The sequence below is a fragment of the Zonotrichia leucophrys genome, chromosome 9 (genome assembly GCF_028769735.1).
Source record: "Zonotrichia leucophrys gambelii isolate GWCS_2022_RI chromosome 9, RI_Zleu_2.0, whole genome shotgun sequence".
NCBI classification, from domain to species: Eukaryota; Metazoa; Chordata; class Aves; order Passeriformes; family Passerellidae; genus Zonotrichia; species Zonotrichia leucophrys.
Genome location: NC_088179.1, coordinates 22,134,226 through 22,264,362, shown reverse-complemented (window position 1 = coordinate 22,264,362; position 130,137 = coordinate 22,134,226). Strand labels below are relative to the sequence as shown.

Sequence of the window (130,137 nt, the reverse complement as noted above, 5' to 3'; positions counted from 1 at the left end):
TCACTCCAGGCCCTTCTAAAAGCCCCTCTCTTTTTAATGAGTCCCCTCCCGTCTCATTCCAGCCTTTATTCCGGAGTTTCTCAAAACATCCCCGTTTGTCTTTGAATGCAGGCTTTTCTATGGTTTTGCTTTAACCTTTTCTTTGTTCACCACTCTGGAGGAAACAATCTGCTCTTCCTGCTCATTTAGTGCCGTGCTTTAAATAGGTAAAACCTAAATCAACCTCGCTGAGTACAAGGAGGCTCCAAATGGCTTTTTTAACAAGTTACCCCATTATCCACACTATTCTTTAGTTAGTGCTCAGGACCCACAGAGCTAAACATCCTTGGGATGTTTCATTTTTCACAAAAGCCCTATTTATGCCCACCCTGTAGATTTGTGCAGTTGTAGATCCATGCATCACATCCAGCCCAGGTATTTATTTATGTCTCTGCCAATAAATGATAATTCCCATGCCTCCCCCTCAAGGGATACCTGAAGTGCATGGCAATATTCGAGTTTTTATCAGTTATATTGCTGCAGTTTATTTGCTTCGAGTCTTGTCCTTCCAGTTTTGGTGGCTTGACCATTATTTATAATTGATGCTCCTTCAGGGGATAAACAGCCTCCACAGAAAAGCTGGAGTTTCAGGAAAAAAAAGCACTCCATGATCCAAGCCAGGATTTAATAAGGACAAAGTATTATCTGTTTGAAATTTATGCACTCTAAGCTGTATTTCATTTGGCAAATTTGCATTTGTCCCATATGTATTCAGGCTAGGAGGCACACAATAACTTACCCCGTTTTTCTTTGCTATATAATCTGTCTGGCAGTAATTTTCCTTCATCATCCTGGTTACAGCACAGTTTTCAAGATTTTTTTTACTCTGACAGGCAATTTGAGTGGAGAGCCTGTGGAAACACATATGGATTTATGGATTTTTTGATCTTGAGAAGGAACTCAAGTAGTTTGCATAATGTGTAATCAACCTGAAAATATTCTGTATTCTGGACCTTGCCTGGAGTGTTCTTTTGTAGCATTATAACATGTTCTTCCCTGCAGGAAAATCATGTTCTTCGTAGCCAGATGAATACAGTTTTTAATATTTTATAATAATGCCTTCCTGAAAGGCATCCCATTGTGCATGGGATACTTATCTGTTCTTTTCAAAGAAAGTAGAAGCAATACACTATTCTACATAAATTATGTTACAATACTCAAGACTGCTTTTAATTGTGAAGTTTCCTCTAGGAAAAATGCAGTTTTTGATGTAAGGTAATTTCCTGCAGAAAAATTGGCGCTCAGCATCCAAAAATTGAATGATTCATTTAAGTTTTGGGAGCTTTGTGAGGTCTGAATCAAGGACCTCAGCTGGAGGAGCATCAAGAGCCTTTTGTTGAGGTTTGTCCCCTTAGCTTTACATGCATGGGAGATGAAGTAATGCAGGATTTGATGCTGCCATCCTCTACATAATCTTATTTGTAATTAGATTATTCAACTTCCAGCCATTTTATGTGTCTCCTCCAATGCTCAGTTGTATTTTTTGTTTCATTTACCAGGATCTGATTTAATAAACATAATTCCCTATTTTTGCAAACAGCTTTCACAAATGCAGATCACACAAAGAAGTCAGTGCTTGCCTGATTTCTCCCACAGTCACTTTTATTGGAAGTAAACATAAAGTTTATAAAGAAAATAAAAACTGAAATTCAACTCAGATCCATCTGGTGGAGTTGTACTATAAGTTATAAACCTTCTGTTGCCATTCTCTTCCTTTGTTCTCATACTGCTCCTGACTTAGATTTATTAACTTTGTGGGGTTTTTCATCCATATTAAAAGATTTTTAACTGGTTTTTAAGCTCTGTATTTACAGCCATTGTTAGAAAGGACTCCTGAGCACAGAGGAGACTGAGGGACTGACCAAGAGTGGCTTTTAGGGGTTGTACCAACCCACATTCCCACTTGGATTTGCAATTCCTCACATTTGTTTCAGGCTTTGGGTGAGGTTCCAGATCAAAATTTCTGAGCTTGCATGGCTATGAGTTACATCAATACTGGAAATGAAGAATGATCAGGAAATAGAATTTCATTTTTTCCAAACTGCCTTTGATCACTTTCCACAAACTTTCATGCCATTCAAATCCCACTTTCATGACCATTTACCAAAGGCCAGTTTTAGAACCTTGTAAACCAGGATCTGCAGGAAATGAGCTTTCAATTTGCTCTGGAACTCAGGCAAGAAATAGAAGCAACATCATTTTACTTACCTGATGGCTTTCAATGAATACACTTTCAATAAAAGCAGGGTATTTTTAGTCCTCAGGAGGAGATTGTGTTACCTATTAGTTGTGAATTATTTGCTGCATTTTGGCCATTCAGCAAGAACCTTGTTTTCCCTCTTCCTCCCCCGTTTTTGGCTGCAGAGGCATGTTTGGAATGACTGCTACCAATCAGATGAAGATCTTGTACCTTTAGTCACATCAGATTCCTTTTAAGAAGGTCTGGAGTATTAAAGCTATTTAAATTCAGGGAAACCCTGGACAGCTCCATCCCTTTTGGTTGATAGGAAAGGGCTAATTAAGTCCATTGGGGAGCAAAACCCAAGCAGGGTTTGGTTTACTGCCAGAATTTTCCATCACACTTCCCAGAACAACACATTAAATTGCCATGTTCAGTCATTTTTTAACATTCTTCATAAAAATGAAGATTTCCTTGCTCAGCCAGAGCTCCTGGTTTGATCACAAACCTTGGGCTCAGCCAAGCACAGGCAGAAATGAACTCAACACCTCCAAGCATCAGAATTTCCCTGATGAAAAGAGAAATGTTCACCTCGAGGTGTGCAGTGCAGACCAGGCCATTAATTTGTGCCTTGAACTAAAAACACTCCGTGCCTTTATTGGCCCTGCTTGACCCAAAACTCAACCCAAAGCATCCCAAATTGGAGCCAAGTTGGGGGTTTGCTGAGAGGCCAGGAGATTTTCAGGTTTCATGACCACGTTTCAGGCTCTGTGACCTGCAGCCTGCACATCTGAAGGCAAAGCAGGCTGATACCTCCAAGGAAAAGCACTTTGCTGTAATAAATGGGAGGATTATTTCCAGTGAATACAGCTGCTGGGAAGTGTTTTATTTGCTCACTTTATGAGGGTAAAAGAAATGAACTCGTTTTAAGCCATTCAGGTTTAAGACAGGCTTTATCTCCCTGGTTGGAGGGAAAGATTAGCACTTATTAGAGCCTAATCTTAATGATATCCATTTATAAATAGAGCTTCAAATTGTCTAAAATATTTAAACACGATGAAATGTAAAGACTTAAGACAGCTGAAGTCTTTAGAGAGAAAAGAAAAATTTCAAAACCTGAAGATTTATCTACAAAGATTAAAGCAGCTTGAATGGCAAAGCCCTTAAAATAAAAGAAAATACCAGGAGACAGAAAACAGAACCTTTTGCTGTGTCTGTACAAGGCAAATTAAGTTATAGATGTGGTAAAATGGCTTAATAAATTATAAAAATTTAACCATTTAGCTGCTGTTTCATAGCCAAAGACATCACAACTGTTTACTTTTTTCTAATCCTGTTTCTCTGAATTTTAGACAGTCTTTGCTTTTTGTACAGAAGACTGTTAATGCATTGAGGCATTTTCAAGTTTTAAAAATAGAAATGGTTTTGGTTTTTTTTCCCCCAAACTGTAGGAAAGAGAGAACACAACTCTTGTTTGTGTGCAGGTATTGAAGTGAAGCAGCAGGGGAGTTCCTGGCTGATCACAGGGTGAGGCAGGTTACAAGCACAGCCTTGCAGACATTCCACACTGAAATTTCCACCTCTGCCCAGCATCATCCTTCCCTTTGACTCAAAAGCTTCCCCATCGTGAGGGAAATGGTGTTTTATGCCCAAACCTCAGGGGAGCCTGGCTATGAAAAGCCTTTTCCTGAAGGTTTTCAGTGGAGGATGGGTGTGAGGAGCAGTGTCCTGGTTTGAAAAGCCAAGTGTGTGCTAAGGAAGGCAGGAGCCTCCCTTGAAATGGAAAATGTAAACCCCCTCCATCTGAATTATTATGATTTTGAAGTTAAGGGGCTCACAGGCAAAGAAATGGGAGTAGGAATAACAGTTCTTTATTAGGGGAAAAATTAGAAAATTAAAAGAAAATATAAAAATAAAAATGCAGTAATACAACACAACAGTGACAGAGTCAGGGTGGTGTCCCAGCCCCATCCCATGGGGGCTCAGCCCTCCTGCAGTGCCAGCTGTGGCTCTGCTGCAGCAGGGATCCTGCACAAGGGGGGAGTTTTCCTCTGCAGCTCCAGGGCTGCTGGAGATGGGCCTGGGCTCCTCTGGGAATGCAGGGCAGCACAAAGCTGCTCCTCTGGCAATGCAGGGCAGCACAAAGCTGCTCCTCTGGGAGTGCAGGGCAGCACAAAGCTGCTCCTCTGGCAATGCAGGGCAGCACAAAGCTGCTCCTCTGGGAATGCAGGGCAGCACAAAGCTGCTCCTCTGGGAATGCAGGGGGCACAAAGCTGCTCCTCTGGCAATGCAGGGGGCAGAGGCTGCTGTGCTGTCCCAAAGCTCAGATTGTACCCAGGTAGGAATGCTTGGCTCCTCCCCTGGGCGGAGCATCTCCCCATGGGATGATGGGATTGGATCAGCCATGCAGGGACACTCACTGGCCATGGACAGAAGATAATTAATAATTAATGGCCCGTGAACAGCAGAGATCTCCTGAAGGGAGGATTGGCTGTGGGAGAGATAAAGAAAACTCCCAAAGAACAGCAGAGAACTGCCCCAGCTTTGACAAATGGGAATTGAATTCACACCCAGCTAAACCTGAGACAAGCAAGAAGCCAATTAAGTGCAGGGATCTCCAGAGCTGAGAGGGCTTTTCCAGCAGGATCAGGGCCTTTTTCCAGCCCTGCCTTTTTCCAGGTGTGCCCATCAGGAGATGGTCTCATCAGGCTGAAATCCCCATGGCAGCACAGATCCCAAACAGAAGGATTTTTCCTGGGCATGCAGGGAATGAGCAGCTGGATTTTTGTGGAAGGCTGGGCTCAATTTTCTTTGCTTCTCCTCACCTGATCCATGATGACACATCTGAAATGCCCAGGGTTATACAGATGTGAGCCTGAACTCACCTTGCATCCCTCCTTCTGCTGCTCGGGCTCTCAGCCCTGCTGCTCTTTCCTGATATCCCAAATTCCTCAGTGCTGCTTTTCACAGCCACTGCAAGACTTTTGCTGTCTTTCCATTATTTGCTCTTAATACAGGTCTAAAAGAAGCTCCTGGCTGGTTTAGAGCAGCTTTTACCTAAAGTCATCAGAGAATTCTGTTGTTTGAAGTGCTTAGTAACCTTTTTCTTCCCTTTTCACAACTCCAGCACCTCAGTTTCTTTCCATTCCACAATGAGAAAAACCAGGAATCAGGAATTTGCTTACAATAACATGCACAAACTGCCTAGAAATATTCAATCTGAGAAAACCTCAACTGAACTTTTATCTATTGGCATTCACTTGGCATAGTTAGCGAGTGTACCTCACTTTTGCAATTCATCTCTGTAACAGATTTGCAGAGCTTCTTCAAAGCCTTGCCAAGTTATTTTGGGTGTCATCATCAATATTTTCTTCAAAAATTGGATATGAGAAACAGCAAATGGGCAGTTTATATGTGAATAATGATTAGCTTGAGCAGCAATACCAAATCATTTCCCATAGCCCTGGTAGAAATAGTTCAACAACTCCACATCTATAAAAGAGGGGAAGACACAAAAAAGAATGCAGATCACAGCCCAGTTTTACAGCCAGAATGCCAACAGATCATCTTTTAAAGAACTTTCACTGGAATTGCTTACAAATATGAGGAAATGTTGCTTATTTAGCACATCTGTAGGAGAGAGAGAGATGCTTCCCTAGAGAAGAGCTTTTTAATATAGTCATTAAAATAATTCTGTCTTGCAAAAGTTTGCAGTTTTAGTAGGCTGTGTATGAAACATGGATGGTTTGGTCTGCTTGTACTAAATTCCTTTTTGTAGATAAACCACTGCAGTGGCTTATTGAAACATAAAAAATCAAAATCTCAGATCCTGCTTTTCTGGGCTGGCAGGGATATCAGCCCCCAGAGGTCACATTGCTGTCATTTTTGATTTGCTGAATAACTGAGATCAACAGGCAAACCCTACTGGGGGCATTGGGATGCAGGAGGGACAGAAAAGGGAGGGGAGAAAAATTGATTTGTGCATCCTCCAAAATCTTAATGGTGTTAAAAGAAGAACTCGCCTCATTCCTGGTTTAAAACTTTCCATTATAAAACATCTCTGCAAGTTCTGTGATAAAGGGAGGAGGGTGAGAGGGGATATTGGGAAAAATTCCTCTTTGTGAGGGTGGTGATGCCCAGAGCAGCTGTGGCTGCCCCTGGATCCCTGGCAGTGCCCAAGGCCAAGTTGGACAATGGGGTTGGAGCACCCTGGGATGGTGGGAGGTGTCCCTGCCATGGCAGGGGTGGAATGAGATGGTTTTTAATGCCCCTTCCAAACCACTCTGGGATTCCATGAAATTCTTGAGTTTCTTGCTGCAGGCCATCAGAATTCCAAAGGTCTGGAGAAATGTCTTTTATCAGTTCTATTCAAGTTTGCAGGATGTAAACTTTGAAAAGCTTTTTCTTCTCTGTGACCATGTTCCCAGAGGTCCGAGGATGAGGGAAGAGATGAGGATCTGACTCCATGTTTCAGAAGCTGATTTATTATTTTATGATATATATTATATTAAAACTATACCAAAAGAATAGAAGAAAGGACTTCTTCAGAAGGCTAGCTAAGGATAGAGTAGAAAAAGAATGATAACAAAGGCTTGTGACTGAGACAGTCCAGACAGCTGACTGTGATTGGCCATTAATTAGAAACAACCACATGAGACCAATCCCAGATGCACCTGTTGCATTCCACAGCAGCAGATAACCATTGTTTACATTTTGTTCTGAGGCCTCTCAGCTTCTCAGGAGAAAAAATCTTAAAGAAAAGCTTTTTCATAAAACATGTCTGTGACACTCCTCTATAAATTTAGTAACAGAAATGTTCATTTCGTGTGGGCACAGAGCTCCTTGAGTGGAGCCTGGAGCTCTGGATAAACCATTTAAGGGCAGTGGAAGGGAGAGAACATCTCACGAAGCTCATCTGAAGCACTGACTGCTAATTCTTTTATTCCATGCAAGAATTCCTTTCTTGATTTAATTTTAAGAACTACAACTGTCAATATATCCACCTCTCACCCAGTCTGCTCCATACCCCTCCAAAAAAGGGGGAAACTTAATCCTTGGATCATCTCAATGGAAGGGATCTCCAACATTTTTGACCTCCCAGCAGAGGTAGGATTCTGTGATTTTACATTTTGATTTTGGCTTTAAGGTACCTCAGTGCTGCCTGAATCCTGCTGGCGATGCCGGAGCTCTTTCCCAGATGGAATTCCTGCTGTGCCTTTCACAGAACACTCCTGACAGGAGGCCATCATTGAATGGAATCATTGTAAACACTGGTACCCCACAGGTGGGCCCTTTTCCCATGTAAAATCCCACAAAAATATCCTCCCTGTCTCACAGCCACATAAAGAGTGTTTAAATTACACCCTTGCTCATGGCTCCACCAGAATTTAGGGGAGAAATTAGCACATGGTCAAAGTTTGAACAAAAATGCCTTCATGGTGCAAATGCTGTTGTCTGGTTATTGGGTCATTACAGGCACAGGCAGAAATACCCACCAGGAAGTTGCTGACAATCCTGCAAATAAAGGAGGAAAGGATTCACCTTGTGACTCCAAAAACATCAACAAAAAACCAAACAAATACAAAGCATCTGCTGGATTAAGAACAAAAAATTAAAAGGGAAAAAATTGCTTCTAATTTAGAAGAGCTTCAGTGGAGTCCTTTCTTTGTCCCAAAAAGCAATAGAAATTCATCATCTCTGCTGGCATGCCAGAGTTAGAGACTGAAACATTGGTCCTGCAAGTAAATACAAGGGAAGGTCTTGCTGTTAAAAATTCATGTAAAAATCATTCCAGCAGAGGAATAAGATCAGATATTTTCTTCCAGTTCCAGCGAGCTGACAAAGGAAAGAATTAGATACCAAGTCACAGTGTGCATGAATTAATCAATATGGATTTCTAATGCATCTCCCTGAGAGCTGCAATGAGAGGAGCAGGCAATTATTGCATGGCCAAAACCAAGCTGCTACAGACACAGAATTCTTATTCTGACATTTAGGTTCCTCATCTTTTTTACGACTTAATGAATAAAAACTGTAGTTAACTATTAATAATGAGATTTTAATTTCAGAAATTAGACCTTATAAGCTTTGTATTTCTTAAAGCCAGTGATCTTTTTCAGCACTCCCAAAAAACCATGGGGCCTACATATTCAAAGGAAAGAGAAATTTATTTAATGCTAATCATTACTGTGAACTTTGGGTTTTCATCAGTTGCTAAATGGCCTTGGCATTAGAAAATATCACAGTGATAGCTAATGTCACAGAACATTAACAATTCCATTTTTCTTATCAATTAAGCTGACCTTACCTACACTTGTTATTTATTTGAACAAGAGAAATCTAAACACATCATGGATATTACAGCCCAACTACCACAGAGTTCTCTAAATGCTTTTCCTTACCCCAGGCTTTCCATAATTCATCTCTGAACAGCCTAATAAAACAGCAATTATATAATCAGTAAAAGCAGGATTTTCCCTTTCCTTTCCTTTCCTTTCCTTTCCTTTCCTTTCCTTTCCTTTCCTTTCCTTTCCTTTCCTTTCCTTTCCTTTCCTTTCCTTTCCTTTCCTTTCCTTTCCTTTCCTTTCCTTTCCTTTCCTTTCCTTTCCTTTCCTTTCCTTTCCTTTCCTCATATCCTACAAATGATCTGCCATTTATCCAAGTCCTTAATTTAAGAACCAGCCCAGTTTTCACACCAAAAAACATCACATTTATTTTTCATTAAAGTCACTTTGTCAATAATGGTAGTGTGGAAGGGTGTGGGGAATTTCTGTCTCCTCTTAGCACCCTTTGGCAAATGGAAAACATAAAATGGCATAAACTAATGGACATCTAAATGACACTGGAGATGCTCAAGGAAAGGGGTTCACAACTGAAAATGTGCTGGTTACAAATGAAAATTTGATACTGGCAAACTCCATCATAAAAGTAAAGTTAAATTACCTCCAATTCCTTCCCAGCATCCTTGCTGGATGTAATAAATCATTGTTCAGCTTTAAAACAAGTTGAAAAGCAGATTAAGGACCAGAAAACTAAAACAGAAATTAACTGAAAGGCAAATTTTACATATCCAAGGTGTAACAGAAAAATGGAGGCAGCAGTCCTGGGTGTCCTGGAGTTGGAGGTTCTTCTTTAATTAAAAACAAATTATTTGTTTTTAATTAAATTATGAGAAACAACCATGGACATCCTCGCAATTTCTTTGTCAAGCTTTGCATTTTTACACTGACAACCAACAAAAGATAATGGAAAGAAGTAAAATTGAAAAATATATATTAGTTAAGACTTTTTTCTCTTCTTCCTCCTGAACTTCCTTAAGCCAGTATCAGCTGGACTGTAATTCCTTTGTCCTACCACTCCCACAGCTCAGCTTGGCCTAATCTGAGCCCCTCCTTTTTTGGGGACCATTGTAAAATTTGATCATTCCCATGGTTGTGAGAAAAATTATTTGAATAGAGGCAAAAAGGTTTGCTCAGTAATTTATGATAAAGAAGGAAATAACTAATACTTGATAAATGTGGAGAATCCCCATTTATATTGAAATACCAATTCTTGTTCTCTGGGAAAAATGCAGCATCTCAGGAATAAACATTTCATGTCCATCTTTAGAGCACTTCTCCAAGACAGAAAATTTTTGCTTCGTGAATTCCCAATGTCCCAATTCCCCAAGCTTTATCAAACATCATTCTGTATGACAATATTAAGAAATGTTTCTGAGGGTTGGGAATCTAAAGAAAATCCCAGATGTTTTCTGAGCAGTTTGGAGTCCCTGTCCCTCCCAGATCAGCTGTTGGTGCTGCTGGTTTCCAATTCCACTGGGCAGTGCCTTGGATCCATCACAGATCAGAAATTCATTGCCAAGCAAACATTTAGGACATGGGGGAAAGTGGAGAATAACTGGCAAAAAAATTATTCTGAAAAAAAACTGTAGAGGATTTACCATCTGTTTTGTTTTCCATCCAGGTACTTCTGGGCTCTGAACAAGCTTTTGTGCCTTGGAAATTCACCAGTTCTCTGAAAAAAATCCCTTGTTGCCATGGAAATACCATCCCTTCCCGATGAATCCTTCTTGAAGGTGGAGGACATTGGCAAGAGTAAACGTAAACTTTTTGGGGTTTTTATAAATGATGTGTCAGACAAAAGTGGCTGCAGCAGGGAGAATTCCTCACCCCCCAAAAAACACTCATGGCATCATCACCTGCATGGGAGGAACATGAAGTATCTGTGGTGGGGTCATTGTCCATCCTCAAAACACAACCAGAGTGCCCAAAACACCATCCAACCCCACATTATCCACACCAAAACTCAACCAGAGTGCCCAAAACACTCTCCATCCCATTATCCATCCCCAAACCACATCCAGAGTGCCCAAAACACCATCCATCCCACGCTATCCATCCCCAAAATGCATCCAGAGTTCCCAAAACACTCTCCATCCCCATATTATTCATCCTAAAACATATCCAGAGTGCCCAGCTATCCATCCTCGCATTATCCATCCCCAAAACATATCCAGAGTGCCAAAATATCCATCCCCATATTATTCATCCTAAAACATATCCAGAGTGCCCAGCTATCCATCCCCACATTATCCATCCCAAAACACATCCAGAGTGCCCAAAACTCTCTCCATCCCCACATTACCCATCCTAAAACATGTCCAGAGTGCCAAAAAGAGTATTCATTCCCCACATTATCCATCTCCAAAACACATCAGAGTGCCCACCTATCCATCCCTGTATGATCCATCCTCAAAACACATCCAAGGTGCCCAACTATCCATCCCAAAACACATCCAGAGTGCCCAAACTCCTCTCCATCCCCACATCATCCTCCCCAAACCACTCTCTATCCCCACAGTATTCACCCAAACCCCTCTCCATTCCCACACTGTCCACCCCAAACCCCTCTCCATCCCCACATTCTCCACCCCAAACCACATCCAGAATGTCCAAAGCACCATCCATCCCATTTTCCATCCCAACAATCCAGAGCACCCAAACTCCCCCACTCCCCATCATCACATCCACCCCAAACCCCTCTCCATCCCCACATTATCCACCCCAAACCCCTCTCCATCCCCACATTATCCACCCCAAACCCCTCTCCATCCCCACATTATCCACCCCACCCCACATCCCGAGCGCCCTGGAGCTCCTGGCACGGCTGCTGTGCAGAACTGAGGGCTGGCTCCGTGCCCAGAGCTCTGTGTTAATGAAACACAAAGTTGAGAGGGATCAATAACGCTCTCCCCTCCCTAACAGCCCCTTAGAGCAAGCTCTGGGAAGGTGATGGGGAAGGAAATTAGATGTCTGTGAGAGCTGGCACCATTCCTGGCAGGTTCACACCACGGAGGCTGCCTTGTCATTCCGTGGCAAACCTCAGCAGGGGGATAGAGAACAGAGTGAAAGACAAGAGTGTGAAAAGAACATGAGAGAAAACCTCTCTTTTCGTCCCCTTTTCCCCTTCCTCCCACTTGATTTTTTCTCTCTGCCTGCAATCCCAGCCACCCCCGAGTGAAATTGCCCCAGGTGTGACCCTCAAGATGAGCAGCCAGCCACAATGACAGACCTGGTGATGTTCAAACGCTTCCCCCACTCAGAGCCCTCCCATAAACACAACCTGGTGGCTGCTGAGGATGCTGTCGACCCTGCAGGAGTGGAGTGGGGCATAAAACAGAGCCACCCCTTCAGAATCAAGCCCTAATCCATCCTCCTGCAGCTCAGACTTGTGCAGTGATTTATGACCGAGTTCCTCCCTCCCCTATGATGCACTCACCATCACAAACAGGCTCAGGGACCACTCAAAAAAATTAAAAGGCAGCTCAGCATAAGCATGGCAAATCTGCCTGTTAACCTCATGAGTTCCTTCAAAGGGTAATACCCAATGAAAGTCATTTCAAAAGCAACACATGGGAGAAAAGCAATTTAAAGATGGTGAGCCAGTGAGATCTTGTGGTTCTCTAATAAATTGATGTCAGGAGCTGAAATGTTCACAGAATCCCAGAATGGTTTGGGTTGGGACATTTAGGATAATGCAGCTCCACTCCTCCATGGGCAGGGACACCTTCCACTGTCCAGGTGCTCCAAACCCCAGTGTCCAACCTGGCCTGGAACACTTCCAGGGATCCAGGGGCAGCCACAGCTGCTCTGGGAATCTGTGCCAGGGCCCCACCACCCTCACAGAGAAGAATTTTTCCCTAATATCCAATCTAAACCTGCTCTGTCAGTGGGAATCCATCCCCCCTGCTCCTACCACTCCAGGCCCTTGTAAATTGTCCTTTTCCATCTCTTCTCTCAGCTCCTTTCAGGCACTGTGTAATAAACCCACCTCAAAGATTCCTCCTCTCCAGGCTGAACAATCCCAATTCTCCCAGCCTGAGAGCAGAGCTGCTCATCCCTGTGATCATCCCGGTGCCTCTTCCCTGTGCTGGGGGCAGCTCTGCAGGTGGGGTCTCACCTGAGCACAGGGGCAGGAGCAGGGGGACACAGGTGGGGTTTAAATCACTTCCACAATTGGCTGGTTTTATTGAGAACACTCCTGTTTTGAAGTCTTCAACTCTTTTATTGTGCTTTTTTTATCTGTGGAGCCTGAGCCAGCTGCAGTTCCAGAGCACTCCCACTGATGTCACCAGCATTACAGCTAAGCTGCTTTCTGCCACTCCACCAGTTCACTTTATTACAGCTTATTTTCCCCTCTCTTCAGCCGCCTGCTCATCTCACTCCATTCTTCCGAGACTCCTTTTTACAACCTTTTCAGCCTGGATCCATTCAGTGTTTCGGCTCCCTGCAGGGAGAGCTGTGCTCAGAGCATCTTGTGCCACCAGGCAGAGCCCCCTGTGCCAGGGACACCTGGCAGCACTCACAGCCCTGCTGCTCAAATATCTCTGAAACAAATCCTATCAGCTGCAAATCACCTGCCAGAGTGGCCAGCCTTGCATCACAAACCTCTGCACAATCAATACTTGAGGAAAGCCAAGTGGTCCCTTGGTAAGTTAATTTTTTTTTGAGAGTTTAGAAAGGTCTGTGGAAGGAAGCAGCTCAAAGCAGCATTCAATGTGCTGAATACTTCTTATTCCGAGTGCAAATCTGTGGCTGTACCTGTTGAGATTGTATTAGAATGATAAAACAAATTAAAACAGATTTATTGCCTTTCTAAGATCCCCTTTTGGGATGGAAATAGTCCTGCTTTTAAAACATGAATTCATCTATGCCATAAAGGTTGCAGACATTGAAAAAGTATTATCAAAAACTGTGCGATTGCCTTTTGAAGTAATTTTTTAATCTTTCACTGCCTGCCTTACTTGGCTGAAACAAGTCAGTAGAGAACACTTCTTAAGGAAAGCTGAGAAGAAAATGAAGCAAATTTCTGATATGGGACCAAAATCCGACACCGTGGTAGGAGAAAACCCTCCCAGGATTTTGAGTGAGGAGCTCATGGGTGCAGTTTGTACACACAGAGCCTGGGGCTCAGATCCTGCCCTGCCTGCTCCAGCCTGGCCACAGAACAGCTCCTTGGGTGTCCCAGGCTGGTTTGGGATGCTCAGGGGAGCTCCACATTCCCTGTGCAAGCTGGAATTGAGCTCCAGTGCTTGACCACCTGTGATGGTGTTCACAGGGGTCCCAGGATGAGGGAAGAGATGAGGATCTGACTCCATGTTTCAGAAGGCTGATTTATTATTTTATTATATATATTACAATAAACTATAGTAAAAGAATAGAAGAAAGGATTTCATCAGAAGGCTGGCTAAGAATAGAAAAAGAAGGAAGGAATAACAAAGGCTTGTGGCTCAGACAGTGTCCAAGCCAGCTGACTGTGATTGGCCATTAATTAGAAACAACCACATGAGACCAATCACAGATGCACCTGTTGCATTCCACAGCAGCAGATAATCATTGTTTACATTTTGTTCCTGAGGCTTTTCAGCTTCTCAGGAGGAAAAATCCTAAGGAAAGGGTTTTCCATAAAAGATGTCTGTGACAAACACCCTTCCCGTGAAGAAATTCCTCCTGCTGTCCATCCTGACCCTGCCCTGCTGCTCAAGGTCCTTTCATCCCATCCCATCACTGGTGAGAAGAGCCACCCTCCTTTTTAGAGTTATTTACTACATATATTTGTAGTTGTTCCATGTGAAAAAAACACTTTTAAATAATAATCTGCTGCAATTTATGGCAGCAGCAGGAAATCCCTGCCAGAGAACAGCCAGCAGCAGGGCAGGAGACACTCACCATCATCTCAGAGCTGCTTTTAAGAGCTTGTTCTTTGTCTCACTGCCCCATTTCAGGCACTGGAGCAGCACCAAGGGGTGAAGAGCCCCATGGAGAGTTCAGGGACAGGGGCAGGGTCCCAGCAGGGACATCCCAGCAGAAGCAGAGCTCTGCTGTCACACACTGGGCATTATCACACTGTTTATTGCACTTTTTCCCTGCCAGATGATTGAAACCAATTAAATTATAGGAACCAGGGAAGTGATTTATCTTCAAAGTACTGCTCTTGCCTGAGAAAATTAGATAAAACTACTGAATTTTCTAAAGTTTTATTGCTCTCTGTCTTTACTCATGGAAGGAAGTTGCCCACATCTTGTGGGAGAGTTATCCCTGACCTGGAGCAGGCCTGGGTGTAAATCAGCCTTCCCATGAAAACTCCTGTATCTGAATGGGTGCCAGATCTAATCCCACAAAAATCCATGCCAAGGAGAGTTAAAATTCCTATTTAGGGCTTTCTTATCAGTATTATTTGGATAATGAACACATTCCTTTAAATGCCCCACTCACAGACACAATAAGGGAGTTTCTTTCCTCCTATGAAACAATTTCAGTGATTGTCTCATTTCCCTGATCTGAGCAGCAAATGTTTTATCTGCAAATGTGGTATCACTCTTCCAGACAAAACCAAGCCCACATATTATTTCAATTCTTGAGAAATACCATTGAGAAACACTCTGTAGCAGAGAGAGTGAGCTCTCATGGCAAATACAAACCTGGACTTTAAATTTCGTAGTGCTTCCCTTCAGAATTTTTAAGTCAAGACTTAAAATCCTGGCAAAAATTTAAAGAATAAGAAATGGGGTTTTTTTTGCTGATTCTTGGGAAGCCAAGTCAAACTTTCCTTTAGAAAAGCATTCAGATATTGACTTATTATTGCACTTCAAAAGGATCACCAACACCCACACCCCCTTTTCCTCCATTCAAAGAACTGCCACAACATATTTATTTTCTTTCATGGGGATTTTATTTATTGCTGGACAAGCAGGATACAAAGAAATAGGATCTCTGTAATGCCTTAACCCAGAGTATAAACGTCAATCACATCAGGGAGCTGAAAAGGGGATTTTAAAAGCATCTCAGCAGCTCCTGGGAGAATCCTGCCCCAAATCCATCCTGCTGTTTATCACCTGCACTGTCCTGAAGGCATCAGCTGAAAAGGAATAAAACCAGAGGGACTCTTCCCATTTGCTTTAATGGACTTTGGAGCAGTGCCCAAGCACATTAAGTTTTAGAGATAAATATATTTTTAATTCAATCAAGTTTTCTGAAGTTTCTGTTGAGATCAATCAGGAGCTCTGTGGTCCTGTGGGAAAGAGCAGAAGCCCACACACAGCTCTGCCTTCTCCTACAGCTTAAGCAAAATTAACCCAGATTTAGGCACTGGGAATACCAAACACCACTTAAAATATTTAACTTTCCTCTGTTAAGGGCTGTCTCTGGCTGCTGTTGCAGCTCTGTCCCCTGTGAACCCCGTCACTGCCACATTCACTGTCCCCAAAAGCCTTGGGAAGGATTGACATGCACAGCTACCTGGAAAACACTGCCACACCTCTTCACTGGCCGGTGTTAAAGCAGGTTTGCCTTGAAAAATAAAGCCCAAAACAAGGACACAGATAAGCCTAACATGAAAAACAATTTGATTAATGCACCAAGGGCCACCACCATCTCTAAACGCTGGGCTGTCAGGGCTGCCTTTGGAAGAAATTAATGGAAGGAACAAGGTTTCAGTTTAATGGGATTAGGAGACCTTAAGAAATGCTCATTTCTGTCTCAATTTACCTGACATTTTCGTTTACTTTGCAACCTCCTCTCTAACAGAGTTCAGAGCTCTGCATTTGTAACTAATACATTACAGAGGGCTCGTGATAATCTTGTCCTGCGTGGCTCCCACAAGGAATTGCTCTGTCCTGTGCCCTTTTCCTTCCTTCCCTCCCACAGAAAAAGGAGTCAGAAGCAGCCTGAGAGATCCCCCTTAGTCAGCACAGGGCTGTGGCTCAGCCCAGCCTTTACCCTGCAAATGCAAACCCATCCCTCACTCCATCACCGGCTGAACGTGAACAAAACAGCTTTAGGCTAAAAGCAATCTAATCTAAACCAGAGAAATACTGTGACATTAAAAGCACTGGAAATAGATGATAGAACATCTCGAAAGCTTTTAATCTGGATGGGCTGGAGATAAGGCTGTTGTCACTTGCAGGAGGCGCGACAAGCTGGGTGTGACTCAGTGATGGATGGCCCGGCCTGCGAGCGCCGGCTCTGTACACAAACATTATTTGTGGCCTCCTTACAAACATTCATTGTCACTCTGCCTGTTTTAAATCTGAGCCTGCTCAAGCTTTAAAGGAAGAGAATGCCATAAATAATGGCTTGGAAACTTCTGAAATTGAGCAAAAAGGCTTTTCTGTGCATAAAGGTGGCACTGGTTTAAAGTCCAATGTATTGCCATCTCCTCAGAATACAAGTTGAGGGAAGGTGGGAGGGTGGGAATGTGAATTCTACAAGAGTATAAAGGTTTCATTTCGAGCCCTGAGGACAGAAATAATCAGGCCTAGCAAAGCTGTGTCCCATTTTCACCTCAGCCCTGCACAGCAGGTCTGGGGCAGGTGTGCAACGCTGGCTTTCCATTCCCACCAGGCACGAAAGGCCATTGTCGCAGACATCTTTTGTGAAAATCTTTTTCTTTAGGATTTTTCTTTCTGAGAAGCTAAGAGGCTTCAGAGACAAAATGTAAACAATGGTTATTTGGTGCTGTGGAATGCAACAGGTGGATCTGTGATTGGTCTCGTGTGGATGTTTGGATTTAGTGACTACTCACGGCACAGCTGGCTCTCTCTCTGTCCCAGCCACAGATCTTTGTTATTCATTCCTTTCTATTCTTAGCTAGCCTTCTGAGGAAACCTTTCCTTCTATTCTTTTTAGTATATTTATAATGTAATATATATATCATAAAATAATAAATCAGCCTTCTGAACATGGAGTCAACATTCTCATCTCTTCCCTCACGCAAGAGCCCCTGTGACCACTGTCACAGGCCATGGCTGCAGCAGATCCATTCCTAAAAACTGGCCTCTGCCTGAAACTCCTCAGGTTTGAAATGAACTTTAACTGATATGAAGAAGAGAAGGCTCAGTGCAAGCATCAGGCAGCCAGAAGGGAAGGTGCCCGTGCTCCTGCAGCAGTGGCAGACACAGATTTCTGTCACCTCCAGAGCATCCATCACTGCCTCCCCGTGCCCTGTGACCCCACAGAGCTCACCAAACCCCCTGAGCCCCCACCCTGCCACCCCAGGCACACACCTGGGGGCAGGAACTGCTCCTTCCATTTCCCCCTGCCCTCGGATTGTTTTAATTATCTGGCTCAGAGTTAGAGTTGCTCAGAGCAAGGATAATTTTTCACCACTTAGAAAGCATCAAGCATCTACTCTGCGTGTAATTGAGGTCCTAAAGTCGTTAAGGCAATGACACAGGAGAGCTGTAAAAAATTATCAGAGAAAATACAGACGGGAGAGATAAGATGCAGCTCTGGGAAAAGGAACAAAAGTGCTTTAAAGTTCCATTCTTCGAGCCTTTGGCTTAATTAATTAACTCTCCTCAGCTTGCTTTGCTTCACAGAAACTCCCCATGCCTGGGAGTGTCCAAGGCCAGGCTGGACAGGGCTTGGAGCAGCCTGGGATAATGGAAGGTGTCCCTGGAATGAGATGGACTTGAGGATCCCTTCCCATCCAAACCATTCCATGGCTCTCATATCCACAGCACTGATGCTAAAATGGCTCTGAATTAATGAACACACATTTGACATCGCCCATTATCACCTTACTCTGCAAATGTGTCCTTGCAGGAGGAGATTTTATTTGCTTTGAAGTTTCCGTGATACTGGAAAAAAAAACAGGCTTTGACCTTGTAAACAACTCTGCACTTAGGATTTGTTTTTTCAAAAGCATATGTAAACCTGAATAGTCCTCCTGAATTCAGCGTGACTCAAATCTCTGCAGGATTTGGTCTGGCAAATTACACATGCAAATTATTCTACAAGAGGATATTTTGCAGATTGACTTAAACTTGAGGATGAGCCAATATAGTAACTATTGCAGTAAGATATGTAAATTGCTTTGAATAAAGCCCATTTTCTAGTAACAAAATATTTTCCAGGAGAAATGAGATGACAAACACTCGAGCAGATACTGCAGAGAGCAGCATCTCCTGAGCAAAAGCTGCCTCTGAGGTGGGAAAGCAGCTCATTGTTTTCTTCCTGCAGTCTGACCTTGCTCCTTAACGAACAGCAAAGTTCCCGGCAGAGAAAGAATTAAAGCTGGAGTTTTTAGAGAAAGTGCCTCTTAAAACATTGCTGTCACTTTAGGCAGGCACTGAATCCTCAATTACTTTCCCCAAACTTATCCAGAACAGGTATTAAGCTGGAAAATGGAGGAAATGAGGTTGTCTACAGAGATTTCTTGCCCTTCAGATTCAAAGAGGAAATTGGAGTAAAACAGTGCCAGAATAATGGGGTTTTTTTCATATTCAAAGACACACAAAATATTTTTCCTTTTTTTTTTTTTTTTAGTTGAAAAGATCCACGATTGCCATGATTAATCCAATCAAGCATTCAGCTCAGCTGCTAATTCCATTTTCATGTGGTACACAGGGAAGGGTTGGCACAAGGGGGAGATCAGGCTGGGGGTCAGCACTTCCTTACTCTGAATTAATGATATCAAACCTTGGGGACAATCCAGGGAAGAAAATCCCTGCAAGCACCGGGTTCTTCTCTGGGCTCACACTGGCATTTGTTTTTTAGGGTTAGAACAGGGAAATCAGGGGAAACCATAAATTTGGAAGTGAATAACTGAAAAGTAACTTCACTGCACTCAACTACTTGGTTTTAATCAGATGAGGATTTGATCCCTCATGGTTTTAAAGCATTCCGAGAGCATCCAAATGCCTGGAAACTTCAGCTGGATTTTAATCAGGGGAATTACTCAAACCACAAGAAATAAAGCACAAAAGTGACCTCCCTGATTTTGTTGGGTTTTTTTTTATGAAAAACCCAGCACAAGCTGGAGGGAGGGGATCCTAAGGGTTGTGCAAGGATGAGATCCCAAGTAATGTCTGGAAATATTGCTCCTAAGAAAAAAGGGAAAAAATAAACTAATGGCACAGAGCAAAGACAATTTCCATGGATCTGCATTCTGTGTACACACCTTCCTTTGGAAGAGGAGGTTTATTTTTCTGCCAGCTTTGCTTGTTGCTTATTTCTTTTTATTTTTCCTCCGCACTCGCTGACAGAGTTGCTTCGCTTGTTTTGTTCAGGATCATGAATTTCTTTTGGGAACAGGCTCTTCTCATCAAATATTGCTTTCAAGGCTACAAAACAGGAGTGAATTTCACATCAAAACCAGAGGAACATTTGGTGAGGCGCACTGTGAAAATCAGGCTGCAGGAAGAATTTTGAAAAATGAGAGGGGCAGAGCTCAAGCACTGCCCTGCTCCAAGGGAAACACTGGATTTTCTGCTTCCACTTCTGCTGACAAATTTAGATTTTGGGGGATTTTTCTCCCAGTTAGGGACCTGAGACTTGTTCAGCCCTGAGTGCCATGGTGCATCCATCTCTGCCTCACACCCTTTGAGTTCATGGGACAGGTCTAGCACATCTGATGGGATGGAATAATGGAATTTTTATGGTTGGAAAACATCTTTAAGGTCATGGTGGTCAATAAAGAACCACCTCCCTGTTTACTATTAGACATGGAAGGGTGAAGATCTCAGGGAGCAGAATTCTAAGAGAACAGGTATGCAGAGACTGGATGGATGAGGATCAGCCCTTCCTGGGCAACCTTCACCCAGAGCCAGCTCCTTTTTGGGCACCAAAATCAAACCAGTCCATCTCAAGGGAGAAACCCCTGGCAATGTGCCTTCAGCAGTGCTTTTGTAACTGCTCATTCCATTTTATTCCTTCCCCTCTAAACTGGAAATCAGCTGCAGATCCTGAAACATCCAAAGGGAGAGGCCTCCCACCTTCCTGTGCCACCAAAACCTTCCCTATATCAAGCAGAACTTTGCTTTTGACTTTTGCACAGGGGCAAATTAATCCCCTACTTAACTCAGGGAGTCTGGACTGGCTTTTTTTTTCCCCTTCCTCCTCCAAGTCTCCATTCCTTTAATTTATTATAATTCCCATCCTGCCATTAAGGACTGAAAAAAAAAATAATCAAATTATCCTCTACTGAAACAAGAGCACTAAAACTGTTCCCTGGAGGCCTGCATGACTGAGCAGGTTTAGCCTGCAGCCATTTATTTACATGGATACAGAGGGATGATCTCCAAGGATTCCTCCAGTCCTGGACAAGATTCCTTCTCCTCACGTGCACCAATCCACACTGAAGCCAGACTAATTCATGAATAAGAATTCAATGATGTTCACTGAGCTGTTACTATGACACCTGATAGCATCTCAGGAGCAGGGTGGGAGGCAGGGATGTGCTGCTTTCCTGGGGAAAGGAGCCTGAGGGGTTGCCTGGATGGGAATTTTGGATTTTGTTAACGAGGTGATGAGCACGGATCTCAAATCGCTGCAGCCACTTCAGCCGAGAGTGCACTTGCATTTAACAAGGCAGGAGAGCAGCAGGCAGAGGCTGGACGTGGTGCCTGAGTGATTGTTATCACTGTAGAGAGCATTAAATCAAATCAAAGCAAAAGTACACAACGCTCCTGGAGCCCTGCTCGTTACTGGCCAGGCAGGAGTGCCCTGAGTGCTGAGGGGAGGAACAGCAAAGCATCCCAGAAAACTTTCTGTCCCCACTCTGGGGTCTCACCTTCCAGCTGTAATTACGGGCATTTAGCTCTTGGGAAAGCTGCAGGACTTTATCTATTGATTTCTGTGAGTTTAGGACAAAACTTGCAATGATTTAAAGGATTAGGATTTTAAATGTGTGAGTGCTGCGGGGACAAACAGCAAAGCACCCCAGAAAACTTTCTGTCCCCACTCTGGGGTCTCACCTTCCAGCTGTAATTACAGGCATTTAGCTCTTGGGAAAGCTGCAGGACTCTATCTATTGATTTCTGTGAGTTTAGGACAAAACTTGCAACGATTTAAAGGACTGGGATTTTAAATGTGTAAACTGTGTTGCTGGCTTCAGTTAATTAAAAGGTACACTAAACTCCAAAAAAAAAGGCTAATTAATACATTACCAGGACTAAATTTCAGATACAAGATAGCCATTTAAACACACCCTCAAACGAGGAAGCTTCTGCCTGGGAATTGTTGATGTTAGCAGCAGAGAAGAATGTGATACAGATTTACTGCCAGCCTGATGCTAAAGGCAGCAGAGTGGCTTTAATGAGTGATGGTTCAGAGCCTCAAACAGCAAATCAGCTCCCAGTGCCCACATCTGCAGCACAGCCAGAGCAGGAAAAACCTCAATATTCACTCACACAAAAACTGGCCCGACGCGGCAGGATCTGTGTGAGCAATCCAGCTGTTCCCTCTCTGCAGAGGTCACTGAGAAGCCAAGGCCATTTAGAGCTGAAATTCAGATTTGCCAACAGCTGGGCTTATTTACTTTGGTAATGGGGATATTCACACACAACCAACACGCTCCACTCGAGTTTGGCTGTTAAAATTGCACTGCCCACATCATTTTAATGGCTTTGTCCCTCATTTATCTCTCATTTTGAGCAGCTCATGGTAACGTGGAAGTGCCAGACCCATTTTTCTTTTGCTTGATGAGGGCAAGGTCTGGACAATTAAAACTAAATTAGTGAGGAAGCTCTGAAATGCTGGAATTGTCTGAATAAAAATGACACAATGCTTACACCTGGCCTCGCACAGAAAAGCAGAGACAGCATTGCTGCCATCATCCCTACACAGAAATAGCATCCCCATGTCAGATAGAAACAGGCACCTGATTAAAAAACTCACAGCTCATGTGACAATTAAATCAGCTTCAAAGTATTTAATTTTGAGGTTGCACACTTGGCCTTGCTGAGTCAGCTGCAGGGTGTCCAACACAATCAGGCTCTTTCACCTCATTTCTTTCTGGGGGCTGAGCTATCGACCTCTGGAATCCATCTCAGCCTCAGTGAACGTGTCTCACAGCAAAAATCCAGATTTTCACCTCCAAATTCTGATCCTGGGATCTACAGTGAATGTGTCTCACAGCAAAAATCCAAATTTTCACCTCCAAATTCTTGATCCTGGGATCTACAGCCCTGCGATCAGCTCCAGCCTGCAGGGAGGTGCCCATATCCATCTCAGCCACAGTGAACGTGTCTCACAGCAAAAATCCAGATTTTCACCTTCAAATTGCTGATCTTGGGATCTACAGCCACAGTGAACATCTCACAGCAAAAATCCAAACCTTCACCTCCAAATTCCTGATCCTGGGTTCTACAGCCCTGGGATCAGGTCCAGCCTGCAGGGTTGGATGTGCCCAAATCCATCTCAGCCACAGTGAACTTGTCCCACAGCAAAGCTCCAAACTCTCACCTCCAAACTCCTGATCCTGGAATGTACATCCACAGTGAACGTGTCTCACAGCAAAGCTCCAGATTTTCACCTCCAAATTCTGATCCTGGGATCTACAGCCCATGCTCAACTCCAGCCTGCAGGGCTGGATGTGCCCAAATCCTTCATCCTTGCCACCATGGTCAGGCTGGGAGCTGTCAGCTTTGGAGAGGAGCTTTTCTAAGGAATAGGACATGCCAAGCAAAATTCCAAAGCCATCAGAAAGCTCCTGGAGGCTGCAAGGACGCTGATGGATGCACCAGTCAGATGCTTTAATGCATCCAATTAAGCAGCTGCACAGACCCTGTCAAGTGGTTTCCAAATGGACCGAGGGAAGTCTCTCATCTTATTAAACAGAAATCACCTGGTGCAATCCCCAGATGTAATTTCCTCTCATACTCCCATGTATTTCACAAATTAAAATCCTTTTTCTTCGATCAAACCCATTGAGGAGCCAGTATTCCAGACTGGTCTGTCAAATTAACATGTGAAGTCTGATCCAGTGCCTGATGAAGGAAGTTCTGATGTTTCCATCAAATTCAGGGGGTTCTGGAACATCCCTTTACAAAATAAGGAAGTGTTGAGATAGGATTAAGAGTCTCACCACTTACTTGGAGCCTCAAATCAGCTGCTAAGCAATAAATCTTGGGAGTTCTCTATTACCTTCATCTCATTTTAGCACAGATGGTAAAAGCTAGTGACCTTTACATTTTTTTGTCTTTCTGTGCTGAGAGCTGGAGTAATGAGAATATAATGAAGGTCTCTTTATTTTCCAGCAGCCTGGGAGGACACAGATTTTCCCAGCACTGCTCTGCTGTCCTTTCCCCACAGCATTTCTCAGGGAGAGGAACAAAGTCAGCCTGGTTCATGCCATCAGTCTCCTTGAGGGCTCCAGCACTCAGTGACCCAAACACACCCTTCAAATCCAGGTTTGCTGGAGCACCAGATGGAATTGTGCTTCTCTGAGTTGACTTTTCCCATCTCATCTTTGCAATGCTCCTCTACCAGGCACATAATGTAGTTACATGCAAAAGGTGTTCAGAAAATCTAAATAGAGTAAAAACATGTTTTGCTTGGGGTGTTTTCATCCTGATTACCTTTTAGGGGAAATAAAATGTTCCAGGTTTTTCCTTAAAACCATCTTCCTCTTCAGTTAAAAAGCCCAAACTGCCTGATATGGTGGGATTCTTCCCAACTAAGATGAGCACAGATAAGTGCAGTAAATGCTGGGAAACTGGGCCAGCCTCTTGAAGATAATTAACAGTGCTAATTACTGCTTTGTTTTGTGCAAACAATTCGGTCCTGAGAGAAACTCAGGTGCAACACATCATTTGTTGCTGAGATATTTTGATGCCACTTGAAAGAAAGACACCGAGACCCAGCTGGTATTCAGGACCAGAAGCAGAAATGCTGTGAAATCAGCTGTAGAACTGAAATAATATTTTACAACCCAGGACAGCATCAAACACAAGCAGCAAATCCAGCAATTTAAGGTCACACCAAGAACTTTTTAAATCCAAGAGAAAGTTTCTTCACCATTTTGGAGGGTTTCAGGCCAGGTAAGGAGCAATCTGCAAATCACAGCCTACTCATACAAATACAAGATATTTAGCAAGTCAGCCAGAAATCCAACTTACATAATAAAGCTTCTAATCATCTTTTTAAAATTAAATTTTAATTATGGAAAAATTAGTAACCAGTCTAGAGGTTTCTGCATTACCATTAATGTCTCCCAAAAAAGCACATAGTGTAAGGAATACCTCACATTGCTGCAGAGCTGGAAAGTAGGACATGTTGATGGGATCCCAAAGCAATTTTTACTAAAAGCACTATTTCTGAGGAATCTGGCTCCAACAAAAGAGAGAATCCCTCGTGAAGCCACTTCCTAGTAAAATATTTACTAGAACACCCAGAAGCCTGTTTCATCTTCGTGTGCTTTTGGTAAAAATGTACCAAAAAGTGGAACAAGTTCATCTGATTCTCTTCCAGGCACTGAAAACTCAGAGAAGGAACCCAGGGTGCCCACTGGGAGGTGGGAGAAGGGGATCACACCTCTGCTCCTGGCTGGCATGGCTGGCAACGGGCAAAAAATGGCAATTCTTTGGGAAAATGCACCTTTTGGGCCATTTTCTGTTTTCATATAATAAATAAAATAATAAAATAAATAGAATAATAAAACCTACAATTCAGGTGTGATTTCTGACAGCTTTATAGGATGAAATCAAGGGAGAAGGCTCAGGAACTGGATTCTGGATTGAAAGTGTACAAAAAGTGCTTTTCACTCCATGTTCCTTTTACTTCTGCTCAGTCTTCAATATCCCATACAGAACTAACCCCACATATAACAAAATCCCCTTCAATTCTAATTCATTTTGATGATTCAGATGATGGAGCTGGGAAATCCCATTTCCTCTTTTCCCATCACGTGATGGTTCAGTTCCTAACTGAAAGCAAACTTGAGAAAGCAATAATTTACTTAAAATGTAATTTCTGTCATGTTAACAGACAAATGGTTCAAATTGAAGGCATTCTTTTAACATCAAATCTTGTCTTCCATCATTGTTAAAAAAATATTCTGAAACATCCTATTTTTTTTGGCTTTTTACCAAATTTCATTATGTCAAAGCATACCCCCCTTGTACAAGTTACTTACAAGTAAAATAACTGTTTACCTCCAAAATTTGGAGATTCCTCTTCAAAAAAAAGGAGTTGCTTTTCTTCTTGTCTTCATCCTCATCAGCCTTTGTTCTTGTGCTTGTTTTTTGCAACATCCTTCCTGTGAAAGACAAGCAAGATTTTCAATTTGCTGAATTTTCTTCCCAAAAAAAAAATAAAAAAGGATGAAATTTTTGCTTGAAGCTTGAATAATTTCTTGTAGTGTTCAAATAAAATCGGCAGGCTCTCCTACAGATAAATACATCAGTTGTCATTCTTTTCCTGGAAGAAAAAAGAGAGGGAGAAGGCACATCCCTCCCCTGGGACATCTGCAGAGCCATAGTATTTATTTCTACCAGAGAGGTTCTTAAAAGTGTTGTTTTTAGAAGTCAGGATAACTCCCAGACCACAGCTGCTTTTTATTTATAGTTCATCTTTCTACCCAACTGCTGCTAAAGAGGGAGAAGCTGTTCCTAAGGTACTCCAGCCTTCCACAAGAGTTAGACATTGTGTGGGGCTGGACCCAGCATTGGAAAAAAAAAATTAATAAGGAAAGAAATACCCAGAAGTATTAAATATTCCCTACATTCAAATGTTCTTGGGGGGAAAATGGTATTATATAAGAAAAAGGTTCAGGCTGTTCTCAGTGAGATCAATACACCTCTGTTTATATGATTCAAGGAGGATATCTTGAGTAAAATAAGAAGAACTTCCAAAAAGTTTGGAAGCTTCCCAAGGCCCATCACTTGCTGTTTGTAATCCTGGGCCTGGAGGATTCATAAGGCAAGCTCTCCTCCTCCTCTTCATCTTCTTTATCAAATGGTTTTTGTTGAGCTGCCTGCTGGGCACTCGTTGGGTTGAAGTGGATCCCTGGACTTCCCTCAACAGCTCAGACCTGGAGTTTGAAGCTTTGCTCCATTTTTCCCTTTACTAAAACCAAACCAAACAAAACAATATCAAAAATTAAAGCCACAAGTGAAACTTGATTGATTTGCCCTTGGCCTATAGGGAACAAAAATCACTGTGCTGGTTTCCTTGCACTCTGGCTGTACTTTCCATAATTTCACCTTGCCTGATCTATCAGGAGATCCTGAGAGCATTGATCAGTGGCCATCCTGAACCCAACGCCAGCCTGAGCATCCCACCCTGCCCTCAGCCCCCTCCCAGGATTGCACAGCTTCCATGGGAGCACAGTTTGCTGCTCCAGATTTCTCCTCCAACACCAAAGGGGCTGAGCTGATGCCTCAGGTTTGAGCTTTTATATTTTTCACATTCTGTGCTGCTTTAGTGTGTGGATGCTGAGCTGTGTGCACAGAGCAGGGAGACAAAACAATTCCTGCTCCAGCTGGGCACCAAGGACAAATGACCCAAATCTCAGCCCAGGAGCACAAACCCCGTGGGCTGCAGAGAGAAAAACAAGCAGGGTGGGACTGCCTGGGCTAAAGCTGGGATGGGACAATGAACTGCAAGGTGCAAATGGAGCAGAACTGATCCCAGGGACAGAGCCCGGGAGCGCTCGTGCATTTTGGGGCCATTTTGGGTCATCTTGGGTGCAGCCCTGGCTGGGCTCTGGTGCTGCCCAAGGTGGATCCATGGAGGAGATGCTTTGGATAAATCCCTGCTTTATTCTGCCCAGCCTCTGTTCCAGGTCAGATTCTCAAGGCATCAGAGCAATTCTGCACTGAAGCAGCCTCTGCTGTGCACAGCCTCATTGTCCCAGTCATCCCTTAAACACCGGCTGGGACAAACCTGCAAATCAATTCCCTCCACAGGAAATACATCCTGCAGGTGGCTGCTGGAAGGATTCATTTCTCTGCACGTTGCAAAATGAGAAAGAGTTACAGCAGAAAACAAGCTTCCTTCAGAACTGTGCCTTTATTTCCTATTCATGAATACAGTGCTCCAAAGTAAATCTCACTTTGTAAACAGTTTTCTTTATAGGACTGAAAGTACCTGGTGGAACTGAATGTAGATGGGGAGGGGGAAAACTATAAATCAACAGCCCAATGGACAGATTTCTTTGAGCATAGTAAATAAATCTGCATGTTTTCAAATTGTTTTACAATTGGAAAAGACACATGGTGCAGGTTCAAAGAATGGCCAGGAAAAACAACAGAGAATTTATTTCACTTTCTCCAGACAGGAGTCAGCTGAAGATCCCACACAAACCCAGAGTGTGCAGTCACAAATATCCTGTGAAGCCTCAGTGACTTTAGGACTATTCCATGGGCTGGAGGCTGCACACATTAGGATTCTATGTTTGTTGCCAGGCTGGGTTTAGACTATTTAAATTCCCTGTCAGGATCAGTTATGGTCAAATCATTTCCCATAAAAAGAGAAATGGATCCGTAACGAGACTTAATGCTTTGTTGTTTGAAAAACCATTTCAACACACTATTAAAAACTCCAAGGACTCTAATTGAACTGGTTTTTTAAGGAGGAGACAATTAAAGTTTGCTGCATAATTAATACATCACGGCCATTAATAACCCCTAAATGATCCCTAAATTTCATTTTATTCATTACGGACAAATTGAGCCGACTCATTGTACAGGAAATACTTTAAAGCACTTGTCAGTGAAACATTCCTTCCACCATCCAGAGAGAAAAGCCTCCTAACAGCTCCCTGAAATTGTTGTCACTCATTAAAATCATCTTCAGACATTGTGTGCCTTCCCCAAGCCCTCTGAGCACCATCACGGGGCTGCTTTAGTCACCGCTCATCTCCGAGAGATATTCCCAGCTTTTATCAAGGAGCTTGTGTTTGTAAATAGGCAGCACAAAAAGCCACAGCTCATTTCCCCACTTTTGTGCTGAGCTGCTTCATGAATCCCGGTCTCTTTTGAGGAGAATTTGCACATTCACGGGGTTTTATTTTAACGAGCTAAATCCTGCCATCCCTCGGGCTGCTGGAGGGATTCGGATCCCGGGGATTAATCAGGGAGCTTCAGAGGAGCCATTCACTGGGGGATGATCAAACTGCACAAACACGGCAGCAGATGGGGGCCAGGGAGGCTTCCAGGCCCTTTTCTAGGAGCACAACACCGGCTCTGCCTCCTTTGCACATCCCACACCAGGAGCTGTGTCCCCACCAGCTGGGGGTGGTGCCTGATCCTTGCAGGATCTCTGTCAGGAGCCAGGACATCCCTCTGGCTGTCCAGGATGGCCCAGACCCCTGCCAGGGGGCTCAGAAACCCTGCAAGGAGCCCAAAACACCTGTGGGTTTGATTATGACCCATGGAGCAAATTACCAACCTTGTGTGAAGATCAGCAAGCCATGACAATTTAGGTAGAATAATAGTGAAGTTATCACGGGGTGGAAAAAGTAGATTTTGGGGTTTTTGGTATGAGGGTGCAGGAAGCAAGATGGAGGGAACTGGGTGTGTCCAGCCTTTCTCCTTCTTCTTGGCCTCCATCTTCTGCTGTGATGGTGGCACTTTGGGATTGGTTTAGAATAGAAGCTCACTGTCTAACATAGGTGGTAGATATTGGAAAGGAATTGTAAACATTGTACACAAAGACATAACACCACCCTGAGGGCAGGCAGAGTGCCTGGAACTGTCTTGCTGAGCTGACCTCAGCAGGAGAGAAGAAAGAATTTTATAGATAAGATACAATAAACAACCTTGAGACTGAGAACTGAAGAGCCCTGACTCCTTCGACAACCAGGCTGGGAAAAGAGACTTTCCAACTTTTCTTGGGGTCACTCTGACCTGCTAGAGATCCCAACAGACCTCAGCTCCTGGCCTGGCTCCTTCTGGAGCCCCAGAGGTGGAGAATTCAGAGTTTGGAAAAGACTCCCAGGCACGTGAAGGGATGCCTGGGAACCCTGTGATCCCTGCAGGTCCATTCCAGGATATTCATAGAGCCATGGAATGGTTTGGAAGGAAATTTAAAGATCATCCAGTTCCACCTGGGTGGACAGCTTCCACTGTCCCAGGGTGCTCCAAGCCCTGTCCAGCCTGACCTTGGGCACTGCCAGGGATCCAGGGGCAGCCACAGCTGCTCTGTGCCAGGGCCTCACCAACCTCACAGGGAACAATGCCTTCCCAGTATGCAACCAAAACCTGTTTTGTCAGTGTGAAGCCATTCCCCCTTGTCCTGTCACTCCAGACCTATGTGAAAAGTCCTTTTCCATCTTTTTTGATGGCTCCTTCTGTAACAGTGTTCACAGGGGTCTTAGGATAAGGGAAGAGATGAGGATCTGACTCCATGTTTCAGAAGGCTGATTTATTATTTTATGGTATATATTACATTAAAACTATACTAAAAGATTAGAAGAAAAGGTTTCATCAGAAGGCCAGCTAAGACTCAGAAAGAATGATAACAAAGGCTTGTGTGTCAGACAGTCTGAGCCAGCTGACTGTGATTGGCCATTAATTAGAAACAACCACATGAGACCAACCCCAGATGCACCTGTTGCATTCCACAGCAGCAGATAATCAATGTTTACATTTGGTTCCTGAGGCTTTTCAGCTTCTCAGGAGGAAAAATCCTAAGGAAAGGATTTTTCATAAAACATGTCTGCGACAGTCCTTCAAGCTCTGGAACACCACAATTGGGTCACCCTGGAGCCTTCTCCTCTCCAGGTGAGCAATCCCAGCTTTCCCAGCCTTTCCTCCCTTCCATCTCTCTGCTCATCCTGGGGCCTCCTCTGGGCCCTCTCCAGCAGGCCCAGGTCCCTCCTGAGCTGGGATCTGCAGGTGGGATCTCACCTGGGCACAGGGGCAGGATTCCCTCCCTCCCCTGCTGCCCATACTGGTTTGAATGTTGATATTTTAGAATCTGACAAATTTCTGTCACCTCAATGTTGCTTTCATGACTTCTGGGGAGGTTCTGTGGGCCTGCAGAACCCGCGGCACTGGCAGCCCAACTGCTCCCAGCAGCAGGGTGAAGAATAAACCCCTAAAAGCTCCACAAGCTTATTGTTCCTCTGACATATCAGTGACATTCACAGCACCATAAACCTCCCTCATGTGAAATATTCAGCTCCTTAGCAGCAGTCAAACAGACATGCATCCTGCCTGGCACATCCGCACCGCCGAGCACTAATTTATTTCTTACAGCCCTCCTGGGTGCTGTATGTGCTGAGACAACTGCATTCCCAGAAATGGGCATAAATATCTGTATTTATTTTCTCATCATACTGGCTGGGGAGTTGGGGAGAGAGAGAGAAAGAGAGCCAGAATAAGAATCATACAGAGAAAATGGCCTGAGTGCACCTCCTCCAGCGGAGCGCTCAACATTATTCCTCATCTGCTGTGCCACAGCTCAGAGTGGGCCCTAATTATGGATTTCCAACTGGCATTATGGTTATTATAGATTAGATGTTCGTCTGTAAAGACTGTCAAACCAATGAAATTTTCAGATTTTGAGTAGCCTCCGGGGCAGGGCTCTGCAAGGCTTGCTTTCCTGAGCTGTTAGTTTTATTTATAGTCCAGGACTAAACAAGGCAGGAATTAAGGGAATGCTCCTCGCTGAAGGTAATGGCATGGAAATGCTGATGTAGGTCTGTGACAGCAGACAGCAGCAATAGCCTTGAGGAAATATTGAAAGTGTGGAGCTGAGCAGAGCAAGCAGCACCTCAAGGCTGCTTTTTGTCACTCTGACAGGACAGAGTTGTAAATAACCCCCCCACACTCTGCACTCAATTATCAGTAATTTAGGGGCTCCCAGGATATGGTATGCACAGGAAAACACAGCACTCACCTCAGTTTTTCACCAAAATCTCTGGCATGAGTTGCTTTCTCACCTGGTTTGGGCTGCAGAGGCTTTGGAGCATTGAAGCACAGCTTAAGGTTGGCACTTTCCAGGTTCCAGCTTTCCCACCATAGCTCCTAGGAACAGCATGAGGTTTCAATGAATCAGCCAGTCTTGAGCTGAAATTACAGAAATAAATAAAGAAAGATATAAATTTTTATCATATACATGTGTTCTGTGAAAGTTCCCCTTTTTAAGGCAAACAGAACTTGCGGGTCCACATGGGTTTGATGCTGGTCACTGAGAAAGAAAAGGAAAAAGAGAAGCTGTGGCTGCTCCATCCCTGGAAGGGTTCAGGGCCAGTTTGGATGGAAATTGGAGAAATCTGGGATAGTGGAAGTGTCCCTGCCCACAGCAGAAGGTGGAATGGGATGGGCTTTAAGGTTCCTCCCAAATCAACCCATCTGGGATTCTGGAATTTGGTCACACCTGGGCATCAGCCAGGAAGGACCTCAGGATGGATGTGTGAAAACAGGGACAGATTCCCACTGATCCATGGGACAATGGATCCATCCTGCTCTCTGTTACTTGCTTTCACAGAGAAAAATGCAGCAAAATGGAGCAAAAATGCAGCACAAATTTTAAGGCAGGACACTGATCCTGACCCCCTTCCCTTCCTCCAGCCTGAACAGACAATTGCTCCCCATTGCTGTAATTACCCTCATAAAAGATGCACAAATAAACCAGTCTCAAAGAAATTAATCCAGTCACACCTTACTACTTCACGGGAGTGTTTTATCTGCACTGGCTTAAGCACAATTATTATTTCTAATAGGTCGAGCTGGGTTTTGAGCAGAGCTGCCATAAAAGTGCTGCCTGCTGACAAATCAAAGGTAAAGCAGGAGCTGCTGCAAAGGCAGCTCTGAACAGGCTCCCAGCATGTTCTTATCAGATCGTGGCTGCAGGGACTCCAACAGGTACAGAAATCATATAAATATCTCATAATAGCTGTTACCAGCCAAGCACAATGACACCCTGATCTCGAGGAGAGTCAGATCTTCATCTCTGGGACAGAAATCTCCCCCTGAAGAGGTGTGGATGCTTTCCATGCCCAGCAGGATGTCAGCACTCGCACAGAGCTCTGTGAAAGCCAAGGAATGTCCAGTGGAGCCTTTCAGGGGTGAAATTCTTCCCACTGCTGTTTATCCATTGATTGGAGAGAGACAAACTGAACCAGGCAGCAGAATTCCTGTCTCCCCAAGGAGTGCCAGTGGCAGGATTGTGTCAGATACAGGTGGGCATGGCCCAACTCCAATCAGGGAAAACAGATGGCTGCCTTTTCACCAGTGGGAATTTAAAATGAGGCTTTGCCTGATAGAAATAGGAAGCAGAAATAATCACTAACAAAACTCTTATCTCTAATTTCCCCGTTTGCTTTTAGGGAGAAAAAAGGGTGAGTCAGTGAAGTGATCCCAGCTGAAAAGTGGCAGTGTTCAATGGCTTGGTAGGAAGGAAAATACATTGATCTTCACCGAAATAGAGACCTTCAGTCCTGCTTCATGTGCAGAATACAAACAGAATTTAGTCTGTCTACAACAATATTTTACAGAGTGCACGAGTGTTTTGGTGTCTGTAGATTATCACTGACTTTCTACTCACCATGCCAAATAAAGCTTTGCTGTAAGTGTCCAAAAATAAAGAAAAAATATATCAGAACAAGCATTTGGAGGATGCAGTTTGAATGAGGTGAAGTTTAGACCCAGCTCTCTGCTGAAAACAACGTAATGGTGAACATTATTCTTGGTTCACAGCAAACATCCCTGATCCAGGGGTTCAGAGGGAGTTTTGGCTGCTCAGGAGCCATAATTCCTGTGCAGGCTCATGTGGACAGCAGCAGTTTGTTCCCATCCCTGGGAGTTATTCCATAAACCCAGTAAACACTCTAAGCACACACTGCAAAGCACAGAGAGAGGCAGCACACACCTAAAGGCTTTTCCCTCCCAGTGGTGTTTCCCTTCCTGAATTTCAGTCCTAAAAGGCAAAGATATTTGTTTGGAGAATTTGAAAATAGACAAGGGTACAAAAGCAATTTATTCTTTTTTACTCCTCTTCTCACAACTGCAGTGCAAGTCTTCTCCTTAGCCAGAGCAGCATCTGCATTCCTGGAAATTCTGAGTTTATAAATACAATGTTTGGAAATTATGTCTCAATGTTTTTCATAATAATGGCATAAAAACCTAGCAGAGAAGTGCCCTTTATCATTTCAGTGCTGTGATGATCCTGAGCCATTTTAAAATGCCCTTTCTTGTCTACTGCAAAGCAGAGAGAACAAAGCCTCTGCAAGTCAATATTGGTCAATTCAGTGCAGTAAACACCTGAACATGGACAGAGCCATGGATTGAAACGGGATTTATCGAGGACAGCTGCTGCCTTAATTTGCAAGAGATGTGGGAAGGCATTTCCTCAGTGTGCTGCAGCTTTTAGAGCAATTTAGTGATGTGCAGCCAGACCCCAATCTCCTTCCTGCACCAGGTTCCTAACATGGCAAGGGAGTCACTCAGCTTGGAGGAAATCAGGCTTTGATAGATTTTTATACCTTAAAAAAAAAAAAGAAAAAACTGAATCAAACAATATATTTCAGCAATTTATCTTTGCCTGCTTTTTTTTACAACATGTACCTGTACCAGCACATCACACTTTTCATCCTCTTTACTGCCAGTGGATCTGCACTTTCCAACATCAACTTGATGAAATCAAACTGCTAATTAAGAAACAAAAAAAAAAAAAGAAGAAGAAGAAAGCAACATAGGCAGAGCAGAAAAATGCTCTGTTGTATTCAGAGTCAATATAGCAAAAAATAAAGCAAAAATTATATATATAAGCAAAGAAAAATCAGGTGATAAATCAGTAGCTCCTGTAGCCACATCACACCCCTCTCACTATGGATTTTTTATCTGTATAACAGTTTTCCCAGCACTGGTCCAACACCAAGCTGAAACCCAATAAAAATAAAGCCTGTACCTTGCTCTGCACCAATATTTGCTTTTCCTAGGCTGTTTTTTGGTTAATTTACAGTCTGGCTCCTACAGATTAAAACAGCTTTTGAAAAGATGCAGTTTGGGGGAAACACTGGTAGCACATCTCATTTAAATGCAGTCTAATTCATGCAGTGATAATTTAAATTGACAGCACTTGGAGATAGGAGGTGTTTGCCATTATAAGCTGGAATGCATTTCACCTGCTGGAATTCCAACATATGCATATTTCATGGCATGAATCGATTTCAAAGGTGTTGCATGTGTTTGTTTTATGTCTGAGAGGTTCAGGGGGGCTCCATCTTCAAGTTTTATTTACAGGACAGGAAAACTGAGATAAGGAATTCCCTTGCTGCTCCTTCCCTGCTGCATTCACTCAACCTCAGCTTTCTGGCCAGAAATGTAAAATTCTGACTGTTCTTAAGATTTGAACTTCCAGATTATTCTTTGAAGAGCCTCACCATTGCACCTGCTTTTTCATTATTATTTAAAGCAGGGCTATGGTTTTGTAATGAGCTTTTTCAAAGTGGAAATGGAAAGCAGGTACAATACTCAGAAGACCTGATGAGACCTAATGTTCTAAGGCAGAACTTTTGTATTTAGACAAGCCCTAATGGAGCACTAAGAGAAGCCTCTTTTCCAGGAAATGCATATTATTATTACCATTTATTAGGGCTTCTCTGAAATAACCTTCCTGTGAGAGCACTTCTAATTAGACAAAGCCAAGAGCTTAATTCACATTAACCTCAGCTGCAGCCTCCTGGATAATGGGGGAAGGCAGAAGGGCTCAGGCTGGATCTTTGTACAGCAAAGCAAGAGAACAGAACATTTAAAAAGAATTTTCATTAGGGAGAGAAGTTCCTGCCTGTGAGGCACATCCAGAAGCAGAAATGCATTACAAACCTGTTAATTGTTATTTATTTTTTAACCCAGCAGCACCTGGCTGCACACAGGCAAGCACCACCACAGATCCCACTGCAAAACCTTCCTCAGGCAGGGATAAATGTCTGATTCCAGGTCTCCAACTGAGGATTCTCCCCCTAAATCTCCTGCTGGGGCTTCCAAGAGTCCCAAACAATGCAGGGTTTTGTGGGCACTGCCAAAAAGGGCAGAAAAGCTTTTGTCAGGTTTCTGACACAGCCTCTCTCGTTTAGCTGGAAATAATTGAGTTAAAACCAGCAGGATTTCTACCATATGTTGCCCAGTCCTTGGATCAAGGATTACAGATCGTGGTTTTTGTGAGTGATTTGAGGTTTAGGCGGGTGATAAAACCAAACTCCATTTCCCCACCAGCATCACAACCTCAGCATTTTCCTGAGCAAGGCAGGGCAGAACAATTCCCTGTGGTCTGTGATAAGATCACAGTTAAAAATGAGGAGAAGTTTCATTTAAAATCCACCATAATTGGGTTTTTTCCCCACGTTTTGGCTCCAGGACAACAAACTCCTGTTGTTTGCAGCAAGCTCCCATCAGAGGGCTGGGTTTGCTGCTGGCCTTCAGTCCAAAGCCAAGGAACCACCAGCAGAACGTGGCATTTCTGACTGCACCATCACAGCTGTGATCCTGGGTTTATAAATGAGAACTGACAGGCTCTTGATGCTCCAGAGCATCCCTGGAAATGCCCAGATCCAGCTGGATGGGGCTTGGAGCAGCCTGGGACAGTGGAAATGTCCCTGTCCAAGGATGGATGAGCTCTAAGGTCCCTCCCAACCCAAATCTCCAATGGTTCTGTCATTACCTCCCAAATTCTCTTCCCAAAAGCTTCTCACTGTTTCTTGGGGCTTTAAAAACCAAATTTAAATGTTGTATTTCCTCCCAGTGCCAGTGAAACCTGAGAATTTATCCTGAGGTTTGCAGCCAGCACATAAAACAAAACTGCTGAAGCCTCACAGCACAAACCAACATTGCTCTTATCATTTAAAGCTGTAAATGTGACACTGCTCTGTTCTAGCAAAATCTGGTCAAAGCCATCAGAAATCTCTTCCTGTATCCTTGGAAAAATTCATTGAAGTGAGGCAGCATGATGCTGCCCTTTAGAAATTCTTATTTAATTACTGAAGCCCATTTGAGAAGCAATACACTTCATACTTCCCCAATTACAAAGTCTGCTTCTGCCCTTAAAAAAAAATCTCAAGCAGAGCCAAAACTAAGCTCTGATTATAATTAAATTTCCTTTTTACATGAATGTTGGTATTTTCTTATGCATTCTGAGCTCTCTGCTGATTATTGAAGGATACTGAGAGGGTACAGGGTGCTCAAAAGCAAAAAGAAGATTAAAAAGAAGAGAAAATATTATTTGATCTACTAAGGAATCATGCCCTTTTGCAAAAAGATGCTGGGAAAGTTATGGGGAGAAAAAGTTATTAAAAAAAAATCATGGGAGCTATCATGATACTATCACTAATTTCAGAAGGTTTAATAAATATATAGATATAGATATAAATTTTATGAGCAACTAGCAGAATCAAGAGCATTGAAAAGTACAATTGCACAAACTGAAGAATAAATAATATATAATATGAATAATATAAAATAATATAAATAATAATATAAATAATATATATTTATATATTATATAGTCTTTATATATAATATATAAATATTATATATAATATATTAAAATATATATATAATATATAATATAATATATATATATTTCTATATAAATATATTATATTTATATATAATATAGATATATAAATAATATAAATATATAATATAAAGGAAATTATCTAATAATAAAAATATAAAAATTTATCTATATAATATATAATATATAATATATAATATATTTATAGAATATAAATGTATTTATATATATATATATATATACACACACATATATTTAATATATATATAAAAATAATAAAATAATCATTCCAAGGCAAAGTAAAGCAAGAGCAAAGACAAGAGGGAAACCAGGGGGAAACGTTGGTTCTTTGGAGAAAGATTTCAGCAACGCCAAGGCCAGAATGTTCAATGCATTATTTAATTAGTCCTATTAAAGATGTCAAGCAGGGAGTACCAGCAAGGACAGGAGGGTGAGGGCTGTCCCTGGCCCATAATGGGAGCAGACAGATGTTTGCAGAGCCTGAGCACTGAACCTCAAACCCCAACTGCTCTTTGAGGCACCATGGAAAACAGCCCAGGAGCAGGAAATTGAAAAAGGCAATTGTTCTCCCTGCCTGCCAGCAAAGGGAGGACAGAACAACATGACAGCATTATTTCCATCCAGGAAAAAAAAAAAACAATCAGGAATAACATAATGATGTGAGTGGGCTGCCAGCAGAGGAGGTGAGCAGGACACCCTGAGCAAGGACAGAGCTCCTGCACAGCCCCAGCCAGAGCAGCACAGGGAATTCTGGGCTCTGGGCAGAAATGAGCTCTGATAAAATCCAGCTCTGAGTCCACCAAAGGGTGCTGTTGGACATGCCCAACTCAACAGGCACTGCTCAGGAAAACCAGCATCTCAAATTGGAACGTTAAACAGCAGAGGGGAAAATCAAGCACAGGACAGGGAATATCAAACCCCAATAGAGCAGTGAGGGTGAAAAATGCACATTTGCAGCCCAGAAAGCACAAGTTTCACAGGTACCTGCCCTAGATGTGTTTATCATCTTCACAACCATGGTTCCAGATACTAAAAAGCAAAAATAGCTTTAGTAATAAAAAACACAGGCCACAGGGCAAGAAAATAGGTTTAAATCTAGATACTAAGAACTATAAACCTCTAAGGGAAATAAATCTGTAATCTAAATCACATCCATTTATAGATGGGAGACAGATTTGCTCTATAGAAGGAGCTGATTCATCTAAATAAACTACCAGGCTTGTATTTACAGCTCTGCTGAGATGACTCTGTTCTCCTTCACGTGGGTATTACTTTATTACCAGCTTTCTTGGAGCAATATTTCATTTCAGAAAAATGAACTGAAAGCCCAACATTTCATGTCAAAGCCGGGATGCTCATTCCAGCCAGGATTAGCTGTGGTTGTTTAATGGTGGTATTTAATGGTGGCATTCCCAAACCACCACGAAGCAACATCTTACCTGGTTCCCCTGTGAGTTAGGGGGTCATGGGATGGTTTGGGGTGGAAAGGACCTTAAGGAACATCTCATTCTACCTCTGCCATGGCAGGGACACCTTCCACTGTGCCAGGTGCTCCAACCCCAATGTCCAGCCTGGCCTTGGGCACTGCCAGGGATCCAGGGGCAGCCACAGCTGCTCTGGGAATCCCATCCCAGCCCCTGCCCACCCTTACAGAGAACAATTCTGTGACGGTGTTCACAGAGGTTCTTGGATGAGGGAAGAGATGAGGATCTGACTCCATGTTTCAGAAGGCTGATTTATTATTTTATGATATATATTACATTAAAACTATAGTAAAAGAATAGAAGAAAGGATTTCATCAGAAGGCTGGCTAAGAATAGAATAGAAAGGAATGATAACTAAAGCTTGTGTCTCAGATTCTCTGTCTGAGCCAGCTGGCTGTGATTGGCCATTAATTAGAAACAACCACATGAGACCAATCCCAGATGCACCTGTTGCATTCCACAGCAGCAGATAATCATTGTTTACATTTTGTTCCTGAGGCCTCTCAGCTTCTCAGGAGGAAAAAATCCTAAGGAAAGGATTTTCAATAAAATATGTCTGTGACACCAGGGATGTTCTCAGCCATATGGACAGGGCTTGGAGCACCTGGGACAGTGGGAGGTGTCCCTGCCATGGCAGGGCTGGCACTGGGTGAGCTTTAAGGTCCCTTTGAACCCAATCCATTCTATGATTTATGATCATGAGATAATTTCCTGTTAAAGTTAGGGCTTGCTTCTTTTCACCCCTCTGACATCTCTGAAATCCTTTCCAGTGACACACTTTCAATCTCTATTTATTTTTCCTTTTCCAGGGGAATGCAGAAGAAGATCAGTTTGCCTTTTCCCCTTAGCTGCTTCAGGATGGAGTTACCCAGGATCCAAGCAGAGCTGTGCTCTGACCCCGCTGCAAGTTCCCTGCTCCATTTGCAGGAGCACCAGCTCATTATTAGGGGAGATGAAGGGGCACCTCTGAGCTTCATTAGGACAGAGAGAAGAATGGGATTTCAGATCTCTGGGAAGAAACCAGCAATCTTCTGGGTGCACAGCTGATGCTGAGTGCCCCCAGTCCTCAACACCTGCGAACATAACAAAGAAATCACCAATTATCTCCAGGTCTTGCCTCAGAATGGGATTCAGGAGCAAATAGCTCACACAGCAGAAGGTCTGCCTTGCTTATTATTTTCCTCATTTGCAACTAAACACATTTTGGTTGGCTCTATAAAGAGTTGTTATTTGTTTTGTGTCAACAGTCAGGGTCCTGCTGTACCATTATTCATTGTATAAACACACATTTATTCCAGCAGTATCCTGCTCCTACTCCAGCACATTTTATTCTCTGCCTTTCAGATTCCTTTACAAAAGAAGAAAGGAGCTGCAGGGATGTTTGTGCCTTGCAACACTTGTGCATCTCAGCTCATCAATCACACTCATTTCCTTGCCCACAGTCTGGGCCTTTCTCACATGATGTGTCTGCATTAAAAACTATTTTATTTTTTTTTTATATAATCAGGTGAATCAGAGGCAGCAGAGCCTCTATTGTGTCTGTGGCTCATAGACACAGAAGGAAATCTGAATTATCAGAGAGAAGCTGGAGCATCAGCACTGGCACAGACCTGAATTTTGGAAGGGTCTCCAAAGAGCTGGAGCTGTGCAGCCACTGAGGAGGAAATCCAGGAAAAATCCCTGTGGGATCACCCAGGGGTGGTGCAGGAGGCTCAGGTGGGAATTTCATGGTCTGTGTGCACAGACAGGGACAGGCAGGCTCAAACTGGGTGTGCTGTGAGGAGCTCTCAGGGAGGTTATGGAGCAGAGGGAATCCTGCAGGGCTGGGCTGGGATCTGTGCAGCTCTCCTGGAATATTCCTGCAGCACTCCTGGAATATTCCTGCAGCACTCCTGGAATATTCCTGCAGCATTCCCTGGGCTGGCAGGGATCAATAACTGGGTGCAATCACAAAAATCAAACAGGGTTTGCCACTCACCTTTCCTGTATCACATTCTGCTGTCCAGAGAGACAGAGATTTTTCCTTATCCCATTTCTCATTAAATGAGTGGATGACATCTTTCATCTATTATATAAACGCAACCATTTTTTACAGTGGTAATAATATATAATTCTTTTTCTTTTAATTTCACCTTCATTTATGTGTAATTTCACCCAGCTTGTTTTCCAGGCTCCATCTTCTCTTTTCTTTCAAGCTGATTTATCAGATGAAATCACAGCCACCCTGTAACTGGGGCAATAATTCACTCTGATGGCTGACACACACACAGGTGAAAAAATATTGGCACAACACCACAAAGTCATCTCAATAAATCACGGTAAATTAGGAGGGAGAACTCATTTTCAAGCTTTTAGCATAACAATTAAGATGAGATAGAGGAGAGTGGAAAGGAAGAGCTCAGGGCCAGGTTGGATGGAGATCTGGATGGTTGGATGGTCCGGTGGAAGGTGTCCGTGTCCATGGCAGGGTGAAAGGAGGTGATATTTAAGTCATGTCCAACCCAAACAATTCTGTGGAACTCCCTGGGCAACCCTGAAAAAGAATTTTTGTAAATAGGACTCTCTCTACACCAGCAGGAGTACATTAATATCCCTGGCTGCACTTGAAATGGAGGCATTTAAGGAAGAACTACATGCAACCATAAAGCAGTTCAAGAAATTGATCCTTACAGAAGCAGGCACATAACTTTAACAGATATGAAACCTCCCTGCAGGCTGGCAGCAAGGCCATGGAGGGATTTGCCCGTGGTGAAGTGCATTTAGTGGGAATTACACCTGGAGATGTTGGATCCTGGGAGCTCCCCAGTGCTCCTGCTCCAATGCCAAACAGCTCAGGGGGTGAAATCTGTTCCTGGAGAGCTGCCAGGGATTTTTACAGGATTTGGGTGCAAGGACATGAATTTGACACTGCCCTGGGTAGTGAGTGCTCAGTCCTGGGGGGAGCCCAGTGGCACCAGCACTCCAAGGTGTGGGAGCTCCTCTGTTCCCTAATTTTGGCTCTTACAACAAACATTTCTTATTCTCCCACAAAGGCACAGTTGTTCTATGGATGATCACAGGTTCAAAATGCACAACTTTCCACTCAAAAACCAAGTGCCTTTGTAATTTTTGCTCTGCAGTCTGTACAGAAAGACAAATAAGGAAGGGTTGGAGCCTGATTGTTGCTCCAGGACTCAAATCTGCAAGGCTGTAAGAGGCATTTATGAGAAGTGGTTCATGAGCTTGGTAATTTGCAGTTTGTTACAAAGACAAATTCGTTTCTGACTAAATTGTATTGTAAGTCAGGCTCCTCAGGGAACATCTGACTAAAAGGTGATGTTAAAGTAATTTCCATAACATCAAACTATGAGACAAATTATAAACTTCATAGAGGAGAAAAGTGGGGGAAAGGAGCAGGAGCTGAGATGGAACAAATTCCTTCATGGAAGTGCTGAGAATGCTCAGAAAATGCTGTGAAACCTGCAGTGCTGAAGCTGCTTGGGAACAAGCACAGCCTTGGGTTTTCAGCTGTTTGACAGTGACTGCCTTCATCCCTGAACCATTTCTCACAGCATCCAGACACCTTGCAAAGCTCTCCAGGCTCCTGGCAGGGACAGCAGCTCAGCCCCTGCTTGGGAATTCTCCAGGGGGATCTGCCCCCAGAGATTTCTCATCTTTTAATGCATTTTAATGTTTTAATATCATGGTTTGGTTGTTTTCCCTAAGGAGGCAGAGGGGGCTGCAGGAGCTCGGTGTGCCCAGCCTGGGTGGGACAAAGCCTGGCAGTCACTGCCGGCAGCCAGCACAAACAGAAAAACCCTGTTTTACAATGGTTCTGAATGTGAGGAATGCATGCAGCAAGGATGAGAGCAATTCACCCTGAATATTAGAAACAGCTCAAACAGTGACACTGAATTCATGCTCATGTGCCAAGGGAAAGGCTAAATGATAGCAGAGAGTTCTTTTCCTCCTGTAATTCCCATCACCTCATGATTCAGTGATAAATTCCCTTCCACCTCTGCATTTCATGCAGGTCATGCACAGACACAGCCCCAGAACAAACCTCCACAGCCTCTGATGCTGGGAGCAGCAAAATACAGAGTCCTCCCCAAAAGTTAATCATCTCTCACTTAGCTCCAGCATCAACTGGATATTTTCTTGCTGTTTGGTAATTTCTGTTTTCTTCTTTCAGTTCCCACTGGGCAGCTGTACCACTGACAAGCTGCTCTAATAAAAATTGCCCACCTAAATTATTCAGGGCCAATTTATATTTATATATATAACTGTACTAGTGCTGGACTTCTACCTGGCTACATTTTCCTTATACCCTTTATTACCCAAAAATATAAATTAATGCCTCCCTCAGCCTAGGAAAGACTTACCAAAAAACCTCTATGTTTAAAAATAATACAAGAAAAAAGGACAAGAAAATAATTTATATTTATATTTTTATATATTTATATATTTAAAATATTATATATTATATATTATATATTATATATTATATATTATATATTATACCATATATAACTATACTATATATTATATATAGTATAATATATACTTTTTACTCCATATAACTATACTATATATTATAATATATAATATGATAGATTATGCATATATTATATTATATTATATTATATTATATTATATTATATTATATTATATTATATTATATTATATTATATTATAATTTTTTTTTAATCTCCAAGCTGAATCAGGAGTTTTCCTCTGCTAGAGATGTTTTAATTCAGATTTAAAGAACTAAAAACCAATGCCTAAAAGTTAATTGTTTTTAAAAAAGGGATAAAACCTTCTTCTGCAAATGTTGAGCTAAGTTATCTTGATTTTTTTAATAATCTTCTCCCCATACACACACTTCAGTTTCTCTAGTTAACTACAAGCTTTGATCCATTTTTAGAGCTAGATGCAATCTGTCCAAAGTGTCATTTTTTATTCCAAAGGAATTTTGTGCTGAAGAAGCTCACTAAGAGTGAAGCTTCAATTGATCCCTGCATTATACCAGCACTCCCCCAGGTCCCAGCCCCTTCCAAGCAATTCACAATTTCCAGGACCTCTGTAGGGGGAGGAAGGGAATTGCTGCTGTAATGCACACACACAAAATGAGTTTATTTTACCCAGGTGCTTCAGCATTTGCTGCACTTTGTCCCCCAGCCCTGACTCCTGCAGCCAAACCTGTCACTCAGAAAAAGTGAGAAAAGCCCAGACAACCCCCCTGCCACACACACAGAGCCCTAAAATAAATAATAAATAAATAAAAAATAAATTGCAGCAGTCGAGGTGGGCAGAAGCAGATGGGTGGCCCCAGCAGTGCCCAGCTGAGGCGTGTGATGGGCACAGAATAAATATTTCCAGTGGCTCAGCAGCCTTTAAACCTCCTGCCTTGGGTGGGGATTAGCCCCAGGTATTTATAGACCTGATCTCATCTCCTGTCCTGAGTCACACAAGGGTTCCCAAGGACTCCCATCCCAGCTTTGAGCCATTTGGGCTCCTTTTCCCAGCAGAACACGGAATTCTTCCAGGAAAAGGAGAATTACAGGAGGATTTCCCTGTGCCAGGAGCTGTGGGCATGGCCTGGGCGCTGCATCTCGACCCCACAATCCCATCAGCTCCCCTTTGATCCACCCCAAATGTTGGAGAGGAGATTGAGAATCTCTCTTCTGAGCTTGAATAGATTTTGAACGAGCCAAGGGCTTAATCTCTCATCACAAAAAGATTAATCAGGGTCCTTGATCTCGTTAGCAGCACTTCCCTGGCTCCCACTGCAGTCACGACAATCCTGAGGGAGAACCACAGAGCCACTGCTCCACACATCCCCAGTTCCAAACATCCCCAGTTCCAAACATCCCCTGTTGTATTTGCAGGGTGCCCCATGGCAGGAAGGAATGATGAATGAATCTGACTCCATGTTCTCAGAAAGATAATTTATTATTTTATGATGCTATATTATATTAAAGAATACAAAACTATACTAAAGAATACAGCAAGGATACTTACAGAAGTCTAACAAGATATTAATGAAAACTCGTGACTCCTTCCAGAGCCTCGACACACCGTGACCATGACTGGTCATTAAGTCAAAACAATTCACGTGAAACCAATCAAACAATCACCTCTTGGATAAACAATCTCCAAACACATTCCAGAGCAGCAAAACACAGCAGAAGCAAATGAGATAATATTGTTTTCCTTTTTCTCTGAGGTTCTCAGCTTCCCAGGAGAAGAATCCTGGGTGAAGGGATTTATCCAGAAAATATGGCAGTGACAATCCACTTTTCCACACATCCACTGTCCCAGCTCATCTTGCCACTGTCCCTTTTTGCCATAAAACACTTCTCTGACTCTGCTGAGGGTGCTTCATCTGCTCTGTTTCAGAAGAAAACCACGGGAGGCTTTCTCACAGCTCTCACAGCAGTGACCACAGTGGTTCTTTGTCACCGTCATATTTTCTGGAAAAATCCCTTTGCCAGGATTTCTTCTCCTGGGAAGCTGAGAAGCCTCAGGGAAAAATGAAAACAATAATTATCTGATTTGCTTCTCCTGTGTTTTGCTGCTTTGGAATGTGGTTTGGACATTGTTTATCCAGCAGGTGATTGTTTAATTGGTTTCATGTGAATTGTTTTTAATTAATGACCAATCACAGCCAGCTGTGTCAGGGCTCTGGAGAGTCGCAAGTTTTTCATTATTATCTTGTCAAGCCTTCTGTAAGTATCCATTCTCTATTTTTAGTATAGATATAATATAATTAATATAATATATAAATTATAATATAATATTATGTTGTATATTATAATACATTAGAATATCACATAATATCATATAATACCATATAATAATAAATTAGTCTTCTAAGAACATGGAGCCTGATTCATAATTTCCTTCCTGCCACGGGGGACCCCAAAAATACCACACTTCTTTGATCAATACATCCCTGAGATGCTCTGTGTGTACCAGATGTGGAAAAAAAATCAGCCATTTTTCCAGCATGGGACCCTCAAAGTCTCATCTTGAGGTGCACCATGGTCAGGCTGCTTAGAAGTGTTACTCTAGTAAAGAGAAAAATACAGTAATTGTTAATTATTATATATGATTTGCCAAGATAGGCACCACAGTTTCATTTTTTATGTTCAATAGCTCAGAAGTTCTAACTATGAGGTAAATAAAACTTATTTAACCATATAGAGAGGGTGAGTAAAACCCCTTTTTGGGTTTCCATTCCTCTCTCTAGCTGCCCTCAACAGAGCCCTGAGTTCAGCTGCATTGCTGTAAAAATAATAATAATGATGATAACGATAATGATAATAATAATAATAGTAATAGTAATATGACACTGCTCTCTCTCAGTTTAAAGTACCTGAGCATCCTCCTGCTCCAGGAAGAAAACATTCAGCAGATGAGTGAAACAGTTAATATTTTCACTTTCCACACAATCATTTTCTACAAATTATGACTATTTTCCCACAGTATTTGCTTCTCCCATTTTCTCCTGGCAATATAATCCATGCAGAAAATTATCCCAGCTCTTTAGCTAAAAAGATACTGACTTATTTATTTCATCTCAATTCTGAAATATTTAGTGGATACCATCTAATTCTGGAGTGTTCCCACACTGTAAGCAATTTGCCTTTGCTCACATTAAATAGTTCTCATTCCAAGCACTGCAGCACTCTAAAATGTGACATTCCCTGTCTGCAAAGCTTTCCTTTGTACTTGGGAAAGGCTATTATTATTATTATTATTATTATTATTATTATTGTTGTTGTTATTATTATTATTATTGTTTTATATTATTAATAGTAATTTTTATTATTTTTATTATTATATGTAGAGTTGCGTTTTGAGGGATGCTCTACACATTGGGATGGGTGAAGGCAGTGCTGGCAAAGCTTTTTGAGCTCCTAACCCTGAAAACCCCTAAATCTTTCCATCCCAACAGCAGCAGCTCTCATTAATGATGTTCCACTGCCATACCTGCTCTAAGGAAAATGTCAAACCTCATTTTAGTACTTAATTACACAATTTCCAGCACTGCCTTTCTGGTTTCCATGCTCCACTGCCCACAGTGTGAGTGCCTGTGTCCAGTTTGAAGTTATTTCACTGAGATAAATCAGCCTAAAAGCAGATTTTTACCATGGAGACTGACAGAGAATTGTAGGTGTGTTATGTGTGAGAGATGCAGATTGAGGGTTGGCTTTTCCAGCTCTAATAGCTCAGGGATAAAATTCATACAGAATGATCTCCCTGCTTGCTGCTGCTAATTCAGCTGAATACAATATATATATATATTTTAAAAAATTTAATTATATATGTATATATATATAATACAAAAATCTGAGGGATGCAACAGCTTTTAGAACTCCTTTGCTCCATGGAGGGGGAGAATTCAGCAAAGCAGGGACAGCAATCTCACCCCAACAACAGGAACCATATGTAATATAAATAAACCCAAAATTCTTACCCATCTCCCACTGTGGAGAGTGACCCCACATTTATTAATTAATATGGAAACATCTTGAGACATTATTTAAATGTTTAACTAATTTGTAATCATCATCCCCTGCTCCCCCAGCAAAAAAAAAAAAAAAAAAACCAAAACAAACCCACAAGACTAATGTTCACCACTTGGGATAGTTTTCAGAGGTCAAGAAAACAAATGTTAAGTCCATGTTTTTAATTAATTTCTACCTCATAATTCTCCTCCAAATGGATTTTGGAAAGGGAGAAGTAACAAGTCTTGCTGCAAGGCAGACAAGCAGCAGGAGGTGCAGGTTTTGAATTGGCTTTTAAGGAGTCAGAAAACCCACAAAGCTGCCAGCTGGTAAAATTTAGTTCTGGGTCCTCAATTTGGAGAGACAGACAATCCAGAGATGAGCAGAAGCAACAGCAGTTTGCAGCTGAACCGTTCCTAGCAAAATCCATTTACTTGAAACATTTTTGATGATGAACTTTTCCACTTGCTGCTGAAGCTGGGCTGGCAGGACAGTGACTGATGGCTTGGGGAGGAGCTGGAATGGGAGCTGAGCACAGAACACAGCCCAGTGGAAATAAATGTGTGTGGAGGTGTTCCTGAGCAAAGCAGCCCCATCCATCCTCTGCAGCCTCACAGGCTTTGGAAATAAACACAAATTCTGGGCTGGAAGTTGAGCCCTGAGCTAAGGCTGGCACAGGACAGGGACACAGGGCACCCTCCAGCCCCAAACCCAGTGACCCCACAGCTTTACCTTGCTGTAGAAATGAAGGATGGTTTTGTACCAAATTCATTAAATAAACTGTCAGGAGGGCCTTTTGCACCTGGTCCTTCTCTACCACTTAAAATTGCAGGAGGAGGATGCGGATGCTGCTTGTTTGGGGTAAACAAAGCAGCCCCAGCTCACACTGGGAGCTTTTGCTTTCCTCCCTCACTGGGACACCAGGAATGTCCCCCTGGGCTCCTCATCCTCGTGGAGCACACCCTGGGACAAGGTTGCACATCACACCTGACACCTCAGGTATTGAAGTGGAGGGAGACGAGCCATCTTCCTTGATCAGCATCGACTCCGTTTATTGACTCAATCAGTCACTTTTTATAACCGTGTTAATTAAGTTCATGCATATTGCAAAACCTGAGCTCATCATAGGTCAGAGATAACACACCAACCTCTCCTTTTGTTTTCAATACCAAGATTTGTGTTCTCAAAACTTACTTTTACTTTCCCAAAACAGCCAAAGATAGAATATTCACCTGCCATGAGAAAACTGCCTGAGAACCCTGGTATGCAAGGTTCTCAAGGCCTTCATGTTTGTCACTTATGCTTTCCCATACCTTATCCAAGGACAAGATATTTACTTGTAATTAAAAACAACCTGAGAACTTCTGCTGCTTACAGAAACAGGTTGTGAGAATTTGCTCCTCACAGCTGCCTTCTAAGCCATTTCTGAAAAAATCTCCAACACTCAGGAAATGAGAATTGGCCAGGGAGCAGCTTTGAGCCTTAATTGCTGCGGGTGCCAGCCTTGCTGTTTAACTCCTGTCCGCCAGACAGAGTACAACAGGAGCTTTCACACCTCAGCTCTGCTCTCCTCATGCATTACTCTGCTAATGCAACTCGCTGCCTTCTATTGGCAGGGAATTACAGAACCATTATTGCATGTTCATGAGAAAAAGCTCCAGATAGCAAGAGGTCAACAGGTTGAGCTTCACTTACTTTGGCACTGTCAGCAGTTGGCACTGCTCGTGTTTCATGACAAAAAAGTCTCTCCTTATGCTGGAAGGAAAAAAGAAATCTCCATACTTTGCTTTTATGTCTCAGTAATGCAGACATTTGGTTTTGAAAAGAGCAGCTCGGTTCTCATTCAAATAAAAAGTTCTGACTCGCACAAGGCCTTACTGTTAAACGTTTGCTTTGGGTTTACATTTAAAGTCATGTAAAAAAGGCAGGAAAACTCAGCTGAATTACATTTTCTTTGCCCCTTATGCTTTGTAATTCTTACTGAATAGAAATAAGGTGGGATTTTTTTTTTCTTCTCCCATTACCTGCAGCAACCACAGCTCTTTGTGGGGCTTCAGAGTGCATTACATTTGTGTCTGACAAGACTCTACCCAGGCTCCCTAAATCCCGGGGCTGGGCTGGAGGATCACAGGGGGATTTTATTTCGATCTGGCTATTGCAGAGATTGTGCAGATCCAGAGGATTGAGGGGATTGCCCATCCCTGGAGGTGGCACTCAGAGCCCTGGGCTCAATCACTCAAAGGCTGAATCCAACCTTGGAGCTCCTTTCCAACCTCATCACCTCTGTGATTCTGAGAGGTTTTCTTCTTCACCTTCTCAGGCAATATTTGTTATCCTTATTATCCTGACTGCATTACAGCCTTGAAAGGAATCTCTGCTCTCCCATTCCAAACCACTTAAGAAAATTCTGTTTGTCACTCATTAAGCAGCTGTAGAGAACCACACAAAATTATTAACACCACAGGGCTGTGCAAACAGCAGGGAAAAATTGGTTACCACATTTTCCTCAACAAGCAAGGTAAAATCTTTCCAATTAACATTTTAGTTAAGAAATTCACTCACCATGCCTTTTCTTAAAGGTTGTAGCTCAGTCTTTTAATTTTTTTCACAGCATTTTTCACTGTGGCTCTATTGGAGATTAGATACCCAGCAGCAAGAAGGGAAACTAAGTGAATTATACTTTTAGCTCATACTTTATTCTCTTTACTTTAAAACTTCAGGAACTCAGGCATCCATTTCACCCATCATTTATCCTTGGAGACCAAGGCAGCTTCAGGGAAAAAAGCAATTACCTGCTATGGAAAGTCTAGGAGTTACAATTATGAAATAATAAAATGTCAAAGACACGTCTAATTTAGATGTAGGATTTTATACTCAGCTTAGTGAAACAGTACAAAATATTCTCTGCAATTTCTCCATCCATCAGGTGGAATCACTCCTTTGACTGTGATACCAAATGCAAATTCACAAGTGTTTATACAGCAGATCTGAGCATGTGTTAGAAATCAGCAATTGAAAATCTATTTTGCTTACCTTGTCACCAATAATGGGATTACAGCACTAAAAAAACCACTTTTCCTTCTGGATACACTAAGTAGAACAGTTCTGTCTCCAGAGAGAGTGGAACTCAATTTCCCTTCCTCTTGGTTCTTGGAGGAATTTAATGTCTTTTCCTGTCAGTGCTTGATGTGTCACTGACAGTCCCCCCAAAAACAGCTCCAGCTGCCCCCATGGCCACCTCTGGAATCAGCAAAGGAATCCTCATGATTTATAAACCTTTAACAGCAAGGAACAAATTCCTAAGGAACAGCAGCAGCAGAGTGTAACCAAACTTTTCACTGAAGCTGTCTGAGCACAGTGATCTTTACCCAACAAGGTTCCCTGGGATGCTCAACTCCTGAGCTGCAAATTGTGGCTCTGTGCTGCCAGGGAAAGCCTCTGTGATCTTCACATGGTGATAAGCAGCACTGCCAGGTGGGAGAGAGAGGGAAGAGATAAAACCCTTTATCAAATAATCACAGCCTCACCTTTTATCAATTAATCACAGACTCAGATAGTGCCCAGGTATGGCAGTGCTGCCCAAATTCACAGCCTTGCACCTCAGGTGCTGCTGAGCTCCACTCCTGACCCTTCAATGAACATTAAAGGGATGAACTTGCCCAAATCTGGCAAAAACCATTGTGAGGATGCCAAGCTAGACTGGGGCAGAGATGCCAGTGACCAGCAAGGAGTCAGTGCTGCTGTCCCCTCACTGCAGGAGTGCTTGCTGTGACACTGTGCTGCCCCAGCCCCTGCTGCTCCCCCAGCTGGATGGAACAAGGAGAACAAGGTGCAAAATCAGGAGTCAGGGAGAAAATGCTCAGGAAATCCAGCAGGCAAACCTAGGGGGAAGCATCCTGCATTGTCTGTGTCACAGCCAGGAAAGGCACAGAGAAACCAGGGACAGCCCCTCCCCAGACATCTCCAGGTGAGCCCAACCTCCTCCTCTGCCTTGGAGACAGCAGCACTGAGGAGTTTTGTAGCAAAATTCAAGCTTGTGTTACAGCACGAGGAAAAAATTGTTTTGTCTCAGCCTCAAAGGAGCAAATTTAGCATTGCCCAACGCCTTGTTCAGTTTAGAGGGCCAAACCCTTGGGATTGTGCATCTGTAAGAAGTGAAGCCCGTGGTGGTACAAAATTCACTCCAGGGCTAAGTGAAAAGAAGGGGAAAAGAACAGTAGGTTGTAGCCAAGGTTAGTGAATTCTTCATCATAAATTAAATTTATGCAGCATATTAAACTTCAATCTTTGAAGGGTGTTTTTATCCTTTCACACTGTTCTGAAATGACATCTAACAAAAGGAATGAGGACAAAGATGGATTTAAAAGAGAACTGGGCAGATTTAGGACCAACATTCTCCCATGTAAGAATTCTGTAAGAGAAGCCAAATGACCCAGGAGCATCTTTTCAGTCCTGTTTTCATGCACCAAGGCTGCTGCTAGGGAACCCCATTCCCTTTCTAAAGCCACATCAGGCCAGATGTGCATGAGGAAAAGCAGGAGAGTGAACAGTGCCCATGCTCAGGATGAGCTCAGGGAGCTCCCAGCACTCTGTGCCTGCAGTGCTTCCCCAGGAGGGCACTCCTGGGGGAGGATGAGCCAGGCTGAGCAGGGCAAAGCAAGAAACTCAGGCACAACTGCCAGGGCCTCCTCCAAGGGCAAGGGATAATCACTGCTCTGCCCAATCCCCTTATTACCATTACATCACTCCAGTCTGAAGGGGAAATCAAATAAATGTAGCAATCTAAAGCTCAGATCTGTGGCAAGTTTGTCTGGAGAACCTTCCTTTCCTTCCCCACCCAAGTGAGGGAGGCAGAGCCTCTGGAAAATGAGGAGGCAACACCTGCAGAACAAACAAACTGCCCTGGACACACAGTGTGAGATCTGAACAGCACATTATTAAAAGGAGCACTTTGGGGGAGATGTAGATAAAATAATGTTTAATCCAGACTGACACTATCTGCTGGTGCTTGTGATGGTGCTCACAGGGGTCCCAGGATGAGGGAAGAGATGAGGATTTGACTCCATGTTTAAGAAGGCTTGATTTATTATTTTATGATATATATTATATAAAAATGATACTAAAGTATAAGAAGAAAGGATTTCATCAGAAGGCTAAGAATAGAAAAAGAATGGAATGATAACAAAAGTTTGTGTCTCAGTCTGAGCTACGTGACTGTGATTGGCCATTAATTAGAAACAACCACATGAGACCAATCAAAGACGCACCTGTTGCATTCCACAGCAGCAGATAATCATTATTTATATTTTGTTTTTGAGGCTTCTCAGCTTCTTAGGAGAAAAGATCTTAAGGAAAGGATTTTTCAGAAAATGTGTCTGTGACAGGTGCTGGCTGGAGCCAGGGAAGGTCTGACACCAGGACACAGAGGTTTCATACTCACCACTTCCCCTCAGCTCAAGGTAAACCTTGCTCTGAGCTGGGCACCTCTCACACACCTGGACACAAATCTGGGGATCAGGATTAAAGCTTCCAGCCAAAACCAAGCCAGCCTAAGCTTTTCTTCACTTCCTTATAGGCTGAGGAAAATCAAAACAAGTGATTAAGACGGTTCTTTGCTTCATTAACAAATATACAAAGTTTTATTTTGTTTATTAGATTGGTTTTCTGTATGTTAACATTATCATAGCAGTTATAACCCACATTCACAGCAGAAATTTTCTAAGAGCATTTTGCAACACTAACTGCTGTATCAGAAATCCTTAAGAGAAACTTATCTTTTAGCTACTCAGGTAACTTGAATAATAAAGTGCAAAACCACAATAAAATTTGACAGACATATGTCCCAGCTCATATTCAGTGGAAAAGAAAGGTTTATAAGACCACTAGATATGGATTCACTGCACACAACAGAAGAGTGTGACCTGAAGACACCAGTTTTCAAGTTTTCCCATTACCAGACATGGATTACAATGAATAACTTTCCATTAGTTTTAAGGGTAACATAGAGAAATCACAATGAAGTTATAAATAAAACAGAACACATTGGCCAGACAACCTGAAGCTTAGCCCTGTATTTGGTACCTTTTACCCAATAAAGGTTTTGGGAAGAACTGATGAACAGGAACAGTTCATTTCTTGATGAAATTGCCTCTGATTTGACAAGGAACCAACTGGCAGGACACAACACAGCAGCTTGTGTGGGACACAGATCATAGGTGGATTTTTTATATTTATTTTTTACCACCTAGACATGGTCTCATTCAACTTATGATTGCCAGCACTAATTACTGTCCTGCTCAATTCAAGAAAACAGAGAAAACTCAGAATATTATGGGAATCAGGTCCAATTCATAAACCACAACTCAACCTTTTGTGTTTCTCTCTCTCCACAGCCACTGCTGCAGCCTCTCCAGTAGCAAACACTCTTTCCAGGACAGATCAAGTATCACAAACTCCAGGGGCCTTTCCCTTCCTCCTCCCTGACTCATGGATCTTCATGAAGCCCTCTGGAGCTATGACTTAACTGAGAATCACCCACAAGGAGACCACTCAACCCTTTTAGTTACAGAATGCAAAGATGCAAATTAAACATCACTCCAATTCCGTCAGCTCCAACATTGCTGTTCTTCTACCACTTGCCAGAAAACGACAGTTCAGCAGGCCAAGCTTTAAGAAATACCAGAAAGTTTGAACTATAAATTGATTCTGCATCCCTTGACTAAGCTCACTTTGCTAAGGACACGAGACACCACTGTCAGAACAGAGAACAGGCTGACCAGCAAGCTTTAAGGACCACGTCCTGCTCATAGCTCTATGTGTAACCAAAAATTGCACAACATACATTCCCAAAGAACTCATTTTTACACAATACTCTCCTTCACATGGTTCTATTTGACTACAGTCAGTGCTCTCATCAGGAAACAATTCCATGCACAAATAGACAGCAGAACATCCAGTGCTATTTGGGAGGCTGCACTTTGCATTTCCCCCCTTTTTGATCCTGTCAGATCAGCAGATGCAGGGACCCAGCTGTTGTACCTGGGATAAGGCACTTGCCCCAGATGAGCAGTACAGCACCAGGCCAGTGTGCCAGACAATCTGCAGGGACCTTTTCTTCACCACCTACAGCCAAACAAGGAATAGTTCTGGAGCAATTGTGCTCTTTCAGCCTGGAGTGCTCCTCCTGCAACAGCTTTCAGAAGCTGTTTCACATTCTCCCCTAAACTCCCTAGTAATGGCCACGGATTTTGCAAACTTCCAGAGGTTTATTCTATTTCCAAATCAGCTCGAGGTGCACTTCCAAGGGATTCGTCAGAACTTGTGAAACATCACCAGGAAATCACAAAGGGAAAATTTCCACCTGTCCAGCAGCAGCTCTTAACCACCTACACAGCCAAGGTTTGTCAGTCGAGGTCTCACATGATTTCAATTCCCTGAAAAAACAAAGTTGCCTTATGGCATGCATAGTATAGATATCACTAGTGCTACCTGGAAGAGTTCTAGCTCCAATCCTCCTCCCTCCCAAAGGGGACAAATTCAAACCCACTTATCTGAAGAGTTTTAAATTCAATTTTTCCTGCATATATTTCAAATAAACCTGTGCTCCAAACCTTGGAATAGCCTAGGAGTAAAAAAGCCTGTTAACTCGCCACTAACAGAAGACTAAGAGAGAAGTGAGATCTAGTTTCTATCAAAAACAAAAGCACATCTCACTTCTGGGTTTATTTATTACTTTCTCAAAGACATTTTAATATAATTATTCTGATATTCTGGTCTAGACAACAGCCAAAATCTCAGTTTTAAGGAAAACCCCTCATTTTACACTGATTTGAACTCCCGGTAGCTTTAAGCACCCAAATAATTTTAATTTCTTTTTCTATTGAATGAATGTTCTGCAGTTCTAGAAAGATGAGTTATGCACTTTTGTTCACATACAAAAAGACAGTCTAACAGATGTAAACTATTTATTGAATATTTGCCACCAATATTGTTAAATACATAATCTTGCAGTTTTCCGCTTTCAAGTTAAAATGTCAGAAACAGAACACCAAATATTTACAATTCTTGTAAGGAATGTTACATAATGACACATTAAGGCGTAAATTCTTTTGGCTTATAATTCTGAAAAGAATGATAATAGCAAAAAGTGATGCAAAATCTTTCTTGTGAGATTATGATTAAGCTACAATGTTTTACAAAAATATGGTGTAAGATGGCAATAATCCCATTCAAAATCCTGCATTAGGCCCCTCGAGAGGGGCTGATAATTTATACAGTCAAAACTTTTAAAATTTACATATAAAGGTACCCTATCCACCATTGAAAAGTACAACTCTCAACATATACAGTTTTCAGGCCACAGTTTTGAAGGTCTGGAGTATCAAGTTGGTTTGATGAATTAGTCGGTTGGCACTTATGAACACATTTATTGCCCTGTGGAAAGAGAAGAATATTGCTTCAGACACTCCAGAAACATGGCAGGGAGAAAGCCAGCATCACTGGCATCTAGAATTGGAAGCACAGGGATGTTCCACCCTGTGCTGACCTACCTGAAGCTCCCTGCTGGCAGCCAGCCAGCCTCATTTGCATGGCTAATCCCAGGAAGGCTCTGTTGATTTGGCAGGAATTTAAAAAGAATTTGGCTCTCTATCATCACTGACATCTCAATCCTTTCCTTCTGGGACTCAGATAACCAAGGGAAAGCCATGGAGCAGATGACTGGGGTTTGGAGCCAGATGATCTTTAAGGTCACAGCCATTTTCTGACTCTGACTGTTAAACACCTTCCCAAAGCTGAGCTCTTCACCCCTCAGGAATTCCAGAATTGGCAACTCTTCCCTCAGGGAATACTAAACGTGCCCACATGTGACAGCAAGGCTATTTTAGTTACCTTTCTGCACAGAAAGGTGTGGGGTCACAGAAGTTTTCAGCTCAGCAATGACGTCTGAGCAGGGCTGGGGGCAGCAGGGATCTCACCCCATGTGCAGCTCAGACAGAAATTCCTCCTGGCTTCCCAAGGATGGCAAATACAGCATGGAATTTCTCACACTACTGCAAATTATTAACACACTTTAAGCTTAAGCTCACACAGTACTTCTGTCCATGAATCAAAGCTACCAAAGCCTAAACTTCTCATTTTGGTATCAAATTTAGCCCAAATTTCAGGAAAAGGAGAGAAAAACAAGAATGCTTTGATGGGAGCAGGACTGTACTCCCAGCTGGTCTCAAGACTTTTCTCTCCTTTATAATGCACCATCTCCTGGGTGCTCTCAGCCTTTGCCAAGCTCAACAAGAGCTGACATCAAAGTTGGTTCCATCTTTAAAACAGAACATTCTGGCACTGTCAGAATCTGAGGGGGATCCATTCATCCTCCAAAAGAATCACTACAGTGAATTATACAGGAATAGTGACTGCAAAACCCAAGGTGAAGGCCTGGAAAAAGCCTCAGTTTGAGGGCTAAAATGCTCAGCTAGAAAAAGGTTCAGCTGAATCATTCCAGATACTGTGAGGGTCTATAAAGAAAGGTCAATAAAAATGTAAACCAAAGAGAACCCTGCACAGATGTTTTGTATTTGCAAATGATATTTCAAATAGGTAAATTACTTTTCTCAACAAAAAAATCCATAATTTCTTTGTCCTGCATAATTTCTTTGTATCTGCACTGAGAAAACCCACACAGGGCCAGGAAATTGAACTTCTCATTCAAATTCAAAACTAACACCACACATGGGTGTTACATGCTGGTGATTTTAACAATTTTCCCTTTCCTCAAAGGCAAAGAAACAGCATTTTAAAGCAGCCATGGTAATGAGAGGACATAGGTAAGGAAATAATTAGGCAACTCCTAAAAAAGCAGCTTCTGCCTGTCCTATTTTCCTGTTAGTCATTATGTAAATGGTTGAAACAACAGGACAAAAGCATACTTACTTTCCATCTTTAAAATAGGTTTTCAGAGTATCACTGAAACTTTTGGAGTATTTTACAAACTCTTTCTTTTGGTGCTCAAGTGCCTACAAAAACAAAAACACCAGGAGCAGAGTCTTAGCTCACATATTTCTGGGTACAGTGAGAACCTTGAGGTTTAACTGATCAGAAAATTAAATAATGTTACATCAGGAATAAAAATTTTGGATTTTTTTTTTCTTTAGAAGAAACAAAGAGGAATAATTATTTTCTCTAGAATTCCTGAGACCTATCATACAACCATTCTGCTGTTAAAGCATGGTTTCATTGACCAGCTAAGCTCTGCTGTTCATCCTTGTGCTGCTATCAGAAATACTGGATGGAGAGCTGGTGCACGTACCCGCCGGTTCTGGTACTGGTATTTCTTGAAGACATTATTTACTGTGTCAAGGAGCTCCTTTATTGCACTTGCAATGTCCCTGTTGGGCAAGAAAAAGAGAATTTCAATATCCTCAGGAGATGCCATGAAATGCTGGAATTGAATCCCTTTCTAGCAGTCAAGTATTTCTCAGGGCAGTCCCTACAGAGGAAATGTCAGCCATGATGGAGGAGACCAAACTCAGCAAGTTTGGTCAAGTAACATCCTCATCATTTCTAAGTGGGATCAGGCTCTCTGGCAATGGCAACAATGCTGCTACAGCTACAGGATTTCAACATTCAGACCTAAATACAGCAAGTCTGACCTCTCCACCTGCAGCAAAATCCATCATATTGTACTTACTTGATTGTCTGAAGAAACCTCACTCTGTCATTGATCTCATCTGGAATCTTACTAAGAATCTGTTTAAGTGCTCGTGCCTTTTCATTCAGATCTTGGAATTCAGGTTCAGGTCTTTCAATCATATACTCTGGCAAAAAGAACATTTTCAAAACCACCATTAGTTTGTCCTGAAGTCAGCAGTGACAGCCAAAAACACGACACAAAATGCAGCAGGGTGAATTTGAAGGTGAACAGCACAGAACTGCAGTGAATAACCCCTGTGTGAATCAGGACAGTGCAACAATCACCTTCATTACTGCATGGTGGAAAAAGAGCCCATCTTACTTTATTTGAGACATTAAAGTCATCAAATTCAGTATTAAAATAACTTAAAGCCTGCAGTATATTCTCCTTCTGTGACAGTGTAACTGCTGCTTTTAATTTGAAGTAGGAAAAAAAAAAGAGGGTGTTATAATCCATATTTGCCTTTTCCTGGTTGTTAGCATTGCAAAAGGTGAACTATGCAGCCATAAAAACATAGCTCTGAACATTCATTTTATTTCTTTCCTTCTCTTATTAGTCAAGTGTGGTGTCCAGGCAGATTTAACTTCTCCAATAGCAGTATTCAAAAATACAAATTTTCTTCTACCATGCTGACAAAATTCTACTAAGAAACAAAGAATCTCTTCTGAAAAATGAAGATATAGAGAATTGCATGTTCTAGTTAGCAGGTAATTAAAAATACAGTTATCCAACACAGGCTTTGTTACCTTCTACATCATCAGCTGCCATACGCAGCAGAGACTCTGTGAAATTCACATCCACGCTTTTCTTCTCCAGAATTTTCATGATGATGTCCTGTGTAAGACCTGGATTTTCTTTTTCAGCCTGTAAAGCAGAGAAATTTTCTATTTTTAAATAAGCCAGACCTGGACATTTCAAACACTAAGATTTTCATGTAAATTGTTTCAGATACTGCAGGAGTTTGCTAGGAACTTTGAATGTCTAAGGGCTTTAGACCAGTAGATTACATTAAAAACATTTTTCCACTACAAAATTCATTTTTCTTGGACTACATCATTGATTTTGTATAAGCAAGTTTCCCAATTAGCCTTACACTCATTTTAATTTGAATAAGAAAGGTTTTAATAAATGTCTCAATCCTGTAATGTTTTCATAAACACCAAGCTTTAAGACAAAGATATGGTATCCCCTGGAATTTAATTCACTCCAGCACAGGTGCTGCTCCCCCACCTTCCCATGACATTTATAAATGTGCCCCTCATGAATCACATCATGCTCACACATCAGCTGGGAATTGCTGTTCCAGAAGAAACCCAGCTTTTGATTGATGACATATCTAAGTGCAGAGCTGGATTAACACTGGAGCTGTTCACATCACCTGTGCTGCTACCAGAAACTGCTCTGTGTGCAAGATAAATGAGCCTCTGTGGGTTTTTCAGCTGGCACTGCCATTTTTACCAATATCTCAGTTTTACATTATTTGCATCCAGCTGAGCTCCTTCCCACCAATTGTGAAAACACACAAAACCAACCCACACTTGTAGGAGCTCACTTTGAGGCTTCAGCCCATCAAGGCACATTTGGATTTCAGTGCAGGAACAGGGCAGTACCGCAGATTTGCACAGCTCAGGTATCTCATGCCTGCCATTACTTTGTTTCAATATTTGAAAAGATCACCACTTCAATAAAGCAATGTAAAGGAATATCTGTATTTTTACTCCTTAGGAATACAATGGAAAAGTCAGAAGAATCTTTTTTGTCCATTTACTGCTGGATTTCTACACAAACACTGAACTTCATCCACAAAAAAATCCCGTTACCACTCACTTTGTAAACCAATTTCAAAGTCTGCTACGTGCCTATTGCTCATGAGAGCCTATTCTACAAATCTTGTGGGTTTTAGACTAAGTTGATTATTTATTCACTGACTGCTCCCTCATTTAAGCTTTTGTTCTATATGGACAAGAGAAAAGTCTGTTTAAAATTGCTCATTCACATTTCTACTCATGACATCTGCAGACATCTCAAACTTCCAGTTCATGCAATTGTCCATTTTATTTTTAGACTACTGGATCAAGGATGAAGTCTCAGATAAAAAGACAAGGAAACAAGAGAGCTGACCTTTTAGCTTCATCTTACACAGCTTACTTTTGAAACAACCATTTTTCAATGCAAGTTACTTCTCACCTTAATAAAAGCTGCTCTCAGTGTCTGAGCTGCAGACAGATTTACTCTTTCTAGCTGCAATAAAAGTTCAGAATTAATGATTAGCATTCTGTTGTTATCAGAACAAAACAAATTCAGTAATCACACCTTGGCCCATAAAGCAGAATGGGAAGGGGGATTGACAGAAGCTTTCAAATTGCTGGTCTTACTTGAGAGATACTATAAAGTTAATCCCAAAGGAAAGAGTTCCCCCCACAAATGAAAACAAAAATCACTGGATGCATTTTGCAGCAAAAGTCCAACAGAAGATTGTGAGAACATCTTGGCAATCTCTGATATTCAGAGGAAAGCAAATATTAAATTACAACCATTAGCAGTAAAATTAAAATGCATCAAGCTGTTCACAGGTTTGACTGTGTGTCATTTCCTGCCAGAGAATACCAGAGCTGGCATTTTTGTCAAAATCCTGTGTTAAAGGCAAGAGAAAAGCTCAGGACCAAGACAACCAGCAAGCTTTGATGGCAAGAAGGGTGAACCAATGCAGAGAGAGAAGATGTGTTAGACAAAGCCTTCCCAAGATGTTCCTGTGGCCTCATTTCCCAAAATAAAGGGGATTACTGCATTCCATGGTAAACTGGAGCTCACCTCATTAAAGACAGGGTACATAACAGCATAGAGAGGCATGGAAACCATAGAAGTGGTCTCTGCTTCATTCTTCATCTCTTCCATTGTCATCCTCATTCAAAGAGCCACTTCTCAAGGAAAACACTATAGAAGCAAAAAACTCCTCATTCACTGAAATGTCTCTTCTTTCTCCTCGTTGTGCAAGAATACTTGAGGAACTTGGGAAATCTATTGTCCTTAGGGTGTGTGAGAAAAGAGAAAACAAACACACAATTACAAATCTTGAGAGGGACAGGATCTAAAAATGACAAAGCACAGATCAATGTGAGTTCTACAGTGTGGAAATCAGAGATTTCCTATTACATGACTCAAGTAAACATGGAATGACCACTTGGTGTAACTTCAAAACCCTAACTGAAATCTATTCAATGAATATTTTAAAGAAAAGGTGCTGCTCCAAGTGTTTTTCCCTTCAAGTTCTTATGGAATCAATTCTTATTTACCAAAATCTTGCCACCACTCATAGGCAGCAGCACAAGGTTCCTGACAACTCCATCCAGGAAAAGCTTGGACAGCACTCCATGCTGCAGCCCAAGCCCCACCCAGATGCATTTTGAATATTAAAACTACCTATAAATAGGTATATTTATAAATACTCCACCTTGCACATGCATCAAGCTGTGATTCTGCTGGAGATCAGTGCCTGCTTTCCACCCTCTGAATGTGAACATTGCATCTTTGCTTTTATATCAGCTGAAGTCATGTTTCCACTCAGGGTGTGCCACCAGCTACGTTAACTCAATGGAAAATTATTGTTCCAGTAACTGAAGCTCTGGTTTAGAAGTTCTCCACCCAGCCCAGCTCATCATATCCATCACTGCTCAGACCCAGAAATTATGTGGAAAAGAAAAAAGGTCACCTTACAGTTGATAAAAAGCCCTTGTTCCAGCCTGCTGTATTTTCTCTTAATCAGATTATTTTAAAAATATTTTATATGACATAATTGAGTTTAAAGACCTGAAATCCAAGTCAGAAATAAAGATAAAAAGAAAGATATTAAAGGTTTTAATTTTTAGATTTGCTTGGAGGATTTAATGCACTAGAGGAGGGATTTTTTTCTCCTAGCAAGCTCCAGACACCTGGCATTTGCATGTCTGTGTAATTCACTGACATTTCAGTAAGAAGTGAAAAGAGTGAAATGGTAAGAAACAGCAGAAACTGCTCCAGCAATCAATATCACTTCTGAGAGTATGAACAGGTTAAGAACATGCCAGGACATTTCTCCAAGCCATATCCCTCATTATGCCCTGCACTGGCTGAAGATCTTCAGGCTGCTCAAACAGAAGAACAGGGATTTTCTGTCCAGAGCAGATCTATAATTGTTTAGCCACAATTACACAAGTGAAATTTGGTACTGATTACAGTCAGCACAGAGAAGAAACTGGATGGCTACAAACCTTGTGCATTTCTCTTTTGGGAACAGTAAAAGCTGAAGAAAAATTCAGCATGACTACAGTAAAAACTTTATACAATCTTCTAACATGGACTGCTCACTGCAAAACCTCACTTTGCTCCTCCTGCTGTTCCAGCTCAAAGTGCCACAGATGAGCTGATTCCTCCAGCCCCACAAAAGGATTCCTGAGCCTTTAGAAAGGGTCTGGATGGATGAAATGCATATTCTGCAATAATCAGGGGTCTCACACTTTATCACCCACCCCTGGTATTTTACAGCTGTCAAGAACATGGAGGAACACAAGTGAATATTCATCATTCCTCCAAAAGTGGGGTGTTTTCCCAAGAACTTGTTTCAGTTACATAAATTCATGCCAGGTCTGCTCACATGGGGGGAGGGAACTTGTCTGAACAAGTTTGCACTCCCTCCTGCAGGTACAAGCTGTCCCATTTATTATCCATGTGTATTCTGGATGGAGATTTGGTTTTTGCTGTTGAATTCCTCCTTTCTGGAGGTTCAGTGAGTGTCCCCTCACACACCTGCACTCACAGATGAATTTACAGCACATTTGCATCTGTAGTCTCAGAGTAAGTTTTTTTAAATAGTTAAATCAGGTCACTGAACATTGTTCTACCCAAAAGATTTTTATCACAGGAAGAAGGGCAAAAAAGGACAAAATTGCCATTAGATATAATTACTTTGTTTTTATGGGTTAGCAGTACCCACACACACACAAAAGGAAATACTAAGTGAAATGATGGATTTTTATGATGATGAAAACCTATTACACTGTGAGCTACCATGAAGAACTCATTTTCTCCTGAAGAACCATAAGCTATTGTTACTAATCCATGGTACACTTAAAACCCTCATATAAAAACAATTATACATTATCTATTACCCCTTTTCCAGACACTGACAGTCCTAAAAAAAAAAAATTACAACACTTGGATTTATATTAACACAAAGGATACCAATTTTGCAACTGAAGAGGTGGGTTTATATATATGTGCACACAAGAAATATTTAAGAACACCAAATGCTTTGTGGTGCCAAGATATGAAAAGAAATATATTCAATTTATCACACTGCTTGTTCATTATTTCAGAAATCTTCCTGTTTTCCAGAAGATTCACTAGGAAGCATCATAGGACCTGACTGCTAAAATTCTCAAACTATTTCTCTTTACAGTTAGGAATCAACTTCACATCTTTTGGATGCAACTTATTCACTTCAGTCTTTGCTAGTGTGAAATAGAAAGAATAATTATCTTCACGAAAACTCTGTGTTCATTGTGTTACTGAAAGTCAGTTTGTCATCATAAACCACATCCAAATACCCTTGAAGGTGGTCTCAATCCTGATTAAGGACCAAATCCTCATGAAAACTGAAGTTTCTGTTCTAATTAGATCAATTATCAGCCAGCCTACTAACCTTGCAAATGGCCTGACTCAAGCCAGTTTAATGCACATTATCAGCAGCAAGGAGGACTTTCAGCATTTCTTTCAGGATGGGATCAAAAGCAGCTCAGCACAGCTGCCAGACTTCCTGACAGTGTCTTGCAACAGCTTAACTTCAGTGCCTCCAATCCCACAAGAGCCTTTTCTTTGAGAGGAGTTTACCCTAGTTTCATCTGTCATCTGCTTCATTTGACATTCTCACAAAAGGTGAAATAAGATTCCATGAGAAGGTGATTTATTAGGGCAGCACAGTGGAGTGGGAGAGGTGAGAAAATCCTGGAAAACTGCAGGATGCAGAAAAGGTGTCACTGTGCTGGCAAAGTTGTTCATTGGTGTGAGGGGGCAGGTGAGGAGAAGGCAGCAGGACAGAGCCAAACACCGAGCTCAGAGTCAGCCTGATCCCCCTCTGTGTTCCAGGGACCCCAGAACCCCAAACCCATGGGTGTGCAATGAGGGAATGCACAGATACAGGAATTGAAACAAATTCCAGGGACCCCAGAACCCCAAATCCATGGGTGTGCAATGAGGGAATGCACAGATACAGGAATTGAAACAAATTCCAGGGACCCCAGAACCCCAAACCCATGGGTGTGCAATGAGGGAATGCACAGATACAGGAATTGAAACAAATTCCAGGGACCCCACAACCCCAAATCCATGGGTGTGCAACGAGGGAATGCACAGATACAGGAATTGAAACAAATTCCAGGGACCCCAGAACCCCAAATCTCTGGGTGTGCAATGAGGGAATGCACAGATACAGGAACTGAAACAAATTCCAGGGACCCCAGAACCCCAAATCTCTGGGTGTGCAATGAGGGAATGCACAGATACAGGAATTGAAACAAATTCCAGGGACCCCAGAACCCCAAATCCATGGGTGTGCAATGAGGGAATGCACAGATACAGGAATTGAAACAAATTCCAGGGACCCCAGAACCCCAAATCTCTGGGTGTGCAATGAGGGAATGCACAGAATGATACAGGAATTGAAACAAATTCCAGGGACCCCAGAACCCCAAACCCATGGGTGTGCAATGAGGGAATGCACAGAATGATACAGGAATTGAAACAAATTCCAGGGACCCCAGAACCCCAAACCCATGGGTGTGCAATGAGGGAATGCACAGAATGATACAGGAATTGAAACAGAATCTGGATTTGCCAACTAAATACAGAAATACCAGTTAATACAGCCCTGACTGCTCAGTCCTGGCCCATCAAACACAGCAGGCTGCATTCCCAGAGATGCACCAACATGGAATACGTGCTTGCACTGTCAGGGTAAATCTTACATTCTAACCTTTAAGTCCCAGCACTAAAATATGATCCCAGCCAGTCAGCAAACATGGACAGAGCTGGTATATTTTAGATGAGGAATAGATTTGGAAAGGTTCTTTGACAGGCCTATTCCCCCACAGCCACCCAATGACATTTTAAATCATTCAACTGAACTTTAGCAGAAAAAAAACCCCCAAAAACCCAACTTCTGCCAAGAAGGGTGAAGAGCACAGACCACCACACTTCCCAGATGGACAACCACCACTGTCAGTGTCTGAGGTGACAATCTGCTTTCTCTGTGTGTGTCATTTACTGACAGACTTTGGGTCACGCACCTAAATCAAGCAGAGCTGCTTAACAAGAACACAACATCCCCAGGATCCTCCCCAAATCCACACCTGCTCCTAGGCCAGGCTGAAGAGGTTTGATCAAAGAAAGGTGTTTGTGTAGCACAACCTTCTGAAGCAGTGCTTAAAGCAAAGAGAGCAGGCTCTCATGATTTCAACTTTTCAAGTTTTAAACCAACAGAAATATTTGGGATCAATTGGCAGGGTTTCAGCTCTGGCATCAGCAGATCTGATGTTGTCTCTATTCCCTTCTCCAGGCTCCATCTACCCTAGATCTGGTAAGTGCTTAGATATTAATATTCTTTTTTAGAAAAGTACTACAGAGGAACAAGGCCCAAGGCAGTGATTACAAATATTATTATTTCAGTGGTTGGCTTCTAGCAAAAATCAGAGCTCCGTTCCTGCTAGAAAAGACCTTACTGCCAAGAGGTTCTGCTGCACTTTCTGCAGGGAGGATTCAAGAAGAGTTTTCACCTTTAACCTGATCTGAGATCCCTGAGTTACCAGAAAAATTCATTCAAGTCCTGGAAGAAAGAGTGGGGGAAGGGAAATAACAGCATAAATTCCATCTGAATTCAGGGGCAGAGCTTGAATCAAAATGTAAGAGCAATGTGCACGGGAGGAGGGAGTGTAGATAATTTACTACTGCTGTTGTAAAGTTTATGGAAGTAAAAAAAAAAATTGTAGAATTTGCTCTTTTAACTATATACACCCACACAACCTGTCTTGGTAAGTCTGTTTCTATCATTAATGGTCACTTGAATTTAAAAAGAATCCTAACCCACACATCTTTCTTTTTCAGTCAGATGTTACCTTACCTGCCACTGTATTTTAATTATCAATTGCAATTATTTCCCATTGTATAACTTAGATTATTTGATGCAAAGCTTCAAAGCTTTGTGTTTCAGATACAGAATTACTTTCCTTCTTTTTAAAGCTGAGTATGGGTGGATTCACTGGGATTAGCATACAGATCAAGTATTAGGATAACAATCTGTATTTTAAAATCAGCAATGATAAAAAGAGACTTAAAAGGCATCCTGCTGAACTGATTCCACATCCTGCTGATTCTTACACCAAATAGTTTCACTGCAGAGTCAATAAAAGGAATGTCACCAGTATTGAAGTATTAGAAGAGTCTTCTAATTCCTCTCACCAGAACAGAAATGCAGTTTTCAAACATCTCCACACACGTGTAACAGTCACCTGCAGTGAAATTCACTCTGCCAAAGCAGAACTGCTTGTGCATTTGATTACTGTAAGAGCAGTTCTATGACTAATTCTGAAATGACACAGACCTGTGATAAATCCAAGATGTCTATTTTTAGAACCGTATCAAGTCAAAAAACAAAAACCAAGCCTAGCCTGAAGTCAGGCTTATAATTAGTCCGTGTTCTTTTGCTGGACTTCAAAATGGAAGTGCTTTAATCTGTCCTAAAACATCCAGAGTGTGTCTCACAAGAGACCCCACAGCCTGTGCTCCAGTTCCAGCAGTCAGCACCACCAGAACTGTTATACAGCACAACTGAAACGGGTCATGAACGCTGGAATACATAACCACAACAACATATCCCCGTTTCTCTTTCTTTTTCACCTCTTTGGGAATGTGAAAGTGAAGCCATTACTTTACCAAAACACAAATAGGTATGACACAGCTCCAAAGGTACAAAAACACATTCCAGCGTGTGAACACATACCAGAGGAGAATTAGTTCCTCTGATAACAGGAACAGCACAAGGTTTCAGCCACCCAGTATGTGCGAGCTACAGGAAAAACACCAACCCAACTCACCAGTTCAGTGAGCGACTTAATGGGACAGCCCAGCCCTGAGTGCTCAGTCCCCAAAGGGGGCACAGCCGGCGGGAGCCTGCGGAGGAGGAACCCCAGAATCAATCGGGCTGGAAAAGACATCCAAGATCACCGAGCCCGACCTTTGAACAAGCACCACCTTGTCAGGCAGACCATGGCACCCACTGCCACGTCCGGCCTGTCCTCAAGCACCTCCAGGAACGGTGACTCCAGCACCTCCCAGGGCAGCCCATTTCGATGGCTAATCACCCCTTTCTGTGAATAATTTCTCCCTAATGTTCACCCTACACCTCCCCTGGCGCAGCAAGGGGGAAGGAGCCCAGGCGCCCTTTCTCCCTGCCCGCCGCAGCCACCTGACAGCGCTCCGCTCCGAGAGGACGAGCTAAAAATAAATACACACAAAAATAAAACACATCCGGGCCTGCGCCCGCCGGGCCCGGCCCGAGCGAACCAGCACCAGGCCGGGAAGCCCGGAGCGGGGCCAGGCCCCAGCCCCGCGGCCGCGGGAAGGGCGGGCAGAAGGACAAGCCCCGGGCGCTGCCTCAGGGCCGGAGGAAGGAGGTCACGGCCCGGCCGGGAGGAGAAGGGACACCCCGCGCACCTTCCCCGCACGCCGAGGCCGCCCTCAGCCGCTTCCTCAGCCCGGCCGCCCCTCTCGCAGCCCCGGAGGGCGCGGCGGGCCCCGCGTCCAGCCCGTGAGAGCCGGGCAGGGCAGGGCTCGGCACCTCACCTGCCCCGGCCCGCCGAGCCCCCGCTGCTCCCGAGGGGCTTCGCCGCCGCCGCGCCGGAAGCGCCCGCGAGGAGCAGGAGGAGGAGGAGGAGGAGGAGGAGGAAGATCCGCGGTGTTACCACACACCAGGCGTTGTCCGGAACCGCGCGCGGAGCCCTGGGGCTCGTAGTCCGCCCTCCGCGACCACAAGCCCCACAATGCCGAGCGGAGCGGGGGCGGGAGCGCTCGGCGGGGCGGGCCGGGGCGGGGACAGCGCCCGGGCGGAGCGGGGCTCAGAGGAGCCGAGCACAGCCCTCCCTGCACGGCAGAGCCGCGGCGGAGCGCGGAGCGGCGGCACCACCGCCGGGCAGCGGGCGGGGCGGCGGCGGCGGGAGTGCCGGTGAGTGCGCCCATCCCTTCGCGCGGCTGTGGGACCGAATAAACCGGGCGGCTCCGGCTCGTTTCTTACACCGTGCCGGAGTAGCGGCGGTGCGGAGGAGCCGCTGCCCGTGCGGGGGTCGCCGGCGTTCCCTCGGCGCCGGAGGGAGGCAGGCAGGGACGGGCTGCGCCCGCTGCGGCGGGAGAGGAGGCGTTCGGGATCAGAGCTGCTCCTCCGGCGTGGGATGAGCGGCAGGCGAGCCCAGGAGCCCTCCGGTGCTCGCTCGGCTGCTGCGGGCGGCCGGGGCGGGACGCGCTCTCTGTCCGGCCCCGCGGAGCTCAGCCCGCGCCCCGGCGGAGTTGGGCTCGGGTGAGGGAAGGGTCGCGGTGCCGTGCCCCAGAGCCCGCCCGCGGTGTCCCGCAGATCCCTGCGGCCGCCCAGACCCTTCCCAGCCCGCCCTGGGCTTCCAGAGCCCGCCCGTGAGGGGTTCGCCCGCCGGTGGCAGCCCCGTCCGGGCGGTTCGCTCGGCGCGCCGCAGACCGTGTGTGCGCCCGGTGCTGGCCATTAAAAGAACTTAACTTGGGCATCATTTGTCAGGGTGGTTCTGCTCCTAGTGAGGTTTGGAGTTTCGAATTACATCGTAGGAAAAGCTCAGCGATTAAAATTTAATATTAATATTAAAGCATCAATTCAGTTGTAGGTCCGAATTTGCATTTCTGATGTGTCGCTGTTATCGCTCACTTTTAAAAAATGCTTTTCGCTTCTGCCTAACATTAAGGCACTGAATTCCCCAATGTGAACGTGGGAATGAAGCATTAAACTTGTCAGGCTTTGGCTGTAACTTCTTGCAGTGCTGCTGGCAGGGTGGGAAGAGTTGGGTGCCTTTGGGGACAGAGGGACCATGTGCAGGTGTCCGTGTGTGTCACCCATCCACATCTCCTCCTTCGGGGTTAGCAAGGGCTCTGACTGGGGGAAAAATAGGTAAAAGGCACCTAGGTTGTCACACGTGTGGATTTTCTCCTTCCCACACCGCCTTGTTTTGTTTTAATCAGATCTCTCACATATCGATGGGTGATCTCTCACATATCAAGTACTCTATGCGTACTGGTATTAAAGGGCTGCTTAAAACCTGCATCACGTGTATGAGTTTTGTACTGTTAATCACCTAAAATCTTCAGTTTTCTCCTCGTTTTGATCTGGTGATTTAGTGTAACGGAAAATTACGCCCTTTTGTGTAGAGGGGAGGTGTTTATTAAAATGATGTAGCATAGATTGAGCTAAATGTCTGCTTAATGGTTATTTATCCTTTCAGCGAAATTAGTATTTCATTAGCTCTAAATAAAGCTACAAAGCTGCAGTCATAGAGCTGCTAAAACTTAAGATCTTCCATCAGTTTTGTGATACTTTTGGAGATTCTGTCACGTCTTGGTTGGAGTTCTTGGGGTTGAAGCAGATTCACACTTTGTTATTTTACATCCATTGTATTTTTTAGAATTACTCTGGCTTGGTTGAGTCTGATGAGGAATAATTGGCAGGGGAAGGGAAGGAGCAGAAAAGGGTGATGGGGTTTTTTTAAGGTGTGGGTTGTCTACAGAATTACACAGAGCAGCCTAAGACGTAATGCAATGTGAAGGCTTGTGGCAGTGTAAAGTTTCCTGTTAAAGGCAGTCATGAGCTCCAAAATTTGACCTCATGAGACTGCCTGTCCTGTATTTTCACATCCCCTAGTCCAATTTGAGTTGGGATTTTTAAATTTGCTCTGAGTTTGTCTCTTCACCTGCCATTGTCAGGGATTTGCTCACATGTAGATGAAAGTTATTCGTGAACGTGTCAGTCATCTCCTTTCATATTCAGGGGTGAACAGTTCTGGGAGCACTATTGTTGTAACAACTCTCCTGAAATTTATTCTGTTGATGTCAGTGTTGTATTTATGTGTAGCTTAGCTCAGTTTATAACCTTGTGTATCACAGCACGTAGCCATGAAAATGGGTTAGTGCTGGTAGAATTCTTCACAGCAAGGTCTGACTACTCCCTGCTCTTTAAAGGCTTTTGCAGCTAATGTTTTACTTCTCATAATTTCAGATTTGTTTTTTGGGCTGCTCGTCATCACTGAAGACACATTGTTGGCATGCCTGAATACCTTTTAAAATAATTTCTAGCAATTTGTGTTCTGTGTGGGCAATACATTATTCTGTCTGTGTAAAGCACAGGCTGAATTAATACAGGGTACATCTGTCCTATAGTGAGTCTTCAGGCTGTCCTTATCTGAATTAAGCTGTGTGTTCAAAATAACGTTAAAAATTGGTGTGTAAGCATGGTTTCCAAAGTTAATGTTTGGTTTTCTCTATTTTATGTGGTTTGCATGTCTCTGATACAATATAATGGGCAGATGGTAGGGAAAGATGTCTGTAGAGTCAGCTGTAATTAGTGATAAATGTGTCTTTATGAATATATACATACTTTGTATCTATGAAAAATGAATTTAGACATACTTTGTATCTATGAAAAAACAGAGTGGTTTAATTTGGGAATCTCTTAAAATTTTTGGGTTTAATTTGGCTTCCCAGCATGGTCTTGTGAACTGGATGATTAAACATTAGCAGAATGTAGAGGTGGGGGAAATAACATACCATGTATTCCTGCAGGAGGCAGGGAAATACTTTCTGAGTCTTGAATTATTGAATTGACAGGAGGACACATTTTCTGTCAACTTCTTTGTGAAATAGTCCTGGACATAAAGCTGTAGCTACTGCAAGACAAAAAAATTAATCCCACAGTTCATTAATAACGGTGAAGTTTTTGGTGCTTATTTTCCCTCTGTACTTGGCATTTGAAGCAGTGATGTACAGATATATTGATCCCATTAAGAATGTGTTTATTTCAGGTGTAAATACCTCAGTGCAATCACTAAAGAAGTTGTGTTGGAGAGGGTTTGTAGCTATAAAGTAATGTGAGAATATTTCCTTGCCTGCTTGTGGCTTGGGTAGCTCTCAATAGCATCTCGTTTGGTGGCCTTAATGAAGTATCTGTGATAAAGAATTGTTCTTATGTGGTGTGATTAAAATATCAGCTCTAAGGTCGTGTTCTGGTTTGTTTAATACACTTCAAAGCTAATGATTATGAGAACTGCAGACCGTGGCTAATGGGATAAAAGCTGTGTGAGTTATCCATGTCCTTTTTGGGCTTTTGGAGTCATTGCAGAGCAGCTGTAGCTGTGAGATGGGAAAAGAGGAAATTTCTTATTCATACAAGCTAATGAGTTAAATGTGTGTATGGCTTTTGGGTTAATGAGATTTGACCTCATGTGTTGTAAAGAATTTTTGGTTTAGCTCAGTGTTTAAATATTATGATAATTCTTGAGAAATATTTTTGCAGACCTTGAGACTCTTCTTTCAGGAAGAAGCAATGATGACAAGAAGAAGAAGAAAGTTAAAACAATGTATTGTATTTAGTTTTAACCAACTAGCTTCCAGTTTATAGGCTGGCTGTCTTTGCACTAATTTATGAGCTTTGTGTACTTCAGCCCTGAAGTCTTTCATCATTACAACTAAAGAAATAATTGCTTAATAATGCTCTCTGTTCCTGCTCTGCCGTGTGAGTCTGACGGTTCCAACCCCGTGATGCCTTGATGGCCTAATGGACAATCTGCTGCTTCTAGAAAGATCTATCCTGTCCCAACCAAAGCTGAGGCTGTGCCATATGTGCAGGGGGGTGTCAGATGTACAAACCAAGCTCTTGTTGGCCAGCAGTGATCTCCCCACACTGTGGAAGAGCTGCAGTTCTGTGCTTTTCCTTCCCTCTGATTCTGTCATGCATGTTTCTGTGTGTGCAGTGAGTTTGGGGGGGATTTCCTCATCTCAGAAAGGAGAACTCTCATTTCCTTTTTAACCTTTCTGCACAACACAGTGCAGGCTTTGTTTTGCTTTTGCAGTTCTGAGAATTCTGCTCAGACAATTCCCTTTGCAGCAAGACAAAACGCCCCAGTGCCGCTCACCAGTTGCATTCTGTGTCTGGTACTGTTTGAGCAGCAGCTCCATTCCAGCCTGGATTCTCCTGTGGAACTTTGGGGCGAGCTGGAGGACTTGGACATCTCCTTTTCACTGGGATTTTTTTAAGTGCCCTTGGCATGTCAAGGTAGTGTTAAGAGCGTGGGTACTTTGCCAAAGACAGCCTGTCGGATCTGCTCAGCATCACTCAGCCACTGGAGATTGCCTCCTTCCCTGGCACAGCAGCAAAGTGCCAGGCTTGGGGACTGTCCCCATGGCTGAGGTGATGTTTGCTGCCCTACTTTTCCCCATACATCCCCGTTATGTAAATTGGAAAGAAAGGTCTAAAGATTTAAGGCATTATTTTTTAGCTGGTACACCAAAACTGCCCTTTTCCAATGGTTTTTTTTTCCACGTTTTTTTCCCACTCAGCCACTGGAGATTGCCTCCTTCCCTGGCACAGCAGCAAAGCACCAGCCTTTGGGACTGTCCCCATGGCTGAGGTGATGTTTGCTGCCCTACTTTTCCCCATACATCTCAGTTATGTAAGTTGGAAAGAAAGGTTTAAAGATTTAAGGCATTATTTTTTAATTGGTACACCAAAACTGCCCTTTTCCAATGTTGTTTTTTTTTTTTCCCCACGTTTAAATTAAAGCAGCTCCTGGAGCATTTAATGACTGTGTACTTCACACAGCAATTGGAGTTCACTGAAGCAACTCATGTTTTCTCTCTCAGATATCTTTTTCTCAAAAGAAGCATTTGCTCCAGTTTCTAAACTATTTAAAGTAATTAATCAAAACCTAAGATGACAGGAACAGCTTCTGTAACATCAGGTCCTCAACTTGAGATGAGGTTGATGCAAAGGGAAAGTGCCCGAGTCCCCAGCAGTGTGTGTAAAGCCTGTAGGTGAATGATGACCTTTTCATCTGCTAAGAGATATGAGAAGTGGGAGGAAGAAGACAGGGGAGCCGAGTTATTTTTACTGTAAATATGTCAGTTTATTGACTTGTTAATTTCAGATTTATTCAAAAAAGCAGGAGGAGGAAACACTAATGTCTGCCAAAAACAAAGTAATTAGTGGGAGTTGAAAGATGTCTAATGACTCTTGCAAGTACTAAAGAGGAATAAACTAGTCTCCTATTAAACTGGATATGGACTTTTAAAAAACTGTAGTAATTCTATTTTATCTTTAAAACATGTGCAATTGCATATGGTAAATAAAAACCTAAAGTAACATTGTTTATTCACAGTAACATTACAGGCAGAGAGTGGGATTTTGATTAAAAAAAAATTAAAAAACCAAAGCTGACTCCACACTTCTAAAATAAGGGTTCAGCTGACACTTGACAAAGCTTGAGTTTGAGTTGAAGATGACAGAAGAGTTTTAGATTAATGCTTAATGTGCCTGCTACACCTCCTTGGTCTAGAGTGACAAACAAGATCTTGTTTCATGACTGCGTGTGCTATGGAGCAGCTTCTTTTTTCTGTGCCAGGGGACCCTGGTTGTGATTAGTCCAGTCACAGGATCCATCAGCACATCTGCTCTGCTGCTTGTGTCTGTCCAGGGGAGCTGTTGGTGGATCTGCAGCCTGGGAGCTGGGAAGAAGAGGAGAGACAGAAGGGTCTGAGAATCTGGAGAGAAGAGAGCCGAGGGTTGGGAAAAGCAGCCATGCAGCAGCTGGAAATGAAACCTGGGAGCTTCAGAGCTGAACCCTTTAATTCAGCCCTGCTCTGCTCTGTGGTTGCTGTGATCTCATTTCCATCCTGCAGAAATGCTGATTGAAGTGTGACAGATTGGGATTATGTGTTGTCCTCAACTGGTGATAGTGAAAGCTGGGAGGGCTCCTCTGCCTTTGCCCTGGGTCACTCTCTGTATCTGAGCTGCTGGCCTGCTTTATCCTCCTCCATGGCCATGGATGCTCTTCCATCCCCAAGGATCTGCTTCTGGGTCACTCTCTGCATCTGAGCTGCTGGCCTGCTTTATCCTCCTCCATGGCCCTGGATCCTTGCTCCATCCCCAGGGATCTGGCTCCTGGGTGATTTCTCTGTTCTGAGCTTGCTGGCCTGCTTTATCCTTCTCCCTCCTTGCCATGGTGATTCTCGATCTGTGCTGCCCTTATCCTCTCCCCAGGGATCTACCCTTGGGTCATTCTGTGCATCTTATCCTGCTCCCTCCATGGCCATGGATCCTCCCTCCATCCCCAAGATCTGCTCCTGGGTCATTCTCTGCATCTCAGCTGCTGGCCTGCTTTATCCTGCTCCCTCCATCCCCAGGGATCTGTCCCCAGGTCATTCTCTGCATCTCAGCTGCTGGCCTGCTTTATCCTGCTCCCTCCATGGCCATGGATGCTCCTCCATCCCCAGGGCTGTGCCCTTCCCTGCCCTGCTGTGCCCACAGTGCTCCTGCAGGCTGTGCTCACAAATCCCTGCTGCTGTTGTCCCCCAGGGCTCTGTTTTCTGCCGCCACCACCACAAGGGCTCAGAGCTGTGTTTGAGGTGCTTTGTGCCTGTATTTGTTCCTGGCTGCAGCTCCTCAGTTTGTGTCACCTGCGTGGTCACTGCAGGCACCAGCTCTGCTTGCTCTGAGCTGCCTGCAGGACTTTGCCTTGGATTTGTCCTCCCCACATCTCTGAGGCACAGGGAATGTCCTGGTGTCACCAAACCCCACGGGGATTCTGGAGCTGTTGGAGTCTCCTCTTGCTCAGAAGCTTGGCATCATCTCTAGCTGACAGTTCCCATCTGTTTTTCCTACCATGCCTCTGTTAAAATACTAAAGAAAGCAGGAAATTAGATATAGGGGAAGATACTAAGGAAAACAAATACCAGAAAAAAAGCAAGCAGAAATATTTAATTACAGGGGATATGGAGCAGCAGGGCAGATAAGATACCCATGACAGTGAGCAAGAATCAAATTGACTGTAAGTAGATCTATTTTGAGGGGATGATATGCATGAAGTAAAAAATGCCATTAGTAGTTTATCATATAGAAGAAATGTGAGGGAGGAAAATGTGCATGCAATATTAAAACACAGTGCACTTGTGGATTTGACATAACAGATAGCAGGTCCCCATATATGAAGTGACAGCAAAATACCCTTTAGCTGCAAGGGGACCAGCTTTCACTCAGTCACAATGCAGACAACTTCTTGAAGGGATGGAAGCATATTTCCCAAGAAGAACATGAGGACATCTCATATTTGGAAGGGGAGAAAAGCAGCAGAAATTCAAATCTGCATCTAGGAACTGTTCCAAGGAGCTGGGTCTCATAAGGATCTTTGTTACCTTTAGTGAAAGCCCTGTGGAGATAGAGGTATGGAAATGTGTTCCACTGTTTGTCATCTCAGCATTGGCAGACACCAATTAAATTGATTTGCACCATCCTTTCCTAATCCTTCTCCATGTAACTCTCCTATCCTGGAGTTATTACTTAATTCCTTAGGAAGTACAGGGCTTTGGAGGAATCCCTGGGAATATTGCTGAAGCACTGAGAAAGCAAGGACAAAATTAATTTTTTGCTTTCAGAGGCTCTAGGATCATCCCAGGAGCTCAGAGAAGGTAACACCAGTGGATAGGGTAGTTTTAAGGGAAGAAGGGAAAAAAAATCATTGTTTTTACATCTTTTGGTAGTGGACAAGTCACTTCATCTTTACTTAACCTGTATGAAATGAAAACAGATTCTTCCTACTCATAATGGCTGTGGGGTTAATTTGTTAAAGGGATATTTGACTGTGATTTAACAACCTCAGTCTATAGGAGCCATGTAAGCAACTAACTGGGCATCTCATTCATCAGGCTGGGTGATCTTTGCTGGCTCACAACAGCCTGGTATAGATTTTTAGAGACACTGGATCGTTCCTATTACTTACTTGAAGGATAAATTGCACCATTTATCATGGCATTCCCATTTTTATTTTGTAAATCTTTCAATACCGTGATTGAAGAACACTTTGAAAGGCAATAAGTGCAAATCTCAGATATTGTTGGAATTGTAAAGGGTATTTTGCACCATCCTGATCAAAGTAACAAATGGCATCAATGGACTTGCACAACACATAAATGTTATGTATTTTCAAGGAGGCCATTAGAACACAGCATTCATTTGGAAAATATTTGGAATAATAACCTATCATTCACTCATGGAAAATTTCAGTGTTGGGTGGCGTTTCAGTCAAGAAAATACTTGATATCCTTTAGAAACAAGAAATTGTGCCATCACTGAAGCCTTGCAAGGTTGTGCTGAGACAGGAAGCAGCATATTAATGTGAAATTTCCATCTTTTTCACGCTTAAATGGAGCAGATCTAAAGTCAGTTCATTCAACAAAATGGCAATTTGGATCTATTTTACAGAGCTCACTCGAGGCAATGTGCTCTTCCTAGTTCACTTTAAATGTGGATTCTGAGACTGTGGAAGATTTTTGCATATTTTGATTGCCATCAGTTCTGTTTGCTCCCATTTTACCTGCTTGACTAGAGAAATAAAGTTTTCCTGGGTATCTTTTGGCATATACAAAATCCAGTTAATTAAGACATGCTATACTTTCTCCCCAGAGTCAAAGTATAATGTTCAGCTGGCCGACTTGCATGAATAATCCATCACTGTGAATCATTAATTTAGAAGACAAGCTATGGTAATTGATGTCTTTATGCAAGCTATGGAAATGCTTAGGGAAATTGCTTATTTTTTTCTTGTTAGTTCCTTTTTTTTTTATTTTTTTTCATTTGCTTTGGAATATTTCTAGGCTTGAGAAGTGTGGATTCTGGAATGGATTCACCTGAGATTAAAGCTCCTGTGGGAATGGGATCTCCTTTTTGAGTTTGATAAAAAATCTGAATATTTTTGATCTGAAAAACATTTAAAATCATAAGATTTATCTTGTGTGCATACATTGGATGAACCACTCTAAGTTTTGGAAGTTTCTAGGAAAAGGAGCTGGCATGGTGATCTTAGCAGTGGCTTTAATGTGGTAAAAATGCCTTAAAAATTCCTGTCATAATTTGGTAATGCAAACAGGGATTGCAAGGTAAGTTGATATTTAGACCTTCCTGAATTACCCAGCATGTTTTTGTATCAAAATAAGCATATAAAAGGCTGGTGATGTATATATAATTATAATATATATATATATATATGTATATATGTATATATATATGTGTATATATATATGTATTTATATATATATGAAGTATGTACATTTGAAGATAATTTGTATATGTAATTATTTATATATATATTGTTGAAAAATGTACATTTGAAGATAATTTATCACATTATTCATAAAGCTCACCTGTATGCTACATTATACTGTAACCATTATTTCTCTGTGGCATGAAAAGTTACTAGTTTTGTTTTCTTTCTGGGAATCTCTTCCCTTTCACTCATAATTGAAATATGAGGGTTTGCTACCAATTTACAATTATTTTGTCTGCCTTGAGAACAAGGAAGAGGCAGTTGGTTGGTATTGAATGGGAGCCAACAGCTTGGTGACATTTCAGAAGTGGGATATCAATAACCCACATATGACTTAAAGCACGTATATATTATGTAATAATGTCATATATGCAAAATATTATAAAGTCCTTCCATTGATGTTAATGGATTTGGACTATAACTACATAGTACTAAGATGATTTTTATTCCATTAAGGAAATTTCCTAAATATTTCTTGTGTGTTCTGTAGCTGAAATGCAAAATGGACCATTTCTACAGATAGATTTAAAATGTAACAATTCTGAAAATGAGCAGGCAGGCTTATTTTGTGTTCTCTTTTTTTTTTTTTTACCCTTGTATATTTATTTCCCATTTAGGCATCAAACTAGAGGCTTATTTGATCTCATGTGCTTGGCTGCTCCTGTTTGTTCCCAGCTGAGCCCTGATGTGCTGCATTTTGAGAAATCCAGCCCTGAATTTTGACATTTTACACAGGAGCAAAAAGAGAACACATTCCTAATAAATTCACATTTGAGCTGAATTCAAATAGGTTTTGCTGTTTGGGTTCAGTTTCATAAGGTAGGAGAGGTGAAATGCTGCTGATAGCTGCAGTTATTGAAAAATGGTAATCACAACTTTCATAAAGTGAGATAAGCCATGTTTATTAATGTTTTCTGTGGCCACAGAGTGACTTGGCCCTGGGACATTAAATGCCTAAATGGGTTGTGTAATTAGCTTTTTTCCACTTACAGATCAAGCAGCTAAACACACAACATTTTCTGAGCAGCTCAAATTATTTTTGTCGTGTTAGTTTAAGCCAAGGGAAAATAATTCTGATTTTTCAGGTTTTTTGAATAAAATCAGAGGAGCTGCACAGTGAACAGAACTGGGGTCCTGAGGAGGTTTCTATGCCAGCCATAAAACTCCTAAACCTGGGATAATTTCTGTGTTCCCACCCCTGACACTGAACAGAGGTTTGAACCATGCTGCTTTGGCCAAGAATTCCAAAATTATTGACCCAAACCCATGGCATGTAGTGGCTATGGGTACCCAAGCAAACTCTACCAGAGCCTTCTTGTGCTTGCCAGCAAAATTCAATTGTTTGAGCCTGATGTGCTGTTTCTAGTCTGAAACTCAGTTTGTCCCATCCACTGTGCATACACAATCAGAACAATATTTTAATGCCTTTCTTCTTCTCCCTCCATGATTGATATCAAAGAGAGAGACTGAAATAAAACATCCCCAAACTGGCCAAGTTTGAGCTTTTAAATCCATATTAATTTCATACTTGGCTACCTCAGCTGGCATCATTGTTAGTGCAATTAAAAAATAAACACCCGCCCTAAAGAATTTGCAGCCAGGCTGTGTCACACTCAATCCTAGGGGAAAATTCCTTAGGCACAGGGAATACTCCTGGTTTTTGAAAGGCTCTGCTTGAGTGCCTGCCAAATGTAAGCTTTTTTCCCCACAGTAACCACTTTGACCTCTTTGACAGTATCATAAACCAAGTAAATACACTGCAAAATCCCCAGTTTGATCAGGACATTACAGAGGAAAATTTCTAGTCTGGATTTCTGGATAAAGTAATCTCAGCAGTTCCTGGAGGAGCAAGTGGGGAGTTGCCAGTGTCAAATAGGAGGTAAATATTTCTCTCCCTGAAACAATTCAGCAAAAAGACCTCTGGAAATCTGAACAACCTGAGGGCTTTGAGGCAGTTAAGCTCTAATTTTGTCATGTCATGGTTTGACTCTTTCTGCATGAGACAGGTTAAACGAGTAGGACCTTTGAAATGAGAACAAGGAAATGTTTGTTTAATAAGGCCCCAGTAAAGATTTTTTCCCTAATGCAAACTCGCTGAATGGGAGTGCAGAAGTGTTTGAGGTTAGGGATCAGCTGTGGCCATTCAGGCTTGTAATTACAGCTGTGATAAGTGTGTTTTCACGTCTTGCTGTACTAAGAGTTTTCTTAATCCATTATTTTATTTGGCCTTTCATTGCTCCTCCTAGCGCATTGTAACAATTCCTGAAATCTTCTGAATCATGGGAAAACAAGTGTTAGGCTATTAATTTCTGGCTCTATAGAGACGTAAACTCGAGTCTTGCCTGGGCAAGTGCATGGCCGTGTCTGACATCACTAATGTTGTATTTGGGAGCCACAGCAAGCACACAAATATTACAGCTCTGTGTGGTGAACACTGGGCTGTTTAAAGTCAATCTTTTAAATGTAGCATTGGGGGGAAAATGTAGTGAATTTCTGGTCCATTATTAGCAGCCTTTGTTACTGTGGGATTTGGGAGCTGGATAAGAGATGGCTCCTGGTGAAGGCTGGGTGTATTCTGCTGTTGGCTTCCCTGTGTTTTTAGGGAAACAAGCACTGATGTCTCAGCTGGTTGCTGTCTAAGTGCAGAAATTCTTGGCACTGATTGTCCCACAGCTTTGGACACCTGATCCAGTGGAGCTGCTGTCACCTCTGCACAGGCACTGCACTGCTTCAGACAGCAAAACTCAGTGTTGTTCTTCACTTCAGAGTAGTACAATTCTGTGTATTGTGCCATGGATGAATTTGAACAAAGACGAAATCAAGCTAAAAGTAACTTTAGGTGGATGATTCCTTGCTCTGAAGGGGGCCAGCTGTAATTTTAGTGTCTCGTGTGTCCCAGTGATCAACTTTGATGAGACAGAGGTGGCTGTGCTGCTGTCCACAAGGTGCCCAGCTGATCTTTCTGTGCTGCCTCAAGGATTAGCAGAGTTGGTGCAGTGAGGGATGAGCTGCTGCCCATTGACACCTGGGGGTGTATTTGGATGCAGTGGAATAACTGTCCTGTGGTGACTAACTAAAGAAATGTGTGTCATTTGGGCACTGCTCCTCAGCCAGCTGCACCAGCTCTGGGAGGTCTGTGTGAGGCAAGGAGTTCTGCCTGCTTGTTGCCTAATGCGTTTGGTGCTGAGGCAGATTGAAAATTAAAATATTTTCTTCTTCTGTGACCATATTGATGGAACTGCTTGGCACAAACTGGGTCTGAGTTCCTTGCTTTGAGCTGCAGCTGTCCATTTTGCCTATTTGACAACTTAACTTAGACATAAAAATCAGATAACCCATGTAAAGCTTGAAATTTGGGCTCTTTGTATAGGCACAAGAATTCAGGTTAACCTACTTAGTTTGGAAAGCCACGCCAATTAAAAAGATTAACCTCATTTTAAATAAGTGTGTGTGCTCCCCACCAATGGAAAATACTGGACGCCCATGAATCATAGCTCATCACACAAAAGCTGGGAGCAGTGTCAGAGTTTCTCTAGCACAAGGTGAACTTGCCATAAGAAAACATCTGAGACTCACTGGAGAACAGGCAGTTTGATTTGGGGAGGGGAGACAATGAGGTTTCAACTTTCAGTTTTCATTCTGGGTGTTGGAAATGATTCAGTTCCTTTCTTTAAGCTATCGGAGCTTTCAAATTATAAAAATCTGAAGAGAAAACAAAACCAAAATAAAACCACTCAACAAAAAAAAAAAAAAAAAAAAAAAAAAAACCCAGACATCCTCAGATTCAATTCCTTTCTTTAAGGTATCGGAGCTTTCAAATTATAAAAATCTGAAGAGAAAACAAAGCCAGCCAACCAAAACCATCCTCAGAAGAGCACAGCACGAGCGTGTTCTGGAGCCTCAGGGAGGGTGTGTGGATGTGAGGCAGCAGAGCACAGCACAAGAGCTCTGTTCCCCCAGTGCTTTGTGATTGCTCTTGTTCATGGGAATTGCTGCAGCGCTTACAGCCAGGCCTAACGTGCTGCAAACTCCTCTGTGTGGGAGAATAAGCAGGATTAAGACAAATTCAGCTCCCTGCATGTGGTGTTTCAATGGCTCATCGTGGAGTGGGTACTTGGAACGGCGTCAGTTCCCATAAACACAAAGCAATGAGGCTTGAACAGTGAGCACACAAGCGAGCTCCAAGGCCAGATCCCACCTTCCAGGCACAGCTTGAGTGCTGGACTCTGAACGGAGCTGTTTTGTCCATGGTGGGCCAAGAGTGATGTTTCAATAGCCACCAGCCTCCAAGCCCAGGATAAATGAAGCTATCAGAACAAAAATGGGATTTTATTCCCCCTCAGTAAAATGAGGCTTGTTTTTTACTCTGATTGAAAAAACTATTTTGTGCTTGTGTATCTTCTGTTGTGGATAAGATGCCTGAACAGCAGGAAGTCGTTTTCCCTCCCTGCCTTTCTGTTTCTAACTTTCCAGTTTATCCCTTAAAGCTGCTGCTGTTCCAGATATTCTCTCTGAACAATTCAGAAACACATGCAGGGCACCAAGCTTACATCTTGTTTTCATGCCCTGCCAGCTCTCCCACTTGGAGCAGCATGAGGCTGCTCCTGTCCCATTTGTCGGCTTTTGGGATTTTTTTCCTTGAGTTGGTAAGTTCATGGATGCTTGTGAAGAAACAGGAGGGAGGAAGAACATGAATGATGATGTGGAGATAAAAACATGAGGATTTTAGTGGCAGTTCTGGCCACTGTGCCTTACTGGGTGGTTGATTCCTCCTGCCTAGATCTGACTTGCCGGTATTGGTGTCTGGAGTCTTGTCTGTCATGGGCAGATGTCCTGGTTCCTTGCTTTTTTTAGATATTTGCAGAGCTGCTCTCAAGTGCAAGCAATATAAAACCAGAGTTGTGGAGTTGTAGAAACCATGGAGATAAGGGAGACAATTGAGAATATATGAAAAATAGCAGCAAAGTAAATAGCAGTGATGCTGAGGCCTGAGAGGCAAGAATTGGAACTGGCCTTAGGGTGGGAGGAAAGAAGAGTTTAATTTTCTTCTCCACGTGGAATTCCCATGCTTCTCACTCCTTTGGGAAGATCAGCGATCAACATCCTTCAGATCAAAAAGAAATTCTTATGGAATGCCTTGTTGAGCTTTTTCCACTGTGAAAAATACAGAGTGAAAAAATCCTGCTACTGGCTGAATTTGGCATCGAAATTATTCTGTAGTTTTTAGAAAAAAAAATCTGTACTTTGTAACAGATGTTATTCTGCTATGTTAGAGAAATATTTGGAGAGGCTTAATGCTGAATTTTTCCCTCAGTTCCTGATTTTGCTGAAATCTCCTTGCTCAGTGAGTCCATTTTGCTGGTTCAGAGCTGAACCCCCTCTGAGTGACTCTTCTTTCTCACCCTTTTGTCTCTGGAGAATTTGTTCTGGACCAGCTTTAGAGCCTTTTTCCATTCTCATTTTGTGCCTCAGCCATGGCTTTGCTGGTCAGGCTGGGCACAATTGCCAAGACAGTGCTTTCAGCTGGTTTGAAAACCTAGGCTGTTTCCTTGAGCCCCTGCAGGCCACTGGAGGAGTGGTGCCCATGCATTACAAACAGCAGTCCTGGTGATGAGGAATTGCTGCTGGTAATTAATCAGGGTATAACATCTACTCTGAATGCTGGGGTTAATTGTTTTGGGTTTGTTTTTTATTTTTTCTAAAGCAATCTCTGCCTTATTACTGTACTGTAAGAAAGTAATTCTGATCTCAGAAGTGTTAACAGAAGTGAATAATAACTCTCCTGGCAAGAGGGACGTTACCCAAATGTAAATGGAGCCTGGTGTTGATTGCAAGGCTGCAGCCAATATTATTTTGTAGGAAAACAAGCTGGTGTGTATGTCACACTTGCTTTCAGTTCATGCACTGACAGACTCCTCTTCTGAAATCCTGATGCATTTTAATTAACTTTCTTCATCATCTTGACATAGCTATACCATAGCCTGATCTCTTTTCTTCTGAAGTCCTTGTGAAGGGAGCTGGACAAGGTAAGGAAGAATTAACTTCTGCTTTGATCTTTTGAAATGCTGTTTCACACAGTCTGCTTTCTCTATTTACTTATTCAGGGATGATATAAAGATTGTCATTGTTCATTTTGTTTTGTTAAGGATATTTGAAAACTTTCCTGAGTTGGTTGATGGGCTTTTAAAAGACATTCAGCAAAATCTCCTCCAGAGATGCACAATTTCTAGTTACTTCTCCTGCAGTGTTCCCTATTCCAGCAATCCTAAGTAGTGAAGGGTTCCTGTTCTGTTTTTGTTTCTCCTTAATTAGTTGTGTCTTTTAGTCCTCCTACTTTGGAAGGTTTAAAATTGGCTGTGAGAGCTTGTATAATGCCAGGCAAAGTACACAGACTAATGTAATGTATCTCAAGTGACTTTATGCATAAATAGGCAGTTGCAAGAAAAATGCTTGAAACACTGCATTCCAAACTCACTTGCTGGGAATGCTTCCACAGGATGCATTATTAATATATTTTGGTGCTGCTGAAGCTGTAATATCACCATGCATTACAGCAATATCTGTGACATAAGTGACAGCTTTCATCACTTATCCAACTACGCTCCAGTACATGCAGGGATCTCGCCTTTAGACTCCAACTGCAGTGATTGCATCTGGCAGTTGCATATGGTGAAACTTAGCTACTGCCCTTTTAATTAAATTATAGTGGGAGCTTGATGATCAGCTGAGTTTCACAGGAAAATAACAGAAATGGGACTTCGTGTAAGTAAGGAAATTCGTGGTACGTGCAAGAGCAGGCAAGAAGTTGTTCTTGTGTCTAAAATAACTGATTGCAGTGTTCTATCTCTGCTGCTCCTGATGGAAAGAGACTATTACAGAATTAGATCTCACCCTTCCTTTCCCAGATAGCCCTGAGGAAATCTGAGGGAGGAAAAGGAATGATGCTGTCTAATTTTGGGGGGATCTTCCTGGATGGTTGCACCCTGAGTGGAGTTCTGCATTGGCCTTTTCACTGAAAAGTCATTGCAGAGGGAGGATGTGTTAGAATTGGTGCTGGAGAGCCTCTGAGAGCCACCTTCCCCTCCTGTGTCTGGGCATTGTCCCTCCTTCCAGCAGTCAGGTCAGCATCTTCACCACCAGACCCGTGCACCTGAGAGAGAGACCTCATTCAGAGAGCTGTGCAGGACTGACAGCCCTCCCTGGGACACACATGGATGCTGAAGCCACCAAAACCAAACAGGCTGTGCCTAACTGAGATAATGCTGTGGAACTCACCAGGTAGGAGCTGTGCAGGACTGACAGCCCTCACTGGGACAGAAATGGATGCTGAAGCCACAAAAACCAAACAGGCTGTGCCTAACTGAGGTAATTCTGTGGAACTCACCAGGTAGGAGCTGTGCAGGACTGACAGCCCTCCCTGGGACACACATGGATGGTGAAGCCACAAAAACCAAACAGGCTGTGCCTAACTGAGATAATGCTGTGGAATCACCAGGTAGGAGCTGTGCAGGACTGACAGCCCTCACTGGGACACACATGGATGCTGAAGCCACCAAAACCAAACAGGCTGTGCCTAACTGAGGTAATTCTGTGCAACTCACCAGGTAAACCCCCTTTTGGTCAGCTGGAAGCAGATCTGTGTAGTATTTCAAGCTTGAAGCTCTCCCCATCAAACTGTGTTGGCTTTGTCAGATGAGCCACAGGCACACCCCCAGTTCTGAACCTTTTAGAATCCCCAAGTTCCATAATGCTTCAATTTTTCTCCTTCACAGAGCTTGTGGGTTTTGTGTTTTCTTATTTATAGCTCTTACTTTGTGGGGCACACTGGAGCTGTCAGAAATAAGGCATTCTGCCAAAGTATTTCTAAAAATTTGTTTCTCCTAGACAGAAGAAACAAACAGAGAAATTGCATATGAGGCCTCCCAATTGCAGGCCTTAGAGCAGTAGATTTGGAAGCAAGACCACCTTTTTTAATTGTCTAGACATGTATTTAGATGTTCGCTTTAGGCTATTCAAATTTAAGTATTTTGGACATGGCTTCTCAGCATCTCTTTTTATTTTTTAATTAGAGCTGAGGGAATATGCTTGAGGAAGCGCAATTAAGACAACTTTGGCTTGCATAATTGCCTCAGCAGGTTAGTGAGTCAGTGCCAAGCTCCATGAAAGTTTAAAAACATTTGGGATTCAATGGAAAAAAATTGTCAATATGAAATTTTTCAGTGTAGCATTTGCCTTTCAGGTTTTCTCAATGTTCCTGGTGCCATGGGGTCACTTAAAAAACAGGAATAAAGAATCCTGAAGGGCATGACTTGGCTGGGTGTTGGAGAGCAAGGTTTTAGTGTGGTCCAAACACTTCCTATGGAATGACTGTTCCTTGTCTTAGTCACTCTATACTGGAGTTTTAAACACTCCTCTATTTCCTTTATCATTGTTGTGCTGCTCTCTAATGAAATTAACCTCAAGGTTTCCTGCTCCAGAAGGCAATGACACCATAATTGACAGATGGTGACAAAATCCCTTAACTTATTAATAATGTTTGTGCAGCTTGAGATGGAGATGTCATTGCACTGAGACAAACTGATTCCAACAAGGCTCCACATGTGTCTGTAGAGTCTCTCTTGACAAGGTCAGATGCTCACATAGGCTAAGGGCAAACATTTTTTAGGGAGAAACATTTTTTGCAGCACAGAAAATGTGAGTACATCCCCTAACATGAAGGAGCTGCCTTGCTGGCTAAATGGAACACATGTCACAGTGAGCAGTGATGTGCCTGCCTGCTGCCCAAGGAGTGCAGAATTTCCCAGGCTTGTCACCACTTCTACTGATACCCACAGTGCTTTGTAGATCCCTTCCTGTGCTGCTTGCACTGGCCCTGATAGCCAGTTGGTATCTATTCAGTTGTGGCTTGAAGCTTTAATGGCTATTTAGTTATTTTCCCATTTCCTTGGCTGAATTCTGCTGGTTCAGAGCAGTAACACCTCCCGAACTGTGCATGTGAGGATTGGTGTTTGATTTGCTGCTCTCACCTGCAGGCAGGCTCTGTGTGCAGCCCCAGGTGTGAGCACATCCCAGGGAGCTGGGGGAGCACTGCTGGCTGTGGATCCCTGCAGGCTGTGTGATCCCTGGCACTGCTGTCCCCTGTCCCTGCAGGCTGTGTGATCCCTGCAGGCTGTGTGATCCCTGCACTGCTGTCCCTGCAGGCTGTGTGATCCCTGGCACTGCTGTCCCCTGTCCCTGCAGGCTGTGTGATCCCTGTCACTGCTGTCCCCTATCCCTGCAGACTGTGTGATCCCTGGCACTGCTGTCCCTGCAGGCTGTGTGATCCCTGTCCCTGCTGTCCCCTGTCCCTGCAGGCTGTGTGATCTCTGGCACTGCTGTCCCCTGTCCCTGCAGGCTGTGTGATCCCTGGCACTGCTGGCTGTGGATCCCTGCAGGATGTGTGATCCTGGCACTGCTGTCCCTGTCCCTGCAGGCTGTGTGATCCCTGCACTGCTGTCCCCTGTCCCTGCAGGCTGTGTGATCCCTGGCACTGCTGGCTGTGGATCCCTGCAGGCTGTGTGATCCCTGGCACTGCTGTCCCTGCAGGCTGTGTGATCCCTGGCACTGCTGTCCCCTGTCCCTGCAGGCTGTGTGATCCCTGGCACTGCTGTCCCCTGCACACCTGGCTCTGGAAAAGACATTTATTTCTCAGGTGGAGCCAGCTCAGGTTTGAGCTTCATTTCACAGTTCTGCTCTGGAGTGAGAGAGGGGCTGAGTGCTGGAGAGGAAAACGAGGATGAACTCAGGGAGCAGCTGGTGGGAGCATCACATTAATTCTGTGGGGGTTTGCTGTGGTAAAACCACAATGTTCTGGAGGTGAGAATGCTTTTGCTCCAGTAGTGCTGGCTAGAGGTGCAATTTTCGCCCAATCCTCACATAAAAATCTGAGAGGTTGCATTGCTGGACAAAGCAGAGGAAAGGCCATTCTTGTGTTGTTCTGCAGTGGATCAGGTGGGTTTGTGAGCAGCTTGAGGTTTGTGGTAGCAGCCACATTCCCCTGTTGTTGTAGGGCCTGAGGCAAGCCTGAACTAGCTGGGAGCAAATCGTGGACATGTCTGGAGCCTCCTCTGCACATCCTTCAGGGTAGCCATGACAACCATCCCTGGTCTGGAGAGCAGCTGAGGCTCTCACCAGCTGCTCCTGCCTCCCCTGGGCTGGGCTGGGGCTCGGGGGGCTCTTTGGGAGGGGAAGTTGGGTTCCTTGTCTGAGCTCTGTTCATTTTCTGAGCTGCTGTTGTTGGTTAGGTGGTGCCTCTCTCTGGTGTTTATTGCCAACAAGAAATCATTCAGAGTAAAGGTGCCTGCAGCAATTGTCACATTTCAGTAGTGGCTGAAATTTCACCAACCTCACATCCTTCCACACTTCACCTGCCACAAGCATGGCACTGTTCTGGTTGGATTTGGGGGGAAGGAGAATCCCCCAGTCCCTGCCTGCATCCCCTGTGGGTTTTTCCCCTGACCCAGCAGGTCTTGTTCCCTGAGCAAATCCGTCTGTTGCTTTATCCAATTGTCCTGCCAGACTTCTGTCTGCTCCTGCAGCTGCTCTTTCCAGGAGACAATGTAATCAGTGCTGTTACCACACTTGTTTTCCTCCCAGGGTTTTTTTTAACTCACTGATCAGGAATCAGCAGTTTTTCTCATTTGTGCTTCCCACACCTTTGGTGTTTAGCTTGCAGGTAGCCAAGAGTAATCTCAAAGGCAACTAATCTTAGTTTAGTCTCTGTGTGCTGAGGAACCAAGGCAATGTATCACAGCTTTATTTTGTAGGTTTTTAAAGCCATAAATTAGTTTCTTTATAAAACCCTCTGTAAAGGTGTAAAAGAAAAGGAAATTATAACCCATTTTTTCAACCTGTCTGACAAGTACAAGGTACTAGAATTCAACCCTTAATTGAATTTTTGGCACCTTCCTACGCCGAGTCCAGGTCTCGCTGTTTCAAAATCCGTGCTACCTCATGTCTGTGAACTCAGTTGGAGTTTGTTGATAGGATATCTCAAAATATCTCAGCTTCCAGAGAGCGCCTGCCCCTTCTGCTTTTTACTGGAACCGCATAGTTCAGAGTTTGTGGGTGTGAGGGGGCGAATTTGTTCTGCTTCCTCTTAGTCATCCCAGCCTTCTGCTGGGGAGAGGCAAGAGCTGGAGAAGCAGTCCTGCGTTTATCAGATGAATGTTTTTCTTCAGCCATCACCAGGGTGGCTGTCCCTTGTGCCCATGCACAGGAGCACATCTGGGCTGGCCCCAGGGTAGGTGAGCAGCAGCCCTGAGCTGGCTGTGGCCACTTGGGGAAATGTGCTGGGCTGAGTTTTGGGGCTGCTGATAGCTTTCCAGGTGTTTTCTGAAATGCTGAATTAAAAAGTTTCCTGGGAATTGAACCAGCTGTGACCTCAGTGCCAGCACCTGCTGAAGGATGGATATCTGGAATCTTGTTGGTTTTAGTGTTCCATCACTTTTTTTTTTCCCCTGAGAACAGTTGCAAGCCAGAACAGAACTGATATGCTCTGACAAACTGCTGTAGCAAGTGAGGATTTGTGATACGCAACTGTTGTTCAAGAGGAGGCTGTGGCAAGGAGAATTTGTTTGCACTGATTCCTTGATTGCCTGGTAGGAGAGAGGTGTTCATGCATCAATTGATGAAATCAAACAAAACTCAGAATCTGTCTGACACACCCTCAAATGAGCAGTTCATACCCTTGGCCTTAATGACTGAGGAGTGAAAGCATTTTTAACAGCTTTTTTTATTCTCATATTTAGCAGTGAAAGCAAAATGTACACAGTAGCCTGTGAAACTGATGATTGTTGATTTTTAAACATTGTTCAGTGGGGACATTGACTCCTTTCCCACTGCTGCAGGATTATTTAACCAGATTGCATTGATGCAGATCAGCAGTGACAGACTGTACTGGGGATGTCTGAGGGAGACAGAAAAGACTGAGTAAAATTTTGATGATACTCCCAGGGACTGTTTAAGTTTCTGGATGTGCATTACATAATGTTCAGCTTCATTTCCTTCAACTTGAAGTGTGTTTGTGAGTAGGGTCCAGGCAATCCAAAGATGCTCTCAGTGCTGCTGCAGTGACAATCCAGGGTTTGGCTGGACAGGGATGCTCAGAAGTTGCTGCTCCAGAATCAGTCTCAGCTCTTGGTGGGACCCAGCCCTCCTGCCTGAGGCCAGAGCCCAAATAATCCAGCCTGCAGTGAGGCAGGATCAGAGGAGCAGGAGCTGCTCTGGCTGGAATGATAATTAAGAGCTGGATTCCCAGTTGTCAGCAGAGCAGTGTGAGCATGAGCCAGAAGTGTGAGAGGAATTGAACTGAGGAATTTACCACAGACATTTCCCATTAGATGGATGAGACCATTTTCACACTGGGAAAAGGATTGATCTGTGGTGTTTCACAGCCTCCTCCCCACTGACCAGCACCCACAGATCTTTAATTTGCTTTGAAGCACCTTCCCTTCCATTGGACTCATTCATTTATGTATTTTCACTCTGGAGAGCACTGCCAGCAAAGGAGCTGATAAATTCTCTGCCTGTATCCGTGTGTTCATTCCTGCCTCCCTATCTTCCTTTCCCCTTGGTGTCTGTATGGGGAACTTCACTGTGAACTTCATTAGAAAGCCTCTCTAGACTAAAATGATGTGGAAGGGCTGGGGAGGAAATCAAAATTGTTTGGGTTTAATTCATTCCTACTGGGAACTTCTATTTTGCACAGTGTTGCCATCAGTGGGATTTGGCTTGTAGTTAAAAACATAACTTTGGTACTTTGTCTTGTTAAGAGCATTTCAGTATAAATTTTATTTGTCTCCATCTATGTAGTTACTGTATTTTCTGTCCAACTAAATAATGAAAAGTAATATAATTATTTCACATGAGGAGCTTTTGGTGAGTGGTCACAAAGAAATATGATTTTGATTTGTATGTAATGTTGGGGTTCCAGCGTTGTCTAATAACAAATATTTTATTAGCTTTCAGGCAGTCTGACCTGCATGTTAAACACTTAATTAAGATGTATAAATTTCTCCCCTCCTTCCCCTGTGCAATTATTTAAGCCTGTCTGGCAGTGGTACATAGCACAGAGATCAGTGATGGAGTGCTGAGCAGCTGCCTCTGCCACTGCAAGGCTGGGGAACTTCCCTTTCTGAAAATTGCAGATTATTTCACATCTGTTTTAACCACGTCAGGTCTCCCAGTGAGCTCAAGCTGCTCTTGATGCAGGAGTGGAAAGCTTCACTCTCTGTGTAATTGCATCCACACTGAGCTGCACAACTTGTTTGTATAGATTAGTGTGGGAGAGCTCCCAAATTTGGGCTCATCCTCAACAAAAGCAAGATGAGCTCCTGCTTATCTGTTTCCTGAGCACCATTTTTGGTGCCACTATAGACCTGTGGGATGGAGCTTTGTTAAGCTTTTCTTGCCTTGTGCAGCTTTTAGGATAAGAGAATAATACCTGGGCTCAGTCTATCACAGGGATGTGCTGGCTCAAGTCTTATGTAACACTGGCAGAGGCATGCTCCAGGGCTTTTAAATAAAGAAATCTACAATGCCCATGATCACACAGAAATCCAGTTATTTTCTGTAGCAGGAACCTTAATATCCTTAAGTCAATAATTTATAAATGGGTAGATTAAAAAAATGAACTGCTATTAAGCAGTTTTGTTGGGATGGTTTGTGGTGTGTTGATAATGTTTGGGGTTATAAATAGTGTCTCAGTGTTTCTGGAATAAATAGTGATGGTCAGACTGGTGTTTTGCAATGGAGTGCTGGGTAGTTCTGTCAGTGCACTGGAAAATGCAGGCAGGATTAAAGCTGGTGCTTTAGGCTTCTATGACTTTTCTGTGCTGTTCCTAAATAGAATAAGAGCCTTCAGTGGACATTTTTGCTATCTTACTAAAAATCAGAGGAAGCTTGATCAACTAATCCGCAGAAGTGAAGTGATGCCACCACAGATAGTTTATTGCAAATTTAAGAAGGAGAATATTTCTTACATATGTGGAAAGATGAGAGGCAAGGCTCTCCTTTTCCCCTGAACCATGTGGGATTGCTGCACTGGTTCATCTCCTCAATTTTCTCAGTTCAGGACTGAACAAAAGGCTGATGGAGGCTGGGGGACAGGAGGAATCTTAACTAGTGCTGGCACCAGTGGCTGCCAAGGCACGTGTGTGTACCCTGTTGTTCTTTGTATTTTCTCAGCTATAAAGTGTCAGTAATAACACTTAAATTATGGATCATTCAGCGCCGTGTGAGTGAATTAGATAATGCTGCACAGGCCTTTGAAGATGAAATGCAGAATATAAATGTTGTATAAAGCTCACTTTGTGCCATGTCTATAAAACCTGGCGATGCAGCCCCAGCATTGCTGGGAAGCATAAGGAGAAGCACTTGGGCTGCCTGCATTGCAAATTGATGGTGTGGAGCAGCAGCATGCACACAAATCTGGGCTGTGCTGCCCAGCCCTGCAGCCTGGCACAACCACCTGTGAACACTTGTGGGTGAAGCTCTGAGCCTCGTCCTGTGCAAGCCCTGCTGCAGGAGGGTTTGCTCTGCTGTGCCCTGCAGGCAGAGGGAAGGAGCTGGAACAGGAGCTCTGCTGGTTGCTGTTTCTCACCCAAGGCTTGCAGCAGTAGTGGGTCTCATGCCAAGGTAGCACAGAGTTGAAAGGAAAATAAAAAAGGAAGGATGAAGTTACACATTCCCTGCTCCAGGAGCTGGGATTCTACTATCAGTAGTTGTGTGAGCTAAACTGGGGTAGAGTGAGAACTGTTGCTTACCCCAGAGCATTTCAGCAGAGCCTGGGGGATGGATTACTCAGAGGCATCACCCTTTTTTAAATTTAGTTTCCTTCCTTGTTCCCTCTGGTGTTATTTCTCACTGTACAGTGCCTTTATCCTCTGAGTGGGGATTGACTCCCAGCTAGCAGAGCTGCCCAACTTCTCACTGTTATTTACTAACAAAAGGGGTTTATTTGGTAACTAAGGCATGATTGATTTTCTTTTTTTCTTTCAAAGAATTTTTGGCTGCTTGCCACATGTTTTGCAACGGAGCAACCTCACAGAACAGTAACTTTGTCACGGGTGTCAGGGAGCTCTCTCACAGTGCTTGAAACTGTTTTACCTGTTGGGGACTTAAGTGACTTAGATAAATAAGTTCTATCTTACTAGAAGGTCAAATGAAAGAAACAGCAGATTTCTGGGGTTTTTTTGTGGAAAAGTGCAGAAACACAAGCCAGTTCCAGGTCAGTAGTGCTAAACAGCCACAATTCCAAAGGGAAGGAGGGAAGGGGTTGCTGTCTTTGGGGTCTTTTCTGCAGAAACTGTGAGTGTTTTTTTGGCCTGGGGCTGGAAGATTTCACAAACATACCATTCACAAGGGAGGAGGTTGTTTTTGTGTGAAAATACATCATCACTTCTCTTTTAATAGTGTCTCCTCCAACTAACTGCACTGTGCATTGAACTCTAGGGATTTTCTTCCCCCACAGATTTAAGATGAAAAAGCTGATTACTCCTCTTTCAAGTTGAATTTTATATTCTCCAACAACCTTATTTTGCCTCAAATTTACCTTTCAGACCTTAAAATCTCAAGTCATGTATTTCCTTGGGCTGCTGTCCCTGCTTGCTTTGCAAAGCGAAGCCTTCAAGACCAATTTTCCCGATGAAACCATCGCTGAGCTGTCTGTGAACGTTTACAACCAGCTGAGAGCCAGCAGGGAGGATGAGAACATCCTGTTCTCCCCTCTGAGCATTGCCATAGCCATGGGCATGGTGGAGCTGGGAGCCCACGGCACCACCCTGAAGGAAATCCGACATTCCATGGGCTTTGACAGCTTGAAAAATGGTGAGGCCTTCGCATCATTTATTACTTTTTGTCCTAGAGAAACACGAGCAAGGGTTGGCAGCAGCCTGCTGATGTCCATGGGTTATAAATCACTGGGTTTCTTGGTGGATTTCTGGGCAGGCTCAAAAGTGTGGGTTCTGCATGAGCTGAGAGGTGCTGACATGTCAGAACCCAGGAAATTCCTCTGGCTGCCCTGGAGGACTGAGACCCTGGCATGGAGTCACAAACACCTGTGCCTTTGATTTTAACCCATGGAAACAATTACCAATTTTGTGTGAGGAGTTACAAGCCATAAAAGTTGGAGTAGAATGATAATTAACTTGTCACAGGGTGAAAAAGTAGAATTTTGGGGATTTAGAATGGGGGTTCAAGAGGCAAGGTGGAGGAATCTGGGCATGTCCTGTCCTCCTCCTTCTTGTTCTCCTTGTCCTCCATCTTGCCTCTTGTGCAGTTGATTGTTTTCTGGGCTGCTCACTATTCTGGGATATGAGTGTGACATTTCAGTGAAAGTGTTCCCATGATTTCTGCTTGAAACACATCATTGCCATCAGTTTTAAGGTTTATTTTATTGGATTTTAAATTAAAAATTTTACCTTTAAGCATATGATGCAGCTTCCTATTTTGAAGCGGACTGCTTTAATCCTGTTAAAGATTCCTCATTACCCACCAAGAATTCTGTACTGTCCCACTAAGGATCCTGGGAAATTCTAGACCTACTTTTGGCATAGAAGAGGGCCTTAGTTTCAAGATTTGAAGTTCATTTTTCCTTAACAACTGGCATTTAAGATGGAATAAAAATTCTGTTAAGAATTTCTGGTGACAAGATTTAGGAATGGAACCTGCAAAAATAATTTTTTAATTGCTTTTTTGGTGTAGAAAGAATTTCCATTGATAGCTTTGCTTCTGGTGGGACTCAAATGTCTCATTAATTAGACTAACTATAGCTAGTAGAAAAAACAGGCTCTAAGTAATATGATCTTGGAGATTATTCCTTCAGATCTGAAGGTGTGTGTAGGTTTAGAAACAAGTTTGTTTAAAAAAAAATGGCTTTACTTTGCATAAAACATTTTGGTGAATTTTCAGCAGAAAAGCCATGGAATAATTTTCCTTTCTGAAGCACTGAAGGTGTTTTTTTCCTTCCCCAGGTGAAGAGTTTGCCTTCCTGAAGGAGCTCTCTGACATGGCAACTGCTGATGAAAGTCACTACGTGCTGGACATCGCCAACTCCCTCTACGTGCAGAACGGCTTCCACGTCAGTGACAAATTCCTGCAGCTGGTGAAGAAATACTTCAAAGCTGAAGTAGAGAATGTAGATTTCAGCCAAAGTGCAGCTGTTGCTACTCAGATCAATAAATGGGTGGAGAATCACACAAATAGTAAGTGCATGTGATCCTTTTGTGCACTTCCTGCAGGAAGTGTTTCTGCTTCCAAACTTGTGCAGTGGTGTTGGGTTGGAGCTTTGGCTTTTATCTCTTCTGTCTGAGACTGAAGAGAAGAATTCTAGTATTTCTATTTTTTCCTGTGTAGGAATAATCTGTCATAAGTAATATTAGTCATTGTTAATCATGTGGCATCTATTTGAATATTTGTTCTCTGGTCTTACCATCTGTAACATTTATTGAATGAGACTGTTTTAATGGCAGGCATTTTAATAGTATTTTAATTTTTTTTTTTTTTACAAAAGGATTATTACTAATGGCAGAAAAGTTGTCTGCAGAGGGGTTATTGGCTTGTGCTTTGCATGTGTGGAGTATCACTCCTCTTCTGAGGAGCTCATACTCACAGGGTACTGAGAAATAGAATAGTGGGGAATAAAAAGCTAATTTTGCACCACAAAATCAGAGTGTGTAATGTAATATTTTGCAGTGTGAGGAAACGAGATAGCATGTTGAGAGGGTAGTTGATTTTAGGAACGCTGTCAACAGTTTCACAACACAAATTTGCAGCAGGGGAGTTAAGCACAAAATTACTGCAGTAAATATGCACGTTGGGAGCTGCAGGGTGCTGCTTGGCTTGGCAGCTCCCAGAGAGGTGGCATTTCCTGGAGCCATGCAGAGCCCCCATTTCTGGGAGTCTCCTGGTGGAGGGATCAAAGCATGTTCTCATTCTGGTTCCCCACTCTGAAGGTTGAGATTTTGGGAGTAATTCAGAGAGGTCTGGCTCTGACACAGTCGTACCACTGAGAATTTGGAGGGATTGGAATCACCTGGAAGGAATTAACACATCCCCATGAAGTCTGAGCGCTTAAGAATCCATAATTCCTTTTGGAAAAGCACCTTCTGTAATGCTTTTATTCCCTTTTGAAAACTGCCTGGTTTGTTCCAAGCAGCCATTCTGTTCCTAACAAACTGCCCTTTCTCTCAGGCTGCAGAAATAGCTGGGTGGAAGTGCTGCAGCAGATTGCAGAGGGTTTCCATGGATGTGGTGTCTGGCTGAGGGAGAAGGAAAAGCAGAGCCCACCAGGGCATTTGGGGGGCTCTTGGTGTCAGGTTGGGATGGTTCCAGTCCCTCAGCTGGTCCCTTCCTCTCTGATTTGCCCCTGGGGAAAGGAGCACAGCACAGGCAGGTGTCAGTTCCACCCTGTTCAGAGCAGAAACAAAACCATCAAAGGTTCCTCTGGGCAGGAAAACTCTTAACATTTCATTAATGTATTAAGAAGATGTGGCTGAAAAAAAATAAAGAAATATGAGTACCAAATAGAAACCTGGAAATGTTTCCCTTTTGTTTTTTCCCAACTCCAAGTGAGTGTTGGTCACACCTCCCTCCTTAGAACATTCGAGATAAGATGAAGTGCAAACAGCAACCCGGAAGAAATCCAGCCCTGTGATACACAAATTTCACACCAGTTAGTCAGGATCATATGCTCCAGAAAGCAGAATTAATTTGTTTTTTAAACCATGGATTAAGGAGTAATAATCAGATGGAGGAATGTGTTTATTTTAACACTTTGCATTGCAATGTCAGCTAAAAATAGAAGTGAGCAAGAAAGCAATCTGAAGGAGGCTGTAATTCCTGAAGAACAGTGACAGAGCTGGTCAGTGCACCCAGTTTACCAAACTGGGAATGATTTTGGTGAAATGGAGAGCTTTGAGATGAGCTGCAGCAGGTACCAGACTGCATTCTGATGTAAATGACTTATTCAGGAGCAGGAGCAAAGCAGCTGCCATGCTCAGCTGCTGTACCTCCCATGAATAGAGCAGATGCTAGATGCTTTTCCTCTTTTGCTTTTCAAGAGCCAATGCCACTGGAACAAATGCTGGGAATTTATGTGGATTTCTGGTGTTTGAATTCAACAGAAGATCGCTGAAGCTCCCTCAGAACTGGTGGAGGAGCAATGGGTGCAGCTTTAAATCAAGCACCCATTTAAGGGCTGCTTTGGATTGGAACCAAAGTTTGTACAAGTTCTGGCCTTAGTGTGGAAGTGCTGAACAGTTCCATAGCAGCAGGGTAAACATTCCAAATGTGACCCTTTCTCCACGTGGCTTCCTTGTAGGGTGTATTTAGCAGTGATCAAGAAACAGTTGCCTAACACGTCCTCGATGGAAGGGTTTCCACACCTACACTGTGATTTAGGTTTACAAAACACTGGCACTTTAATTGGAGATTTAATGAAACATCTGAATTGGAAATTACATGTTAACGCTGCTTTTTATTTTCTTGCATTTTTCAAGCTGCCTTAAGTTTGGATTTAATGCTCACTTTGACATGCAGACTGACAGCTGGGTTTCTTTTTAGGCATGATCAAAGATTTTGTGTCTTCAAGAGACTTTGGTGCTCTAACTCATTTGGCTCTCATCAATGCAATCTACTTTAAAGGCAACTGGAAGTCACAGTTCAGGCCTGAAAATACCAGAACTTTTTCTTTCACTAAAGATGATGAAAGTGAAGTGCAAATTCCAATGATGTACCAACAGGGAGAGTTCTACTACGGTGAGTTAGACCTTTAGCAATTTAGAGCTACTAAATCTTCACTTAATGGGTTTGTTGCAGTAATATCCACTTGTATTGTTGTCTCTTTTTCCACCTAGAATTTTTAATGTGCTGTTTGCCCAAAGAAGGGACTCAGAGTTTGGGTTTTTTTCCTTAATGTGTGTATTATAGCTGGTAGCAACATTTATAATGACTTGCTTGGTGCCTTAGGATGGATTTCAGAATATTTATCCATTGGATTGAAGTTCTTTGCAATTCTTGAGCTAGTCCTGCTTATCACAAAAATATTTTTCTTGTGCTGTGCTAAACATTCAAATGAATAATGTTTGTTCTTTGCTTTTGGACTGGTATAATAAAGGTTTTTTGAACAGCAGAACTAATGATCATTTTTAGTTGGAGCTTGAGCTCCAAAAGGGCTCTAAAATGTCTGGCAGCATTTTGCTCAATCTCATCACTGAAAAATCCTCTCTCCTGAATAAGATCTCTGCCCATTTCCCTGAAAGTCTCAGCAGCATTAAATTTCAGGCTCTTCTCTGCCTAACCACTGAAAGTTATGTCCCAGAGCTGTGATTATCTACAAACTGTGTGATAGCTTGAGCTTGTATTCTTTAAGAAATCAAATGTAAGCCTGAAATTCTGTGATGAAGAAACCAATTTTATATAAAAATTTTATATAGAATAAAGAGGGTCATTTTTAGTTCCAGTATCTAATAAATAGACTAAAGACAAAATAATTCTAACAGGGTTTTTGTTGTTTTCCCCCTCTAGGCGAGTTCAGTGATGGCTCCAACGAAGCAGGAGGGATCTACCAGGTCCTGGAGATCCCCTATGAGGGGGATGAGATCAGCATGATGATTGTCCTCTCCAGGCAGGAGGTGCCCCTGGCCACCCTGGAGCCCCTGGTCAAGGCCTCCTTGATCAATGAGTGGGCTAACTCTGTGAAGAAGCAGAAAGTGGAAGTGTATCTGCCCAGGTGAGTGTGTGCTCCCAGGTCCTGGAAGGGGGAATTGCATCCCCATGGATGGAGGAGCAGGGCAGGGAACACCTGAGCTGTCCTGCTCAAGCCTGGAGCGATGCAGCAGCCACAGGAGGGGCTTTGGCAGCAGGGCCTGGGGATGCAGTGCAGGGTGAGGTTATTTCAGCCCCTGCATCCCTTTCAGAGAGAGGAGAGCTCTGCAGAGAGGAAAGTTCCCTCATCCACCCAGAATGGTGCTCAGGGTAGTGCAGAACTCATTATGGATAAGTTCCATTTAGACAGGAGCCACAGAAATATTGGAAGTCTGAGCTACCAAATGTTTCATTTAGGTGCTAATTAGGTTTCTGTGTGCTGCTATTTTCAGTGGTTCTAGTGGTGTGTGTCTGTGCAGATACAAATGGTTGAGTGTTGAGGGGTAATTCCAGTCAATTTTGGGTTGGTTTTTTCCCAGCTGTAAGAAGTGCTGCTTTTCCTCCTTGGAGCAGCAAAGAATAACAAGCCATCAGTAGCAGAAGGGCTGAAATGTGTGTCAGTCCGTTTGCAGGCACAGGCTGTGTGCTCAGGGCACATTTGCCCACATGCAGCATTTGGATCTTTCCTGGAATCCTGCTTCTTCCACCTTCAGATATTTCTCATTCCCGTGCTCTGCCTGGCTTGGTAGCAGAGTTGTTTACTACTAAATGTCACTAATAATGTACAGCTGGCTCACACTGTCCTTCAAGTGATTCATGATGATTTCATGGAAGTGTTTCTGTCACAATAGAGCCCATCTCTGAAAGGAATCACTTCCACTTCTTCTATTTTTGTGGCACTGTGCAGTGAGTACGTGGCTGCAGAAAAAATCAACTCAAGTGAATCCTTAAATCATTAAAGCAGTTCTTTGATTTCAGGTGCCTTGGAGATGTGAGCTTGTTCCATTTCACAGGTTCAGGCTCCCTGCAGTCCATCAGCTCCCTTTCCAAAGCAGGGACCCCTGTCCAGGAGCCGAGCACAATAAACAGGGCCAGCCAGGATAAATTAGGCTGAGGTGGGCTGGTGCTGTCAGCATGCCCTGATCCCAAATTGAGATGGGATCCACTCCTCTGTAGAGCTCAAGGGCAGAGTGCTGAGGGTCCAGCAGCATCCTGGGACTGGTTTTCAGTCCCCTTAGTAAGAGTTTCTCTCTGATTTTAAGCCCCAGTTCCTTTGAGGAAGCAGGAGGAGCAGCAAAAGCTGCATTGCAGGTTTTATACACACTGAACCTGCTGCTCTCTGTTCCTGGCATTTGTTTCTTGTTTGTTTTCTCTTGGAGCTTCAGGTCCCAGAGCCCTCAAAAGTCCACCAATACACAGGGGAGGGGATTTTTCTCTTAGGCTGCTTTTCCTGCAGGCTTGGGCAAATCTAGGTGTGAATAGGAGAAATCTGAGGGTTCCTCCATCCTAAAGCTTTCCTTCTGTACCTGGGACAGCAGCCTGTGCACCAAGTGCTGAAGTTGGGCATCTCCTCTCCAAGAATTTCTGGAGTGGGAGATCCACAGCAGATTATGGAGAAAATCTGTAAAAACCAGTTTCCATATTGCAGTATTTTGGGTATCTAAACACATGAATGATATTAAAAACATAAATATATTTATGACTTAGATTCAGTTTCTATTGGTGATTTGGAGTTTTGTTTGCAGATACTCCAGGGTTCTCTGGAGCCAGGTTCTCACATGGGAACTTGAGGCCTGGGGTTTGTGTGATCATAAAATGTCCTTATTTATTCTGCCTTGAGGCTGCTTGGTTCTTATCCAAGAACCCCAAAGAATGGGATAAACACCTGCAAATTCAGGCTATACAGAGGCAAACACATACTAATCACCTTCAGATTACAAAATATAACTATCCTGAGCCTGGAATTGTGTAGGAATTCTGCAGTCTCCTTACAAAATTCCAGGAATTAATTGCATGCTCCCAAGGTGTTGGATTCCATTAGGGATTCAGAGGTGATCTACAGGATTTTGTCAATGCTCTAAATAAACACTTCATAAATATTTGATGCTGTGACTCAGAAAGGCATGTTATGAAATGTGGCCTCCAGGCTCTGTCCACTGAGAAATTGAAAGCAGCACTGGAATAAAATTAAATTTTTATATCTTGAGAGATGCTATCCAATTATAAAGTGAACATTTTTTAAACTTATACATTTGTAATGGGACTGAATGACTTGCCAAAGCAGAGTTAATCACAACTTTGCAATTTCTGTCTGCATTATCTGTGTGCAAATGAAATTGTGTATTATTCCTCCTAATGGCAAAGGAGAGATTTGTACAGAATGGTTAAATTATACTTCCTCATTTTCATTTCCAAATCATTGTTTCCAGCTTAACCCAGACTAAAATGATCAACATTTTAATCCACTTTTTGCATAGGAGTGAAACAGACCATGAATCTAATTTACAAAGCTGTCTCTCCAACATAAATTACTTGAAGAGCATGGGAGGAACTGGTACCTAATAGTGGTGCTACAGTTTGCAGATCCCTTCTTCAGGATTGTTCCAGCGTGCCCAAATCTCTGTAACAACCTTCTTGCTTTTTTTTTTTTGTGCATTTAAAATAGCTTTAAAATCTTTAGATGGTGCCAAAATGGTAAGTGATGTTAGCTGAAGGTTGTTTTCTTTAAAAGAAAAAACAGCAAGCACTAAAATCACTCCTCAAAACCCAATATAAATCCAAACCAAAATGAAGAAAAAAAAAATCCTTGAGCTTTCTGTTTTTACTTTTTAACCTGCTGTCTCAGGTGCCCTTTTGATGAGGAATGGGCCAGTGCTGGTTGTCCTTGAGCCACAGCCACAGAAGAGGCACAAAACTCCCCTGGAACACATTCCCAGCCAACTCCTGCACATTCAGCCCTGGAAGGAAGGAACTTCACAGAGAAAACCTCACAACCTGCTTTGCTTCCCCTACAGCTGAATGGGCTTTTTTTGCCTGGTTTTGCTGTTAGTGGGATTTCTTTGCTCTCTCACTTGTTTGTTTTCAGAGTATTAAATCCTGGAAGCTGCTCTTAGCACCTGGGGACAAGCTGGCTGAAATTCCAGCCAGGATGCTGGAACTGATAGCAGCTGGCACTGGGGCCTGGGTGCCAACAGTGCCTCAGTCCCCAGGGCCTCTTCTCCAGGTGATGCCTCAGGTTTTAGCATTTATATTTTTCACATTCTGTGCTGCTTTAGTGTGTGGGTCTGGGTTTCACATTCAGGGATGGTGAGCTGTGTGCACAGAGCAGGGAGACAAAACAATTCCTGCTCCAGCTGGGCACCAAGGACAAATGACCCAAATCTCAGCCCAGGAGCACAAACCCCGTGGGCTGCAGAGAGAAAAACAAGCAGGGTGGGACTGCCTGGGCTAAAGCTGGGATGGGACAATGAACTGCAAGGTGCAAATGGAGCAGAACTGATCCCAGGGACAGAGCCCGGGAGCGCTCGTGCATTTTGGGGCCATTTTGGGTCATCTTGGGTGCAGCCCTGGCTGGGCTCTGGTGCTGCCTAAGGTGGATCCATGGAGGAGATGCTTTGGATAAATCCCTGCTTTATTCTGGGACTCTGCCCCAGGGCAGCCTGCACAAGGCAGCACCAGCAGGAACGTTGGTGTCAGGCACTGCAGCCATTCCTCTGCCTGTCCTTGAGCAGGATTCCATCCCTTAGAACCAATCTGAAAACCTGGAATTGTCTTGCTTTGGCTCACTCAGAGCCCTCAGGAATTTTTGAAATGATGGCATTTGGGATGAATCACTGCAGGCTGCAATTCCCTTCTCCTGATGAGTAGACCCTGTACCTTCATCCTCCTTGGCTCTTGAGCACCTAAAAATCACAGAAAATTCAGTGTTCTAAGGGTTGTATGGCACCATAGAAGATGAACACATCTTTTTCTCTCTCTTAAAAGGCTGTAAAATAGAAGAAAAGATGGCCTGATGTGGAATGTTAATGCTTAACTACAGAATGTCAGTGACATAAATGCATCATTTTATTCTAATGCTTGTGCAAGTTTTAAATTTCATTAAAATGTCCTGATTCTCAGCTAAAATCTCCAGAGACTTGCTGGTTTCTCTACCTAATCTTCTCTTCAGTGTCTGTTTCTCAGATTTCCCTTTGTGGTTTTTAAAGCTCTCAGTTGCTCGTGTTCCATGATTTTTGATACTGAAGTATTTAAATCAGTTTTTCAGAGTATTTTTAGCATCAGGAGCACCTAAAAGATGGCGAGGGAAATAAAAAATGACCATCTGGTTCATGATATGCAGCAAACAGTGCAAATAACCAAGTGCCAGGGGTGGTGTGGTGGAGCTCAGCATTCCCAGAGTGTGGGAAATGAGCTGGAGTGTCAGTTCTGTGCTCTGGGTTGTCAGCTTTGATTGTGAATATCATCCTCACTGTCTGTGAGGAGTGCTCAGAAATCCAGATCTGACTGAGGGGGAACTCCTGCTGAATGTTTATGTCCAACTGCAGAGCCTGAAATTAAATTTCAGACTGTGTGGAAGCTGCCCCGTTACTGTTGAGAAGAGGCTGGTCCTGATGTCAGCTGAAATATTGGCAATCTCATTGATAATTGATCTGTAACTCTGCCTGCCTTTCAGAGCATGTGAGGAAAGAGGGGAGATCTCTTTGGAGTGGGGTTTTACCACCAGACAAAACTCCAAGAAGGGCAGTAATGAGGTTTGCTTTCATAAAGGGATCCTTTGATATTTGTACAGCTGCTGTGGTATTTTGGATTGTTGTGCTGGTCACAAAAAGCAGGAACTCACCTCTGCAGATGCAGGGCTGCCCCTCACTCGTGCAGCTGCTCAGGATTTGCCTTTGCAGAGCTCCCAGGCAGGGCTGGAGCCTCCATCTCCAGTGGCTGTGCTGTCCTTCCCCCAGGCACTGCTCGCCTTCACAGCCCATCTGTTTGCTCTCCCTTTCCTCACATCCATGCTCAGTGAGCCTTTCCAGGTTTGTCTTTCCCTGAACCTCTCCCTGGCTCAGTGTGCACCAGCATCCTGTGCCACAGCTGCTTTCTGGGTCACTTGCATCTCTGAGCAGATGGGTGTTTGTGTCTGATGGTCCAGAGGCTTAAACCCACCTGATTCCCATTTCTCTTACCCAGTTTCTCTGAAAAAAATGCTTTTTATGCAGTTATTTTTCTTATTTTTTACTTCAAAGTCTGCTTTCCACGTAGACTTTACTTGCTGCTTTCTTATCCTAATATTCCTTACAAATTCGACACTGCTCCTACCTAAATCATGTTGAAAGCTTGATGCATTTAATATTGGGGTGAAATAAAAACCACAAAGGGAAACAGACAGCTCTGAAACTTTTGTAAAATGCATTTTGACATTGATTTGCGTTCTCTGTAAAGGAGGTATAGTTGGAAGTGGTTTTCAAAATGTTTCAATGTAAATATAATATAGAAGGAAATATTTCTGAGTTTATTTTCTGTGGAATTCTTTAATGTGAATGGACAGGACCTCTGGACTGGACTGTACTAACTCTAGCATTGGGAATCAAGTCTCAATTCTGCTTTTTTAGGGTTTTTACCAATGTCTCTAAAGTAGTTGTGGACATGTTTTACAAGTGTGTGGTGAGAGTAAAAGTGGTTTTAGTTTTGGAGCCTAAAGGTCAGGGAGATTTGATTGAATGAGCAACTTGTAGAGTTGTTACCACAGGAACTGATGCAGGATCTGCCAGAACACCAGGGGAAGCTTCTTCAGTACTTGAAGTTTTGTTGGTCTCTTTTAGTGATTCTCACAATTTTTGTGATTCTTCTGAGAACTTTCAAGGCAGTAAAACCACAAGAATCAGTTCCTGTGTTTTTATTCCGTGCATGCCCTGGGATTGGTCTGGACAGAGTGCATGAACACTGCTGATGCCACCAGTGATTTATCAGTGCTGAGCTATCTCCAGATCCTATTTTAAGTCCTAAAATTATTCTCTGGATAATGATAATTCTGGATGATATCCATTCCACCCCAGATTTTTGGCTTCTAGTGGCATTTCTAAGTTCATTATGAAAGTAGATTATGTACTGGATTTTGTTCAGGTTTGTGTAAGTGAGGAAGATCACTTGACTCTCATCCAGTTCTGTTTGATGTCCAGATGATTCCTTTCCAAGCTGCCAAGGCTGGTGGTGCATGCCAAGGTTGGACATCTCAGCTCTCCATCAGCTGTGCCCTGCCCACAGCTCTGGGCCAGACTTTCACTGGAAGAGAACATGTTGTTCTTCATGGAGCTGGGGAGTTCAATCCCAAAGAAACACATTTATTCGTTTCCAGCATTTCTGTGCCCCATCCCCAAGGGCTGAGCTGTGGCTGGGCTGACTCAGTGGCTGCAGGAAGCAGGACAAAGCAGAGCAGCCTCCTGCAGAGCTGTGTGTTGGACAGCTCCAGCCAGCTCACTGTAAATCACAAATAATTCACTGCTCACTCTCCAGAGCTCACCCCTCACAAGGATTCCAGCCGCTCTCCTGTGGCAGCTGTACACATCTGGTATTTCTGCTTGGGGCTGCCATCACTAATATTGTTCTGCCATGGTTCTGTGTTTCTCCAGCTGTCCAGTCTCAGTCTGGCCATGTATAAAGGTTTTTTTTTGTTCTCCTGACACCAGGCATAGCTTTTACAATGTTTGAACATCAGCTTGTAAATGGAACAAGCTTCTGCTTGTTTTCCACTCTCCCAGGTTGCCCAGAATGTTGCCCTCAGGACAGATGTCAGTTTGTCCTTCCAGCACACTAACCCAGCCTAGAACAGGCTTTTGCCAGGTTACACTCAGTGCATTTACACTAACAACTATTTGTTTTCCCTGCTCTTTACTCACAATCAAAACCCAATTACAATTGTGCCACCACACTAATTAGAAGCTGAATCAGCAATGCTTCATATTCATATTCATAGCTGGTCTTTCTTGTATTATCAAAGTGAAAATGGAGTATGTATCTTACTCCTGCTTTGCCAGCAGCTCTCTGGGAAGTTCTGCTGTCCTTTGCCTCATTTGATATTCTGTTCTGGTATCTGCACAATTAAATTCAGGTTTTAGAGAAAACCTCTTGTGTAAAAAGTAAGCATTTCCATTAGCTGCTGCATAATTTTGCTCTGCAGTTTTATGGGCAGGGGGCTGCACATACCATTAGCATATTTTTGATTGCTTCTGTATTAGGAAAAATCCAGCTGTGAGTAAACTCATTTGTTTGTAAGCATTTTTTGGAAGGTGTCACTAGCACTGGATCTCCCACTTTGCATTATTTATCTTGGCATTTTCACCTAGAAAATTTAATCTTCTAATAACAGTAAGCAGTGCTTACATCTGGCTTTTTGTAATGTTCCCTTCCATTCTGCAGGTTCACAGTAGAGCAGGAAATTGATCTGAAGGATGTCTGGAGAGGTCTGGGAATTACAGAGCTGTTCAGCAGCAGTGCTGACCTCACTGCCATGTCTGGTAAGAACTTCTCGTCCTGTCTCTCAAGGTAGATGAGGGAATACATTTTTCACCTGGGGAAGTTCACTCTGAGTGTTTCAGAACCGGCTCTCATTAGAGATGGGGACAAAGTGAGAGGCTCTGCAAGAGGCAGGTGCAGACTGGAGCAGGGCATGGCTGCAGTGCCTGGCTGGGATTCCCTCCCCAGGGGGGTCACTCAGTGTCTCCAGGGCTCTTTGTCCCCAGCATGAGGAGCACTGAGCTCTTGCACCATTAATTCCTCTCCCCAGTGTGCTGGTGTTCACAGGGGTCCCAGGATGAGGGAAGAGAGGAGGATCTGACTCCATGTTTCAGAAGACTGATTTATTATTTTATTGTATATATTATATTAAAACTATACTAAAAGAACAGAAGAAAGAATTTCATCAGAAGGCTGGCTAAGAATAGAAAAGGAAAGAATGATAACAAAGGCTTGTACCTGGGACAGAGAGTCTGAGCCAGCTGACTGTGATTGGCCATTAATTAGAAACAACCACATGAGACCAATCACAGATGCACCTGTTGCATTCCACAGCAGCAGATAATCAATGTTTACATTTTGTTCCTGAGGCTTTTCAGCTTCTCAGGAGGAAAAATCCTAAGGAAAGGATTTTTCTGTGACACCCCAGATACCTGGAAGCAGCACAGGAAGGGAGAGTTTGGGGACAAAAGCAATTTAGTCACAAATGCTGCCTGCATTCAGCAGAAGTTGAAATATCCATTACCTTCAAAAATCCATGTGGAAGTGAGATATTTATGGTTTTAATACCTCCTAAAGCTGTTCATGGAGTCACAGCATGGTTTGGGTTGGAAGAGACATTAAAGATCATCTCATTCCACCCCTTGCCATGGCAGGGACATCTCCCACTGTCCCAGGGTGCTCCCAGCCCTGTCCAGCCTGGCTTGGGCACTGCCAGGGATCCAGGGGCAGCCACAGCTGCTCTGAAGTGGCACCTGTGTGATTTTTGGGGTTTTTTAGCTCCATGTGTTTCTCCCCAGCCATCCAGCAGCTCCCTGCCTGGTGGGAAATGCTGTTCCCACTGTCTGACCCCGGGACAGCCACTCCTGTGGGCCTTGGTCCAAGCACGGCTCAGAAAGCAAACCTCCCTCCCTCATTCACAATGTTTGTGGTGCCTTTCATTCTTGCTAAGTTTGAAATATTCTTTATAGTCTATCATGTAGCTTATTCCACTGGTTTGCCACCTTCACTTTTCCAGTGAAATTGAGGAAAAACTGGCTTTAGCTAATATGAAAAGAGTTGAAATAAATGAAAAACCCCCTTTTCAAAGAAATAGCATTTTTCTGAAGAAAAACACCTTCATTTTCTCTGCCAGCTCAAAGAAAAGTCAGCTTCCCTTTAAATTCTGATCTATTTATAGGAAATTATTTACTTGAGAAAAAGCTCCAAGGATAATGGAAAATGCACAGGGAACCACAAAGGCAGCACCTGACTTTTATTTAGTTCCATGTAAAATTCATTTCTATATCAGGGACATCTACTTATCAAGGGGTTGGCAGAAAGAACCACATGCTTGTGTCTTAATCCATGTGACTAATGATTTATTTAAAGTTTTGTATTTCTGACAATTGTACTGTACAAAATAAACCCCATGTTCTGCCTGGCTGAATTAACTGCTCTGCCATTTAAAGATTGACTTGTTATTTAAGTATGGAGCAGTGTATAGAGAAAATTCATGAGTTTTACTGTAGATTACCTGCTTTTCACTGAAAATAGGTTGTTCTACTTGGGCATGAAAAGGTTATTTGTAAATTAAGAATGAAAAAATGGTTTTGAAGTAATGTCTTTAGTGAAAACCTCACAATTTTCACTAAAGATATTAAACCACACTAAAGACATTTCACTGATGCTGTCTAAATGAAGTTTTAAGTAGTTAAAATACAGAATACTTTCTAATTTTCATGATTTAAAATATGGATGGAGGAAGGGGAAATAAGTCATGAGGACAAATTGTTTAAAGCTGACTTTTACAGACACCTGAATGGGACATCAGGAAATGGAAGTTGGAAGTTTATGTGGATATCAGGGTCACCCCTCTGGAAAATCTGGCACTTCATGAGGTCTTAAATGCAGATATTTCAACAAAATCTGTAATTGGACACTTAATTTAGGAAGATATAAATCAAACTTAATCTAAAGGGATTTTTGAGAAATTTGGTTGCATTTACAAATCCTCTCCCCCTGCTGTCCTGTTGCTCTGACATTGCTGCCAGGAAAAGTCTCCTGCAATTTCAGCAGCAACCCAAATCCTGTCATCAGCTGCAGGCAGAGTGGTGAGCTCAGCAAAATTCTCTGTGGCTTTAGTGGATACAAACCACACTGCAGGATTATTTTTCAATATTCAGAATTTTTTTTGCTGTTTCCCCCTCAATCTGGAAAATGGACCCAGAAGGACCAGGTGTACCCTCTGGAATGTCTGAGCAGCCAAAGGGAAGGTGTTAATGAGGTGCATTTTGCACAAATGGTACTCCCTGGCAGGAATTGGGTTCTTTGCCACAGGTGAGTAGGAGGACATTCCTGTTGGGCTGTCAGCTCTCCTCTATTCTGACTCTCACTTTCAGCAAAGACTTTGACAGTATTTACTTGCATGTGATTCCATCAAGTGCCCAAAATCATCTTGAAACAACCTCTGCTGTTCGAGATGTTACCATTGTGACTTTATCACATCACATAAATTTGCTGCTTGAGTGTTTTAACACCACTGAAGACTTAGCACTGAACTAATTTCAGTGCTAAAACTCCCCTTCTCCTTCAAATGGTTATAATATTTCTGGCTGTTTTATAGAGCCTTAAAAGCAGCTGCTTTTAATGCAAGGTGACCTGGGTGAGCAATGAAGGGATCTCAGTGACTTCCTTCACAATCTGAAGGAGTTAGAAGAGCATCAGCCCAGTAAATAACTCTTGGAAATCTTGACTGACATCCATATAATTTTTCTGGGACAGCCTAAGCGAGAAGAGCCAATAAACCCACATGGTATTTTTTTTTAAAAAATGAGATTTTTGCAGAGCAGCCAGTTGGCAGCTGAGTGGGAGTGTGCAGACATATGGAGATAGTGACAAATGAAGTGTGGTGCCAGCAGAGTCGTGCTCATTAGGGGGCAGCTCCAGCTCCCTCCCACTCCCAGGGGTCAGCATTCCTGCACAAAGCTCAAATTTGCCACCAAATCCACAGGGGGCTTCCCACAACCAAGCCAGGAAATCCATATTTTCTTATGGAAGTCCACATTTTCTTACGGAATCCACATTCAGAGAAGCTCCTGCAGAGGAATGAAGTGATGGGAGATGCTCAGGAAAACCCCACCTTGTTCCCTGTGAAAGCCACAAGGGAATGTGGATAATGCTGAGGAGATGGAGCATTGCAGCCAGGGATGGGACAGTCCCAACCTGCAGCAAAGGAAAAGCTGCCTGAACTCTCAGGCACAACATTATGCTTTCACAGGAAAATAGATTCATTCACTGCAGGGAGAGATGAATGAGAAGGATGTGATAGCAGCAATATAAAGAGAAGAATCTAGAGAAGGTAATTTGGGATGTGGAATTGCTCTTTTCATCATCCAAGGACAAAGATAGCCAATGAAGTGAAAGGCAACAAATGGAAAACAAATAGAAAGTGCTTCTCTCATGGAAAACTTAACCACAGGGATCTTTGCTGGGTGTTCCTTGAGATTGGCAGGACTGAAAAAATGAAATTGCTCCAGAGCAATCAGAACTGTCTATAGTGCACTGAATAAAGGCACTCTGTGGATAGAAACTTGGGTTAGGATATAAGGCACATGCTGGTGAGAGGATATTTTTCTCTTGTAAGTTGTGCTGCAGTTTCCATTTTCAGGGCTTTTTGTACCTTCTTGTGAAGCAGCAATTCCATAGCTGGAATTGTGCTGGGTGTACTGGTCTCATCTGCAGTGGCACTTTTTGTGTTCCTGTCCACTTAAAATGTTGGTTTTAATACTCAGATCCTGAAAACTCTCACAGATAGCAACCTTTTATACCTGATGGCAAATGTTAGCAGTGTTTGTGCTCTCAGAATTAGGGGCTCTGAGCCCACCAGGTGGAGAGCAATCTTCTGAGGTGCTGATTCTCATCAGGAATACACCTTGGAGTTCCATCAGCACCACCAAACTATGCAAAATAAAGCATTGTTGGCAAAAAATGTGGAATATTTCTGTGAGTATTACAGGGCAAAGCATCAGGCTTCAGTGCTGGAGTAATAAGTGATTAAAATCCATGATTAGGCTAAGTGGGCGTTTCCCCAGTTATTATGTTTTACTGAACATAAAAATGTGTTTGGATTTAAGGTTTTTGCTTAATGTTAAAGACAAGTGGGTGCTGCATGTGCCGTGTTTTAAAGGAACAGGGTGGAAGCTCAGTCCTTGCTGAAGGCTTGGGACTGAAGTCTAGACGTGGTATCAGTTTTAGCAGCCTCTGTTTTCCTGCGCTCAGTCCCTGAGGGGATGATTTGGGGCTTTTGTCGGTGTGATTGAAGTGCAGCAGCTGAACTGGGAGCTTGAATTCAGTGCTGAGTGTACAGAGCAGCAAATGAGCTCTGCTGGGGAAAGGCTTTTCCAGCTGCTGCTCCTCCTGCCTTTGGCTGGCTTTGGCATTGCAGCTGCTGAGCATTCCAGCAGAGCTGATCCTCCAGCATCCCCCAAAAACCTGTGAGACGTTCAGCAGGAGCAGCCTGGGACTGGAATTCAAGTACTGACAGAGAAGGATGGAACAGAAACAAGATTGAAAAAAAACAGCTCTGTGGTGGTTCTTGCAGTAAATATTTCTCTTCAGCTTCTTGTAAATGTATAATAGAAAAAGAAAGAAAAGACCTCATTTTCCTGGAGGAAGCCTGTGTTGTATCTAGTGCAGAAATGAATTTTTTTATGCCTGTAATGTCATAATTTTTTCCCCACTAATTATCTTTAAAATCTTGTGTCCAAGGGCTGTTTTTTCCCTCTCTCTATATACTATGCTGGGGAGTCCTGAGCTATTTTAATACCTTTTTTCCCCACTAATTGAGTTTAAAATCTTGTGTCCTACGGCTGGTTTTACCCTCTCTCTATATACTGTGCTGGGCTCTGGGCAGTCCTGAGCTATTTTAATTTCCATGGTGTAGGAGAGCACCACAAATCTCAGCGAGGTAAATGCTGCTGTTAAAAGGCATTGGCAGAAGGTGTTTTAATGCAAAAAGTTTTTCTCCTTCCCTGCCTGCTGTAGAAGGTGGATAATGGTGTTTGGGGTGGGTTCTTTAAATGCTTCAATCTTATTGTTGAGCCTCTTGAAATGTGTTCCCCTTTCCTCTGCAGATAACAAGGAACTTTACCTTGCAAAGGCACTTCACAAGGCATTTCTAGAAGTTAATGAGGAAGGATCAGAAGCTGCTGCTGCCTCAGGTACCTGACTGAAAAGCAGAATTAAATCAAATGTCTGGATATTCTGTGCTAATTAATTTTTTACAACTGATTTGCTGTACAGGCAGGAAAGCTAAATAGCAGCATGGAGACACAGCATAGCAAGTGTGCTGCTTGCAGAAGAGAATTCTGCAAATCACAAGTGTTGGCATTTTTGTAACATGTTTTACCAAGAGTTTTCAGCATCCTGTGAAAAACTTCTCTATTTTCTGATTGTCAGGAGAGCACAGGCTGCAATTTCTGTTTCCTTCGTGGAACTTGAGCATTCATCATTTTTCACCTGCTAATTGAGATGGTCAGAGGCATTTGATCCAGGAGAGTGAGAGGGAGATGAGAGTGGCTGTGGCAGCTGCATTTTAATAAGCAGAAAAACAAGATGGGAAGTGCTGAATGCACAACCAGAGCTGTCCCCTGTCAATGGATTGCCACATGAAAATAAGTTACATTTGTTGCCCATATGTATCATTAGGTGATTTCTAATTGCCTCTTGTTTGCCAGTCTTTGAGGAAAGGAAGAATTGCTGGCCAGGTCTGGGTTGAATTGTGCCCAACTCTCTCTGTGGCCTTGCTCCAGTCTTTATGCACTAGAGGAAAAATTTAGAAGTAAATGAAACACTAGGAGTTAGTAATAACATCCCGGAGAAATCCATGCACCTCCAAATAAAAATAACAAAGGGCCAAATTCTAATTCACAGTTAATTTTACCTTCAGCTCTGCAGTATTTAAAAACATCAGCCAAAAGCTGCAGGATCAGCCCATTTAATTTTTGAATGTTCCCTGGTTATTAAGGGTTCCCTTTCCCTCTCCAGTGTGTAAAGCAGGGCAGCAGAGCTGGTTAATGCAGTGCCCTTCCCCCTGTGAGTGAGCAGCACTCACAACTCCTCTGAAGGTTCTGCATCTTCAAATTGATATGCTGCTCCCTCAGCCTGGGAAATTGCAGCACTCTGCATTGTTAATCATTCCTAAAGCCAGAACAGGCAATTACTGTGCAGGTCTCTTTCCTTTCCAGGGAATGTTTTCCTGCTGGTTTTGGTGGTGCGGGTGGGACTCGGGGAGGAGCAGGAGCAGGGGCAGAGCTGTTGACAAGGTGCTGTGTTGTGTTTCCTCTAGGGATGATTGCCATCAGCAGAATGGCAGTGCTCTACCCCCAGGTCATAGTGGACCATCCCTTCTTCTTTTTGGTCAGAAATAGAAGAACAGGTGAGAATATTGCAGACTTCTCTTGAGTTTTTCACAGCACATCCTCAAGCAAAGGAAAATTACATGTTTCGACCAATGGGCTGGGCTTTATTATACATTTCCTTAGTTTGTTTTAAAATACCCAATATTGAAAGACTCACCTTTTCCATGGCCTTGAACCTTTCTCCAGATAAAACACCAACATCTGACATAACCCTGAAAAACACTCCCAGAAAAGAAAAATTCACCATTTCTGCAGTGAGAACAGAGTGTGACTGCCCTGAGTATCCATAATCCTGCACTCCCTGGGAGCCTGCCTGCAGTCAGCCCAGTGAAATGTGCTCCCAGTACCAAAAGATTTGCATAATGGAGGCACATTACAGCTGGGAATCATTCTGTTGTGCTCTCCAAGTGCTCTGTGGCAGGTGAGGGATGAGAGCAGCACTAACAGCAAAAGGGGCAAGGATTAAGTAATTCCTGAGTCTGGCACTTGTAATTTGCTGTAATGATGTGGATGTGACTGGCTGATAAAACATTGCTGTGCACCCACAGGGTTTTTATGGATCTGCTTTGTGGGACTTCATTCTCACAAACTTCATTCCCAGCAAGGCACAATACCAACTCTTAGGGTTTTCTAACCATAATAAAATTAAATATTATTACTGTTGTAGACACATTAGACAGAAAATATATCTGGAGAACAGTATCTAGTCTTTATTGCTACTCAACACCCAAAAATCTCCCCAAAAAGAAAAGTTCAAATCAGGACAGAGTGGAACTTGGTCGCTTTGGGACAGTTCTTAAAATTGCAGAACCCTTGTTGCATGTGGAAAGAGGAGCTGCCAACAACTGTAGGTAAAGCCTCAAAGCTTGTTACTAATCCAGAAATGTGAGGCTGGAAATATTTTGAAAAAATCCTTTTGGTTGCCCTTTTTCTCCAGACAAGCCCGGGTGCTCAGGTTTGGTTGCTCTCTTCAAACAGGGCTCCTGAGCCATCTCCTGTGCCAGGTTCTGAGACATTTGTTCCTGTAACAATCACACAGATTGTTGTTGTTTATGATTTAAGGTATTCATCACCTTAAATCCCCAGCTCCTCCTGCTTCTGACACCTTTCCCTCCCTCCCTCCTTCCCACTTTCTCCACAGGTACCGTGCTATTCATGGGAAGGGTGATGCACCCCGAGGCAATGAATTCCAGCGGCCACGACTTCGAAAAGCTTTAACTGCCACCAGCCACCAAAAGGAGGAGATAAGCACATAAAGTTTGAAGTTAATATATTTAAGGTTTGCTGTGTTTTCCCCCAAGACACTGTTTCAAAACGCTTTTGGATCTAACTGTGTGCAAGTCAGTTCCCAGAGGAAAGCTTACAGTATTAAAGTAATGGTTCTGTTTCTGTCATTGTGATTGCTGTGTCCTTAAAATAAAGTTGTGTACATGTCAACAATTGTTTCTTGTTCTAGTGAGTTGTAAAGCAGAAAACTGCAAATCCATTATTTGTAATTTTTTTACAGTCCAAAGACTGACTTGATCAATGAGCCAGGAGCAGAATGTGTGCAGCTCTGAATAATGCAAATGGCAAAGCTTGGTGGGCATTTCTAGAGCTGAAGAAGCACATGTGGACACTGTGACCTCCTCCTGTCCCTGGCAGAGCAGGACCATCACAGCCTGTGCTGGATGCCCTGCTCAGCACAGAAAATGGATCAAACTGAGCCAGTGGATTTGATTCTTGCCTGTGGTAGACTTTGTGTGAACTGTCCCACGTGATTCTCAAGTGCTGCTTTCTGGATGCTCCTGCATGTGACTGCCACTGCTCCCCTGAGTGTTTGATAAATAAAATGATGCCAATAAAACCCAATCGCATGAATATCCCAGGCCTGTCAGTGTCAGTGTAGAAAGCTCTGTGTGTGACTGAAGTAAAGGAGTTCACTGGTAATGCCGTTGGTGTGGACATATTTTTTCTCCCCCACAGCAGTTCTGGGCTCATTTCTGGGCTCTAGAATGTTCTTTCTCAAAAAAAACCCAAAAAAACAAACTTAATTTTAAGTGTCTAAAAATGTTCGAAATGTTCAGTTTGTAAATAACATCATCCTTTTCATTTCCTTACTTTTCCTTGAGAACAGACTGGCAGGAAGGAGAATGACACCTAGCACAAGGAAATGTTAGCAGGGGAATTAGTTGCTGTTTGCATTTGGAATAGTTGATAAATAAAATGATGCCAATAAAACCCAATGGCATGAATATCCCAGACCTGTCAGTGTAGAAAGCTCTGTGTGTGACTGAAGTAAAGGAGTTCACTGGTAATGCCGTTGGTGTGGATGTATTTTTTCTCCCCCACAGCAATTCTAACTCTTCAATATCTCATTTCAGGGCTCTAGAATGTTCTTTCTCAAAAAACAAACCCACCCTGACTTAATTTTAAGTGTCTAAAAATGTTCAGTTTGTAAATAACATCATCCTTTTCATTTCCTTACTTTTCCTGGAGAACAGACTGGCAGGAAGGAGAATGACACCTAGCACAAGGAAATGTTAGCAGGGGAATTAGTTGCTGTTTCCACTTGGAAGAGGAGGAGCAGTACCCACTGTCAGCAGAGAGATGTATAATTATTTCCTCTCTCATTGTGCAAAACACAAAAAGAACAGAGGTTATTAAAAAGGTGAGAGAGAACAGGAGAAAAGGAGGGAGGAGCTCCTTTGAAACAGATCATAAATACAAATCTTTGGATAATAAATGGGTTTTTGTCAGTCGATAGGAGTTTTCTCTTTGGAATTTTATGGGAACAAATGCATTTTGGCTGAAGTGCAGTTATGGGCTTCCCTGGCACTCAGAACAGCAGAGATGCTGCTCCCAAAGTTATTCATGCAAGGAGAACTTCCAAAATCTGACCCATTGTTCCCTCTCTCTGCTGCTGGTGCAGGTCAGAGCAGGACGTGAGGGATGTTCTCTGTGCAGGCTGGGAATGCTCCCTTGTTAAAAAGGGCTTTTGAGCACATTTCCAGCCCTGCCCCTTGAATTCTTTCACAAACGGGTTCCTGTGTGTGTTTTTGGTGCTTATCACCTTGCTGTATTATAGTCTGGACTGGGTGAGGCAGCTTTTGTATTCAAATTTAGATGGAAATGGTAATTTTAGCTGTGTGTAGCTACAAGTGTTATGCTGGGGAGGGAAAGGGGCTAATTTTACCAAAATCTGCCTCACTGCAGGTAAAATGAGCTTTGGTGTGGGTTACACAAGGGCTGGTTCTCCACATTTAAATAACTCTGTGGACATCCCTCATGTCTGTAAAAGTCACCATATGCTGAGGATCTCCTCTGGGTTATCTTAGGGGAACCTGGTTTTTAAGCTTTTGAACATTTTTAACATTTTTTTCAGGCTATTTTTGTGGTGTTCACTCTGACTGAGAAAGACATGAGAAACCTTCAGTTGTGTTTATTTTCAGTCCATCAAAAATTCTTCCTGACCAATTTTGCCTTTTCTCTGTGTCAGTTCCTTGCAACATTTATATATTCCTTACCAAGGGAAGGGCTGAAAACAGATTGGAGCTAAAGCTTTGGATTTTGGAAGCTGCCAGGCAGAAGGGTTTACAGAGGATATCAGGCAAATGCACTGAATGCCCCTGCAGCTGGATTGAGCAAAACTGCAGTGGAATGATGCAGAATCACAAATTCCAAATCAAATCCCCAGGATTGCCTGAGTGGGCACAGAAATACAAACACTTGTGATTTCACTTGCTGCTCTCCCAAGCCTTACAGATGCAAAATAACCTTGAAAAATTGAGAATTACCTGGTTTGCAACAACATGAATTGATTTCTTTCCATAGTTTTCAGTAGTAATAATATCTTAAATATTGTTGCCAGTTCATAGGTATATGGATGCTGTTCCATGATGGTTTTTACTCCAGATTTTGTATAATGTTCCTTTCAAAGGTGCCACTGCTTTTTCACTACAAAATTATTTTGTCTTTTTTAGCATCTTTTTTTTCAAGAATCTTTTTTTTTCAAGAATCTCTTGAACAGAGGTGCTACAACTGAAAATTATTTATTTGGCTGCTAGGATCTCACTTGTGCGTGACCTTGAGCACCTGAGGGTTTTGTAGAGTCTGTATTCAACCAAAATTTTCCAATTTGTGTGAATTAGAATGGGTTTGTTGCTGTTCCAAGCACAAATTTTCATTCTCCTTCCACAAGTGGCAGAGTGAACTTTTGTATCAGTGTGGGAATCAAGGATGTCAGGTTCCTCAGAGAAATGAGATCTTGGTGCTGCACCTGAGGCAAACCCAAACTTTCTCGAGGCTCTTCTGGCTAATTTTTATTTGTCAGTGGTGGACAAAAGAAGAAACCACAAGATGTCACTCTATCCTAAGGAGCTGAGAAGGACTTTCCTTTTGACAGGAATCCTGAGGGAGCTTTGCAAAGCTGGATGTCCTGAGCGGAGCTCAGGCACGGGTGGATCTCAGTGTATGGGAGATGCTGAGTTTGGAGCATCATTAGCCCCAGTTCCTGGGATTAATAATCCCAGATGGAGGGAACAAACCCCCAGACACCTGCTTTGTGTTGCAATCCTCACTCTGACCTTGGTGAGGGATCGCTGGAGGGAGTTCGTTCCTCCCAGGGGAATTTTTGTCCTGGTGATGCCTCCTGTGCTTGGTGTGAAATGGCAGGAATGGGTTGTTCTTTAACCCATGGGCAGCCCCAGAGCTGTGCTGGGGTTATTTCTGAGAGCCACCGCTGCAACAGGACCCAGAATTTCTTTCCTGCAAGAGGTAAATAACTGGGATTGACTCATTGATGTGCTGCTCTCTTCTGGTTGTGTCCTAAATTCCTCCCTTCCCTCTCTGCCTTACAGAGTCTGGAATTCCTGCCTGCAGATTCCCTGGCACAGCGAGGTCCCACCACTGTCAGGGCTTCTCCCTGCCGGGGGAGGAGGCAAGGCTGTCCCTAAAATAACAAATGGTGTTTACAGGCCCATTCTTGAGTCGTTCCTGTCCCTTTTATTGGGCAGTGCTTGCTGTTGGAAAACAGGAATACACAGATTAGAGATGGATGAGGCAGCCCCAAGCCAGGGGCAGGCAGGAGGGCAGCAGTGCCTTGCAGCAAGGAGCTGCCTTCCCTCGGGAGCTGCATCCCCTGGCTTGGTTCAGCTGGGAAAACTGTCAGGATTTCCCAAGTTTGGATCAGGCTGCTGCAGGCTCAGGGCTCCAGAATGAGAGGAGGCTCTGTCTGCTCACTGGGACCTCTGCTCCATCCAGCAGCTTCTGGCGCTTCCAGCTGAGGGCTGTGGAGCAAAGTTCCACATGAGAAACCATCCTCAATGCACATGGGGATACTTTGGAACTCATTAACACCCTGTGTCTGTGGCCCCCTCCACAGGGGCTTCTCGAGTGACATTCCTTTCACACAGCCCTGCCTTCCAACAGCATCCACAATGAAAATGTTTTCCATTTTCCAGCACTAATTAGAAGCCCAAGTCATGGGCCAGTTGCTGTGGGCATGAGGCAAGCTGCATGAAGAGCTGGGCAGGAGTGAGGGATGAAAATGCAGCTGGAATTGCAGAACAGCAGTGGGGCTGTGAAGGATGCTCAGTCACTCTGAACCATGGAGAAAGGTGGGAAAGATAAAATATGTGAGCCCAGATACAGATATTGATTGTAAAAGTCTGTGTCTGCTCAGAGCTGGCTGAGGGAAGAACTGGAATTGTCCCTGCAGCTCAGGAATTGAGCCCATAGCCTGGGATTTTAATTAGAACCCGTAGCCTGGGTTATTTTTAATTAGAAGCCCAAGTCATGGGCCAGTTGCTGTGGGCATGAGGCAAGCTGCATGAAGAGCTGGGCAGGAGTGAGGGATGGAAACGCAGCTGGAATTGCAGTTCACAGACAGCAGCACAGAGCTGTGAAGGATGCTCAGTCACTCTGAGTCATGGAGAAAGGTGGGGAAGATAAATGTGTGAGCCCAGATACAGATATTGATTGTAAAAGTCTGTGTCTGCTCAGAGCTGGCTGAGGAAAGAACTGGAATTGTCCCTGCAGCTCAGGAATTGAGCCCATAGCCTGGGATTTTATCTTTTCAGGCACACGAGCACAATGGGAATGATGGCTCAGATACGAGCCAGGCTTTGCTGGTAACAAGGTGTTTTACTGGCTCTCATAAACACACAGCCTCCCTGGGGAAGAGTGATCCTTTTGGACAAACTGAGGGAAAATTCCTGCAGAAAAACTATTCTGTGTTTGTGCAGAAACGCTTTTAAGTAAGAAAGGGAAAAGATACAGAGGAAATCTGGGTTGTGTCTAAATCATGTTTTTAATGTTCTCATTCAGGGGCTGGAATTGCCTGTGGAAAAAGATGAGCTTCAACCTCTCCTTCAAGTATTCTAATGCTACCAAAAGAGTTTGGAGGCAGTAACAGTTTTTCACTCTATTTACTCTTTGTTAAACAACTCTTTTGTTGTTTTGAACCAAAACTGGAATCCTTGCAGCTGGTAACTGCTTGATAATTTTGCCTGAACAGAGTGAACCAGCTATGTTAAAACTTGATAAGAATTAAAGATATCAGGAAGATTGCCCTGAGACCTGTGAGGATCATGCTCTGGGCAATGCCAAATCTCACTGGTCACCACCAGTGTGGCACAAAAAGTCTCTTTATTTGGATAAAATAACTCTTTTTCAAAGTCACGTTTTGAACCAAAACTGGAATCCTTGCAGCTGGTAGCTGAGTGGTAATTCTGCCTGAACAGAATAAATCAACTATGTTAAAACTTGATAAGAATTAAGATATCAGGAAAATTGCCCTGAGACCTGTAAGGATCATGCTCCAGGCAATGCCAAATCTCACTGCTCACCAACAGGGTGGCACAAAAATTCTGTTTATTTGGGGCTTTTGTCACTGTGTTTTGTAAATGCATATTTCTAAAGGCAACAGCCACAAGGTCAGCAGAGCTTAACACAGGAATAATGACATTTCTGGAGTTTATCACAGGGCACATACCGGGCCCAAAATTCTTTGTCTGTGCTGGGGAATGCTGTCCTTGGTCAGGCTGGGATCAGCAGTGGGCAGTGCCAGCCTGTCATTGCCAGCAGCAGGGCTGTGTGAAGCCCCAAACCAGGGATGTGCCTTCATCAGCTCAGCTCTTTTGGCAGCACACCTGCAACGAGCTCAGCTTCAAGGTCTGCTCCAACCCAAACCATTCTGGGATTCTGTGATTCTGTTAAAGCCCCCAGCAAAACCCAGAGAGGTAAAAGAGCCCAGTTCTGCTGCTGCTGCCTGGTTTTCATCTGTCTGCATTGATTTTTCCTTCACAGAATTTTCTCCTTGGTCTGCACAAAAGGAAAACCAGAGGCAGTGTGCTCCAGTTTATAAACTCACTCCAGATTTTTTGATCAGAAATCATTTGTGAACCATCCCAATATTTCAGATCCAGTCTCGCTGCTGCAGTTCCATGGGCAGCAAGGTGAGCAGGCTGACTGGAGTGATTTAATTCATTTATTTTTGTCATTCCACATTTAATGTGCATATACTCATAGAAAAAATTGTTCTGAGGAGGTGAGCTCTTAATTACTGAGCTTTTGAGTCTGAACACACATGGGACAGAGTTTGGACCTGAGCAGAACAGCCTTGTGTCAGCCTTACAGAAAGGCAGGGATGTCTCCACATCCAGCACATCCTGAGGGAGAGACGCAGTGAGCTCTGAGCAGGAATTAGGGAATTTCTGCCTCCGTAACATTAAATGCTTCCATTGGGCAGACAATCTTGTCGTGTCAGAGCAGAGCATCACCAGAAAAAGCCACATTGTCATCTGCAGCCTGTTCCAAACCCCTTTGTGCCCCATCATGAAATACTGCCATCCCTTCAGGCAGCTCTGTGCAGTCTCTCTCAGGCCATGCCCTGAAGCCTGAGTTCAGAGAACTGGCTGGGAATTGACTCACTTGGCATTTTTTTGTGACTAGAAAAATTTTTCTCAATTTGCCCAATTTTGCCCAATTTGCCCATTTTTGTCCAATTTGCAAAAATTACTTTAGGACACTTACCTGAAAATATAAAATGGGCTTCTAATCACAGTGTTTCTACAGAGAAAAAAGTGAAGACTGTATGCATGCAAGATGTGGAATTTAGAAAATTGCATTTTGTCTGTGTACACGTGCACTCATTAAATGTGGATGCATGATGGGAACAACAAATCCTGTTATTATTTTGCTATTAAAAGTAAGCAAAACCTAAGCTATTACTGCATGAAACCATGAGATAATGCAAAATAATGAAGCCACCCTGTGCCTCTTGCTTTAGAGGCTGGGGGGGTTTCCTTGGTGCCTGTAAGGGAATAAAAAGGTTTTATTAAGAAGGACATTCCTGGTTTGGAGCTGTCAGAGCTTCACACAGCCCTGCTCCTGGCAATGACAGGCTGGCACTGCCCACTGCTGATCCCAGCCTGACCAAGGACAGCATTCCCCAGCACAGACAAAGAATTTGGGGACCAGTATTTGCCCTGTGATAAACTCCAGAAATGTCATTATTCCTGTGTTAAACTCTGCTGGCTTTGTGGCTGTTGCCTTTAGAAACATGCATTTACAAAACACAGTGACAAAAGCCCCAAATAAACAGAATTTTGTGCCACATTGTTGGTGAGCAGTGAGATTTGGCATTGCCTGGAGTATGATCCTCACAGGTCTCAGGGCAATTTTCCTGATATCTTTAATTCTTATCAAGTTTTAAGATATTCATTTCATCTGATCAGGCAGAATTATCACCCAGGTACCAGCTGCAAGGATTCCAGTTTTGGTTCAAAACATGACTTTGAAAAAGAGTTATTTTATCCAAATAAAGAGACTTTTTGTGCCACACTGGTGCTGACCAGTGAGATTTGGCATTGTCCAGGGCATGATCCTCACAGGTCTCAGGGCAATCTTCCTGATATATTTAATTCTTATCAAGTTTTAACATATTTCATTCACTCTGTTCAGGCAGAATTATTCTTTCCCCTTCCCTTCTCAGTCACTGCCTTGGCTGAGTTCCTCTCCTTCAGTGCCCCGAGTTAAATGAGGAATTTTGGCCTCTTGGAAGGGATGGCAGCAAATTCCTCTGGAATGCAGCAAGTCAATGGGAGCAGCCAGAGGGGGAATAAAGGGATGTCAGGGTTTGTCACTGGGGCACTGGCAAAGCTCCCCAGCCACTGAAGAGGAGCCACAACCCCTGGCAGAGCTCTCCTGATGGAATTGCTTCGGAATTTATTTGTATTTTCTAGACAGAACAACTTTCTGCTGGATTTATTGGCAGTGCACTAAGTGTCTGGAGCACAAGTTAATTCAGGCTCTCTTAGCCTTGATAACACTTGCTCAAAATCTGCTTCCTCCTCGGGGTGACAAGAGCACAGAGATGATGTTTTGATAGTTCCATGAGAAGTGGCTTCCCAAAAAGCAAGCTGGAAGGGTATTTTTCAGAAGGGCCATTACCCAGCTGGCAGCCTGCTTTCCACCCTTCATGGCAGGCATGATAATCTGAGCAGCATTCAGGAGCAGGGCTGAGCACAGCCAACGCTGTTTTCCCAGGAAATGCATCCTGATGGCTCCATGGAGAAAGGTTTTCAAGTGGAAAGGTTGTTTTACATTTCTATCTCCCTCAGTGCTGCCTTATTTTTTAGGGTTTCTGTACAAAGCCCTTTTTTTTCCACTAGAGCTAGGGGAGTATTAATTTTGCAAGTGTGCTCCCATTGAGCACAGACATCTGAAGACAGCATCTGATGAAGCAGGGGGTATCTGTGACAGCCTGGAGCCTTTGTGTGCCACGGCAGTGGTGATTCAGTGCTGTAACACTATCTGAACCTGCCCAGACTCAGCAGCTCAGGCTCATCCCTCCCCAGCACAGCTGGCAGAGCTGATAAAATCAGAATTTATTGCTGGTCTCAATCTCAGAGCTTAACCAGCCCCTTGCTGTTAAAATTTGGCTTCAGTGGGGAATGGAAATGCTCTTTTCACAGCTGGGAGCCCAAGGGAGGGGCTGGCTCAGCCTCAGGAGGGTTCCCCTTGTGCCCTCCTGCAATCCCTGAATGGAATTTGGCTCAATCCAGGTTTGCCTGCATTTCCTTCCCATGGCAGGGACTGCAGGGGGAAGGGGATGTGGGGTTGGGGTTTGGGGTTTGGCTCCAGGTGCAGCTGGGGCAGGGCCAGGGCTCAGGACTGGGCTCTGCTCTGCCCCTTGGATGCATCCCAAGGGACACATTGCCCAGAAAACTGCATGGAATGGGGAGGGGGACTGATGCCCTGTGGCAGGAATGGGAGAATCCAGGAGTGGGAGAACCCAGGAATGGGAATATTCAGGAATGGAAGAATTCAGGAGTGGGAGAACCCAGGAATGGGAGAATCCAAGAATGGGAAAATTCAGGAGTGGGAGAACCCAGGAATGGAAGAATTCAGGAATGGGAGAATCCAAGAATGGAATTCAGGAAATATTCAGGAGATGGAAAATGAAACCCAGGGAAATGGAAAATATATCAGGAATGGAGATAGAAAAACGAACCAGGAATGGGAGAACCCAGGAGTGGGAGAACCCAGAAATGGAAGAATCATCAGGAGTGGAGAACAGAATCCAGGAATGGAGAATCGGGGAATGAATGAAGGAAAACCAGGAATGGAATTCAGGATGAAGAACCCAGGAATGGAAGAATTCAGGAATGGGAGAACAGGATGGAGACCCAGGAATGGGAATATGAATACCAGTAGGAGTGGGAAAATTCAGGAGTGTGAGAACCCAAGAGTGAGAAAACTCAGGAATGGGAAAATTCAGGAGTGAGAGAATCCAGAGGTGGGAGAATCCAGGAATGAGAGAACTCAGAAATGGGAGAATTCGGAAATGGGAGAATCCAAGAATGGGAAAATTCAGGAGTGGGAGAAGCCAGGAATGAGAGAATTCAGGAATGGGAGAATCCAGGACTTGGAGAACCCAGAAATGGGAGAATCCAGGAATGAGAGAACCCAGGAATGAGAGAACTCAGAAATGGGAGAATCCCCTCAGCTCTGGCTCTGGGCTAAGGTCCCTGCTCCCATACACTCCCATGGTGTCTCTCTAATGCTGGGAATGGGAACAATATGAGGCTGTAAATTGCTGAGTGTAAAACAAGATTAAGGCTGATGTGCAGAACATCAACCTGCTGGCCAAATCTCCCACTGGCCAAATCCCCCCCAGCCTGCTCGGGCCAAAATGCCAATGGATTTATGCAGCAGGAAAACCCAGTGAGCAAGCAGAGCATTTCTAAACAAGCTGACAAATCTGCAGCACTTGGGAGCAGCAGCTGATGCTCCCTCAGAGATGTAACACGATTCCTGTAATCACAGAAATAGATTTAATTTTGTTTATTTAAACCAGCCCCGTGTTTTGCTGTGAGCATTCATCATCTGGTGTCACGGAGCAGAGTAGGAAATGTCACCCTTTGAGTCACATCCCCAGTGACTCTGTTAGCAATGCTCTGGCTCCACTCCACAGCTGGAGAAAAAAGGGCTTCATGCCTTGCTGGCTGTGGAGCAAACACTCTCCTGCAGCTTCATTCTGCATTCAGCAGCTCTCCAAAACAGCCAAGGCAGCATGAAAAATGAGGAGGAACAAGACTGAAGCTCAGCTGCTGATCATTCACATCTCAACTGCAAAAACAAAAAAACTGAGGGCTGAAAGGAGACTTTGAAGAACAGGTATCAGCAGAAATATTAACCTGCCCTAATCAAGAAAAGGGCAATATTGTGACACAAAGTGGTTTAACAGCACCTCCACAGCCCATCTAGGCCGGCAGTGAAGCCCAAATATCAGGATGGGTGTGAAGTGCATGGGGTTTAATCCCTTTTACTTTCCCTTAAAGAAAAGCTGCTTCTCCTATCACCTCATCTCTGTTAAAGCAAAAATGTGAGGTGGGGAGTGACCTCTGGAAAAAAGAGCTTTGTCTGCAGAGGGGATTTTGGGCTGAAAAGAGCCAAAGCAGAGAGAGGCACTGGCTGAAGTCATTCCACTGAAAATTTTTAACCAAAAGAATAATAAAGCATTGGAATGCTCTTCCCAGGGAGTGATGGAATCACCATCTCTGGATGTGTTTAAAAAAAGACTGGATATTGCACTTGTTGCTACAGTCTGGTTGAGGTGTTAGGGCAAAGGTTGGACTTGATGATCTTGGAGGTCCCTTCCAACCTCGTTATTCTGTGATTCTGTGATGTAAGAGCCATAATGAGGGATGCGGGGCTCCAAGGGCTCTCCAAAATGCAGTTTATTGTATACAGAATGCAGTTTATTCCATCAGCCCAGGGTGTGGGTGACAGAGCTGTGCCCACAGCTGTCAGCTCCAGCTGCAGCCAGGCCTGGAGGCCCTTCGGTTTTGGTTACATTGCATTTTATACTTTTCTTTGCTGAGCATTTTAATACAGTACCAATCTATACCTTAACTTTTATCTATAGCCTACCATAACTCCCATAATTACAGCTGTGGGACAAAGTGGTGCAAAACCAGCCAGGAATGGCTCAGCTCCCCCAGCCCTGCTGGGAGGAGAGGGTGCTGCAGCCCTCAGGGCACGAGGATGTGATACAGCAAACTCAGCCCCTGACTTTGAGCAGGAACACATCTCCATTGCATTTAATTTCTCCTGGCAGGCCGTGCCAGCTCCTGGCTGTAAATGCAGGGATTGCACTTACAGGGAATGCTGTGGACAGCACAGCAGGGCTGCCTCCTGCCCAGAAAGGAAGCGCTGCAGAGGAGCAAGGCTCATTCTTTTTTCATGGAACACGAGGCTGCCTTCTGCTCCAAATGAAAGCAAGTGGGAGTAAATTATTTGGATTTCCAGATAAAAGCTGCGTGAGCACAACACCTTTAATAAAAACACTTGATTCTTCTCATCATGCTCCTCTCCTCTCTTCCCCACCATCACAGGAGGCCCTGCTTGCTGCTTTCAGCCAGAGAACATCTTTGTGATCCTTGCAGACAGTGAATAGCCAGGCATTCATTTGAACTTAATTTTTTTTGGCAATAAGTCTCAGGGAAATAATAGGGATAAAAAAATGGGAGATGTCAGGAGCAAGTTCTGTCTGTAAATACATGTTCAGCTCCTTCTTTGATTGGAATGGGGACAGGGAGCTCTGAAATTTAAACAACTGAGTTATGTTTGTCATTCAAGTGCATTGTTTTTCCATGTTTTCCTGGTTTTTCCCTCCTTTCTAAGCTCCTGCAGAGCTGGATACTTTTCACCACCTTGGCTCAGCAATACAATTATTTTCCCATCCCATCCTTAAAGAGATTTTGTCTCTTTGTCTCAAATATCTCCTATATGACAACCTGGCAAAGCCACTTTAATAAAGAAATGCTCTGGTGACTCCCAGGTATTCCCACATTTGCAAGATCTGATTTTCAGCAAGGCAGCAGGGGTTTGATGGATGAAATAAACCGATTTTTTCAGTATATTTCAGGTAATCAATTAAAAAAAAAGAAAAGGAAAAAAAAAAAGAAACATAACTCTTTAGCAGCTGGCAGCATTTTCAAATAAATACAAGAAAATGATGGAAGTGCAATGGGGGAAGTTAGAGGAGAATAACCAGAGATGCTGCTTCCAACCACACAGGGGAAAAGGAGGCTGCAACAGGAAATTGTCTATCAAAATGAATTTAAAATGATTTTCATATGATTAAAATTACCTGATGAGATTTATGTTTGATAAATTAGGAAGTGCCTAATGAATCTTGCACCCCATGGGGAATCATTAACAATTAACTCGTGAGAAGATGAGACACGAGATCCACGATGAGGACGTGGGTGCAGGAGATGGGGCTGACCCCAGGCTGGAGGTTCCATCAGGTGCCTGATCTGTTTGTTCTGGCAGCTTGGGGTGTTTGGAATTTTGAGGATTGGGCAGGAATGGCAGCTGGGGGAGTGGAGGTGACAGGAGCTCATTAAATGGGTGGCAGTGAGCCCCAGACCATGGCCTGTGTGGGGTTCATTCCCTTTGGGGAGGTCTGGCAGGTTCCCAGCAGGTCCCTTTGGGGTTTTTCTGCATTCACATTCAATGCAAAAGCCATGCTTTAAGGTGAAAGGGAAAATAGACCTCATTTCAGTGAGGTTAATAATGGGAGAAATCATCAACCAGGAGTGTTGTGTGCCACCAGCTCCACTTGGGATAAAATCATGTTTTCTCTTTCATACAAATTGGTGAAATTTGAAGGCAAATGAAGAGGCAGTGAGTTTTATGTCCATTATTTCTTTAGAAAAGAAACTTTTGAGAAAGAAAACCTTGAGATGTTACTTATTTGCGGTCTTTCCTCAGTGTCAGATACATCCAGAAATTGTTGACATTCATTTTGTTTAGAAAAAGGCAGATTTGATACTGGAATAGGCCTCTCCTAAACCAAACAAAAATGTTTTCTTCATTCCACAATCATCTTTTCTTGCAGCTTCATCCAAAGGCTGTTAAACCAAGGAAGAGCTCACTCTTCAGTGCCAGGCATTGTCATTACCACTTTCAAGCCCATTGTTTTTCCAGGAGAGAGAACCAAATTTCAGTCCCTGTTGCTTGGCTACAGCCCCTCCAAGCCTCTTGGAACCCATGGGTTTGTAACACCTCAGAAAAGCAGGCATGTGCAGCTTTCCCTTCAATTATTTATGCAGCTAGTTGTTGATTCCTTTTTGTCTGGTGACCCCGATGAAATGTTTCACTAACTCCGCGCTCCTCCTGCCCAAGGCTTTATGCTGTTGTCCTTGGCTTTTCCCTGGGAATGCTCTCCAAGTGGGAATCAAATGTTTTCCTGGAATCCTGAACGGGCAGCCCAGAAAGGAAAGTGTTGCCTGGGTAACTCAGCAAAACAACCCAAACCTGTTGGTTTGAGTGAGTGTGTGCTGTTTGCCTGCCGAGGCACAGAGCAGCACTTGGGCACCAAAAGTGAGCTCCTCTTCCTCTTCAGGGCCATGCACATCACACCTCTGAAATGCCCCAAGAAATTCTCTCTTTCTAACTGAATCATCCAACACAAACACCCTGGATTCCTGGATATGTTCAAAGCAGGTAAGATCAATAAAAGCTGGCTTTCTGCTGGTGCTGAAGTGTTGTTATGTGTTTAGGTCTGATTGTACTGGTGATATTGACCTGATGGTTTGATATCAACAATTTGTATCAAGTTAACACCAAAAAAAAAAAAAAATTACATAAAGAACATAAAATTAGATTTATCTAAACTGATTTATTCCTGAATCAGAAAAATGTTAGAATAGAGAAATTTCTTTCAAGTATCCTTCAACGACAATCAGAAATGTCAGCTCAGAAACTCAGCCAGTAATTGCAGACTTTAAAGCCAGACTGTTCATCCAGTCTGGTCTGAACAAAGTCAGTGGCTGGGAATCCTGTGTGAATGCTGACCCTGGGCACAGGAACAGAATTTCTGCTCCCACAGTGCCAGGATTTCATGGTCTGAGCATCTCAGTTATTTCTGTATAAAAGGAGGAGGGATAATATTATTTCCTTTCTTCCTACTCTTTGTCTGTGTGCTCTGTTCAATTAGAGCACAAACCCTCTGGAGCAAACTCTGTTTTCCTGACTTTCTGTGGTGCCCAGAACAACGGGGCCTCTGGTGGCCTACAGCAGTGAGAATAATTGGGATTGTTTCTGTCATTAATCAGACCTCAGGATGAGCTGTATTCTGCCCATCCTACAAATTTCATGGACATGCAGGGAAGAATCCAAAGGGACAAAAAAAAGATGTGAGAGACACAGGGTTGAGACCGATGCCCACCCTGTGTTTACCCAATTCAAAGACAAAATTACTGGTCAAAATTACATAAAGTTGGAAAAAAGATTTCTTTCTTGCAGAGCTGGGGACACACTGCTGAATTTCTTGTCAGAAGCACATTTTTATGGGCAGGTTGTAAAGATCTGAAAAATAGTGTTTATAATGGAAAGGCTGACACCATGTAAAATATGTCGTTCCTCTGGAATAGCACAGAGATAATTTTTCATGGGCTTTATGAGGAATGCATTTGCCATAAAAGATCTGAAGCCCATTAGGCTGTGATGGGGACCAATACCTTTCATTTTATAGACAGAGGAAAAAATGGCAAGTAGAAAGGCCCCAAATTACAATCCTGTTTGATTTAGATATTAATTTCTTTATTCTTAGCAGACAGAGAAATTATTCTCTCAAGTGACCTGATGAATCTCTTAAAACCCTGTCCTCGCCCACCCAGTAATAAACTCAGTTCTTAGCACATAAAGTTTTAATGAAACCTGGGTGGAATGACTACTTTGTTAAATTTCACGTAATGATCTGTCAGTTCAACATTTGGAACCGTGGAATGCCTGAGCATGGAGCTGAAATTCTCTAATTACAATGATTCCCCTCTGTTTTCCTGGCACGGTGAAATTTGCCAGCAGAATTTCTGAGAGAAGGTTTTGGAGCCTTCAGCAACCATTGGGGAAAGCACAGACCTCTCTGTGCAGAACGACCTTATAATGATCAGCCTTTGTAGTGACCTAAAAGAGAAAAATGTGAAGGAGAAGGAGGATAAGGAATGTTTCGTATGTGAAGAAGCTGCGAGGTAGAAGTCTAAACCGCAGAGGTTTTGACAAAATGGCATTTCCAACTGAATAACCCAGGGCAGAGAGGATTGTGGACTTTTTCCACATTGATTTTAATCTATTTACCCCCTCTTTTTTCAGGACAGACCCCAGGAGCTGAAGTGAGGAAGGGGCTGTGCCTGTGGTGCGGGAGTCACAGATCAATAGGGGACAATTTACAGCTCCATTGTAACCTTCCCCCAAAACCTGGGTCCCACCACCACTGTTGGAGTTTAAAAACCATCTGTGAACTTCAGCAGGGACTAACCAGTGCCCACAACCACACTGGGCTGCTGCAATCCCACCCTGGAGCCCTGCCAGCGCCTGCACTTTGTCTGGGTGAACAAACAAAAATCAAACTCATATTCACTGGGCCAATTCTCAGAACCTACAGCTTTAATGGTCTAAGAAAAATATAATATAAAAACAGACACAAACCTGGCCTGTTGGTTCCCACCAAGAGAAGAATCTCTTGTTCTCATTCTCGGCTGCAAACCTGAAGAAGGAAGCCTAGAAGAGGTTCCTAAAATGGCTGAGTACATTCAAATGAGGCAAGAACGCCCAACAGAGCGAACAGGTGCCCATAAAAAACCTTCCTGAACATTACATAAAACTTGACCCTCTTCAAGTATTTTCTTTTCATCCAACAGATAGATACACTAATAAGGCATTTAACAAGCCACTAATGAAGCAGGAGATCTTTTAGGCAACAAAAATACCAACTTCAAGCGGGCAAAACCGTGAAAGGAATTGAAAGTGGAGCGGCCGGCACGCGCAGACCAGAGATTCAGCTGGATGATCACGTATCCTGCTACAGGTATCACCAACCTATCTTTAGGCACCTTCTGGAGAGCCAGCTCACTGATACCAGCTGGATCAGCCCAGGAATTTGTTTGATGTGCTTAAGAGGTTGGTAACAATAGCTCCTAAGGTGACAGCGGCGGCAGCGTTGCGCGGTGACAGCGTTTCCTTGGAGACAGCGAATCCATCCATCGGGATCCCGGCAGGTTCCCCCTCTCCAGAGAGCCTGGAACTCCCTCCCTGAGCAGGGCCAGAGATGGGAAGATAAGCCCTGCCTGTAGACAAATAGCCCTGTGCAAGATGTGAGGATTTCATGCAGCAGCCAGACATGTCTGAAAGGTAGGAGGGTGCAAGGAGACACGAACCTGTAGTCATTGCTTGACATGCTTTGACAACAAAGATAGAGTTACAGGATTGAGTGTCTTTTTAAAATGTACCAGCCTGTATTGCTGAAGGAGATTGCTGTGCAGGGAAAACAGGAGCTCAAACAGAGCTGTTTTTCTTGGTGTCAGTGCCTGATTGCTGGAAGGAAAAAGCTGCCCCAACAAAAATGTTGAGTTTGTTGTGAAAATGTGTGGATTGAGATGTGGGCTTTGTGTTGGTGCAAGCTGGATCCAAGAGGAAAATGTTAGTTAATATGCTAAGAGTGTATCATTATGGTGATGGGACCTAATTAAGTTAATTATGTCTTGGGGGGGGCAATTTTATGAAGCATAAAGCAAGATAATTGATGCTGCAGCTATCAGCAAGGATGCTTTGTAGCCATAACTTACAGGTGTGTTTGTCACTAAATTACGCTCAGAAGAACTGCTTCAAAATGTTGCATAATGTCTCCTAAAACTCCTATAAAAATAATTGAGAGGTAATAGAGCATGCAAACACTGTGTCCATATCTTCTACTCTGCTAAGTTCAGAGAGTTCTCATAATAAATGTTT

The 130,137-nt window shown here is 43.2% G+C and overlaps 2 protein-coding genes and 2 long non-coding RNA genes across 12 annotated transcripts in view; 2 read left to right on the top strand and 2 right to left on the bottom strand.

Annotated features, from left to right (window-relative positions):
* Positions 1-19,581: 19,581 nt before the first annotated feature.
* Positions 19,582-34,467, bottom strand: LOC135451657 (uncharacterized). 4 transcript variants are annotated; one of them, XR_010441388.1, is made up of 5 exons: positions 34,357-34,467; positions 31,388-31,514; positions 25,653-25,756; positions 22,963-23,540; positions 19,582-19,841 (listed from the first exon to the last, which is right to left on the bottom strand). It is a non-coding gene; the product is annotated as an uncharacterized LOC135451657 (long non-coding RNA). The 4 variants fall into 4 exon arrangements; XR_010441390.1 differs by lacking the exon at positions 22,963-23,540; XR_010441389.1 differs by lacking the exon at positions 19,582-19,841 and having other exon boundaries at positions 20,923-23,540; positions 31,345-31,514.
* Positions 34,468-54,904: 20,437 nt separating this feature from the next.
* PDCD10 (programmed cell death 10) lies at positions 54,905-67,769 on the bottom strand. Of its 5 annotated transcripts, XM_064721679.1 has the most exons (9): positions 67,515-67,709; positions 66,767-66,842; positions 60,456-60,670; positions 59,832-59,885; positions 58,391-58,508; positions 57,642-57,768; positions 57,261-57,339; positions 56,885-56,967; positions 54,905-55,390 (listed from the first exon to the last, which is right to left on the bottom strand). In XM_064721679.1, exons 3-9 carry the CDS (start codon positions 60,549-60,551, stop codon positions 55,309-55,311), a joined length of 639 nt encoding a protein of 212 aa, XP_064577749.1. In that variant the 5' UTR covers positions 60,552-60,670; positions 66,767-66,842; positions 67,515-67,709; the 3' UTR covers positions 54,905-55,308. The 5 variants fall into 5 exon arrangements, with proteins under 5 accessions (XP_064577749.1, XP_064577750.1, XP_064577754.1 ...); XM_064721680.1 differs by lacking the exon at positions 66,767-66,842 and having other exon boundaries at positions 67,641-67,769; XM_064721684.1 differs by lacking the exon at positions 66,767-66,842 and having other exon boundaries at positions 67,515-67,711.
* Positions 67,765-113,784, top strand: SERPINI1 (serpin family I member 1). The gene is made up of 9 exons (XM_064721678.1): positions 67,765-67,893; positions 92,647-92,914; positions 94,060-94,290; positions 96,650-96,844; positions 97,613-97,817; positions 105,140-105,237; positions 110,569-110,655; positions 111,783-111,872; positions 112,997-113,784. The coding sequence occupies exons 2-9, from the start codon at positions 92,665-92,667 to the stop codon at positions 113,071-113,073; spliced, it is 1,233 nt and encodes a 410-aa protein (XP_064577748.1). The 5' UTR covers positions 67,765-67,893; positions 92,647-92,664; the 3' UTR covers positions 113,074-113,784.
* Positions 113,785-126,711: 12,927 nt separating this feature from the next.
* The window catches only part of LOC135451574 (uncharacterized), an 11,979-nt gene continuing 8,553 nt past the window's right edge, over positions 126,712-130,137 (top strand). For both annotated transcript variants that reach the window (XR_010441364.1, XR_010441362.1), the window contains exons 1-2: positions 126,712-126,855; positions 128,503-129,540. This is a non-coding gene — a long non-coding RNA (uncharacterized LOC135451574). The remainder of the gene's footprint in view (positions 126,856-128,502; positions 129,541-130,137) is intronic.

What these genes read in the sequence shown, in the direction of transcription:
- SERPINI1 (XM_064721678.1), top strand. Translation starts at nt 92,665, where the DNA reads ATGTATTTCCTTGGGCTGCTGTCCCTGCTTGCTTTGCAAAGCGAAGCC. An exon ending in CTTTGACAGCTTGAAAAATG is followed by an intron (nt 92,915 to 94,059) that starts GTGAGGCCTTCG and finishes TTCCTTCCCCAG; the next exon opens with GTGAAGAGTTTGCCTTCCTG. An exon ending in GGTCAGAAATAGAAGAACAG is followed by an intron (nt 111,873 to 112,996) that starts GTGAGAATATTG and finishes CTTTCTCCACAG; the next exon opens with GTACCGTGCTATTCATGGGA.
- PDCD10 (XM_064721680.1), bottom strand. Translation starts at nt 60,551, where the DNA reads ATGAGGATGACAATGGAAGAGATGAAGAATGAAGCAGAGACCACTTCT. An exon ending in TGTACCCTGTCTTTAATGAG is followed by an intron (nt 59,886 to 60,455) that starts GTGAGCTCCAGT and finishes CTTTTATTGCAG; the next exon opens with CTAGAAAGAGTAAATCTGTC. An exon ending in AGGTTTCTTCAGACAATCAA is followed by an intron (nt 57,340 to 57,641) that starts GTAAGTACAATA and finishes CTTGCCCAACAG; the next exon opens with GGACATTGCAAGTGCAATAA.